Here is a 109,085-nt window from a genome sequence, read left to right as displayed (position 1 = left end):
TTGCATTTCAGTCATTGTGTTACATGCTGAACAAACAAACTATATTCAAGTCTAATCTCAGGACTGATGTTTTCCAAGCTGTAAAAAAAACTCTGTCAGGTCCTTGATATGTCAAAAGTAACGATGTTTGATTTTCATAAAGAATTTTATATCGAATATTCCTGTCATTATGATTATGCATTGTTCGTGTAAAGACATACGAAAATAGGGACTAGCCATTCTATGTGATAATGACTGTAATTAAAGGAGTCACTTGACAAATGATGAAAAGTTGTGTGTGATGAGAATATCGACGACTGGTGCGTCACACAGAGAGAAAACGAACCTTTCTCTAAAGCCGTGCATTTGGCTCTAGATGTTAAACAATTCATTGGATTTGCTGCTGCATGCGAGGAGAGATGACATATTGTCGACCACATTCCTGGTTTTCTGTCTCTCTCTCTCTCCTTCTCCATCCTCTCCTGGTATTGACAACCGTATTGATTGTATCTGGGTTACCCACCTCGTACTAAGGGGCCCCTAATAGAAATGAGCTGAGGTATTCTCTTGATGTTCTCATACAAAGGTTAGCATTCTTTTCTTGTGCATGAGACAAAGAGATATTCCATTCCAGTGAAACCAAAAACAAAAAAAGGAATTTCTTTTTTATATAACCGTGTTTTCTCTGTCAGTTCTGAATGATTGCTCCTAAAAGAGAGGGAGAATAGAGATAGGCTACTGAGGGACGGTGGGTGTTACGGGTCAAGGCAGTTCTGCTATTAACATATCCACTTTGCTCTGTATTCTCCCCTTCTCCCTTTTCTCCCCGCCTTGTTAGTCTTTCTCTCCATCTTTCTCACTGTGAGGAGAGAAATTGCGCACATATGTGCATGAAGGCTGAGGCAGTGCTGCAAAAAGATGTTTTTCTTTCTGTGTGAGGAGAACAATCATCTATTGCTCACCACAGAGCTTCCCCCACAGCTGTCAGTTCTCCTTTCAGACTAGTTTTGAAGTTTCTTCAGCTAGATCACACATCGAGTGTGGAGTCAAGTTTGACTGGTCAAAGGTTGTTCAGATAAGGATTTATGATCTCCCACAATTTACTTTTGAAACATGACTCAGGCTTTCTTTGGCCCCCTGCAGGCATCGAGGTTCGCTGCCAACAGAATTGATATCCATATATTTATTTTCTAGCACTTGCATATATGATGAATTTCTCTCGAGGGCCAATGGGAAAAATATGTGAGGGCATACAAAATATGTAATATGTGCACAACAAATGCTTTGTTGATCCAATGTTGGCAGATATTGTAATTAGTGTTTGATTTGTCAAAGAGTGACTGATGAAAAGCAATTCCTTGTGTTTTGAAATCTTTTGGTGTTGTGTAGCTGAGAGGAGAATGCTGATTATTAGAGAGCTGGGATGTGCATCTTGCAGATCATTTTTGAGGATATTTGTTTGAATGAAGAATTGTGCGAGTGAACATAATTGATTTAGTATAACGCACAAATAGAACTACACTGCACTGGCAAAATCTGCCAAAACATTTTCCAAGAACTTTTTCTAATTAATCGATGTATGTCGAGAAAACAAGGTAGCCTACTCCAAGCGGATGAGCAAGGCCAAAAACAAAAGCAGTGAAATCTTCCCTGTAAACATCCATAAATACAGTGTGTGCTTCCTGTAAACAACCACTGTGAGGGGTAACTTCCTCAGCCCTCAGCGTGAAAACATCTCTTTCTGGGAAGCTTTTTTCAGGAAACAATGATGAGCCGTTCTGCTCATCATTGTGAAAGGTTGTGGTAAAGATTTAAAAGGTACGAAAAGAATTATCGATATTCCCCCAAATACATATTTTCTTTTTATCTGGTTGCCTAATTTTCATTTCTAGAAAAGTAGTTAGATGAGCAGATCAACATCACTCTCTTGTCTGTCAGCTGGTTCGCTTAGCTTAGCATAAAGACAGGAAACAGGATCAACAGCTAGCGTGGCCCTCTGCAAAGTAAAAGCGTAATCAAGTATTGCAAGCCCGGTGGTGTATAATAACGATCAAACAACTTCTACGTTTAGGTTGATTTATTCATCCGGTCACAGGCAAAGTATCGGCGCAGCAATTGCAGGAGCAGGTGAGAAGTTATATTCAACTCGCAGGTTGAAGAGGAAATGTGACAACACGGAGAGAAACGGTCCTTTTCACACACGGATGACGTCATCTGAGTCCATTCAGAACCCGCAATCTGATTGGACCTGGCTAGAACGAGGGAGGACGAGCATCACCCTGGCCTTGTCAGACAGAAACGTACAACGTACAACGTTTCTGTAAGGGTCTGTTCTGTGTCTACTCTTTCTACTCTGTCTCCTCGGTGTCTACTGTGTCTTCTCTGTCTCCTTGATCGTTTCATTCCCTGCACCTGTCCTCAGCCACTCTCGTCTTGTTACCGTCTCATGTCGTACACCTGTTTTCCCTCCTATATATTGTGCCACTCTTTCCCTTGTCTGTTGCTGGATTGTTGTCTTTTTTCCGTCGTCCTGTGTGTCGTGCGTTTACCTGATCCTGCCTGTTTCGACCCTGCCTGCCTGCCCTGAACCCCGATTCTCTGCCTGCCCCTTTTTGGACTTTGTTGTTTTTTGTGTGGAAACGTTTGCCTCATTAAAGAGCGCCTTTTTGTTTATTTACACTGACTCCTCAATTCCTCTGCACATGAGCTCCTGCACCTCGCTACCTGTGACGTCGGCGTGACAGTTTCTGTCTGATTCTTCAGGGATTATATCAAAATTCAAATAATTGTGTGTGTTGTTTCTCCCGGGCCTCTCGCTCATAACGTGAACTCTCTCTCTCCTGGATAACCCTCGATAAATCACACGTCTGACCCAAAACTGAACTCAGTTTTTTGTTTTTATAATCATGAGCTTCCTGCAGGCAGATGAGAGCCTACTCCTAGGTATAAGAAGTATATAGGAATAAAGAATATAAGAACACATACAAATATAATATATAACAAAAGACAACAACATATTTAGATATGCCGTGTGACTGCAAAAAACAAATTGTAAAAACAAGAAGTTGAAGTTTCTGTACTGCACTATCTGCATCCTCGAGTCTGTTGGTTTCCAGGCAACCTGGATGTGAGGACAACACTGCACGGCCTTTTCTTCGGACCTAACAGACCCGAGGGTAATAAGTGACGAAGTGTTACCTTTGGACCGAGCCGGGCCGGCGTCTCACTCTTAAAGGCCGTAGCTTCATATTTAGCGAACAGAAGGAGTCCTTGGAGCAGAGATATTTTGAGAAATAGCTATCAGCAAATCAATTGTGCTAATGTTTTATAAATGCTCATAGCTCCTTTCCATGAGCATATTTCATTCGTGTACTCCTTACTGCATGCGTTTGCACTTTTCTTAAAGGATGATCGAGCCAGGGAGGTTTTAAATTGGACCCACAAAAAAGCTCACGACAGAAAGGAATAACTCGTTTTAATTCTTTCTCTCTTTCTTTCTATTTTCTTTCTCTCTTTGTGATTCTGTCTTCAATTCAACTAGTAGCATTACATCTACTCTCATATGAATTTAAGTATCCAACATGTAGTACCGTTAACCCAGCTAGTCAAAGTAATGAGTTCCGGCATTTAAATTCAATTGATTAGCTTGTCAGCTGAAAAAAGAGTCGTTGAAGTGTGAAAGTATTCAAATACAGTTGGCACAGTTTGGGAGAGAAGTTGACTTCCCACTCAGGATTATCACGCTCGCCCACCTTTTGTGCGAAGGATTTCACCTGTAAAACTCATTTGAATGCTAATGCTTTGGATACGCGTCCCGGCGGACCCTCGGAGGAAGAGAAAAAAGCCTCGCTGCTTCTTTGTCCACGTTAAAGTGTTGGTGGTATTCAGAAAGACCTTTAGAATTTTATATGTTCTCACTTTTACTCAGATAAAACCTGCTCATGCAAAGGATGCGATATGACTCAATGAGAAATTGCTATACATTCTGTTGAAAGCAGTGAGAGGTGGAAACTTTGACCAGTCAATGAAATGCTGCATTGTGAAGTCGTGTCTGGTCTGAATCTTTATTACAGTCGTGATTCATGCCCCTGAAATGATTCCGGTATTCAGGTTTTTTCACATTTATATAGCTTTCAGCGATATTGTACGACATAAGAACCAGAAGTAAGACGGTTGTTCCAAACATCCAGCGTGATATATTTCACGAGTTACTCTCTCATCCATATTAAGCGATCCCGGAGCAGCTTTCTTTTACTTAACATCAGAAAATCATTTGCAGCATAAAAGCAGTTAACAGCTTGACCTTTTATAGCTCCATTTTTACTTCACTCTGACAAAATGTCCGCTACGTTTAGAGCCTGAAATCCCAGTTGTATATCTTGTGACCACAGATTTAGAACTTAGATGAAGTGGTATTGGATCTAACACTGCTGTATGATGTAACAGTAATATAGTGCTTTCTTTGGAGATGTTTCATTGTTTCTCCAATTTATTTCCCCTGATTTTTCAACTGCTCCACTTCCCACACTGGGGAAATCAACCAAAAGACAACAACAATTAAATGAATAAGATTTATAAGCAGTGCACCTCGTCATATTGTCGTTTCCTTCGTCATAAAACACCACGGTCCCTATCATAAAGACAGCGCGGCAGTTTCCATGAAGGAAAAAAAGGAAGTCATTTAATTTTGTGAAAATAAAAATACATTGCCTGTGTTTGATAACCACACACACGCACACACACACGATAACAAACCTTCAAGACAGTCTCGTTATTTGACAGCTGCCTACAATATATAAATGTTTTAATTCCAACACATTGCATGTAGCAGCAGAAGCACAAACACTGCCAAAAGTAAAAGGCTGTAAAATATTGCTCTTATTAGGTTTTTTCTGATGAGGGACTCCTTCTGACAGAAGTCCCTCCGGCTCGATGCTGTGAGCTTCTCTGCTCCTGCATGAATGATCGCAGCATTAGAGCAGCAGGGGCATGCAGTGCCACGGTGTTCTGAAACACCCTAATAAAGATAAAAAAAGCACCGAAACCATCTTTATTACCGCAGAGACTCCACAGAAGGGCACGGGGAAAAACAAGTTACACAGGAATGAATGGGCGGGTGATGGATCACTGAGGTTTGACTGAATCTTACAGCAGCTGGGATTTCCCCTAAAGGTTCCTCTCTGATGTCTACGCATCAAATTGTTCTTCAGTTGTTTGTAAAGTGGCGTTTAGTGATCCCCGCATCCATGGTACTCAATGGCAAGCCCAAGAGCATCAGCCGGACACAGTTAACACTGTGGCATACAGAATAGGAGCGCATTTTCAGTTTGCTAATTAGAGCAACACTCAATCAGCAGAAGTGGATGTATATCACATTTGAAAGTAGCATCATTAAAATGCAGTTTCATTATTTGATGGTGTTTGGCCTCAAGAGTCAAATCTGTTGTTCATAGCTTGCGCCTCCAAAAGGATGCAACACATTGCATTGCTCACTTTTGCCAACAGGGCAGTAAAACTCTCAATTTGATGACAAATCATTGCAAATCTTATAATGATATATGGCGGAGGTCCTCTGGGTGACTCACCATCAGCATTCATCACTCTCGCTGTTACAGACATGCCTGCTCACAGCACATTGTCAGTTCTCTTTAGTTCATAGTCCTTTTATCTCAGAGCAAAACAAGCTTTGAATGATACTCTTTTTAAAAGTTACATGAGAGAACCTGCAGCGGTTTGACAACATGAGCACCTCAGTGGCACCTGAATGGCACTTTCATGGTATTTTTGTAGTTTGGCTTTCTTGAAGAAATGTGACTTTTTTTTATTCTTGATGTTCTGAGTTTTTACTCATGATAATACTCATAGTTTACTCATATGTAATGTAATGTAACAGTGACCACCCTGCTTTTTGTTTCGAAACAACTCGCAAGAGTGAGAAAAGCTACTTCTATATTATACATTTCTCCACTAGTCAATGCTGCATTTACATTTGCTTCAATAACACACCAATAAGAGAAGGTAATGATTCCTACTTAACTCCCCGATCTAATCTATAACTCATGACAATTATAAATAGCGCTTTGAGAAGAACAAATGTGTTGCAGTCAGTGACAGAAGTCAGTGTCTGTGGATCTCTACGAACATATGAGAATATGATGACTGCGGCAAGAACTAGTGACTAATGAGTAAGCGGTTAGCTGATGAGGATTTAATAGTTGACTTTAGTGTCCTGATTGCTCTTGAAATAATACTATTGATGACACCACACTATTAAATAATAACATTTGTGCACAATTAGCATGATTTCAATATTCATATCTGATGCAATATGTATTTGTATACAGAAATACATCACTGCAATAGTCATGCAGTCTGCCCTTCATGCAGTCATCTCGATAATGGTATGATAACTTGTGTGGTGCAATGTGTGTTGTCACAGCAAATTGCTTTGATTGGTTAGAGGAGAAAGACATTTTAAACAGATTTTATTTATTTATCGGCTTTATTCAATGCATGAATGCCAGAGCAGCAAGAAAGTTGAAATGACTTTTTTAATTTGTCATTTTAATTGCGTGTTTGACATTTCTGTGGCACTAACCTCTAAATGACATGTAATGGAGTCGGGAGTTATAGAAATGGTTAGTCATTTTTTATCATGTCCGTACATGATATCTTGAATATTTATTTGAATTACAAATCCATACGGATAAATAAAACATGGTCATGTAATCAAGTCATATATTAGTAGCTGCACTGATCTACATATTTATAGCAGTATAAAGTTGTTTCTTTAAACATAATAGGATGAGACCGCTGATATGCAATATTGATGTTATTGTCAACAGTTCCTAAAACACCACAATGAGCAATGTGTTACTGTGTCGCTCAATACTTTATAACCTCCCTAGCTCGGCTGTGCTTCTCAGTCCCTCGCATATTATTTAAGACGTAAATCTGAACAAAAGGTTCACAAATGTACACTTTCAGAAACATTTAATTAATTTGATCCCTTAGAATTTCCCATTGCAGGACTGTTAATGTGAGGTCCCCCTAAAATACACTACAAGGCACTGGTTTATCATAATAGAATATTTATTCAAGTAAATAATTTAAATACTGCGAGTGGAAGATTATTTGCACAATCATAAATTGTGCATAACAGATGACAGAGACTGTTGTTATGACTGTAATCAAAGCACAACACGTCTCTCTCCCGCTACAGGATACGTGTTTAATGCATCATAACAATGCATTACGTCTAAGTTACTGTAAATAAACTTGAAAAATATAAGATTGATAATAATGTGTAAGACCACGCTGCACATTCAAACCACTGGTCATCTCTATAAATCCATAACCTTCTCCTCTCAGCTCATTTGCGCAGTGAGTCATTAAAACACTCATTAAACATCTTGATGAGGATTGACCCTTTCAACTGCTCGAGCATAACGTACCTTATCACACATAAACAATCTGGACACAGCAGTTCAACATAACTGCGACATAACAAATGAGACCACATGTTCCTCTCGAAGTATGCTCCATTTATCTAAACTCCAAGACACACACAACGTCTTTTTTTATTTATTCAAAGTGTCTGTCGAAGGCAGATATGAGCTCTTAAGTGGATGAGAATCTCTAGCCTAATGTAAATATGCCGATTTTCTTCAAATAACCACTGGGAGTAAGTGTATATTATGAAAAATACATGCTTATTAATTAAGTTACGGGTATGTATGAGGACTTTAGTGCAAATTAAAGCATTGTTATATTGCTGATGTCACCTGCTTTCAAATGCTGCAGCATTGTTTCTGACTATTCATCTGAACAATGGAGAAAACCACCACAGATTGTGTGATCCTGCCCATCTCATCCTCACTGAACTGTGTGATATCGGCGTGTGTGTGTGTGTGTGTGTGTGTGTGTGTGTGTTTGCGTGTGTGTGTGAGAGAGAGAAGTTTTAGACCGTCAGATTATCATGTGTGGTCCACACTTGATGCCTTCTGACTTGCCCTTGCTCCCTAACAGGCTTGATGTTTCAAATAAAGTCAAAGTCAGGATCAGGCTAGGGTTAATCTTAAATTAAAGTCAGTTATTATATTAACAATGGCTCAAATGACTGTGTAATGTGAATGGTGGCTGGTAATGATGAACCCCCAGAGGACTGTCCCTCGAGTCGGCAGCTTTACGCAGCGTCTTTCAGCTCATGGTTTTGGTTGTATGGCCCACGACCTCAGTTCAGTCTCACCACTTAACCCGTTTACAGCTGCATCTCAAACCGACTCTGTGCCACTTCTTCATTACCAAAAAGCAGAACAGAATATTGGACTTACATTTAACAAGTTAAAAACAAACCCTGACTTCCAATGGATGCTGTTCTGTACCTGCTGGATGTCCACCAATACACATGTATTGGTGGACATGTTAGCCATATTAACTTTATTAACCTAATGCATTTAGAAAAAAGGTGCTCATGGTTTATAACGTTGTCTTTTACCTTCCACTTATCCCGTTATCAAGATTAACATCTGCCGCTCGTGATCTCTTTGATCAGATATTATATAAAATGTAGGCACAGTTTTGTAATATAACGTGCAGATTGAAGGAAGAAAGGAAAAAGAATGAGACTTTCCTCCACAGCAGCCTGAAAAACAACCTTTCTGTGACACAGCGGTGGGATTAGCTCATCCTCCTCTCAGCGCTGGGATAAACTCATTTTACAGTTGTAACATGTCATGGTGGCCTCAGAACGTGTTCACAACAACATAATAGCACAGTAGAAATTGTCTGGATCCCCAAAAAAAGTCACAATGGAGACCCAACTGGTTCGGTAAACTACATGTCATGGCTTGTGTACAAACTAGTTATTCCAAAATACATCATCATTAAAGATATAGTATATTACATAGTAGATATATTTTAATTATTGATTAAAAGGACGATAAAGCGACCATGTTACTTGTTGTTTTTATACTTTGATAACTAATAGACTATAACAAATGTTAACTATTCCTTTAACATTTGGGATATATTTAAAATTAGAGCATTTAAGTTTGTGAATGACAACAGTGGATGGAGTGTCCTCCCACGTTGAGTAATAGTGCTCGTGTTACAGCTGTGTGAGAGAGCGTCATGTTTTTATTACTGCCCAGAATGAACCGTTACTGCCTCACCACAACAAAGCCAAGTGACGGACAACAAGGGCAAACGGCATCAAAAGAATGCAAATGTTACTGCGCAAACTATTGTGAGTGTTTTGATGACAATTGCCGTCACTCTATGAATTATTATGTTGCTTTCAAGCATGGCCAAGCATGTACTCAAATCCATTCAACTGAGTTTCAGATCTGGAGGAATCATTTTATCCAAATTAATGTCTCGTGTGTGTGTGTTTGTGTGTGTTTATTTTTTATTGACTGAGGATACAGACAGTAGACCATATCATTGTGCTCATTTTCATCGTCAGTCTTTTTCCATAACACAGTTCGTAAAAAAGGTGGCTTTTCCAAGAATATATCTCTTTATTTCTTTTTTTTAATAGAACAGTCAGCATTGATATACCTCATTATGTTATAATTCCCCAATGTGTGTGGGAACTATGATCTAAGGTGGAGAGAGATCTGAATTTCTTTTGCGGAGAATACAGTTTTTTATATCCCAATCCTGCAAGCGGAGCTGAGAGACCGTCAGTCTCCATGGACTCTCTCTGTGTGCCAGACTTCACTGGCTTTAGCACAAGAGGCACAACTCATTGGATTCGGGGTCCACCGTCTCTGCTCATACTGCTGGAGGCTGTGTATGTGCGGGGGGAATAAGTGAGTGGGCAGCTTGAGAACCGAGGGTGGGATGGAGTAGTAAATACACGATAAATTCCCATTTACTTTCGCATTTCTTACGCATCATTTCTCATGGAGCCCTGCCTTTTCATGTTCGGAGGTTCAGAGGTTCGGAGTTGAAGCGGGCGGCCTGCTGTACATGAGGCCGGACCGTCAGGGCTTTTTCTTGTTCATTCGGGTTTACCACAGGAAGGGCAGAAGTACTTGTTTAGATGGACTCTTTGCTGATCATAATTGTCCATATGCGGAGCGATAACAGCTGGATCACAGTGGATGTGATTTACGAGAACACAAACACTCTATTTGGGACCTCTGTGCCTATTTTAAGTGTTGTAACCCAGATCATCCTTCTCAGATTTCAGTCTAGGTTGAGTGGGATGTTTTTAGTCTCATTTGCCCTCATCTAAGTATTATTGTATTTCCTCGTTTAATCCTGTAGACGCAAAAACTAAATCATGCTTGTACTGTTTCCTTCTGCAATAGTTTCAAAATCATTAACACTAGGAATGAAAACATACTGTCGTCGGCAACCACTGGGAGTGTGTCCTGCTGTGTCGAGCATCATTTATGCATGCTTTGAGTGTCCCCTTTCCTGAGTGGGTTACTTACAGGACAAATAATCACAGAGGCCGGGAGGGATCCTTGCATTGGCCGCTTTATTATTGACCAACATACACAGCAGGAGCAGGTGAAGATGCACTATGATCGGAGAGAGGGAGTAATCACACCAGTTTCCCGATGAAACCAGCACAGCACTTTTACATGGATGATGACTGGCAACGTGGTGCTGTACCACTGTACTCTTAATGCATGGTGTAACCATCCAGGCTGCGGAGTATGTTTGTGATGGGCATGACATCCGTGAATAAAAAATGATTGTTGTAAAGGAGACAAAAAATCAATTTCACTGTCAGAGTGGACATTTAATTGCAGAGGTCCAGGGGATCATGAATATAGTGTGTGGCCCAGAAGGTGCTGGCTGGATTCCACTCACGTCGCTCTTTGAGGGACTGCCTCCCTCTGCCAGGAGCACTATCCTTGTCCCAGTAGCGTTCCACCTTAAAAAGATGAATATATGTGCCCAACCGACTGCCTGACACTGACACACCGTGACTCACGCTGCCGTGCTATTTCAGTACGGCTGCTGGCAAGCCTCCCTGTAGCCTCTCCCCTCCCTGCTTTGGTCATTTGTTTGCCTCCCTTGCTCAGCTGTTTACTTGTAATTTGGACATCTGTCAATGTGGTTTGTTTGCTACCCCGTGGTGGGATTCGGGTACCTTTGCAAAATCTGGGAAGACGGATATGGTTAGAGTCGAAGGACCGTGTCCCCCTCCCATCACACACGTTTATATAACACAAGATAATTAAGAAAGCAGTGGGTGTCAAAAAGGCTGCCGTGTCTTGCAGGTCACATGGCGTATATGCAGCATGCTTGTTCACACTCGCTCTCCTGTGGTCTTCATGGTCTTTTGTCCCATTATTATTTGATCTCGCCTTGTCCTGTCACACCAGTCTGTTCAGTGCAGTGCTGCGGTGCCATAAGCTTGTCTTAAACATCGGAGAGGGCGGAAGGAACAAGTGGGTCAATGAACCACCTCCTGGTGAACCAGCTCACTGCATCGTTCAAAACACACACACACACACCCTGACATTTGCAGGATCACTCATGAACATATATTGTGCTCCAAGGAATGAGCACACGTAGCATAACGTTTGTCAAGATGCTCTACGACTCTGCTCTGCCGGTCCCGCCCCAGACAGCACAATGTGATGTCACCCATGCACGCTGCAGCCCAGGTACACAGCTCACAGCGTGGAACACAGGAGGGTGTGGGGTGGTGCTGCGTTCGCATTTACTCTGTGATATTGTTTCATCCGAAGCGTAACTTATTTGTTCATCTTTTTAATGAACATTCATTTATTATGGATAGGATCACATTAACCGAGCACTGTACTCTCTCAGGACGTGTGGTGTCACCTGAGCTGAAATCTGGAGCTGTTTAACTCCAATGACAAACTCTACATATCACCAAATCATTCATAGCTGTGAAGAAATTGGTTTGTATGGCTCAAAATATATGTGTGATTCCTGTGACAAGATTAATCATCTAATAAAGGTTATATTAACTGACTGAATAGGGGAGCAGGTGCACTGCAGTTTGCGTCTTGGCAGTGAGGTTCAAATCAACAGCTCATTGCGTAACGACTGCCAGTCGTATGTTGTCACGGAAGTGACAGGAGTGTGTGACAGGAGGGTGTGACAGGGAAGGGTGTGACAGGGAAGGGTGGGAGGAAATGGAGCTGCCCATGAAAGACTGTTCAACCACCCGAAAGCAGAAGTAGATACATGTTTTGTGAGAAATACATTTCACTTCATCCAAACCAAATGTAATTATTGACACATAGAAAGTCATGATATGCATCATTGTGGAAGGACAGATAGTAGACATGTTTACCCATCAAAATGGTTGTTGAACAGCTCTAGACTGGCAGGTAATAATGATAATATCTGTCATTTAACCGCTGCCTGTGATTAAAAAACAAATCAAAAAACAGATCATCTATATTCCTATTTTTTATTATTATTATGTGAAACAATTCCAACTCACAAAAAACAGGTTCCTAAAATAGAGCCTTTATGCAGGAGGTTGTAAACATTACGTGCGCTGGGCGTGGCCAACACTCGCCCTGTGGACCGAGAGGGCGTGGCCATAGTTACGCTCCTGAGTTTCACCTGAGAACTAAATCAGCCAGCTCCGCCAGTACAGAAGCCCCGACAGGTCTCCAAGGACATACAATTACTTTGGATTATCCCTAAACGTCAAGGTATGTCCGAGCTTCTTTCCTTCTTTCTTTCCATGTCGTCATATTCGTAGTGTGTACTTAAAACGAAACAGCTGATCTCACCTCTGCTCGTTACTCATTGATATTTTCACATTTGTTCACCTGCTCTCAAAAAGGGTAATAAATCAAGAGCTAGTAACTCTAGAGTTAAGACACACAGGTGTGGGAGAGATGTTGGAAATACATTGTCAAAATGCTTCATGTCATGTTGCACTTGCTTCCAGGGAAACAATGGAGCCTGTATTCACAGTATTCACAGGCGTCCGGCTAAAGGTGGCTGTGCTGTTTCTGCTCACAATTCAGCTGACGACAGGTGAGTCTAATTTTAAATCTCAGGAATGTGTTTTAGGTTTCAGATAAGTATAAGGCCAAAGCCCAAACACTGCCAGCCCTTTTAATGAGAAGGCGTAGCTGTTCTGATCATAGAGAGCAGAATGTATATGATCACTTACTTAATATTGATGTTTTTCTCTGTCTGAGCTGTGAGTCACACATTATACACTGGCCAGTCTGGCATGCTCCCTCAGCTGAAGACAGGACGGTCAGTATTACCACTGAGGGAATTGCATTGCAGACAACCACTGAACCGTGTCCATGCACTGTGGGTGGCTGTCTCATGTGGACTCCTGTGTGTGTCAAACTGTTTGTAAAGAAGGACACAGAGACGTCATCGTCCCCAGTGGAGGAATTACACCTGGGCTTTTATTTTGACACGCAAACCACATAAAAGCACAAGTGAAATTGAATGAAATGTGAACGTGTACATAGAGAACACATGCAGCACTGTGAGGCCCGTGAAACGGTGCACATTTGAATATTTGCATCTTTTTGTGTCGAGCTTATTGACGACTTCTCCACATAAAAAACACATTTCCCAGAATTTTGCCCAAGAAGGCTTTCGCAGTATAAACATTTGACTGACTAATATGATTTTTTTTTTTCAGACTGCCTTTGTGACATCTGCCATTTACATGCTTTTATAAATACCTCTGACGTAGTTTGCTTGATGGTATTGAAGTGCTTTCAGAGAGTTTGATTGTCTTGGTCTCAAAAGAGAAGCTGGTTATATTTATCAGCATGGTCCATTAGGACATTTAGTGAAGGTTAATTACCTAGATGGAGAAATGGGGGAAATGCTCCAGATGCCTGCCTGAGAATGACAACATTACCAAGATAAATTGCTCAGATCTGTTGAAACACGTTGCAACGTAATAACAATCAGCATTGAGTTATTTCTGTCAACGTCAAGCTATCCGCAGTCATTATAATCCATGATGGCCGTAAACAATGATGAAGCAGGGTGTGTTTCAAACCAGAAACTGCTTTTAACTGCCACTTGTCAAGTCCATTTTTCAAATGAGTTTAGTTTATCATCATTTACAGCATAAACAAATGAGCCTCGGGAGTTTTAAATTAATACACAACACATTTTTCGCAAAAAATATCGCTTTTAATTCTATTCCGGCTCCAAATCCTCCTCAGTTTGACTTACAGTTGGTCTCAGATCAGCACCGACTCCGCTCTGAGACAGCCCAGAGCTTACATTGGAGAATATATATGCAGTTGAGGGAGAGATTAAAAAAACGTCTGTCTCTTATATGAATGTAATTTGAACTTGGGTAGAACACCATGCAAATCTGACGTGAGTTTTTCCGTCCCATCAGATGTGACGGAGGCCATGCAGGTGACGTCCTCAGGGCCACAGACCACTAAAATGGCCCAGGGGAAGACCGTCATCCTGGGATGCACCTACAGCCCCGGCTCCTCAGACACGGGAGAGCTGGACATCGAGTGGTCCAACATCAGCCCAGACATGACACAGAAAGACAAACTGGTAGGTGTTTGAGGGCTGGGAGGGATGTTGTTTTACAACTGGTCCGGGAGGTTTGCCAAATTACTAAAGGAGAACATTCATTAAACATGAAAGTGTGGGGGATTTATTTATTACTTCTGGGCTTTGTTTGTGGGAACCTGCTTTTTGAAGAAGAGTTATCACTCAAACCCATCTTTGCATCTCAGATCTTATCGCACACAGGCGGCAAGATGCACCACTACGGCGACTACGGGGTCTCCAAAAGGCTGACATTCATCGGGGACCCCATGCAGGGAGACGCTTCCATCTCTTTCTCTGATGTGAGGCTCTCGGACACGGGCACCTACCAGTGCAAAGTCAAGAAGGCGCCGGGAGTTGACATGAGAAAAGTCACTCTGGTGGTGATGGGTGAGGAGGAATTTTGTACTGGTTTTACCCGTTTGTTTTCTCATCCCTCCCATTCTTCATCTGAACTGTTACTCTCCTTCGTGAGGAATGTGGATGCTCTCCATACCTCAGATGGTTCACCTCTTGCTCACCACTACTCCTCCCACCATGAACTAAAAGCATTGATGTGCTTGTTTATTTTGTCTTCGCTAGTTCCCCCATCGGTGCCAAAGTGCTGGGTTGAAAGCGGAGAGGAGAAAGGCGGTCCCGTCTCCCTCCGCTGCAAATCATATCTGGGATCCACGCCGCTCAGTTACACATGGAAGAGAGAGAGTGGAGGTGTAATACCACCCACTGCAACCCAAGGTGAGGACGCAGCTTATATAAAAGAGGCTTTTCTGTACTGCCGTCATGATACTGTGCTTGTCGAATAAACTTGTACTGAGTGCTCTTTTCTGTCATTAAGACCCACAGACTGGGGAGCTGTTGATAAAGAACCATACAGACGGCAACATCGGAACGTACATGTGTGAGGCTCAAAATGAAGTCGGAAAGACCCAGTGTAAATACGTACTGCACGCATACAACCGTAAGTCGTCGACTCTCGAGCTGGCCCACTTAAAACTCTTGCATCTCGAAGGATGCATGTTGTTCTACTGCGTGCCTTCCGGTATTTGCTGCAGTCGGTCGTGAGCGTTCTAAAATGACACGCAAGCCTCTTGTTAGCTGTCATAACAAAGACGCAGAGCTGCACCTGTCTGACCATGAAAGCAACATGTCCTCTTTTGCAGCGACCAATAAGGCGGGCGTCATCGTCGGAGCGGTGATTGGCGCTCTCTTGCTGCTGCTCCTCCTCCTGTTCCTCATCTGGCTCCTGATCTGCTGTTGCCATAAGCGCCGCTATCAGAAAGAGGTCGCAAACGAAATAAGGTATTGTGCCGGAGCTGTAAAGAATTTGAAACATCCATGAAATCCTCTAAAACACGAGGGTCATCTGATGGAGACCTGTGACCCGGTGGTTTGTTTTCTCAGGGAGGACGCCCAGGCCCCGGAGAGCAGACCCACCAGCAGACCCACCAGCAGAACCTCCAGCAGAGCCTCCAGCTTACGCTCGGTGATGGCGTACCGCACCCACCCCGGGGTGCAATACAGCTCTGTGAAGAAGAAGCTGCCCAGTGTCAGGGAATCCGGCCCCAGTCCCGTCTACTCCGGCGAGAGTAACGGCAAATCAACTACTGGAGGTCATCCTTCCCTCAAATACGACCATCAATTTGGATACCCGGTGTAACTACGATCCAAATGCCTGATAGACTTCTTTTTATTTTATTTACCTTTTAGTATAAAACTATGCCTTCTGATGGAAGAAAATATTAAATTGTAAAGAAAATGTTGTAAATTATGTATATGACAAAAAGTTCAATTCAATATATTTAACTGGAGAATAAAGAGGGTGGAATTAAATCTTAGCTGGGAGCCCTAGTCCAAAACAAAACTGTACAACTGGTTGACTTTCATCATGCACTGGAGCACCATTACACATCAACGCTTTTCACTGTTACTGATTTAGCTAAAACTGTATGTAAAATGTATATATCAAAAGACTTTTATTTTTACTTGTGCCCTTTTTTTAAATTTTTTAAACGATGTATTACTTTATTTTTATTTTTTATACGTGGAAAATAAAAATGTTTTACCTGAGATGTTGATGAGGAGCGGACTCTCACTGAGCAGCCACATTTGCGTGCAGTGGGTCCATCTGTTATTGCCTCATGATATCTGGGCTGACACGCCACAATAGAACAACATTTAAAACACATCTCCCACTCCCAGAATGTAACCATTTCTCGGAAAAGATTGAAATTAATGAATTTAGGTATTCTGTTTTGACATGAGTATAAAAATAAATTATCTATATTGTTGGAGGTTCAAATCGTTAGTTAAAACGTAGATGGTTCAACAGTTAAAATCCAGCATTTGGAGCATTTACATGGTCAGACAAACATTGTCTGTTTTCACAAAATTGGAGACTGCTTATTTCTAGGGCCCCTTTATTCATACTCCATGAATTTTGAAGAAAGGGGCCCTAGAAATGATCAGTCTGCAACAAATTACAGTGTTGGGGATTTGACATGTGGATTTTTTGGGTTCTTCAAAGCTGCCTTAATTATGTCTGTGCGTGTGTGTGTAAGAGAGAGAGAGAGAGACTTGTGGTTCAAGGACCTCTTGAGGTTAGGTTATAACTTTTATGGAGACTGGTGTTTAATTTTGTATTAAAAATAAGAATTTTTTATTTAAACACAAATGTATTAAATGTTTGCAGAACTCACTCAGTGGAAAATTGTGAATTTTTGGCATTAAAAAAATATTGTTTGTTTCCTTTTCAACACCGGCTTATGATTCCCTCGGTAGAGAATGATGCACCAATATAAAAGTGCATGGAAACATCTATTATCTCATGCATGCTGGGACGGTTCTCAACACACCTACCACGCATAACCACACACACATGATCAGCACTCAGCCAATCAGATTAATACCGCTCACGGTTTCAACTCTCCACTAATTCAGCCTTTATTTCAAAATAAGAGTGCACTGATGCCCAAGATAACAGAATCCAGGATTTGCAAATCAATCCTCAAACTGCTTTCAAGTCACCAAAGTATCTGGATGAGAATAAACATGATTCATTGAGCCCAATATCAGCTTGTTCGCCTGAATTAGTTAAACTACATTTCTAGAACAGGGCCAAGGGCTGTTATGAATACATACAGGACTGTCTCAGAAAATTAGAATATTGTGATGAAGTTCTTTATTTTCTGTAATGCAATTCAAAAAACAAAAATGTCATGCATTCTGGATTCATTACAAATCAACTGAAATATTGCAAGCCTTTTATTCTTTTAATATTGCTGATTATGGCTTACAGCTTAAGAAAACTCTAAAATCCTATCTCATAAAATTTTAATATTTCCTCAGACCAAGTAAAAAAAAAGATTTATAACAGCTGAGTGTTTGTCAAGGCTCAGGAAACCCTTGCAGGTGTTTCGAGTTAATTAGACAATTCAAGTGATTTGTTTAATACCCTACTAGTATACTTTTGCATGATATTCTAATATTTAGAGATAGGATATTTGAGTTTTCTTAAGCTGTAAGCCATAATCAGCAATATTAAAAGAATAAAAGGCTTGCAATATTTCAGTTGATTTGTAATGAATCCAGAATGCATGACATTTTTGTTTTTTGAATTGCATTACAGAAAATAAAGAACTTCATCACAATATTCTAATTTTCTGAGACAGTCCTGTATATTCAAACTATGAACTACTCATGACTGAAGTTCCTTTTGCTTCTGATCCTCTTATGCACATTTGCCTCCTGGAATTGTTTTCATTTGCAGAACAAAGTGCCGCAAAATAGCTTTTTATGTATTGTGTGATTCTCCCCCACGTTGGGCTCAGCAGTCAGTCAACTAGTTATGACTCAAACAGCTAGTTGGAGCCACACTCAGGATCCAGGGTCAGCACCGCGGCACCATTTTGAGACAAGCGCTCCTTTAGAAGAGGCTTTTTTTCTTTGTTTTTTTTGGAGAAGTGGACAAGCAGCTCCCACAGCACACATACACACACACACACACACACACCTACACACACACAAAACATGTTTACCATGTGCCTCTGCAGTGTGCCTTTGTCACTTGTTTGCTTCACATGGAGACAAGTTGAAAACAATGTCTTACTCCATTCAAATTTGTAAAGACATGTATTTCCATGAGAAGTTCTCTGTAGCCTATACAAAAGCATTTTTAGGAGCGAACGCAGGTGTGTGCTTTGAACATGCACGAGCTGCGGAAATAGACACAATCATTTATTACAAATAATCTACCCAGGTAATTTCTCCTTTTATAATAATAGGTGTTAGATGGCAGAACTTGTTGGCAGAGTGTTCTTTTACGTCTAGATTCAAAGAGTTTCTTCATCAAAATGTGCAAACAGGCGGCGCCTTGATTTTGAAGTTTGGCTTTGGATTGTTTGGTATTAAAACAACTATTTATTTTTGCTAAGTTAAGGTGTTATTCACAAAGAAAAACATGCCATGAAGAGTTTTAAATGCTAATGTAATTACAATAAAACAAGCAAACTCAAATATAAATGAAATATAAACATTATGATTTAAGTCTGTCTCTGTCTTACAGTTTTTCTCAATTGATTACACACAAAAACTGGAACTTATAACACAATAACCACAACCTGTAACTCATGTGCCAACTCCCTAAACCAATTCTGCTAAACTATAAGCACAATTATCTGCTTTAGACACAGATTTCAATTGTTAGCCACACTTTCTTCAAAACACTAAACACCATCCTCTCTACTTTGCACACTTCATCAATGCCACACCTCCTTGTGTTCAGACAGAACACACTGCTATTCAATTGGCAAAACTTCCATTTCCACGGCTGTTGTGCAATTTGGAATCAAGGCTTTAGCAATATAAGGGCCACAGGTGACCTCCTGATTTGAAGAAGAATGGATGAAAACATGGAAGGTAGAGGAGACTAGAGAGGCAGAGGAGTAAGGGTAAGAGGACGAGGACGAGGAAGAGGAGGAAGAGGTGGAAGAGGAGGAGGAAGAGTTGGAAGAGGAGGAGGATGTTGATGAGGTCCTGTGGCCAGACAGGAACCGACGACAGGACGAAGACACATTTTTTCGTCCTTTTTTATTTACACTTTTCTTTCTTTTTTTGTTGACTGTTGTGGTCTATTTTCTATTGTTTATTCTGTGAAACAATTATAAAAAAGAAAGAAACATTTTTGTTGTATATTTGTGTGTTGTTTTATATTTTGAGTTAAAACACTATACATTTACAATATTTTACAACAGGGGAAAGCGTTCAGTACCACTGGACATGAAAAGGCATAATGCTCCTGATAAGGCCTTCATACTGGTGTTTTCCCATTTCATCGTAGTGTTTTCCATTGAGCACATCAGTGTTCAATCGATGCTCAGAATGTCTACTCATATAATGGGCTGTGTTTGTCATTTGAAAACAAAATACCCTTTTGAGGTGACATAACACTGTTTTGAAAGCAAAGTTGCATTTTGCAGGAGATATAAAGGGTTTTGCATTTTGTGTGAGTGGTTTTGGGATTTGTGTTTAGAGTTTTGAGAAAACGAGGCATGCTTTCAAAAAATGTGTAAGCAATCGAGTAAGTCTGTCTCTGTCTTAAGTCAAGTCTTTCTACGAAGACAGTTTCCTTGAATGTACAAACTACTAAAAAGACTCCTCAGGTGATTCACAGGAGATTTTCTTTTCTTATCAGGTAAATAGTGGTGTGTGTGTGTGTGTGAGTGTTTTTGTGTGTCTGTGTGTGTTTGTATTTGCGTGAATGTGTGTGAGTGGGTGTGTGTCTGTGTGTTTGTGTGAGTGAGTGTGTGTGTGTTTGTGTGAGTGTATTTGTGTGTGTGTGTGTGTGTCAGTGTGTGTAAGAGTGCGTATGTGCCAGTGTGAGTGTCTGTGTGAGTGTGTGTGTAGGTGTGTGAGTGTGCATTTGGGAAGAAGATTTTTTTTTTATCTAAAAGAATAAGGAATTCTGTTAATGAGATTAAATGAAAATGAATGGAATAATAATTGAGATGTACATAATGTGTACATGATGTCATTTGTGTACATGATGTCATTGTACACACAATACTCAGTAGAAGTACACAACTACGTGCAGCTGCATGGACTCTATTCACACTCCAGACTCCTTTTGGGGATTCTGCTGCTTTCCAGTAATCTGCAATAAACTGCATTATACTATAAATATAATCTACAGTCCATCTGTCCCACATTGAGGTCGGACACCTGAAGGCACCTCAGCGAAAAAATAAAATAAACTATATTAGAAGCACAACTTTTCTCCGAACAACATTTTTGTTCCTCTGCTTCAGAAACTTTTGTTTCAACGGCAAGTACGTAAATATATATACACTGTAAAAAAATAATAATAATAAAGTGTGAAATATACGGTGAATTACCGGCAGCTGCGGTTGCCAGAACTTTACCGTAATAAACTTAAGTGACGCGAATAATACATTACGGTATGTTTAGTAAAAGCAGCAGTTCTACTGTAAACCTAATGAAAGTCTTTTTCAGTGAAAAACATAGTACAAGACTGTATAATATATTACGGTTTATATATATATTATATATATACACCCCGGCAGAACCCTGGACCTTGTTTCCCTTCGTCCACTCCCGCTCCCCGTGTCCTGTCACGGCCCGGCCGGCTCCCTTCGCTGACTCCCTGTGTCCTGTCGGTGACTCCCCGGCGGACCCCTGGTCCCAGCCAGACCAGTGGAGAACCACTACCCCCAGACCAGTGGAGAACCATTGCACTAGACCAGTATAGAACCATTGCACCAGAGCAGTGGAGAACCATTGCACCAGACTAGTATAGAACCACTGCCCCAGACCAGTGGAGAACCAGTGTACCAGACCAGTGGAGAACCACTGCCCCAGATCAGTGGAGAACCACTGGTCCAGACCAGTGGAGAACCATTGTATCAGACCAGTATAGAACCACTGCCCGAGACCAGTATAGAACCACTGCCCCAGACCAGTGGAGAACCAGTGTACCAGACCAGTGGAGAACCATTGCACCAGACCAGTGGAGAACCAGTGCCCCGGACCAGTGGAGAACCACTGGCCCAGATCAGTGGAGAACCCAGTGGAGAACCATTGCACCAGACCAGTATAGAACCACTGCCCGAGACCAGTGGAGAACCATTGCACCAGACCAGTATAGAACCACTGCCACCTGCTGCCTCTAACTTCTGGGACTTTTCACCGGGAAAGGATCAGGGTCAGAAACCATGGTATGGTGAGGCCAGGAGAGAGGTGTGTGTGTGTGTGTGTGTGTATGTGTGTGTGTGAGAGAGTGTGTATGTGTGTGTGTGGGTGAGTGTGTGTGAGTTAATGTGCGTGTGTAAGAGTGTGTGTGTGTGAGTGTGTATGTGTGTGAGTGAGTGAGTGTGTGTGGGTGAGTGTGTGTGTTAATGTGCGTGTGTAAGAGTGTGTGTGTGTGTGTGAGTGTGTGTGTGTGTGGTTTGGTGTTTGTAAATGTCCCAGCCGCAGGACTAACCATCTGCATGCGGTCCAGAGTGTGGTCTGCGGACGGGCTGAGCTGTAATGCTGCGCTGAATGACAGACAGTAAAGTCACCGGATATTGGTAACGAGCTCATATCCTGAACACCCTGCGCCGATGCAAATACACGGTCACCACTACCCGTGGTCGTAACTAATGCAAATCATATCCAAGGCCGATATATAAATCCCACTCAAAGAACATGTAAATCAGAGGATTCCACCTTGCTGAGAGCGTTGTGCAGACCACTTGACGCTGCAGGGATAAACAAAATAAAACAAAGGACTCCTCTATTGCAGCCAAAGACGTGGAGGCAGGCGAAGCAATGGAATGACGAGCAGGCGCAGTGAGCCGTGGGACTTACATTTGAGGTAAAAATGGATGTTTCATAAACTCTAATTTCTCCAACCTCCTTACTTCAGTTGTTTTGCATTTGACCATCCATATTGTAAATGTTACATAAATTATAAACCATAATAGAGATTAAGAATAAAAATGTGAATTAAGCCTACTTAGATTGTTTGCATGCATTACAGAAACTAAATGTGTACATCTTTCCCCCAGGCCACACCACCAAAGTGAAATGAAGACTCCTCTGGGTTGGAGTGTGTGTGTCTATCTTTTTGTCTTCTTGCCGTCTGTTTGAACACGGCAAAAGCAAAAGACTTCCGAGCCCCCCGCGCCGCTGAGTGCGTGGGATAAGTTATTCTCTTGAAGATCGCAGATGTGTTTGCGATAAAGATTATTACAATGTACGGGTTAAATAAACTGTCCCTCTGGGTAATGACCGGTCTGGTGGCTGTCACCACTGTCTTCTTTAATGTTTACATCTTGTTGATGAGTCTGTGGAACTACAGGCAGAAGAAGAAGTGGAGTCCCAGTGAAACCATCATCCTGGCTCTGTCGCTAGCCAGCGTGGCTCACCAGCTGGTCTGCTACTTCTGGATGACCATGGACGAGGTGGACAACAAGTGCCTCATCAGCGAGTTGCCCTACACCGTCATGCTGCTTTTAATCTTCAGCCTCAAGTTCACCATCATGTGGATGACCAGTTTCCTCACTTTCTACTACAGCACCAAGCTGGTGACCGCACCCAACCAATGCTACACACACATCCAGGCTGCCATCCTCAAACACGTGAGCTTGGCTGTGATTCTCATCCCTCTGTGCGGCTTGGGCACCTGCATGCCGATGCTGGTGGTGTTCCACTCCGACAACGTCACCGTGGAGAACAGAGACTGTGGCGTCTTAATGCCCGACACCCCCTCCGGCAAGGCCTACGAAGCGCTGTATCTGCTCCTGGCTGACGTGCTGCCCGGGGTGATCATGGTGAAATGCTGCGTCTCCATCTCCCTCCACTTGGCGATCCATCTCCGCCACATGAAAGCCAGCTCCAACGGAGCCCACGGGCTAAAGCTGGGCTCTCAGATGAGGGTGATCAAGATGGCGCTGTCTCTCGTGGCCGTCTTCATCCTCTTCCTCGCGATAGACCTGTACGTCAACTGCCAGATAGCGGTGAACCACGAGAACATCATCACGCTCACGTTCTTATTCACGTCCATCTACACCACGGTCGCCGCCATGGTGCTGATCTACGGGAAAAAGACTTTCTGGAAAGCTCTGATACGCGAGTTCAACGTCGGCCTGGATCAATATCCATGTTTGTCTTGTCTGAAGGTGCCTGAACAAAAGGCCGAACCCGGCACTGCTGCTAAAGGTAAAACCTGAGAAGCTACCGTGTGCTGAAATCAATTGGTAAAACGTCTTTAAAGCTTTGAAGTAACATATTATTTGATCTTTTGTGGTAGCAATTGTAATGTAATGGTACTACTTTATAGACATGCGGAGTGATACGAAGGTACGTGTTATCAGAGGGGGGCGTGTACAGTCGGCAGTCCGCTCTTGGAGTTGCCCATATCCAGTCAGTCTCAGTGTTATGTATGGTTAAGCCAATAAAAGATTCTTAAAGATACAACGGTCTCAAAACCCTATTATTCCATAACACTACAGCAACGTAAATGACGAGTGTCCTGCTCTATGAATATCAATTCCAATGTCTGACATCAATACGGTATTTGAGCTGTGTTAGTAGCAGCGGCCGTGTAACCAGCCTCCAAATCACACGCTCGTCACACTGAAATCTATATTAATATTTCAGGCCCGTAAAATAGATCCCAAAGCGTGGCCGCCCGGACATGATGTAACACCCATCTAAAAATGTTTTAAAAAATTTACATGTGATCACAACCTGAATTCTTTCTTCTTTTTTTCCATCACAGAGGTTTTAAGAGTTTTTTCCTGAGCCTGGTGGCAGATAGTTTAAGCTATAAACACAGGGACCACAGGAGCCGGCTCACGACCGGAAGGTTGCCAATCCGAACTCCTGCAGCACTTAATCACCACCTCCTCTCGCGTATCTGTTCATCGGTGCCTCGACACAGCGCGTGCACGTCTGTGCTCGACAGCTCCCGAGTGTGATTGTGTGTGACTGCAAACTTTGGCGTGGGTGTGAAGTTGGGCGTTCCTGAAAAGTTCCCTACCAGCGAACCTACCCTGTGTAAATAGGGTTTAAAAAGAAGTCAGCAGACCTCTTCGCAATGCTCCATTAGATCTCGCCCCCCTGGCATCACCAATTGAGGTTCAAAGCAGAGATACAATAGTGCAGCTAATCCCACTCCACACAGAAGATGGAGATGCCTCCTATGGCTGAATGGACAGAATAAGAAAGGGCAAATCCTGCTTTGATGCGGGGGTCTTAAATTGGCCTGCGGGGCCTTGGCTTCCAGCCCTCTCTGTTGGAGGCACTTGGGCTGGCATGACAAGTGCAAAAACAGTACAGCATGATAACATACTGGCTAATATGGATGTAATACAATGCAATCACAGTATTCTCTATATCTTAATACTTGCTTGGGAAATGGCAGTGAAAAGTATTTTTAGATCCTTTTCTTAAAGGGGACGTGCCGGGGGTAAATACTCAATTGGGATGTGACTTAAATAAAATTACCAAATCTCAATGGCTCGTTGAATCCCAAGTTTTCTGATCTAAGCAACACTTTTAATATATATATATATATAAGTATCAATTCAACAATGTAAAATGTTTTATTATAAGTAATAAAAACATTTCAAAATCTCAAGGTACCCTTCTGCAGAAAATGCCTCCCCTAGGCTGTGACATTGTCAACACTGTTCCATCACTGTTTTCATCTGTTCCATGTTCCAGTATCTTTTTACTGAGTGTAATTTGCAAGTTTACTAGCTCCACCCTCACAGCAGCAGACTACAGAGTCAGGTCGTTGAGTTCAAAATGTCATAAAACAAATCTGACTGAATAATTAATATGTGAGACTTCTGGAGGGCAAATGTCTCTTTGGTGGAACTGCTAACACATCTGACTGATTAGAAGAGGTCAAACTAAAAGCTTAGGAACGGCCGATTTATCCTCAGTGTGTTAAGATTAGATTAGATTATTTTAGATTTGATTAGATTAGCTATCCCTTTATTAGTCCCACAGTGGGGACATTTCAGGATTACAGCAGCGGGTGCACATTAGAGTATTAATAAAAGATAAAAATAAAACAAAGAACACAATAACACTACTAAATACTAAATATACAGAGGAAACTAAATATATACACAAGGCAGTGTCCAAAGTGAATTTCCAGCAGGTTAAAGTGTCCAGGAAAATAAAGTGCCGAGTGTGCCAAGATCTGCAGCGATCTACTGCAGTTTGTTGTGCAGCCGGTAATTATTAAGTATTAACAGCAGGTTTTTGAATTTACAATCTAAATAAAAAAAAACACGTATCACTATAGCTGCTGTATACATATAGTAAGTATATTTCCCCCTGACTTGTGAATTTGAAAACCATCTTTTTTTCAATCGCCTGGGAAAAAAACTTTCCGACTGCTTTATCTTTTTTCTCAAGGTAATGGAATGTGTGTGTGTGTGTGTGTGAGACCTCCATATAAACTCAAATGTAGACACTATGTGTCACAGTTAAGAGGGGGCTGGAAAGACGCCTGCCATGAACATGAAAATAACGAGACTGTTGTGTTGGTGTCCTTGGATTCCGTCCCGCATGGAGCTGTAAACATGTCGACGATATGGAGATCGTTTCCATGGAGATGTTCCTGTGCATCCAGCCAAAGCTGACAGTTCGCAACGCTGCTCTCCTTACATCGGTGAACATCCCTTCAAATGCTCGTTGCTCCTGAGATTTGAAGAGTGCTATCACATACTTCCATGTCGGACAGGAAGGAACCGACCATTAGCAATGAAAGATTAGAAAAAACACTTAACTCCCATAAACATCTCAACTCCTCCCAGTCCCCAGAATAGATGATGCCTTTTTTTTAATTATCTCCGGCTTAATTTTCCTACACCAACTCTAATGCATTTAATAATGCATAAATCACTAGTTCACACCAGTTTGTTGGATGTTTTGAGATTTAATGGAATATTTTTCACACTATCAGCAGTGTCCAAATATCTGTGTGAGCGCCAGGTTCCAGAGAGTAATCTGTGTTCACTGTGTGGACCGGACCGGTGAAGAGATGAAGATGCATTTCTGAAACAATCAATGGAACCAAGAATTTGTGGTCTTTTAATAATTCTTTATTTTTGTTCAGTCAACAACAGCTTGTTCATAAAAAAGATCATTATATATCTCTTGAGGCATTGTTTGTACACAATGTTGTTGACATGTGTTGTCAAGAAATGTGTACCGTACAAAATAAGTGAATCCCTTGTGAAACAATTTAAGATCTAAAAATAAAATACTGACATTTGATCATTTTTCAAACAAGTTGACGTGCATAGTTTTATCTCTCTCTGCACGTACATTGTATTGCGTCTTTTTATAAAAATGTAAGCAGCCAGCAGTAAAGCAGTATGTTGAAATTAGACTTTTTGATGCTGCATAAAAACACATTTCTCTACACACTGTATGTGCAGAACGGGAAAATTCAAATGACGGTATAGCAATAATTTAAATTTCAATAATTAATTGATCATAAAGAGAATCTGCAGATAAAATCCAGAAATACTAAAGTGAAATCCAAAGGCATTTATGCCTGCACCGTACAGCGTTTTGGGTTCTTTTGAGGGCGTGTTTGACATTTTGTGGAGCGCGCTTATTTACTTTATGCCAGGAATAAGATGAGAAAGATCGATATGGCACAAAAGAACAGCTAGAGCCCGCTGCCGTTAGCTTAACTTAGCATACAGACGGGGAACGCATTGCAATAACAATCATGTTAATTAGTAAGTCTCGGGGCTGGTAGGCAGATTGTGTTACCTTCATGCAAAGACAGGCGTGCTGCAGCTTCGTGAGGACCAGACAGACGCCAGAGTCCATCCAGCTTCTCATCTAACTCTCGGCAAGGGAGCGTATTTCCCAAAATGCCACGTGATCCCTTAAAAGAAAAATGGACTTCCACTGAACACCAACATCAACGTGATGCAGGTTTGGAAGCATCAGTTACAGTATCCAGGTCATACGACACATAAAAAAATAAATGCATACTCTTCAACACATTCATAAATGCCATCCAGTGTCTCGAGAACATTGTGGTTTGGGAAAATGGGTTTGATCATATTGTTACACACTACATAACTACATTTCAAACTCACGGTTGCATTCTGTACACTGTGGTCCCTGTGCTTGATAACGTGTGACGAGTGTCTAATGCAGCTTTCGCTTGTTAAAATATGGAATGACGGTAAACAGCTTGGGGGGGGAAAGAAGTCATCCAGTGTTACTCCAGCACATAAAAGCTAAATATTACATTGCAGCGTTGGTCATTCGTTTTTCCCTGCGAGTGATTAAAGTCTGTACAACATACTGGCTTTTCTTCAAGAGAAAGAAGCATCTTGTGTTTCATTCACTCTTAAAAAGCACAAGGACTTGCTGGCCTTAGTTACCCAAAATCATATTTCCATTTTTGCACAGTAGTACCCTTTTATATATCGAAAAAAAATAACCCCCACTTATAATCAATATAACCTTCCTCGTGGCTTAAAAACAAAAAATCTGCGACAACTGCTCGGAGTTATTAGTGACTTGCATCCGAAAAATTTGGGTTTTCCCGCTGAAAATCTTGCATTCGTCCTGCACCTGCGCTTTCATCACAGCGACACCAGAGAATGATGTGTCGGTGTCGCCTTAGTGGGGCGTGTGATCATATGTGGGGAGCAACGACTTCCGAGTCTTCGGAGGCGGAGGAGGAGGCTTGCTCTCAATTTTCATCGGTAGCGGAGGAGTGAACTGTGGGGAGAAGAGAGAAGAGAGTTTAATGTTACGACTTCAAATACAAATCATAAAAACTGAATATTATAACGTTTACACGTCATTAAATATGCATCAGCATGGGGGTTGCTATTTTCTCCGAGCAGATGTACCTCCGAAGAGAACCCAAAGTTGTCAATCTCGTGCGGGTGTTTCTTCGGCGGCATGGGTGGGGGGGACCCCGGGGTGTCGTTGGTATTGACATCGTTGTCACTGAGGAGCGATGAATAACCTATCACAGGAGAGAAGAAGGGAAAGCATTTCAGACCGCATGCATCTGTGAATATACGCCCGTGTGTGAGTGTGTGACCTGATTAGGGCTGAAGACCAAACTGTGCTTATTCAAAGTGAGTCTGTGAGGTATTCTTCCTTTTCTGTGTGCAAGGCATATTTTGAAGTGAAACTAGAATGACGGCGTGCCGTGTTCGGGGCGCTTTCTGCTACGCACTGGAGCTGCGTGGTGTGCGAGGTGTCTGTGGAGAGGCTGGGAGAGGGCTGAGAGGGTTGGACAAGCTGAGCTGGGATGAAGCCCCGTGGAACAGGGAGAGGGTGAGCCGCCGGTCCCCCAACTGTAAACTCTTTGGTCTCTGCTGCTTCTCCGGATGAGTCTGGGGCAAACACAGGAAAGCAGAGATATCGGCTACAAGCAGAATGGAGCAACTTCCAATTCACATCTGAGTAAGAGAAGAATAATCACCTGAGGGGAAGTGTGTTGTCACGGAAATGAAACTAGCAGATCCTATATATATATATAAATAAATAACACCTGGCCACGAGGCCTCACCTCATCTGCATCCGACGGCCTCTCCAGGAGGACCTGGGATTTGCTGACGCTCCAATCCTTCCTGTTCTTTCGAGCAATCCGGTTGTCGTCCTCAAAGCGGGACAGAACGGAGGCCCTGCGGTCGCTGGGACGGGACAACAAGGAACTGTTTGTGAATAATCGGGGGTTGGGGAGAGAGATGCAGAGAGATGTACAATCACGTCAGTTTGACCGGAGCAAAGACACAAATCTGCGTTTGAAGAAACCGCTCGCTGTTGTGACGGCAGCGCGATGACAAGGGGACGAGCAGACGAAGGGAGCGAGGAGAGGATGCGGGGGACTGACTCGTGGGAGGAATTGCAGGACGGTCCATCCGAGGATGCCGAGCCGCTGGAGAGGCCCGAGGAGGCGTTGGAGACGGTCGAGACGGTCGACATGCGCCGCAGGGTGGAGGACAGGATGTAGGGCATCACGGCGGAGCCCACGCGACTCTTCTTCCTCTCGGTGAGCGAGCAGGGCTGGGACACACAAATGGGATGAAGCATCATCGGGGGAATCTTAACACGGGAAGAGCAGCGACAGACAAAACCGGGGTTGCAACGGACCGGCTCAACATCCCTGGTCCTAATATCCCGGGCGCTCTGCTTTGAATGAGAAGCGTTTGATAGGAAGGCAAGAGGGCCAATCGCAGGAGTTGGCCCCCTCCGACGTCAAATTGAGTTAGCGGCTGGCAACGCACCAAGGTTATGACGCCGTAATGCTTCTCCACTTTCTCCCGGAGGTCTTGAAAACAAGTCACCAGACGGTTGTGCAGCGGCTTCAGCTGCTCCGTCGTCTTCTCCCCGTGGATACGAATCCCATCCGCCAACAGAGGGATCTAGAGGGCGAGACGGGCGCTTAAGTATGACACATGTTCAGCTTTGAGGCCAGTGTCAATGACAATGACGGCGGAAGGGAGTTTACCTGCAGGGCGATGAGCTGCTTAAGGACCTCGATTTGCTCGTGATCCTCTGGGTGCTCTTGGATGTAGGCGTCTATGAAGAATGCCTGAAGAGGATGCAAATTGGGCAGCTTTTGAAACAAACTCACTCAAATATAGCTGCGAGCCACTGGGGTTCCCGTATGAATACAAATGTGTCGCTCGAGACAGGCTTGAGGCCAGACGCCTCCGAGAGGAAACACGATTTACACATTTTGCAGTTGTCATGATTTATCGGTTATTAGTGTATTTTGGCAATGTTTTTTTTTTAAATTCCAAAATGAATTATTTGCCAACTGTGCACACAAACAGAACCTGACTTAGCAAACGGCTCAAATGTAACAAGTGAGTGCAGCGCAGAAGTCGTCGGACTCTGTCCTCTCACTTGCCTGTATTTATTTATCCATTTGCGGAAAAATGGTCACGTGAAAAAAAAAAAAACGCCAAACCTTCTCATAGTTGGAGAAGCCGCCCATGACAGCTGGGTCAACGATGCCGCTGAGCAACATGGACAGCGGGTTGATGGACAGCGAGCGATCGCATGCCTGCTGTTGCACGAGGTTACTCAGCTTTTCATTAGTCATCTCCATGGTCTCTATGGCGTTCGCCAAAGGACTAATCTCCTCCTGCACATCGGGAGAATGATCAATATTACAAAGAATCCATTTTCTAACGATAAGAACAAAGTTCGATCGTCGAGTTGGCTTCTTACCACCGAGACAGACTTGACTTCAAACCATTTCAGGATCCCGGGGAAGCGATAGGCTGTGATGTACGTCGTTCTCTCGATCCACATGGTCTGTCGGGCAGAATAAATACCAATAAATCATTAACGGGTGACATTTTAAAGCCTTTAATAATCTTGAGAATGAAGTATGCACAGACACAGGGTTGTTTATACGTTAGCGTAGCACTTTGAAGTAAATGTTAAAAAAATGCTCACTGCAAATTCATTGTCTGGATCCTTTTCACCTTTCCTGAAGGGCCTGGAATACTTAAACTGGTCCACTTCATTGGTTCTGTAGTAGCTGCAAAACCACAGGGAACGACAGCAGCGATATTGCAGTTTAACCAGAGCACTATAAATCCCAAGATCGTCACGAGAAGATAAATCAGCCTTTAAGTGTTCAATTGCGCACTTTAATATCTGCTCTGGAACCCCCTTGTCTTTGAACTGCTGCGGCACGGTGAGAACGGGCTTGACAGTAAAGCACTGGATGTCTGTGAAGTTCAGCTCAGGACAAGACGGGGAACGGTGCGGAGAGGCAGGCAATGCAAAATTACATCGATTCGGATTAACAGACTCAACACTGCTGACGGGTCACTTTAATCACTACCGTGTATATATTTTGTATTCCTCTGTATATTTAAGATTTTTATTGTATTTTATTTGTATCTCTTATCTTTACTCCTGCTCTAATGAGAACCCGCTGCTGTGATCCTGCAATTTCCCCACTGTGGGACTAATAAAGGAAAATCTAATGTAATCTAATCTAAATTATAGTTTTGAATCTGTAATTACCAAACAAGTCTAGTGCCACTCTAGCAGCTCTGTCCCTCTTTAATGCCGACTTCAGCATATGAAAATGTTAACATGCTGATGTTTAGCAGGTTGAACATCTGCCATGTTCACCATTTCATGTTGCATTTTTAGCATTCTAACATTTGTCAATTAGCAATAACCACACCTTAAAAATGTTGGGAACGTAATTATTTCGGCTAAATGTAAGAGCATCAGACAAATAAATATCGGCCTGATGATGGCACTGGATGAAAGGTTGCAGGTATTTGGGACACGGACGTGTGTTTGAGATGTAGGACAATTAATCCAAAAGTTGTCAAAGTATAGAACATAACATAACAAATGTCCACATGGCTGCATTCCCTGCAGCTATACTGCACACATAACACGATAAACAAATAGCCTTTGTGTGGCGAATAACATTTCTAGAAGGATACACTGTCCAGTGGAGTTGCTGATGTCATCTCCAGGGGGCGCTGTGCTGGTCATCCGCTCTGCGTTGAGGAACTGAGAGAGCAGCCTTAGGCTGAAGTCTTCGAGCCACTCGTACTCCTTGCCTCGGTAGATGAACATCTTGTTCTGTGGCAGAACATTCCAGTGAGCGCACAACCAATGAAACGCAACAAAAAGCTAGAATTACAATCAAGCTTATTTTCCAAAATAGACGAGGTGTGCACATCGCAGTCTCATCAAAGAGCCAATCAGCTTTATCGACATTATTGCACATGACATGTTTCCGAAAGCCAGATCGTAACATGAGCACCGTGCACGTCTTTGTGTATTTGTAATAAATAGATGATCATTTCCTCACCCTGAGGAATGAAGGGAATCCAAGGCCATAATATCCCACAGCAAAGTACTCGGGCTGCGGCCGCATTGCATGCATTATATTTTCATAAAACTGGGCTTGCTTTTTCTGTGGGAGAGGACAAAGAAGATTTTAATTCTGATTCATACACACTCTGTTGTAAATAGTCTGTCGGTAGTCAGAAAACTCATTAATAATAAATGGCTTCCAATAACATCTTTGAGTAATTATGAGAAAAGATTATTGGAGCCCCATCAGACTAAATAATTAGATATTTTATGTGGAATATTCATCATGAATCAAATTAGCAGACTCAATGTTGGTTGATTGAATAGTTAACATCTCTTCTCCGTCTCAACAGAGGGCACTTTGAACACAATTCTCATCTATTCATCGGAATAATTTTACAAATCTTCATGGAGGTAATAACAACATATTTAGCTTGTTTTCATATCGCTGTATACCGCATCCTTTTGCAGAGGTCGTAAGACCACGTGTTTCTTTGTGCGTCTGCTCACCAGCAGCTGGCTCAGCTCCATGAAGTCAAACATGTGGCTCTCGTGCATCTTGGCCAACTGCTTGCCCAGCTCGATGGCCTTCTCCCACATCTGAAAAGACATGCGCATCGCTCACTTAAAAGGAGACAAACAACTAAAACTGAAAGTAAACAGCACAGGCGCACAAGCTGCACTTGGCCATCTGGCTCCCACGGCTGTCCTTTGCTAAGCCGCCGCCTCGCCGGCGAGAGGGAGCCGGTGAGGCATTTGAAGACTGGCGCAACGGAGCTGAAGTAACTTCCCCACCGCTGTCACAACGCGAGCTTCGACGGCAATCGGAGGCGTTTGTCGCCAGTTCCCGTGCGCTGCAGTTCACACTGACCTTGCCCTTGTCCAGGTAGCAGATGATCTCCTGGATGAGCCTCTCTTTCAGCTCCTGTTGAGTCCATACATGGTCCCCATCTCCAGGTATCAGATGAGGTGCACAGGCTTTGTCAGACCACTGGGGAGGCAAATGACCATAAATCAACACTCGGGTGAACTTTTGGGAGCATGTAGTACACACAAGGGTTAAATAGCTCAAACATAAAAAATTATCGGATCTTTAGAGGGTGAAAAAAAATGACATGGACGTGTCAGAGACCTCCAATAATTCAGCATGTAGGAGCAGCGTGTAGGAGGCCTCCGTGTAGTTCTCACAGTCCAGGTGCAGATCCCGCAGCTTGTACAAGTACCTGGTCACAAGAGCACATTCGTGAGACCCAGCGGGCCCTTTGGTCCAGGGGCCAGATGCTCCGTGTCTCTTTCGGACTCACCGGATGTAAATGTCTTCCCTCTTTTTTTCTTTGTAGAAGTTCTAGAAGAGAAAAAAAACAAAAACATCTTAATTGCACATTCTCTCAAGACATTTTCTCTGAAGCAATGTTCAGAGCAGCACAGGCCGTGGCTTTGTGCACACGCACACACACACACACAGACACACACACACAGACACACACAGACACAGACACAGACACACACAGATACAGACACAGACACACACAGACACACACAGACACAGACACACACACACAGACACAGACACACACAGACACACACAGACACAGACACACACACACACACAGACACACACAGACACACACACACACACACAGACACACACACACAGACACACACACAGACACACACACACACACAGACACACACACACAGACACACACAGACACACACACACACAGACACACACACAGACACACACAGACACACACGCAGACACAGACACACGCAGACACGGACACACAGACACAGACACACACAGACACACACACACACAGACACAGACACACACAGACACACACAGACACACGCACACACACAGACACACACAGACACACACAGACACACACACACAGACACACACACACAGACAGACACACACACACACAGACACACACACAGACACAGACAGACACACAGACACAGACACACACAGACACACACACACACAGACACACACAGACACACACACACAGACACACACACACACACAGACACACACACACACAGACACACACAGACACAGACAGACACACACACACACACACAGACACACACACACAGACACAGACACACACACACAGACACAGACAGACACACACACAGACACAGACACACACACAGACACACACAGTGTCAACCCTTTGGTACATGCGGCGCGGGGCCTACCAGCACGTTGACCGTGCAGCTCATGCGGTGCTCGGGGCTCTCGTCGTGGCTGATGGTGCGGTACGCCAGCAGCTTCTCCAGCAGGCTGCTCAGCAGCAGCGCCAGCTCCTCTCCGGACTGCGACAGGTAGCGGTGGCGTTTGCAGTGTTCCAGCAACCTGCACGCACAACCCGACGTAAACGGCGGTTTCTACTCCGTCGGTCTTCGTTCCTCCCGACGAGCACGTTCGAGAAAGTTTTCAGAATCTTATTTTTTATGGGTTATTTATTGATTCAAACTTTTTGGAAAAACACAATCATAAATGCCTTCATTGCTTTTTAGAAGCACTCGCTGTGTGAATTCCCCATCACAGAGAACACACAGATTTGTGATGGGTTGTAGGACTTAAAGGGATGGCTTGATTCGTTTGAATCGGGGTTAAGTGAAGTACTTATCCAGAGTCAGTGAGTTACCGACAGGAGATGGAGTTTGGAGAAACCGACAGAAGTACCAGCACGAAAGCAAATAAAGAAAAGAAAGCTACAGCTGTGGACTGAGACACCAGCAGAGTTATTGAACCATAGATAATATTTGTCTAGTTGTCTAAAGTACATGCTGCTGCTGCCCCCGTCCACATCACTGCATTGCATCATCTAATGTGGGTGATGTACTTCCTATGGATAAGTATCTCATACTACCTTACTTCAAAACAACTAAAATATCCCTTTAAGAGATAAAAAAAAAAGAGTATATTCTGTCTCACGTTTTCTCCAGCAGGACTTTGTACTGCTCATCCCCTAGGCCTCCTTCCACCTCTTGGTCCAATTTTGTGATCAGTTCGTTCTCAAACTGCAAACAGTGGGCAATAAAAAGACGACATCGTCATACACACGGTCACGCTGAGCCGAGAGGGGCCTCAAAACACCAACGTTCGGAACTTCTGAGGAGGTGTTTACCTTTTCAAAGGTGCGTCCGGGGCTGAAGTTGTGCTCGCACTGCATCATGTCAAAGAAGATGAGGATGGTGGCCTTCCTCAGCTCCGGCTCCGGCACCAGGGTGACCTTCAGAATGGGGCCGACCATGGCTGGGATGAACTTCATTTTGTGGGGGCCTGAGGGACAACGAAACATTAGCACACAGAAGTATAGTGTGATTGGAAAAGGCAATAAGCTGCATCTCTATTTCTCAACAAACAGAGGACGAATCTAATAATGTGGTTAACAAAACAACAACACGCTGGGAAAGCAAGAAAATATTGTCTTGTTATTCCCCTCGCATCGCTGGCAGCCACTGAATGAACAATGCCACAAACTATATGGTAATAGCAGCATTATCAGACGGTGCAAAATACTCACCCAGATTGTACCACATATCTCTGATCTTAAACCCAATAGGCTTCCTCATGTCTCCATATCTGTGGCACATTTAAATCAAAAGACTGTTAAATTAAGTTTTCTCCTTTGAAATAATCTCTTTGGATTGAATTGTGAATGATCTCACTTGTTCAGTATCTTATTTCGTTTCTCCTGAGAGAAGGATTCCAGCTGCAGTGTCTTGTGGGTGAGGAACGCCACAGTCAAATGAAAGTAGTGATTCCACAGCTGCGAGGGGAGCAAGGTTTTCAAATATTAATACCATAATTACCTTGTCATAACACTAGCTTGCGATTTTCTGTTAAATAAGAAATGTAACCTCCACCCAGGCGGGGGAGGACGAAGACACACCTGGAGTTCAAAATGTGCCTCGTCCAAAAAATACATGTTGAGGACATCCGAGTACTGGTCGATGGCCCTCAGGAAGACCTGCATCTGAACAAGGTTCATGATCATCCAGTCAGCGGGGAAGACGTCGCCCATGAGGTCCTTAAACATGATGAATGTCTCCATGAGGAAGTCCTGAGGGAAGCACAGGAGTAAAATCTTTACTGCTAGTGTATGCACACTGTCGCTTTATCCAAACTAAGCAAATCCAAAGCGGCGCTGCCACATGTCAGGCATTCATAATGCTCCCATCGCCTAATGGAGAGACCCCCTGACATCCTCATCATGCAAGTCCAATCCATTCATGAAATGCTTATAATCAATATTCCCTTTAGGAGCAGTAAGTGGCCCGGGTGTTTTAATGTCTGTTATTGATGAGATGCTTCAGGACAAGATATAGCCAACAGGGGAGGAACCGGGACACTTACAATGATGTCCTGTCTCGTCTTGAAGGTGCTGATGTAGTGGGCGTAATGCATGTCATCCATTTGCTTCAGGATGGCCGTCATGCAGGCGAGATATTGGCCCTGCAGCAGAGGAGCATTGGTGTTATCGATTGATATTGTGTTATGACTCTTAAAGGAATAGTAAACTAATGTATTTAGGTTTGTTTGATGTCAATACGGAAAGTAACGCTGCGGACGTAGTCGTCAAGGACGTATTTCAGCTTTAACACCAAAGTTGCGTCTCACAATGAGAGGGGAGGATCTCTCCATGCTGATGACAGTGCGGTTCACCCTGCGGAGGAGCCGCTCCATTATCAGCTGAACGTGCCCTCTGGTTGGACCCTGCACAGAAAGAACAGCCTCAGGTACAAGTTCCGGCCGAAACACAGACATGGTACAAAGTGCTGTCAGTATCAAAGGGTCGGTGCACTCAAATGACACAGAAAAAAGGATGAAAAGCTTCAACTATATTCTCACTTATTAAGAGATGGTTTTTAGCTTGATTGGTTTTGAGACAGTTGTCTAGGAGATGTCACCCTCCCCCTCTAATTCAATGGACTTTTTTTGTGGTGCTTACATTATTGAAATAATACATTAAATAAGATTATCAAGCTGGTGTTGTCATAGGAACTCTGTTCCTATGGAGAATCAACTCATTAGGTTTCTTCAGTAGAAAGAAGAAACAAACTAGAATGTAATCAATTATCAACATTTTTGCAAAATAATTAACTGTTTCAGTGATTTTAGAAGCACAAGATGCCAAACATGTCATGCTGCCAGAGCCTATACTGGGAGGATTTTCTGCTTTTCTTTGTCCTCCATTCACTAAATATTGTCTTCTTATGGCCTGCTGGTCAGACACATTAATGTGGCCATGAGTTATCCAGAGTAACTGGGATATCCTTTGCGGAAAAACGTATTGTTTCCTTTTTCTTTTTTTACTCTGTGAGCATTGTTGTTGTGTAGTTGTTGTTGTGTATTTTATTCTGTCAATCATTGCAATACAATACAATTCTACATAATATACAAAACTGAAAAGGAATAGGTCGAAGCAAAAATGCTTATATATTCCTATCCTAAATTATAATAATCAAATAAATCAGAAAATTAATATAAAATAAATAAAAATAAATATAGCATCACAAACTAAATTCCATTCACCTCCATGGTAGTCGCAGAAATTGCAGAGACAGATATCTCAAAAACTGAGCTTATGAAACCAACTATCTGCATGACAAATGCGCCAACTCGTCATCCATTTTACAGCGTTTAGCAGCGCAGATCCTCTCTGTCGCTTCCTCCTCCAGCCTGGTGCTCCCAGCCCAGATGGGATGTGTAATCCATCAGCACGCTGTGGGTCTGCCCCGGGGCTACCTTCCAGTTGGACTGGCCCAGTAAACCTCAAAAGAGAAGTTCACCTCGACTCTGCTCTTTTTCATGCACAACAGCAGCAGTCTTACTCTCCGGTCCCCACAGAGGTCTGAGCTCTCTACCTCTGCCGGCCAGGGTGAGCTCAGAACTCAATCTGGCTGCTTATACTCACAATATCAAGCTGACTAGATGTGTTTTTCTATCATTCGTGTGCTCCTTTAAACTTATACATTCTGTGTGTTTAAAGGTGAATTGGGACTCCTCACCACGTCCTTGCGGTCCAAGTTGTCCAACACTGTGCTGAGCAGTTGAGCACAGGCCTCGTGGTCTGGTTTACAAGAGTGGTCGTCCAGCTGACCACTCAACTGGTCAGTAACAAGCGGCAGAAGCACATCTCGGCAATCTGCAGCCACGGAGCAGAGGAAAAAAACGGAGCTAATTGGATCACTCAGTGCATTTCCTATTATTGGAGCTGATCTGACAAACTTGTATGCATGTAGGCGTGATGCAGAGCACTTTTTGTTCCCCTTCATCTTGTGTGAAATGTCATTATGCGGTTCTCATGCCTCGAGGACTCTTACCTGGCTGCCTGAAAAGGTCACTCTCCACCATTTTACACATGCAGCCCAGCTTCTGACGTACAAGCTGAGCGTCAGGAATGCTCTCAATGAACTTTGCGAGGAGGACGCTGAGAAGAGAACGAAAGAAAAGAGCCAAAAGAGCAACTGTGACAATTTGAATGCCATTCACATTTCACATCTAGTAATTATTGTCAAGGAGGACTAATGAGTAGCACACATATATGACAGTTGATTTTACAGCAGCAAGAATTGAGAATAACGCCTCCTTTACTCAGAAGTAAATATGATAATTTGCACCGAGTCAGGCAATTATCATTTCCTGCTGTGAAAACCCTCTGGAGAGTTACCTGAGCTCCACGGGATCAAACACAGTCTGGATGTCATTAATGATGCTGGGGAGGTATTTCAATATTGCTCCCTGAAAAAGCAAAGAATCAGGTCTCATCAGACTGAAGCACAGGGAGGTTTTCTATTCTCCAGTAAAACAAGCTTTTCCCCAGAGCTCTTCTTCCCCTTGGAGACCGACGACACGGAGCCCACACTGGTTTTACAGGTAATTTGTAAAAACTTTTCAATATCTTCCCCATAACACATATCACAACTGCAGTCATTTACAATGCTAAGACTGGCCCGCTCCATTTTACTTTTATTTTTAAGCTACAAAATTATGAAGTTTCCACATGCATTTCAGTTGTAAGATGTTAAAAAAAAATTATGAACACACCTGCCAGGCACACACTTTATCTTACCTTTATCTTCACACCCTCGTCCAGCGGTCTGTCCATGAGAGTGTTGAAAGACAGGAAGAGGGTGCGAATGGAGTTGGAGAAAGCGTCCCCGTCCTCACTGTTGCCATAGAATCTGAGAATCAAGGCCAGACGTTGCATCATAGGAAGTCATCCTTATAACTTGAGAGGTAAAGATGGATTATTTTGCGTGGAATGCTTCTGATACCTGAGATAGAGGACCCGGGACTGTACAATGAATCTGAACAGGTACTTGAGAGCTTTGAGGGCTCCGTAGAGCCTCTCGCTCAGAACGAGCAGCTCGGCGTGGCCCACGTAGTAGTTAAGCACCTTCGTTAGCTTCCTGAGAAAGAGAACGAGTCGGGCGTCAAAGTCTGTTGGTAATTTTGGTGTAGAAGAGCAAAATGCCCGCTAAAAATAAACAGTGTGAGGGGGGGGTAAGCATTCAAACAGGTGGAACATATAGGACACAGACTCACATGTAAGCCAAAGTGGCACTGAAGTGCTTGTTGATGTAGGTTTCCAGGACCGGATTAAAGTGCTGGAATTTGATATCGCCAATAAGTGTGATGATAAATACCTGGTGATAGATGAAAGAAACAAATCAGAGCATGGTCCAAGTTGAAAGAACATACACTACCGTTCAAAAGTTTGGGGTCACTTAGAAATGTCTTTATTTTTCAAAGAAAAGCACTGTTTTTTTCAATAAAGATAACATTAATCAAAAATACACTTTATACATTGTTAATGTGGTAAATGACTATTCTAGGTGGAAACGTCTGGTTTCTAATGAAATATCTCCATAGGTGTATAGAGGCCCATTTCCATCAACGATCACTCCAGTGTTCTAATGGTACATTGTGTTTGCTAATCGCCTTAGAAGACTAATGTCTGATTAGAAAACCCTTGTGCAATTATGTTAGCACAGCTGAAAACAGTTATGCTGGTGATATAAGCTATACAACTGGCCTTCCTATGAGCTTGAAGTTTGAAGAACAAAATTAATACTTCAAATATTAATCATTATTTCTAACCTTGTCAATGTCTTGACTATATTTTCTATTCAATTTTCAATTCATTTGATCAATAAAAGTGAGTTTTCATGGAAGACACAAAATTGTCTGGATGACCCCAAACTTTTGAACGGTAGTGTACGTATACTGAATATCAGTGAATCCCAACTACGTTTTACTCAAATTATATTTCAAATGCATAATCCATTAGAATATCAAACCCCATATTTGATGCCATCTATGGTTTGCTTTAGTTCAGCAATAGCTGCGTTACACCAGAAAAGCACCAGTTTGCATGGCATGTTGTCAGTCACCGACGCTTCCACACTGTATGACACAAGTTAACGCCCACTAACCCTATGGCCTGACAAAAGAGTTCAACTAACCAAGGCATCAAACACCAGAGTGTCATAGGTGTCCTTCTCGGAGGTCTCCATCATAATGTTGAACAAGGCATCGAGAGTGTCCTGGAGGAACTGTGCATGCAACAGAAAGCCGTTACTAAAGTGCCATTAAAAAGGACATCATACAAAATATATGAAATATAGCAGCATATTACATATTCAGTGGAGCAGAACTCACTTTGACGATCTCCCCTCCCTCGATCTCCATCAGCCGCTGCAGAATCTGGTCCAGATCTTCGGGGTTAGACCGCCAGTTTAACAGGCCGAGTAAATCCACTGAAAAAAACATGAACACACCGGAAAACTCTGTCACAACGTTAGTGAACAAAATTGTGCCAAACATTTTAAATATAAACCAGATTAGAGCAACACCAATCCTCATCCACACATCAGCAATATATTAGCAACAAAGATCAGCTTAATTAATGTCGAGGCAATCTCGGGGGAGGAAATGAAGGTGGCACTGCATCCCTTTTATCCGCTGGACAATCCGTTTCATTTCTTAAAGATGACTTGAGACAGGACATATATTAATTATCCCAAAGACAGAGCCTGGAAGATTGGGACAAAGAGAAATGGCTCCCCACGGTACCGTTCTGAGTGAGTTTGGTGGAGCAGGTGAGCGTAGCGATCTGGAAGCTGTCTTTCGTCACAGGAACCACGCCCGAATGGTGGAACTGCTTCCCCGTTTGCTTCTCCTTTTCCTCCACCTCAGCCCAAGTCGCCGGCAAGGTGAGGTAAACCTTTGCATCCTCCGTCTTTTTCACATCAACCTACAAAATTCAGAAACAGGGGAATGAATCATGCAGCGTATCGATCGGTGGAGGTATAATTTCATATTCATTGATCGAGGAGAAATTTGTGCATAATCAATCTACCCACGGTCAGCTATTCAAGACACCCATTTGTGTGTAATTAGATCAGAACAATCTCATGCTTATTTTAAAAGATAGGTGCGGCGATTCAGATTTCCTGCAAAACCACAACCCTGCAGCAGGCCGTACCTTATAGACGATAAGTTCATGCCTGCCGTCTTTCAGCGTGGTCCCATCTCCTCGCATGAGCCGGACGAAGGCCATACCGAAGGGCTTCTCCGATTTGTCCCTAGCTGCAGGATACACGGGAGCATTAGATGGGAATATAGCCACAGACACACTCACTGGAGCTGTAATTAACATGGAGATGGAGTGCACGTGGTTGTGTGTGTCGGACAAATAAGACGGTCACTCACAGTCCTGGGAGGATCGGTGGCGAAACATCACCCTCAGGTGACTGCGGCAGACGTCTTCGATGGGAATTGTCACCTTGGAGGACGATTAAAGGAGACAAAAGTCATGGAAATTAATGTGAATACAGGATTATACATATGGAAGGCAAGGCGTCTGATTCGCACACCCTGTGTCAATATCTTTCCTGGAAGATGAATTCATTGACGAACTAATTGAAGAACATGAGAGATCATGGTCAAAGCTGCACACATAAGTCACATAAGCTTACCTTCACCGTCTCATTCCAACAGGGCTGCTTCACCTGGTAGTAAATGACAGACTTGTACACTGTGATGCCATCATAACCGGCTCCAGGAAATATCACTTTCTATAGAAATAGAGAAAGGAGATTAGTTTGCAGGATAGGAACTAAAGCACTCCATTTAACGTTGAGCCGAGACTGGTGCCACATCGTTGTGAGTGGTGGGCCGACAACAAGTACCACATTCAAAGCAGAATTAAAAGAGTTGTTATACGAGGATGGTTGCACAGAGTGTCACATCAGGCTCAATTAGAAATAGATGAAGAGGAAATGATGCGATCGCTGTTCTATTGTACCTCCATGGAATTGCCTTCATCATCATACACACTCAGTATGACCTCGACATTTTTCGGGGTCTTCTTTTTACCACGGTCAAACTCTCCCTGCAGCAATGTCACGTAAATGTCATTCCTCACGATTCCTGGAGAAAGGACAACAGATGATCAAGCGGATGAGCTGAGAATTCATAAAGACCTCTCATGGCTTTGTAAGCAATTCAAATGAACATGTAGAGCAGTGCCCAGCGACAAAGACTGAAATCCACCTGGGAGGATGATTTCCGGAAAGCCCATTTTCCTCACGATAGCAGTGCTGCGGTCAACAAAGTGGGGGTAGTCCTTCCTGACTTGGGCAAGGTCCCCTGGGAGGAGCTTCAGGGTCACAAACAGTCCTGCCAGCAAACGTGAAAAGAAATCCAATGAGGCAGACGCCAAAAGGACCCACCCTGTAGACCTCTCTCACATCATTTATGTCCCTCAAAAACAGAACGGTCAATGTAGAGCGACCCTCTGACATCACAGGGGAACACACTGCCTGCGAGCACTTCCTTTTACCCTGGCCTTTGTGATTGACCTCCCGCGTCGCGATGACTTTGTTGAAGACAGCATGGACAGGCTCGTTCTCTCCGATGACGCGAGACGGGATGAGCGGAGACATGATGAGCTGCCTCTGACGGATGTAGGTTTCCATCGCTATCCTGAGAGAACAAACATCGGGACAAGTTCAAGAACAACGTCTGACAGGTGACAAACAAGTGGACAGAGAAGCTGCGGAGGCAATGCGAGGCTTCCTTTCCACCATGTCCCCCTTGCATACCCCATTTATTTCAAGTGACAACCAGAGCGCAAAGTAACAGAGTGAAGTACAAGACTAGGTGGGAAAAACAAATGTATACTACATGGGGTGAAACTGAGTTTTATGTACTACCCTTACTGAAATTGGAATAGAGACTCATCATAGAGGGTCTGAGTGGTTTGGTTAGGAGAGAAGTGGACGCAGAGACGGAGTGGACATGTTGCCTGTGTGGACGGTTTAGTTTCACTATGACGAAAGGTCGGAGTAGATTAAATGCTGTGGACCTCTTGACTTGTAATATCCTTTTTGATGTACAATTATATGATTTGATTGTTTTATTTGACATTACTGTAAGGAGGTTTTTATGTGAATAAATGTTAAAACTCGAGATTATGTATTGAAACTGGCATTTGGCTGCGCTGGATATTTAGCTTACTGTTCGTAAATCTAAAATACAGAAACTAAATGAAATAACACAGTTCTTTAGGACAATTGACAGCTCATGCCATGATAAAGTGTCTTTTCAGCGGCGGTGATGAACAAGCTGACGATGAGTTACTTATCACATGTTTTAACCACCTTTTTCAAATTGCAAATTAAGTGTTGTACTGAACTTTATGGATCGATGTGGTAGCTTTGTTTCAGAAAATGTGTTTTAGCAATTGAGAAATGCTGTCAATGTTCTTTTAATCTTAGAAATATTTTATTTTATTTGCTGTTGCATTCATCATTTGGAAACATCCGGTACATGATCAACAGTGGCAAATAAGTCCCTAAGTGCTAATAAAATATGAATTCATTATTCAAGGCTGCAGAGATTAACAGTAGGTTGTTCTGTGGTGACAATGTTGTCATTTAGAGGGAACAACTCTCAGAGAATGATAGTTTATTGAAAAGCAGAGAGTTGCATGTAGTCCCTTTTACTCAGGAAGCACTGAATCTGTGCAAACAGAAACTATTCTTTGATCTGGATTAGCGTGTTAGCTCTCAGGATAGAAAATGCAAAAGGCCTCTGTTATTCAGGTGACTATTCTATCCCACAAAAAAAATGGGTTGATCTCTAACTCCTCGAGAAGACACAGTGAACTGGGACACGGCGAGAAGAGATAAATAGAGGTAAAATGTTTGAAAATATGTTTTAGATGTCAAGAATCAATCAAGATATTTTTGGGGCTCTTCCATCTAGGAGCGCCCCCCCCCCCGCCCCCCCCCCCCATTGTGCAGGTGCTATGAGCATATGGCCTTGAAGCCTGTCTTTGAGAGGAGCTAAAAATAATTAAAAGAAAAATAATTTCTGTCCTTGAAAGGTTGAATTGCATCCTCGAAAAAGATGTAACGCGTTAAGCAAATATAACTTGTATTTTGCTCCAGTTTTCTTCAATCATGTTTGTGTGACAACAAGGTCGGGTCTGTTTACAGTACAAGAAGTGTGACCACGTCCGAAAGACTCACTGCTGAAAGGGGATGAAATGCTGTTTGTCCTCGTCGTCTGTTTTGCCGTGGCCGATATCTGTAATGTCCATCACTGCAATGACAGGAGAGCATCGCGGTCAGGCGCCTGTCGTCAGAGAGAAGCCCATTCACCAGATGCAAAGCCCTTTTTTTTGTAAATTCAAAAGCAACAGCAATGTACTCGTTATGCTAAGTTTTATTTTGCAAAGTGAATTTACTCAGTATATCTCTTCGACTTGTAAAACAGAAGCTAAGCATAGCGTTGAATCTTCCTCACCTGTTGCCTGGCAAGGCAGCCAGCCAGCACCGTAAAACAGCTCGAGGGTTCTCAACCTACAGCTGGCCAATACCTCGGAATTGTTTATTCCACCCAGATCTTTTCTGAAAGTAATTTTTTTTTTTTTATGGCTAGGAAGAATAGGACTTCTGAAGTGAAGCGTTCTTTCCAACTCTGGTTTCAGTCCATTTGCTGGAAAACCAGAGGAAACCATCCCTCATCGAATCCACTAATGATCTGGCCCAAAACAAAAAGACGGGTGCTAAACCAATTTCCACGCCTCCCCTGCCAAGGCAGAGTGGAGGCATTTTCTAGTCCAGGAAGCAGGTGTTCCCAATTCATTCAGCACATGGACGCTTCATTTGCACACCTCACATGCAACGATAGCACCAGAACGGAGTGGCGTTCATTTTGTGGTGTTGACTTCTGTATTGCGTGAACACACATTACGCCATTTGAGAAGCAGCTCACCCGCCACTCCAAATGGCCTCCTCAGTCCTCCGGTGTGCTTCTTGCCCTCTTTGAGCTCCATGCTGCCCACTCGGATGATCTGACACACCAAGAAGAGGCGTGGCCTCATCAAGTCACTGCTGCTCAGGTCCTGGACGCAAAAGGACAACCACAAAGATTATTTTTTAGGGCATATTTAGCGATTCGGTGCATTACATACAAAAGCTATTGGACTACATGTATACCCTAGTCTGGCGTTATGTGCATTCATAATCATGTGACCAGAGCTGCAGACCACATGGCAAATATTTCAGGATGAAAGCATCTGAAACCCTTAATCATTTCCCTTTCCAGCATCTTAATGTGTTTATTTATCTGGATGTTTTTCACGTCAAAGGAGTCTTGACTAGTGTTAATATAATGATTACATGATTGATGAACGTGCTTTTATCACATTCTGCACCACTATTCCTGGTGGCACACATGCAGATTCACACAATGACGTGTTTGGATGGATCTACTAACTGCTTGTGTCATCAACATAAACCTCAGCCACATAATGGCGGCATATTTATTCACATTTTCAAAGATGTGTCGTGAATATGAGCCATTCAGTGAAACTTTCAGCAAACTAAGAACGATCCCGGAGCAAATCGTCTTTTTTTGTCACAGATTCCAGGCAGCGTTTGGATCGTTCAAATCCGAAGCGGAGGGAATACAGTCAGTGGCCTGGGATTCAGTTACCGTGAATAGAGCTGGCAGGTTGTTGAGTTTCTCAATTTCTTTCGGCATCCCCATACTGTCCCAGCGCACCAGGAAGTTCTCACTGCATGAATTTAAATAGGAATCACAGTTACATATCATATTATCAAAAGGTATCAGGAGAAATAGAAAAAAATAAAAGAAAAAAACGTTGCATTATTTTTTATTTTATCTCTTTGCTGATTAAATCCAAAGTGGCAAGAACATTTAAAGATGAGCGCATAAGTTGAATAGCAATAATATGAGAATCTTTTGATCTCAAAGCAGACAGGTGATGGCAGCATGGCTCTGTAAATACAGCCATCATTAATGGGATTAGTTACACCTGCAATGTGCCTGCATGAAAAGTCAAAGTCTGCTGTGATGAAGGCTTTCTGTCTTTACACTTGCCCTTTGCAGCGGGGTCAAAGGTCAGGGCTATCTGCCGAACCATCCCCAACGAGGAGCTTTTTTTTATAGAAACGCAACCTTTCAGACATAAATATCTTCTTCCAACCTCTCTGGTATCAGTATTACGCAACGTTTTACCGTGACTAACTAGAAATTTATAAAACCAGCCTGAAAATGAGAGTTTATGGAGCAGGGCCGGATAGTTGTCTGACCCTGATTGGAGCTGGCCGGTACGATGCAATGATTGGCCAGTTTGCGTTCGAGAGGCGGGACTTAGTAAAGGGTCAATTGTGTGATTAGCAGAACAGTGAGGAGCAAACCTGATAAATTCAGACTGGTCGGGGTCATACAGGGACATGAGGAGCTCAGCATCTTCTCCGATGTTGCACACAAAGTTCTTCAGGTTCATGAGTAGACTGTAGGTGTGTACCGTACTGAACAGGGTCTGACGCCTCATTTCCAGGTTCTGTAGCCTCGTCTGCAGAAAAACAAAAGCCCCGGAACATGGCATAGACACAGATATTATTTAAAATAAACCGCTACTTTGGAGAAAAAAAATGGGGTCCAATAGTATGAATAAACCAAAACATGCCTTCTCTTCTTGTATCCTGTCATCGACGCTGCGTGAAGCGGTCTCGTGGGCCCGGAACAGACTGACCGTACTGGTCCAGTCAGGATCCAGTGTGTTTCCTGCTTCATCTCGCACCACCAGGTCCAATCCCAGAATCCTGAGACGGCACAAAGGATCAAACGGTGTCCGCTCGGTTTACAAGGACAATCTCAGAGCAAATCAAACTTTACAGTGGTGTCTACGTCACGAGGCAATGTACTGCAGTACAAACAGGCAGCAGGACACACACCGGTTCCCGTAATCAATCTTTGCTGTGACTTTCTTTTTGAGCTCCACAAGGTCATCCTGAGGCAGCGTCCCCGACAGTATCTGAGATCTGTATTCGATGAGGCTGTAGGCCATCTGCTGAACAGCCCGGAACAGGGCTGTCTTGTTCGCCTGTCAGATAAAGATATATAAGATATATATACTTTAGAGGTTTGGAACAAAACAAAACTGAGTCAAAGTAATATGTATTAGAGTCGGCTTGTGCTGCAAGTTGAGAGTCGATCTACACATACCACGTACAGATTCTGCCATATCTGTGCCCATTCCCTCAGAGTCGCACCGAGCTCCTGCACCAGGGGCAATTCCGCTGGAATTATTATTTCCTGTTGGCTGCCAGCCACGAGGAGAGAATAATAGATACTGAAAAGTGGCTCATTGCTCACAAGATCATGTCACATCATTTGGAAAGATTCAAGTGTATTTCTAATACATGATAAATAGTTGTATGGTTTCCCTACACAGCCAAGAAGAGCATTACTGAATCCTTACTTATGGTAATTACAAGTGCACTGCTATGTTATTGGCAAATGACAAGGCGGGCAGCAAAGTGGATTATTTATGATCATGATGTTATGTTTACTGATATGTGATCTCACCCTGTTCCCTCAACTGTAGCCTGCTTTAAGTGGATGTAGGAAGATGGGAAAATGCCCTGCGGAAACAATAAGGCCAAATCATTATATACACATCAGTGCATTGGTTATGGGATAATAAGAGAGCTAATGACTTTCTTACCTTCTGGGATTTCTTGCGTAGCCTGTAGCCCCTATACCAGCCTGAGGAAACAGTAACACCAGAGACACATGTCACAGTGAAGGAGAGGCAGGGGACGAGACAGGAGTGATGACAGTAAAGCCTGTCAGGAGGGCCGTGCTGAAGACTCATTGACATTATTGTGCAGAGCATATGGAGCGCAGGCTCGTTCGACATTTCATTTAACTTCCTGTGGCAGCATGCTTTCGAGAAGTAACTCGGGGATGTGTCAGGGCCCGTTGTGTGTTCAGACTTGCTCACCTTCCAATTTCTCAAGTATGTGCACCGCGTCCCCCACCTGAAGACACAGCTCCTGCTCCCCACTGGGCTCATAATTGTAGACGGCTGGGAGACAAAGTAGGACTGTCTCAGTATGACAAAAACACAAAACATTTAAAAAATACTGTGAACAAAGGAAATACTTAAGCAGACAGGTTGAACGGTGAGATTGTTCCTATTCAAGGTCGAGTGGCTTAAGAAAAAGAAGAAAATAAATCCCTATTCAATCACTCACGGCACAAAGGAGCAAGTCGGGTTTTTGTTTTTTATAGTTCTGGATCAGAGGTTTTCAGTTCCTCCCCCGGGAAAAAGAACCCAATTCACCCTCATTGTTGCAGAACCTGGACTCGTCAGCAACGAGGATCTCGATCTTTGGTTTATTCCTCATCTTTCTGCCCTTTGAAACAGAAGGCTGTACCAGTGTGCAGCCGGCCTCTGTGACTCAAACCTTTGAAGCATTTTGACGGGTCTTAATTGAAACAGATGCCCTGAGGCTGTGTTGAACAGTAAATGGAGGAGCTAGCTTCAGAGTGAAAAAAAACAAAAACAAAGAAGAGCAGAGCTCAAAAGGCGATGGCGTCACATCCGCTGTATTTCTGATACCATCAGTGTGGCCTTTGGTCAATAGTTACAATCTGTAGGTCGAGTTGCCTCCAAGTGGCCCTTCCCTTCACTTTTATTAACCCAACAGCTTTCCTGGAGGCGCCTTCTGCCTCTCCTTCTTAACACTCTTACCGGGACACATATGGGCGGGATCACACAGACACACACACACACACCTATGTGCACGCACACGCGCACACACACACACACGAACAGCAGAAGTTGCAAAAGAGAAATATTGGCAAACAATAATGGAGCAAAGGCCTTTGCCTGGACTTGAGAGATCCACGATAGCAAGCAGTCGTTCTCGGAGTCAGATAGAGGAACTCTGAGCCGAGCTCTGCCCTGACTTGCATTGTGATAATGCTCGTTGCTGGAGGCTAGATTTCACAGCACGCTCCAACTGGCTCGGCTTTTCGCACCTCAGTCTGAATACCAAAACTTGACTGTAGCTACCTTTCCTCCCTTCATGACGTCCTCCACATGTTCAGATTTTTTCCCCCAGCTTTCCAGAACAAACATTTGCCCAGGCAGAAATCTCTCCACAGGGAATCCTGCATTTTTAGGTTAAGACTGTGGAACCGACTCATGGATCTCTTAAAATATTAGACCCATGACGGCTATGCGAGTATAGCACCTGCATACGTTCACATATTTGACGCCTCACCCGGTCATCAAAAAAAGAAAAAGAAACACTGAAACCTATCTGGGTTCAGAAATAATAACAAACACCCTTTTTTTACTTTCTTTTTTCCCTCCTTGATTCAAAATGTGGTTTTCCTCGCATCACAGATGTGCTATCTTTTATTATTTAGACCAAACAAACCACAATATTTATTATGAACAGAAAGGCCAGGCCGTCTCAGCCCACACAGAGACAAGGTGTGTTCTTTAAAAACAAGTTACGGACACACGCTGTGAATTCTTTGAAATAAAAAAAAGAGTATTTGTTTTCACCAAGAAGTTATTTGCGAAGCGGGGTGAATATTGAACGGAACGTGCAGTGGAGAAATGACATCTGCCTCTCGTCATGCCGAGAGTGACAATGATCCATTCAGTGTCCGAAGCGTGGCATCATGCCAATGGCCGGCGCCCGGCTGAGCGCATTGTGACGCCCCACTGTCTGAACTAAAAGCAGCCGTCTGGGCCTTGGCAGCGCCACCACACACACACCATCGCCCTCTTTAATGCTCAGCCTGAAGCCGCTGAACAACATTTCAAGCCTCAATCTGCGTAGGTTCAAGTTATTTTGCATCCTAGCGTTCAATCAAAGTCAGCCTGATTCACTCGAAATGATTTATCGTGGATCGGCCAACAATTAAAAAGCACCAGGGCTGAACACTTTGAGCAGCTGCTGGCGGCTCATCAACGTTAACACGTTTTAAAATGAGAATGCATTGTTCTCATCACTGGCTGGACGTGAAAGCAAAACATAAACTGTTCCAGGTTATGGACATAACACACAAATATAAACAATATGATGCAAGATAGAGCCAAGCAACCAATCTTTGGACATATAGATTGATTCTGATTGAAGGGAAACTCTTCAATCATAAAAGAAATTAAATCATAGAGCAAGAAATGGAGCAGAGGCATACACCATGCCAGGCAAACGGTCTCTGACGACAACAACCCATTATTCACCTGTACAGTGCAGCTTGTAAGCAAACGTATTACCGACTAAACAGGAGAATCATCACATCAAAAACTGATAGTATTTCAGTTTCAAATCAATAAAAGGTAGTGGAATTACATAAAAAAACAATATTTGTGATGAATTTGTAATTGTCTTCAGTAAGCTACCATTCAGTGATTTGTCATATATCTCTTGTAAAACTGGTCATGTCTGTTAAACTTTGTTTTTTGAGCCAGTTCCCCTTAGGGAGGCTGTTTCCAAACATAAAAGCTTCAGTAAACCCCTTTGCCTCCCAACGGCTGTCTAGGCAGCCAGAGACGATTTGTCACTCTTACTATGTGCTCCAGCTAATAAGTCCTTATAAGTTATCCATAAATCAGAAAGCTAATTATCAAGTTCAAAGCTATTCGTGCAAAAAGGATAGAAGGAGACCGACATCTTTTAATTCTGGTTCAAACCCTGCGACAGAAAATATTACAATTGCCTTTTCTGAGGGAGAAAAGCACCTTCTCCAAGTTCCTAGGAATTAATCTGGAATGACGTGCCCGAGTTTAAAAAAGTTATGACTGACCATCCAACCATCTGGTCAGTCCATCAAAACTGAGAACACCGTCAACACGTATCTTACTGCCAGCAGCCAGATATGATAAACAGGGATGTTGTGATTGCAATATGGAGGCCGCCGATCTCCACAGCTTTTGATTTGTTTTGATAATAAGACGCCCACACGGCACAAAACATCTGCTGCGCAAACAACTTTAAGTGTATGCTAACTTTAAAGAAAGATATTTGTAATTTATTGTGTAATATTACAAAGTTGAAGTAGTGGCTGAGTACCTGAAACCCCTTTTCACACAACCACATTGAGAGCTGGCATAAGTCCGCCTTTATGGCTTGAGTGGAAGTTCCATAAAGAAAACTCACGGTATAGAAGGCAATGCTGCTTGTGTCATAATTATCATGCGTACATTATCCTACAACATAAGAACAGCACATGTAAACTCCCCAGGTTTGCATCAATGGATCAAATGTAGTCAATACAACCAATTAATTATTTAAGACTCAACAATATGTTTTGCTTCTTAGACGTCAGAGCTTTTGGCCCAGGGTAGACAAAGTGGACATAGAAGCATGATTTAGATGTAGGATATCACAACTTGTTTGGAGGCCCAATATTCAACGGGTGTCACTGTCATGTGACATGGACACCCGATGCCTCCGGTGCACATAAACTGCATGACAGTGTGCTTGTGATTGATATAAGAGGCACACATATTGGCAAAGTCAAAGAGGGAGGATCTTCTTTTTTTTCTTTTGCTTTTAAGAACCTTTTACTACTGTATTGATTTTAAGCATTTTAACAAATATATATCACATTTTGAAGGACTCTTTAAATAGCACTCCACCGATTTACAACTGTAATCCGCTACCATTGTCAGACTTATGATGTACTGGTGGATAAAAAAATGATTTAAAAAAGGATAAAAACATACCCAGCAGAACCAGAGATAGTCTTTTTACCTTCGCATTGAAAATGCGGAAGGTAATGTTTTGATCGCCGTGTATTTATTTATATGCGTGTTACTCGCATAACTCAAAAAGTATAAAACCGAATCGCATGAAATTTGGTGGGATGATTGGTTATTATCCGGGGACCATTTGATTGGATTTTGGGATCGATCGGGTCAAGGTCATAAAAAGGTCAACATCTTCTTGAATCGCATGAAATTGTCACGGCTACGTCACAGGTAGCGAGGTGCAGGAGCTCATGTGCAGAGGAATCGAGGAGTCGGTGTAAATAAACAAAAAGGCGCTCTTTAATGAGGCAAGTATTTCCACACGAAAACCAACAAAGTCCAAAAAGGGGCAGGCAGAGAATCGGGGTTCAGGGCAGGCAGGCAGGGTCGAAACAGGCAGGATCAGGTAAACACAGGACGACGGAAAAAAGACAACAATCCAGCCACAGACAAGGGAAAGAGTGGCACAATATATAGGGGGGAAAACAGGTGTATGACATGAGACATTAACGAGACGAGAGTGGCTGAGGGCAGGTGCAGGGAATGACACAATCAAGGAGACAGAGACAGAGAAGACACAGTAGACAGAGAAGACAGAGTACACACAGAACAGAACCTTACATGGGATGATTGGTTATTATCCGGGGACCATTTGATTAGATTTTGGGATAGACCGGGTCAAGGGTCAAAGGTCAAGGTCATGAAACAGTCAAAATCTTCTTTTTACCATAGCGCGGTCAATTTGTATCCAATTGGTTGGCATGCAACTAATGCCAAAATGTTCATAATTCAATGCCCAATCTTGTGATATGCGAAGGTATGCGCTCTACCGAGTGCCCGTTCTAGTTTATTCCATGTATTCTTCTTCCTTGGCTAAATGTAGTGCCTACATTACCCACAATGCATCCCAACCGCCACAGTCAGTTCAATCGGAGATCAGCATGTGTAGTTCTAAGAGCAGATAATGTGGCCTCGGGCATCGGTTCAAGCAGAGCTCATGCTTCAAAGAGAAGAGGACTGCGTAGGTATGCTAACCACACCTCTCTCCAACTCCTGAGATTTGTTTTCATTTTCTAATTTGTAGTCGTCAGCAGCCGACATGAGTCACCTTCAGTGGCCCTAAAGGCTTTCCCCCCATATGCAGTGTACCTCAACAGTGTTCTCCCCCACCTGTTAACAGGCTTGATGGATGCAACCCGTGGACTCCTGCTTTAACTTCCTGTATTACTGTCATTAGACAAGGGCATCAGTGAACCACAAATGTGTGATGGTGTGCATGTACACCATCATTGAAAATGGCCTGCTCCATCTGGGTTTTGTTAATGTAATCATTTTACATGACCTCTTATCAAAGGAGACCTTGCCCTGAAATGTAATGAAGCCATGGGATGTCATTATGGATGCAAATAATGTAAAAACAGAGATGCGGTAAATTAAAGTTCTTCGCCTGTTGATTTTAACGCTTCGTTTGAGGCTCTGGTGCAGTTGATCTCTTCAGGATGTAAACAATTAGGAAAGCTATCTCTGATGGTGTCACAAACTCACTATTAAATTGTGTTGATATCTTAAGCCCCATGTTATCCTCATCTCACTATTAGCCAGAGGGATATCATTAATATGATCAGAAACCTTCCAACTCTTCTTTCATCTCAAAAGGCACAGTCTTGCTTGACTAATCGGATTAACGATGTAAAACCTTGTACAGGTTCCGATGGCATTTTAGAGATTACAGTGTTAGTGACTCCTGCCCTGTTTCCGAGGCGAATGACAGCAGAATGGCACCGTGTACACAATAACACAGAGCAACACGCCACTGGGATCTAAAAAGATTAACACAACAAAAAGAATCCTCAACATCAGCTGCTATAACAAGGTCACAACCAAGTGGGTCGTGTTCATGCAGCACAGCAATCCATACCCACCTGCATGTGTGGCGTTAAAATGTTTTGGTCACAACAGAGCTCACAACACTCTCCTTAAAGATAAAGCCGTGAGAGGATTCAGGTCAGAGTGAGGCATATTTTAGCCGTGGGAGCTGATTCACACACACACACTCACAATAGGCACATTCACTCTCCACACATGCAGGGTTGTCTCACTCTGCTGCAGCCCAGGAAACACTGTCTGTGACAGAGCCCGTGGCACAGATTTACCGGTGAGTCAGTGCCAATACGCAGACGACCGACCTGTGCCGCCTATTCAGTCATTACAGTAAAACCTGAAAGGAATTTCTCAGAGAGCCGACAAGTTGTGCAGATTTTCCTCGAGGGTGTGGAGGAGTACCTGATAGCAGGAACATGCATGCAGAGTAAGCCCTCCCCACACACATCACTATATATATATATACACATACATATATATATATATATATATATATATATATACAGGACTGTCTCAGAAAATTAGAATATTGTGATAAAGTTCTTTATTTTCTGTAATGCAATTAAAAAAACAAAAATGTCATGCATTCTGGATTCATTACAAATCAACTGAAATATTGCAAGCCTTTTATTCTTTTAATATAGCTGATTATGGCTTACAGCTTAAGAAAACTCTAAAATCCTATCTCATAAAATTTGAATATTTCCTCAGACCAAGTAAAAAGAAAGATTTATAACAGCAAAACAAAATCAAACATTTGAAAATGTGTTTCCAGGTGTTTCGAGTTAATTAGACGATTCAAGTGATTTGTTTAATACCCTAGTAGTATACTTTTTCATGATATTCTAATATTTAGAAATAGGATATTTGAGTTTTCTTAAGCTGTAAGCCATAATCAGCAATATTAAAAGAATAAAAGGCTTGCAATATTTCAGTTGATTTGTAATGAATCCAGAATGCATGACATTTTTGTTTTTTTAATTGCATTACAGAAAATAAAGAACTTTATCACAATATTCTAATTTTCTGAGACAGTCCTGTATATATATATATATACACATACACATATATACATATAAACACATACATATATATATATATATATATACACAAGGTGTGCCCCTATCCCATATATATATATACATATATATATACATTCATATATATATGTATGTATATATATATATACATATATATATGGGACAGGGGCACACCTTGTTACAAGCCATTGTGTGAAGTTTAAAGGAACACACACCAAAAAAAGTGTTTTATAGCCCCAAAAGACAGTTAAGGGTAAGAGTAACGACGCCACACTGACATGTGCAGTGTCAATGTAAACGCTGTTATCTGACACACACACACACACACACACACACACATACACACACACACACACACACACACACACACACAAACCCACACACACACACACACACACACACACACACACACACACACACACACACACACACACACACACACACACACACACACACACACACACACACACACACACGTCACACACACACACACACAAACCCACACACACACAGTAGAGCCACAGCAGGACTCCTCGTCTGGGCTTCAGGGAACCTGCCACCAGCAAAATGAGGTTTCATTTAAGTTCACTGCAACTTCCACGAGTCCGCTCGGCGAGGTTAAGTACAAGAATGACTGGTATGCTCATTGAACTCTTGGCTCTTTTCCATGTTCCCTCACCACCTAGTATGGACAGTTACACAAGTAATGTCTCACTGCTTTACTAACACATATCTAGAGTCCCCCCGGGACAACAAGGGAGGTAAATATCGAGTTTTCTGGAGTAATAATAACAACACAAAGTTTGTGGGGGAAACCCAGATGGGCTCCAGTTTCAACGCCCGCCATGTATCAGCGACAACAAAAGTCTCATATAACTTCTGTTCCTCAACTCCAGAGTGTCCTGTCCCTTGAAGTTAAGTTTGTTTGGGAGTTCACTCGCCGAGCTTTCCACGAGACCGACACACGGAGCTTCTTTTGAGGACTTACCGACTCCGTACTTCTCTTTTTTAGTCGGGATCCAGCGGGTCATTTCGGTGGAAGACGTAAAGCTGAATAAATAAATAACTATATACAAACACCAAACGAGGACTGGCGGTGCACTCCTGCTCGTCTCGAGGTCTACAGTTCCGCCATCATGACTTGTAAACGGGGAGGGGAGACGAGGGCGCACACCGCAGCGAGAGGAGAGGAGAGGAGAGAGGCGTGAACTAGGAGCCTCGCGAGCCCACTTCCCCCACAACAACAACACGAGCCCGCGCGGACACTCGGCTCGTCACTGGGTTCGTCTGCGGGAGTTTGCCCGAGACGCCAGTCAATCGATACGTGTAGCCATTCCTCATAAATCCTCAAATGAAGTTAAATTAAATTCATTATAATGAGCCTGACCCGTGCCCCCGCGCTGCTTCAGGGACTCCTGATGTGGTCGGAGCTCCAGTTTGAGAACCACTGGCACACCATTTGACAATCTAGAGGAGAAGAATTAATTGAAACCAGAGTTATAAATCACTGCTGTGTCATGAATAAGTTATTCGCAGGTTATTGTTTTAATTTAAAATGAGATTGAATTGCAAACTCATGCTACACCTCACGTGGTTTAAATGAGACCTACATCGGAATAAATGGACTAACCCTGTGGTAAAGCTGCATTTTGTAGTGAACTGTGCATATTATAACTATTCATAAAAGAAAATGGAAGTATGAGCAAAACAATGGAAATAAACTTCCATCAGGCTATAATGACTTTAATTTAAATGTCATTTCAACAAGGCCAGTGTATCACACAAAACATCCAGCACCCTGTTTCTCTGCACAGTGAAGTCATTTCCAGCTGCTGGCTGAAATCTGGTAGCCCACTGAGCCTTTTGTGGGGCCATCATGCGTGTGCGTGTGCGTGCGTGTGAGTGCGTGCGTGTGCGCGCGTGTTTCCTGTTGTCCCTTTCAGCCAAATGGTGCTGTCAATAATGTTCAACCATCCAATGCCTTTGTTGTTTGGCAGGGTGATGACCATTTCCCCCGTCTATTGTGATGTGGGTGCATTAAAACACAGCTTGTAGTGAATTAGCAGACACAACAACACAATCTGATTGACAGATATTGACTCTCATTATTTTACATTATGGCAACTCCAAAATAGCATTGAGCCGTTTTACTGGCCAAACTATAATCATGCAAAAATACATTTGTAAGTATGCCTTTATATAATATCGTTTTTCCAATTGATGCCTTTTTCACCACACAATATAAAAGCAAAGTTACCCAGAAGCACAAATGTGTGATACTTTTTCCAACCCAGTATATTTAGTGTTTGTCGTTTGTTTGACAAACCTGACAACGCTCAAGGATTACAAACATAGTGACAAGCTCATCCTGAAAATCAGGTACTATACATGTATTTTGCAGCTATATAACATTTCTAAGGTTATGGCTTTGATGGTTCCACATGATTATTGTGACCTATTTCTTTTTTAGCTCTATTGGAATTCCTTGTGACAGGATTCAAAACTGCTCATGCCCTTTTCACCTCTGATTCTCTTTATTTGCATGGAAAATTCTCCCACACTTCTCATCAAATGTTGGGCTATTATTGTAAAAGTAAAGAAATATAATCTACAAAAAGGAATACAATATTGCCATCACCTGACTGTTGTGTGGTATTGCATACAGACTTTCGCTGGTAGGACCGGGTTTCACATTGTTGTGGCATTTTAAATATATGCTTCTATGAATCTGAACTGACCACTCTTAACTCTTCCCGCCGCGGTATCGTTAAAGGCCGATCATTACATTTAGATGAGGTGCTGGTTCGGGTGTGTGTTGATGCGTGCCTCGCATTAATGTGCGTGACAGCTTGACAAGCAGAGTTGAACTTGAGAGTGTGTCCATCGTTGAAAGCCCCATCAGCAATATAGACAGGCTAAGTCTTCACAGGAGATCTCACCTTCATCTTCAAACCTATATATCAGAATGTGTTAATAATTAGACGTCCTTCTATTAAAACTCCCTGACTAGGTGCAGCTTCTTAGTAGTGTTGGTAAAAAAGATCCATGCATGTGCAGATGTGCAAGTTAAAGGGAAACAGGTGCACTGTGGAGCCAGAACAGCTGAATGTAAAGACTCTTCTCACGCATAAAAGTAAAGATGTGTTGTGGTGCATGGGCTGGAGTTATTGTAGATATTAAATTTAATAAAGGGAAAAGCTACTGTTTTTGTCTGTTTGTTTCACCTAAGGTTCTCTCAGTGTGTTACCAAACAGATACACTATGAATGAACATTGACAGACAGCTGAAATAATATAAAATATCTCTATATATTATACATATATATGCCTCTTCACCATCCGCCTTTCTGTACTCTAGCATTTGATTAGCGAACATGCTGTGTGTTTTATTTTCATGGGATGCACAAAGATGAATCACATCATGCATCCATATGTATGAAACAAACCATTTGGTTAAAGCTTGACCTGATTTGACTCCATTGTTTTTCAGTGGCTGACTTCAGAGGGAGACACGACTAAACTCAAGGAACCGTTCTTACTACGATGATGAACTACAATCCTTTAGAGCCTGCTGAGTGGTATAGGGCTCTAAACACTGATGGGAGCCCCACTGAAGTGTTCAATTCCTGAGACAAAAGCAGACAAAAGACCTAATGGATTCATGGGTCCGCTGCCAGGACCGCATGACGCCAAAGGCAAAGTGGGCCTCATCATCCACCTTGCTGTCTGGCAGCAGATTCAAGTAATAGCCTGATCCCGCAATGTAGTGCAGATAGATCAATGCACTATCTGGGCACAAGGGCTCCACTTTCTGAGGCAGAAGTGGATTTGCTCTTGACTTTTGGCACAGCGTTATCAAAGTTTTCCGACAGGATGTTACACACATTTGAGTTTTTAAGGCGCTGACGTCAGATGCTGTATGTGTGTCACCATGCTCACTGTGTAATGGTGCAAGCTGTCCATATTTGTATGTATTAATATTCACACCTTCGTGAATTCCTGTGCATTTACTCAGCGTGTGATATATCCTCTGACGTGAGGAAGGTACAGGCTTGTTATATAACGTGCTGTTTTGCACAGAAAAGTCTCACTTTCAGCCTAAAGAAATACAGACACGACAGCAGGACATATACCGTGTTAACGCAAGTATGTTAGGATAAGCACATTTAGAAGTCGACCATCTCATTTCCAGGTTGTGATGCGTGAGAAAGGATGACCCCAGAGACTCGCATATTTGTCTCCATCTGAGTCAGTGAAGCATCCTTGTACTCCTGTAGTGGGCACAGAAGGCCATCTGTAAACTGTATGTGCACACCAGAGGAAGCACGTATCTATTTTTAGAGTGAGAGAGTCACATTTTCTAATGAAAGTCTCTGTCTGCCGTCTTCCGGGCCAATGTGAAAGCTTGTTCGACAGAGCCTTTTAATTAGGTGATTCTCCAAGATCAGCAGAGGGAGCCACAACTCTTGTCTTAGACTCCCTTTTTCTTGGTGGAGACAAATTGGCTGTCTGACAAACCAGAAAGGCGGACTGCAGCATGACTATCCACATCGTCTGAACCGGGGCCGGAACAGTCTGACAGGAGTGCGCATACACACGTATAGATGTGCTTCTCAACTGCAGGCGCCTACTTCTGAGGACACTCAATTGCAGCATTTCCCCTCAGCATCCATTTGGTTGTGAACTTAAATCATTTCCTGTGAGTACACAAGTAACAACCAATGTTGACGCTACCCTGGTCTGCAGATGAGCTTTCTGACCTTAAGTCCAAACAGTCAATCATTGTTTTGTGTATACCCATGAAACACAATATGCATGTGTTTCATGATTTAGACAACCTGCTGTTCAATTTAAGGTATATACAGTGGGTACGGAAAGTATTCAGACCCCTTTAAAATGTTCACTCTTTGTTTCATTGCAGCCATTTGCTAAGATTAAAAAAGTTCATTTTATTTCTCATTAACTCAGCACCCAATCTTGACAGAAAAAAACAGTGTGATATTTCAGTTTTTGTTTTTTAATAAATTTCTACATTTCAGTTTTTTTCTGTCAAGATGGGGTGCTGAGTGTATATTAATGAGAAATACAATGCACTTTTTTGATTTTAGCAAATGGCTGCAATGAAACAAAGAGTGAACAATTTAAAGAGGACAGTCACAGAGTATACTTAGACTATCTAGTAAGTGTTAAGACTTTTGAATTCCCCTATAGGAGTCAAATACAGAAACGTTTGTGTTACACATCCAATACTTATAGTTTTTACAGGAACTGCTGTTTATTTCTCATGCAGTACCTTCGGCTCCTTGTTTTTTATCAAAACATCCGACGTCTGGGAGATCTCAGTGGGCTTCAATGATGGCCTCCTTCCATCTGACGTCTGCCCACAAGAGAAAGAGGGAGTTATAAGATGTATCTACCAGTCTGTCTGCAGCCCAAATATGTCAGATGAAAGACGGGGTGAAACTCAGAATCTGAGAGATGAAATACACTTAAAAAAAGAATACAGCTTTGCTTTGATGTGCTACATTTATCGAGGATCTGTGTGTCACCATGCTCACACACCAACACAAACACACACACACACACACACACACACATACACACTTTACTTTAGCAATTGTAAAGAGCCCTATCACTTCAGCATTCTGTATGCAGGGGCTTTGCGGATTAACATCATGCCTGTAGTGCATCACTGTTGTACTTTTAAATCAATGAGAAAATATTGACAGCATTGCTATCTCTTTGAGTGGTGAACGGTGTCAGTGAGTTCAGCCAAATTCAATGCAAAGTAGAATTTTTGGAGATTAAATTGAGTGCTCCTTTGGGCCGGTTTTACAGACAGAGGAGGATAATGGAGCTCAGATTGGGGTTAACTGAGGACAAGAGACTGGAGAGGAGATTGAATACAGTTCAAGTGATGTGACACTTGCATGATTGTCCAGTAGGCTACACGCACCAAATGGAGAACAAAGTGGAGTTATGTGCATATGTTACAGTTATAAGACGATGCAATATTACAAAGTGGACCGCGGAAGCACAGAAGCCCGCTGTGTCTGTGTAGATGTGTGTGAGGGCTCGGGGTTCATGTGATGGGAGTGCATCTCTGCAGACGCCTAAAGGAAGCCCCGAGCCTCGCCACCTCTTTGCTGCGTAAACAACGTCTGTCCTCTGTCAAGGTTTAGTGCAGCAAAGTATTCTTCCTGCTTCTCCTCTTTCTCTCTCCCTCCCCATCTTCCCTCCCAAATCCTGCCCCGCCTCTCTCCCTCTAATGAAATTGCTCACTCTCCTCCTCTCTCCCCCTAATGAAATTGCTCACTCTCCTCCTCTCTCCCCCTCCTCCTCCTCTCTTCTCTATTGCTGTCCCGTGTGAGTTTACACTTGGCCAGATTCTCTTTGGTGCAGCAGACTAGCTGAGTCATAAAGGTTTCAGTGCGCCCTGATTTATGGACAGTGATGTGGGTGAGGCAGCAGGAAAACCAGTGGCGTCAGCTCACTGATCACAAAGAGACTCCGGGCTCATCAGCCCAGAGACGACCTGCTGACTTGAGATAAAGACAACAACGGCCCTGTTACTCATGTCTCACCTCGACTGTGGTCCAGCAAAGTCAAGAGAAATTTAATGAGGTTTTATTGCCCATTCATGTTGAAAATGTGAAACGTAATGTTATCAGTTTTTTTGTGTTTTTCATGCATTTTGATTTCTAAAGGTGGGCTTGGTTTTATTTTGCTGAAAGAACCTTCTACATCCAGACTCGCTGACTTCACTGGTTTGCTGCAGACCTTTTGTCCCCAGTGAATTTAGGACTGATTTATCAAAATGGATAAAACCAAGGGCTCTTTGGCTGCCATCTATGTTCTTTTTAATACTATAACCTGCTTTAACATTCTGGTGAGAAAGGAACATTTTGAAAGAATTTAGCTGGTAAAACTATTTATCCTTGCTCGTGAAAGTGAGTCACAGGTCATGGACATTGAATACAAGCTTGTTTTGAGTTGAGGAGGCTTCAAGGCTTTATTAGAGTTCAATGCAGCACATCATGGATTTAAAGCACCAAGTGAGGACTTGGAGTAAGGCATTTCAAACTGGGTATTGCATATACAGAGTCTGGAGGCATGTCTTGGTGACACAAAGGTGTTGGGGCAAACAAATCTCCTCAAAGCAGAATTTCTATCTCAGACACATATCACATTCTATCTGATTTGTTTTTTAATGTTACATTTCTTTGCTTGCACAGTTTGCGCACATGCTGTTGGTCACTCAAGTTAATCATACAGAGAATTTGTTTGCCAACATGTTGTCTTCGATATTCAAGGGATTTTTGGTTGGAGTTAGAGAGATATGGTTGTTCATATAGTGCACCAGAACAGACGTCCTTCAGCTACACTGCTCACAGGTATTTTTAAAGCATTTACATTTTAACTTTTTCATCTGTTGTTTTTCCACATTTCTCTTCGGCCTCCACATCTTTTGGTTTTTTAGTTGCCTCCTCCTCCTTCTCACCCTCTTCATCTCCCTCTTTCTCTTTTTGAGGTGGGATCTCTTCTCCTCCTTCCTCGACATCTTCTTCTCCATCTGCTGCCTCAGCCTCTTCATTCAAAACAACATGTGAGAGAAGATACAAGTTAGAATGAATTTACTACTCCACATATGCACATATAAATTAAACACACTAACCTTCTCCATCTGCTTCTTCTTCTCCTTCACCTTGTTTTTCCTCCTCTACTTCTGCCTCCTCCTCTTTCCCATCCTCCCCCTCTTCTTCCTGACCTTCCTCTGCGTCCTCCTCCTTCTCCTTCTCTACCACCTGCTCTACCTCCTCCTCCTCCTCGTGAGGAGGGCTGGCCTCAGCCTGCTGTGCTTGGCTTGCGGATATTGTTTCATCTGCGGAGAGTGACGAGGTATAGAAGCGAGAGCTCATCGGGTACGAAGCTGCAGAGCTCAGTTGAGACTGCAGGGAGAACGCCATTCTTCCATAGGCTGGAGGAGCGTACATGGCGTGGGAGTAAACGTTGAAGGACCCTGGTCCCACCACATTTAGACGGTCCTCCTCTCCCTCAAGGAGCTTCCTAACAAAATAGGCAAGAGATATGACATCAAGTAAATAAGATGCAGACATATTGGTGCTGATGGTATTCATTTGAATTACAAGACGATTTAAAAACACTGTAAAGTGTAAAAGACGTGTACCTGTAGGCCGCAATCTCGATATCCAAGGCCATCTTCACGTTCAAGAGGTCCTGATAATCTTTCAAGTAGTGAGCCATGTCATTCTTGTTTGCTCTCAACTCATCCTCCAGTTGACTGATTGCATCCTGTATAGAAAAGGGACACATTAGTGGAACATGATATACATATATATATATCTATATATATCTATCCTTTTATGATGGAAATAATTAAAGGATGCTCCCTTATTTCCATTTCTCTCTGTTACTCACCTGCAGTGCAGAGATCTCAGCACTCTGTTTCTCTTCCACGTCCTGCAGCTGGTTTTCAAGAGCTTGATTCATCCCGCGACCGGCATCAATCTCCAGAATCCTGGCTTTGAGAAGTCGTCGGTATTCTGACGCCTCGTCTTTGGCGTTGCGTGCGCTCTCTGTTTTGCGAGATGTGCCGACGGTCATCACATTTACCTTGTTGCTGAACCATTCGTCGGCTGACCGGAGGTTGTTCTGTGCCAGCTTCTCATACTGAACGCGGATGTCACGGAGAGCGGCGGACAGGTCAGGTTTGATGACCTCCATCTCCACCGACACCTCAGCACTGTACTGTAATTGGGCCTGCAGCTCTGCAATCTCACTCTCGCAAAGGCGCTTTAGGAAGGCCAGCTCATCCAGCAGGGTCTCGACTCGTTTCTCCAGCTCCGCCTGGCCCAGTGCAGCGTCATCCACTCCCTTCCTGGCGTCCATGAGTCTGCCCTCTGATTCCTCTCTGCCAAGCACTTCATCCTCGTAGCGTTTTTGCATATTATTAAAGACATCCTCCATCTCATCCTTGTGCTCCTGGGCTGCTTGCTTCTCATTGTGGGCCTCCTCTACCGCAGCACGGAGCTGGCGCATCTCATGCTCGTACAGGGACCGGAGGTTGGATGGCTCTGTGTGCCTCTGCCTGAGCAGCAGTAGTTTTGTCTCCAACAACTTGTTCTGCTGTTCCAGTTCATGGACCCTGTCGATGAAGCTTACAAAACGGTCATTCAGGTCCTGCAGCTCAGCCTTCTCCTGGGTCCTGAGGATTTTGAACTCAGAGCTAACCTGAGCTGCTTGGTCAAGGCGAAGCTCAGTGATAGCTGCAGACGCTGGAGCAGAAAGCACAGAGGAGTAGCTGGAAAAAGCTCGGCTCTGTGTCGGATAACTTCTGCGTGAAGATGCATAGGAAGTCATTGGGGCGGCGTGGCTGGAGTAAGCAGACCTAGATCCTATTCCTCCTCCTGCTCCATATCCTGCACTGCGCACAACTACCCTCTTCTTGTAAGTAGAAGGGTAGTAAGAGCCAATGCTGGTGGAAGTCATGACTTGAGAAACGGGCTGCTCTATGTCTAGCAACGTAGCTGGGTTGACTGCACAGTGAATCTGCATTACACTGGCTTTTATAGGGCCAGTAATGACTGTGACGTAAGCTATTTGTTGCAGGCATGCTGACAGAAGGAATTGCTACTGGTGCCAGCAAGCCAGTCTCAGCCAAAGGAGAGATGGGGTGGGGCGACTGAGGATGAGTGTGGGGGATGGTGGAGGAGGGGATAAGTGGTGGAGAAACAAGGGACTGCAACAGGGAGGGTCACTGAGGACAAAACAGTAGACACTTTTACTCCTAGAAACTGCAGAAGTTGCCACAATTTGTCTCAATAAATCCTGACTAAGACATAATGTATCTGCCGTGTCACTGTGCTGCCGGATGGAAGAGAGGAGGAACACTTGCTTTGTTTTGCATCATGTTTGCTGTGTTAGAAATAATATTATTAACAATATACTTATAATCTAAGTATCACAATTGAATGTAAAAGCAAGTGAATAGAAGCATATGAGCTAAACACCAAATTTGATAATTCCTGCGATTAAATAAATACACCTCAATCAAAGAGAACACATTTTTACCCGTTTATAAATTAAAAGTTTGCCATCTAGTGGATATAATGATACCATACAGGTTCCACATTATACATGCTGACTGTAAATGCATAAAGCAGAGTACAGTGATGTATAATAAATGATTCCCGGCTCCCTGGTCATTCCTTGATTCAGCTCAGATGAACTGCATGTTGAACAAACCCAATCTCTCAGAGACTATAGGTTGTGCCTTGCTGTGGCAATAGTGCAGTCTCTTGAATATGTTGTTGCATGATCGAACATATACCCAAAAAAATGGTTGCCAGGTTTGGATTATCAGCATGAAAACGTGTATCTTTCTGAACAGACTAGGATTAGTTGAGGCTGCAGAAAACACCCTGAACAGGGAACATTTTACTTTTCCTCTATGAAGGCTGTCGATTTTATCACCTTTGTACTTTAATTATTTAATTAGAATTATGCGGGGAGAGTGTCTTTTGGGGGGGATTCATTTGGACGATGTCCACAAATTATTACATGTGCTTTAAAATATTTATTAACTATTTTGACAGATTTGAAAACGTGTTTTCAATATTACAAAATGCACAGGTCGGTATCATTTTTGTATTTGTTTCCCCTGTCATTTCAAAGCATTTACCTTCGTGATCATTGTAATGTTAGTGACATCAGTATTTGGTTCTGTGGTTTCAGCCAATAACATAATGTATGATTGGTCACATGAATACAGCCCCAGCGTATTGACCAATCAGGGACGACTTTACTAATTGGCGGGTAGCGAACGTGGTGCAGCGACGCAAACACTCGTAACGTTAACAATAACAAAGGATGAAGAATACATTAAGTTACAAACTTGATTTGTGCTCGTTTGTGTCAAACCTCCACTTGTGACAAAAAAAAGACTTGTTTTAGTCGTAGTAAGTTAGTTACTAGCGACGATACAAATGCGGTTGAAACGGGGAATGAACGGTAAGTCGCTCAGCTTTGCGAGTGATGGACAACCCGGTAAAACAATAACGTGAGCTAACGTTAGCTCGTATAATATGTCTGCTCATGTCAACCATCTCTGGCGGTTAGCCGGGACTGACGCGAGCTGTTAGCAGTTGGAGTCGCTCACGTTAGCAAGAGAGGGAGTTGTATCGACCGGCTGGTTCGTGGAGTTCACTAATGAAGCTTTACAATGTGGACGTTACAGCCCAACAGCGGAGCTAGGCTAAGCACGCTAAGCTTCAGCTAGCTAAGTTAGTCGGTCTCAACACCTTCTCCATTAGAAATGGTGTCCAGCCATATGCGCCGACTCCAGCCGGTTGTATTGATCTTCTCTTTGTCGAGTTGCGGTTTATTTCTGTCGCATTCACTGAACACTACTCGAATGAATAAACATTATAGGGGCTGGAGTTGATGAATAAAGAGAGCAAGTTGTTGTAGGGGATTGTCTGGTTATGGGACATAAGCTACATGTTTATTTCACGTCACTATTTCTTTATCTTCCTTTTTTATGGTTTCCATACATTTCTTTAGATCCAATCACAAGTTTCAAGCAGTGAAGGTGGAACGTCTGCTTGCCGCATATTAGGATGGTAAGGCTTTAAATAATTGAGTTCATCCTATGTAGCTGTTTTTGTAGCTATATTTACAAACCCCCCCTCGTACGTTTATATATCTGCCTCTTTTTCTGTGTTCTTTACAGATTCGCATAGCAGCGCTGAATGCTGCTTCGACAGCTGCCGATGAGTCTCAAGACCCCTTGAGAAGTAGCAAGAGTCGAACAAAAGAGGCTCAGGTACTGACCGTATGCAGATGAATCAGCAAGTTTAGGCCGATCCCCTGATGCGGACGTTTGTTTTTCCCTCTGGAGATGTAAATTAGTTTAAGTCTAATGTTTCTTCTATTTCTGTCTGCAGGAAGCCGAGGCGTTCGCTTTATATCACAAAGCTTTAGATCTGCAAAAACATGACAAGTTTGTGGAATCTGACGAGGCCTATCATGAGCTTCTCAAAACGCCACTGCTCAAAGAGGTAAAATATCATCTATAGTCCCAGGCTGTAATGTTCTCACAAAATCACTTTAACACCCCGTTTAGTCATCGGGGACTGCTGGATTTGGTGTCCTCTGAATTGTGCATGATATCCAGAAAACAGCGAATTATGATTTTAAAGGGACCAAATTTACCCTCATTAAATACTGATCAGTATTCATACTTCACCCACAGTTAGCATTCCTTTTATTTTTTTCTGAACTTGTGTAGTCATTTCACAAACTGATGCAGAAATGGCCTCGCTTGTTATGTAACTTGTATGGTGGGATATGTTAATTTGTTATCAGTTTTGTACTATTGCTCCTCTTTCCTTCATATTACTTGAGGGCTTGAGGTGAACCTGTATTACACTGTGTTTAGTGCCAAATCTGATGTATCCTCTCATATTTTAGGCCATGCCCTCTGATGATCAGAAAGTGGGTCTCAAGCATCCCGGACTGATGTTGAAATATTCCACTTTTAAAAACTTGGCCACTATGGCTGCTTTACGGGAAGATCTGGAGACTGCTATGGAGTTTTATTTGGAGGTAAAACAAGTACCAGTTTAATCATTGTTCTTTTTTTTCATTTTTTTTACCGCTTTGTGCTACTCAATGCTTTAATTGTACCCACTTGAATAACTGTAACCCTATATATCTGCTCCGTTCTTTTCTCAGGCAGTTATATTGGATTCCACTGACGTGAACATGTGGTACAAAATTGGTCAGGTGGCTGTGCGACTGGTCCGCATTCCTCTGGCTCGACATGCCTTTGAGGAGGGATTGCACTGTAACCCGGACCACTGGCCCTGCCTGGACAACCTCATCACTATCCTCTACACACTCAGTGACTACACCTGTATGCAATCCATCCTCATAAGCTCTTTGCTGTGTATCCTCTCATTACCAGTGCAAAAGCTCAAGCATATAAAGAAAACTAACTATCATCTGCATACATTTTACAGGCTGTTTGTACTTCATCGCAAAAGCATTAGAGAAGGACCATTGTTACACCAAAGGCCTGGTGTTGAAGGAGAAGATCTTTAAAGAGCAGCCCTGTCTGAAGACGGACACAATGCAGATGTTCATGAAATGGTGAAGCCAGCTCCCTTTTTATGTATTCCTCCATTTCTTAAGGATATGCTCTAGCTGCAGCACTATGCGTTCACATCCCTGACACACTTCTGTGCTGTGGTGTGGGTGATTTGCAGTGATATGTCTATTCACTATGTGGAAGTGGAGTTGGAAGAAAGCAAATCCATCGTGGAGGAGGCACAGGAGTTACGGAGGCGCAGACAGGCGCTCTCTCACTCTGAACCCAAACCGGACCTTGTCCTGGTTCAGCCCATCCGCTGCCTCTCGTGAGTTATTTCACATTTTCTTGTCACATTTGAGTTTGTTATTTGTCTTTCTTAGGATAGACCAATTACTACGACTAGTAATACTATACTACTACGAATAATAATAAAGCTAGAGATTGCAGAACCAGGATATACTTAACTTACATTATTGGTTGACCTCCACTGACATTAAAATAATCATTTTCTGGGCTCGGTTTTGTGAACCTCTTCTCCCGAGGGCCCTAATATCTGGTTTTGCCCATAGTGTTTTTTCCCTGTAAAGCTGTGACTTCTCCTTTTTTAAAGACCATTTGAGCTAATAATAATCAACTGTTGTTGTATCTCAGATGGAAGCACGTGGGGGAGAGCCTTCTTGCAATGTACAGACATCAGACCACATGTGAGCCGCCTCGCCCAAGTCTTGGCCGCAGAATTGATTTGTCAGAGTACCGTGACCCAAACTTTCTCCAGAACCTCCCCCAACCCAGCAGCCCCGTCAGTGTGGGCCAGATCACCGTGCTGAGCAGCAGCCCCAGCTCCTCTCTGCCGCCAATGGCCCTCCCTGAGCCAGCAGTGGTGCCCCTACCCAGCATTCAACCTCAAATTACCCCCGCCCAGACCACTGTGGAGGTCACCACTTCCGCTCCCCCCATCGGTAAGAGGATGAAGAGGAATTTCTCTATTACTACTATGTGCATATTGAGCCGCTGTATAACCAATTTTCTGTAAGATTTTCGGTATTTATTTTGTTAACCTACTCGATGTTCACAGTGACAGCAATAGAAGTTTCACTGACGGATAAAGTGAAGAAAGCTCCGAAAAGGAAGCGCGTTGTCGAAGAGAGTGGGGACACGGCCAAGCGGCGCTCGGCGCGTGTTCGAAACACAAAATGCAAGAAGGAAGAGAAGATTGATTTTCAGGAGCTGCTTTTTAAATACCTGCCTTCCAGGTATCTTAACTTTAAACCAAATCTATAATGCATGAATACATAACTCTTTATAGTTTTTTTTTGAAGAACTATTTTGATTGTTTTTCTTAGGCTAAAGAAGTTTGATCCTGATGATGATGACGAGAGTCTGAGTAACCTAGACACTCAGTGCGATAGGAAGGAGGACATGCAGCCGCTACATGGGAGTTGCCTGCCTGCTGACTCGGTTGAATACATGGAATCTGGTATTTGGGGCATTGTGGATATGTATTTAAAATGCACTATTGTGCCATATTACTGTTGGACATATTAACAAATAGGAATGGCAATACGACTTAAATCTTCTATCATGATATAGGTAATTTCTCAAGTACTATACCACTATATATTGCATTACATTACATGTCATTACATTACATTACAGGTCATTTAGCAGATGTTTTTATGCAAAGCAACTTACAATAAGTGCATTCAACCATATATCCCGATACAGCATTCTTTTTTTAAATATTATGAATAGTTTATATCGAGTAACCACATGGTAAAGCCTATTTGTGTTAATTACATGTTGACAAAATATTGTGTTTTAAATTTGATAAAAAACTTGAGTGCAAAAAGTATACTAACAGTTTTAAATTAGAGGAAAATATTTGTTTTCCTTGATACACTGTTTAGTAAAAACATTTAACTGAGTGGTATTTTTAAAGTGTGATGTCAGGGAGTTTAGCCTGTATGTACTTGTTATATACAATTTATTCTATAATTGTGTCTCATACTATATCTGAATATATGATTTCATCACTGTCGGCTTATGAATTTTTTGCCAGACCGTAATGACAAACTGTTTTCCCTTCTATAGAACAACAGGATGTCCACAACTTTCTGCTCAATAATATGACCAATGGTGGTTTGCTGGATGTGATGATGCGCTACCTGAAAGCAGTGGGTCAGAAGTTCTTGGTGGAGTGGCCCCGGGGGCTGACTGCTGTGGCACTGGAGGTCCACCAAACCTGGAGGAAGTACAGCTGTGGTCTTCCTAACCCTCTGCTTCGGGAATGCAGCAACCAACACATCCGGGTAAATGACAAGAAAACCAGTTAAATACTTACATTTTAATTTTATTATTTCAATAAAAGTTTGTGTTAAATGTGTGGGACTCACTCTGGATGCAATTTTGAATGTCTGCATACGATTACATTTACATCTTCTTGAATTTGAACCAGGGCCACAACTAGTTTAAAAACAAAATCAGAATTGGCTTTATATTTAGCACCCACAATAACTTGTGATGACAGTATATCTGCTCCATGTACAGGAAATGTTGGCAATGTCCTTGGCGTGTATGGAGTTGCAATTGGAGCAATGGACATACAACAAAGGGAAGACTGGTAAGTACCAGTTAGCCATCGATCCCTCATCATTTCTGATTGGATTTAGACAAAATATGTTTTTTTTGATACATTAGAGTACCGGACTGCAGTATGTTGAAGCAACAGTATTTAGCCGAGAGGGGCTACAATGTCTTTATTTTTTCATGTTGTATCTCAAGCACTACTAACTAAGCTTTTAGCAAAAAATAAATATGATAAATCTGTTATACATCTTTCCTTGTCTAGTGTCCCCAAGAAGCAGCAGCAGCATTTGTCCCAGCAGTGATGCAGCTGACTTTGAGTTCCCTGGGCAGCACTTCCAGAGTGATTTGTTACTTCTGGCCTTGGGTTCCTCCCAAAGAGACCTGTTTGAGAACGACTGGCTGGATGTCATGGTGCGTTGCTACTGGCTCAAGGCCCGATTCTTGGCCCTGCAGGTAAAATCTATATTGTGTGGTTTATTTTTGCTTAACTTTTGATTAAACAAGCCCTTTCCCCTGCTCAGCCAGATGTGACTTGTAAGACAGTTGTTTTTGTCTGATCAGGGAGACATGGAGTTGGCCCTGGAGAGCTATGATGTCTGTGTCGGTTGGTTGCAAAGCAAACCAAAGACCACTGAAGGGAAACATTATACCATCAGCCTGCCAAACCTTCGTGTAGATGCATCAATCTCTGTAGAGGAGGTCAGTGTGCTTAACTCTTATTTCCAACGTAGTATTATAGATTGAGAAATTAAATGTTTTCACGAGTTATGAAAAAGGAAAATGTTGCCAGTCCATCTTAAGATATATTTTGAACTTTTAGTTAGCTGCTGTTTTGACTGTGGGATTCTTCTGGTTTGTCTCAGATTGACAAGAGGCTGAAGTCTCTGGAGCGTTGCCAGTCTTTGGAGGAGATCCAGCGTCTCTTCGAGTCTGCTGACTTTGACTCTGTTGTGCGCCTGCTGCAGCCCACTCTGAATTATGGCAACCGGAGTAAACCTCTGGAGTTTGTGAGCTCAGCACCAGAGCGGCCTGCTCAGCTGATGCTGCTGCAGGTTGGATATGCGACCACAATATTGACGGAACTTGTGTATCTTTTGGATTTGTGTGAATGTTGACACTTCCTTGTTTAATGTGGTCTCTCTGTCTCTGGCCTAGAATGCACTGTTGAAGCTGCAGGATTACCAGCAATGTTTCGAGTGCAGCGAGTTGGCTCTGAATGAAGCCCTGCAGCAGCTCAACTCTGCTCCAAGCAGCTCGCCCCCTAGTAAGGAGGAGTGGGTCAGTACTATTGGGAAGCTGCTGGATAGCACTGAGATCTGCTTCATCAAGGACACAGAGCTCCTCAGCAATGTCCCCCACTTCTCTAGCATGGCTCGACTAGCAAACAATCTAATTCAGGTAAGAAGTGAGCCAAAGAAAATATTTGGTTCCCTAAAACATCTGTTAAAGTGACACTTTGATAAGAAACTGATCTACCTCTCTGAAATTCATTTAAAATTTATATGTGGCTGTTTTTGTATTTTCAGCTGATCGATCTGAGCATGAACATTTCCGACGAGCCAAAGGAGCCTTATTTCTTCTCGGTTCTGCCTTGGATCATCTTGTATCGCATCATCAAACACGAGGAGGCTGCTTTTAACTGTATGCTACGACAGCATATATCTGTAGGGGATGATGAAGGTTTGTTGCCTCCTTGCTTTCATGCCTCTGGGTTTCCCTTGGTGTTCATGCCATGGTAGTTGTCACGCCGAATGACCCTTCTGAGTGCTCTTCAGATGGCTCAGATACTCCCATGCTGCCCTCCTCCCTGATGCTTCTGAACACAGCCCATGAGTATCTTGGCCGTCGCTCCTTGTGCTGCAACTCGGACGGTGCCCTCCTCAAGTTCTATGTAAGTCTGTCACAGCTTGCATATTTGCCTTTTTTAAATTCGAATATTGTATTGGTTATGCATTTCTGCATTTGTGTAGGTGTAACTAACTGCATTTATGTGCAGTATTACATGAGTTTGACCAAGCTTTATTCTTCTGTTTATTACAGGTTCAAGTTTTGAAAAAAGAGGTCGCGGCCTCTGCCATCAATGACTCTCATCCCTACAAAGAGGAGCTGGAGATGGCCTTGGAACAGTGCTTTTTCTGCCTCTATGGCTACCCCAGTAAGAAGAGCAAGGCCCGCTACCTTGAGGACCACTCGTCTCCACAGGTCACTAACTCTCGTCATGCCTTTGAATTAATATATTGTAATGAGGAGAGCTGCACAGTTCATCAAATATTAATCACTATTAGGATTTTGGCTTCCTGCAATTAAATCAACATGATATTCTGTGATACTGACATCTAGTAATGCGTGCTACGCTCATAGAAAACCCTGCGGAACATTAAATCAAGCACTTCCGGAACTAATAGCCAGCAGGGTGCAATGTTTCAGCTTCACTTTTGGCAAGCTGTCATGCCACATACCGTACAGCATCAGCCTGTTCAGAACTAACATGAGTGTGAGCCCGCAGTCCAGAGTAGAAGAGTAATATGCTGTATATCCCCCAAAAAAATGTTGCCATATTTTAAATCTTCTTTTGTTGCAAATATTTGTACATTAGCAGGATTGTAGCACAGCACGGAAGTCAAAGCAGTGCTCGGTTGATCTAACTGTGAAAGTGCAATTCCATTATCTTTTCCCTACAATCAATAAATCATGATCTCAATGTTGATCAAATATAATCGAGATTATCATTTTGGCCATAATTGTGCAGCCCTAGTAATTTTCAGGAACTTGAAGAGACTGCTGCTCGGAAATTAATCAATTTAGTTGCATACTGCAAAAGTCAATCTCAGCCATGTCTGCTCGACCCTTCGTTAAAATATATATATATATATTATGTAATCTAAAATGACAAACAAAAAAACTCCATGGTGGCTGAGCTGCTATTTTGATAATAGTCAAAGGGTGTTAAAGAGGAGGTGAAATAGTGAAGAGGTGGTGAAAATGAAAATGGCTCACCGCTTTGACTAATTGGTATGATTTCTCATGTGTGTTGGCAAACCTACATACATGGAGTTTTACTGCCGATGATGCAAACATTGCCCTGATTGACCCGCAGACAACAGAAAGGTCTGCGTCATACATTAAGGCTGTTATGTGGTATACACCCGTCTGGTGTCATTGAATTGAAATAGCATTAACGATATAATAGCGTAGATTCACTGAGTGAGAAATGTGAAAACATTTTAGAACAAACACAAATCACAATCGGATCAGCAGCACTTCACTTACTGGTTGTCGTCAACTTCCGTCTCACCTTTTCAAGCCGTTTTCAAGGAACCCTTACGATGCAAAGATGTTTAGCTAATCTAGCATCTGTTCTCCTTGTGAACTGCTAGATATGGACTCATTTTAATAGATATGAAACTCTCAGTCCATATCACATGACAATGTGATGAACCCCTGGTCTCATGTGTTTTTGCAGTGCATGTTTCCAGCCACCAGGTGGGTGTCATTTCCACAGTTGTGTATCAGTGTGCGTGCCGATGACTGGCATTCTGACTGCAATCATGCCAACACAGTACAAGCCAGGAGATCTTGATCCCACTCATCTGCTCTGGCGCTGTGTGTTCTCCACTGACATCAATGTTTCCTCTGACTCATTCCTTGTTTTGCAGGTTGAGTTACTGTGGTGCGATGCCCTCTTCATGTTCCAGTATTTCAAACCAAAGTCGCTGCCTGAGTTTGACAGCTATAAGACCAGCACAGTGTCTGCAGAATTGGCCAATCTCCTCAGGAGGTTTGCTGGTATCGCCCCCACAAGTGACACCCCCATTCTCACCATGGACGAAGTGGCAGCCTACATAGAGGGCATGACAGAAAAGGTCAGTTGGTGGGCGCACACTGAATGTGAGGAATAACAGGGACTCAGACATCCTAAAGTTGTTATTGAATTGTGATCTCTTTCAGGTCCCGTGTCTTCCTGAGGGTAGTGCTCCTGCACCTCTGATTATCAATGAGATCTACTACCTGCTGGCTGATTACCATTTCAAGAACAAGGAGCAGTCCAAAGCCATCAAGTTCCATATGCATGACATATGCGTGTGTCCAGACAGGTAGCTCATTTCTCTACACTAAGGTCAATGATTGTGCACAGTACAAAACATCTATTCATGTTATGAATATTAGCAAATGCATTTGAATGGTTCGTCATCCTGCGTTTTACAACAATACACCAAGTGCAACGACTTCACTAGAATAATAATAATAATAACTTTATTTATATAGCACCTTTAAAAACAATGTTTACAAAGTGCTCCACAGAGAGTCAAAGCAAAACAAGTGGAATAGCAAGAAACCAATATTACATTTAAAAGTATATATTAAAAAATAAAATGGAAAATAAATAAATTAAAAACCAAATAAAATTTAAAACAGACAACTAAATTAGGGGAACCAAAGTTCTGCATAAAAAGACTAGATCACTTAAAAGCTAAAAAATGGGTTTTAAGAAGTGATTTAAAAGAAGTTACTGATTCTGCAAGCGTGTATCTTTCCTCAGGTTTGACTCCTGGGCCGGTATGGCTTTAGCCAGGGCCAGTCGCATTCAGGAGAAGCTCAACTCCAATGAACTGAAAAGTGACGCTCCGATATGGAAACACTCCCAGGCCGTGCTGAACTGCTTCAAGAGGGCCCTGGTGATAGACAGCTCCAACCTGTCTCTGTGGATCGAGTACGGCACCATTTCATATTCGCTGCACACGTTCGCTTCAAGGCAGCTCAAGCAGTGGCGCAATGAGCTCCCCCCGGAGGTGGTTAAACAGGCAAGAGACACGTGAACAAAGTTATCTTTTGATCTGTATTCTCTGGAGTTTGTGTGAAGTCACCTTGATGTCAGTTTTCCCACGTGTGTCCTGAACAGATGTTGCTTCCATCCTGTCACTTTTGCTTGTTCCACATGTGAATTTGATGTAGAGTAAATGGATCCTTTGCCGTGAGCTAGGTTACTCATGAAGGCTCCGCTGTGTGTCGTTTCAGATGGATGAACGGAGAGACTCCATGTTGGAGACGGCGTTTCAGTGTTTCCAGGGAGCCTCCCGTTGTGAGGGTGACAGTGATGAAGAGGAGTGGCTCATTCACTACATGCTCGGGAAGATAGCAGAGAAACGCAAACAACCTCCTGTGGAATATCTGCAGCTTTACAAGAAGGTAAACCATTTCAAGTTATAAACTCACATTTTACCTGATAGAACCATCATTTATGTTCATTTAAAGGGTACCTGTAGTGCAAAACAACAACGTGCTACATCCATTCGGCGCATCAAATAAATCATATTTACCCCGCCGCTATTGTCAACAAGTCACGCATAGCCCAAGGATTTACATTTCTTTGTCAACATTCCGAGTCCGTGGGCGCTGCCATTTTGCTAGTTATTTACTCCAGCTCAAAGCTAACTATGACGTAGAGTCGTTGAAAGGAATTCAGCCAATCCGGAGCCACTTCTACGCGTTGCTTCTTGGGATAGATCGGTGGCCTCAAGAATTACACAATCTATATCAGGGGTGCTCAATACGTCGATCGCGGCGACCTGCCAGTCGATCGCGGCGTAGTATTGGTAGATCGCATGACATAAAAAAAATTGGGCCGCCCCCCTGTCACTTTCTCTATAGCGCCACATTACAGCAGAAGCACGTCATTTCTGTCTCTACGTGTTGCGTTGACAGTCCTCTGCCCGCCGTCTCGTGTGCGCGGAGCTCCGACACCGGTTTGCGCGCATCGGGACGGACGGAGCAAAGAAAAGTCACTAGCACCCCGAACATGTCGGCGAACATTGCATCAATGAAAGACATCTCCAGCGCTGGCTTATGCGCGATGTAGCTATCAAGCTCACGCTTTTGTGTGAAGCAGATGAGGTCTAATGACACTATATCATCGGACATAAGTTCGTGCTCTTTACAACAAATGCACTCTATGTCTGTTTTCTGTGGCACATTTCCCACAACTGCACCAACGTCCGCCGACTTGCGTGCACGGTCCGCCGGTGAAGCATCTGGACGGCGGTCCTCGGCATCAACTTCATCAGAATCATCGCTATCATCGCTGTCACAATTCACTAAATGGGGATAGTCTGCTTTTAAAGGTTCAAACAAGTATCCAGTTGCTGAATCAGACAATCTTTCATCGTCCATATTCTCAATCTCTCAGCATTTGTTTGCGAGCGCTCGACGTTGTTTACATTGGTTTCTGAACACATCCGCTGTGGCTGGCTGTCGATCTCTCAACGATTTGACGTCACACCACCCGCGACATATTCAAGCTCCAGTGCAATGTCGCATGTCGGAGTTGAGGACTTTGAACAGCCTAAACTACGTATTGTTATTGAATACTGGACCGTCAGTGCATGAATAACTTTTAGAAACACATTATCTTTTGATCTGGCTACATATTGTTTTGCACTACAGGTACCCTTTAACATGATGAAGAAGCCACTACTAGTTAGCTAACGATGCTAACAATGCAAAAAAAAATGCAACATTGCTTACCTGAGGGGGAACCAGAGGGTGGTAATGCATCAGCTGTAACACAGAAGCTTGGGTTACCACAAACGTCCATCTCTGCTCAGGTAGACATTTCTCCACTGTATTTTCACATGGCAAACCGTTGTTTGATGCTATATTAACGCTCTGGATAGAAAACCTTTCAAAGGATATTTCATTTTCTTTTAATTGATGTTTTTCAGCATCCTGATGACTGATTTTAGACGTGTACGAGGGATACTGCTCTCTCACTGGACAGCAATACAGGCTTCACTCTGCCATGTGACCAGCGTACACTGTCTGATTTTCAAATTAATCAATTTCCTTAATGTTCCTGTCCTTTCTTTTCACGAGGAAAAACACATTTCTAAGTACCAGTACTTCAGACAATCATTTATTGAATTCAGGAGGGAACATTTCATATAATTGCTTTTATATGATGGTAAAAACTAGGGAAATAATAACCGTAGTTGAAAGAATAGAATAATCCTTCTGTTGGTTGCAGATGTTTGTGTTGCTCTCTCAGGAGTTGTTTCATAACCCGCCTACAGAAACAAAGAGCGCTGCCCTTCCGCCCTCGCAAGATGCTTTTTTTTTTTCCTAGAGAAAAAAAAAACCGTATGGAGTTAGTCATCGCTCTGTTGTTCTGATTAGATCCTCGGAGGCGGATGAACCTGTATGATAATGTCGTGGAGGTCAGCTGAGGATGAGTGGGGCAGTTTGAACACCGTGAACCCTGATGTCTGAATACATGGCCGTCTGTTACTTCTTACTGCGCTCCTTCCCTCCATCTGACCGGTTAATTTGTATTGCCAGATGATGTCGGGTTGGTAACTCGCTCCTCTTTATATGTATAGGCAGCCGACTATCTGCATGAAGAAGCTGCGAGGTACCCCCGGAAAATCCATTATCATAATCCTCCTGACCTGGCCATGGAGGCCCTTGAGGTGAACTACATGTTGCATGGCGCTCAAATAGTTTCTAGTTGATAACTCTTTAAAGGCATTGACCGTTAAAGACATTGTGCTCAAGACATTTTTTTTCTCCAACTTCTTTCTTCTAGTTGCATTTCCGTCTGGGCGCCACCACTCTAAAACTATTAGAGGGGGATGTGCCTGATCGGGAACACGAGCTCTTTTTCAATTTGCTGGTCGAAGCCGCTACCGGGCCATTTGCCAGGGGGGAGGAGAAGAGCATGCCGAGCATGCCTAGGTCCCTTGAGAAGTAAGTCCACAGAGATATATATATATATATATATAATCCAGCAGGAATTACAAAAGCATTCGGTTTCACACCTGAAGCTTAATTCTCAACGTTGTTCTTGATTCATTGCAGGGAGAAACCCCCCTCCATGACGGATGAAGACTTTAATTGCTCGTCTGTTTGCATAGAAAACGTCCTTAGCCCCTCCCACATGTCAGCTGCCACCCCAGGTCTGACATCCCCGCCTTACGTGGCCACGCCGTTTGACCATGATTACGCCAAACGCAAAACACTCCGACGGCAGCAGTGGCAGCAGCAGCGGAATGAGGAGCAGCAGGCTGATGGTACAGTCCCAGTCCTAGACATGGTCTCTGGGGTTGGGCTCTTTACCCTTTCTGCACTGGGACAGGAAGCCATGTTCAATCACCATGCGTAATGGCTTTGGTTTCAGTCACAATGATCCCCTTGCACTGGGTGATTGGGATGTGGTAAAATGGGCAATATGGCTTTTGATTATTTGACTAATTGGCTGTGTGTGTGTGTGTGTGTGTGTGTGTGTGTGTGTGTGTGTGTGTGTGTGTGTGTGTGTGTGTGTGTGTGTGTGTGTGTGTGTGTGTGTGTGTGTGTGTGTGTGTGTGTGTGTGTGTGTGTGTGTGTGTGTGTGTGTGTGTGTGTGTGTGTGTGTGTGTGACCCGTTTTGAGTCATTGCTGGTCTTATATTCTTTCCTTACCAATCATCTTGACTCCTAATGTTTTAATTGTTGCTTTTTTTGTAACTTCCTTAAGCCGATAACATCGTGGAGACATCGCAGCACATTCTTAATGATCCTGATTGTTGCTTCACTGTGTGTTGGTTCAACAGTGGTTTTGCATTTTCAGAGACTCCTGATGCTAATCCAGAGCACTTTACTAATAGGAACTAAATCCTGATTACACCAAGCACCTGGCTTATTATTGAAACCTTTATTTATCAGGTAATTTATTGAGGTTAAGATCTGTTGTGCAAGAAGTACCAGGAAGCACAGATATTTTACAAACTCGGCAAAAACTACAAACTTCTCTAAGAAGGTTCCCAATTAATGTTTAAGTTCATCCGATTGTTCAGTTGAGGTCCTCTACATGGTAGTTCTGATATACAGGGAAGCTTTCAGTGTTATATAACCCTCAGAAATGTGTACTTTTATCATGAAGCTGGATGTGGAAATACACACACATATATACACACACACACACACACACTTTATAACTGATCTTTTGAGTCATGCACATAGAGCATCTTTTATGTGTATACTCTTGTACTTTTTGCAAAAGTCATAAACTTACACATTGAGTTGAAGCAGCCTGGATTTAGACTTCAGGAGTTCAGATTTTGTATTACTTGCTACTCTAAAACAGTCCTGACCATTTTTTTCTCCATATGACAAACAAACCGTGGCATCTGTTCACCCTTCCCATGTGTCATGTTTAGCTTGAATGTGCAAATAATGCAGCCATATTGCCCATGTTGCCAGTTTTGTCACCCTTTCCAGATTCCTTCCTACCTACCTACCTGCCTGCTACCTCTTTGCCTGCTTGCTTTTACCACCTGCTTTGCCATTTTATATGCATGTAGGTCTAATGGGGTGAATGTCTCCACCACTGGACCAAGTCGCTCCTTTATCACACTCCACTGAATTGTCTGGTGTATTATGTGGGTACATCTTATTTAAGTTTGGTGTGGGCTTAATTTGACAAAGTCAAATTCTCTTTTAGTTATTTCAAAATCTCTTGAATCATGTGTGTTCCACTAATTGGATATCATTTCCAATGATGGCCAATTAGTGTGAACATTTAAAGCCAAGAAGAATGTGACTGGCCTGTTATTGGCATCCATGCATATGTTTGCGTGTAGGTGTCACATTTTTCTGGCTCGCGTCCTGCTTAAAGGACAGCAAGGTGACAATAGTGTGGGGCCTGATTCAGACATTCCCTTTATCTAATAATTATCTGGAAGAATGCTCCTTTTTATGATCTCCTGTTCCTCATCGACGCATCGGAACTATTCTCTCTGGTTTTCTTTTTACCCTGTGGTGCTTCGTTTAAAGGGACAAATGGGTGCCCAATAGTCTATTGGGAAAAACTACAGTTGGCTGTCGGGGTCTTTCCTGCTTTGCTCGAGGCAGCTTTGTGTTGCATCCACGGCTCATACCGCAGGCCTTATTTTCTCTGTTTTTCGTTGCAAGATATTGATCTTTATAAATGCTTGCAATGCACTTATAAATATTTGTGTCTGAATCAGGTTCAACATTGTCAAGGAGAGAGGCATCGAATCTGTATTCAGTTGCCAAGAAAGGTAATTTATTTATTTTTGAGGGAAATTGCTGATTTTTAAAAATTTAAATTCAGCGATACAGATTTATTTATTTTGATTATATTTTAAAACCAGCTCCCCATATCTTCAACAGCCTCAGCCGAGTTTGACCATGATTACTGCCTGCCCAGGTCTCCAATGTGGCTGGCGTCACTGAATGGTACTGCTCTTCAAACCCACCAAACTCTTTAAGAGGCTGTGTTTTTAATTCAAAATGAAGTGCATTCTTGTGGGAGCACACCGTTTACACAAACTTTATCGTATCCTAGTAACTGTGCTGTTAACTCATGACAAAACTTTTTCTGTCTGCAATATTTACTGAACTAGCAAAAGCTTATTGCCCCTGTGATTGTGTTAGCTCCAGCTCCCTGCCATGGACTGTATTTCTGCTGAGGCTGCACAACATGGCAATTAAGAGGAATGCTCGTATTTTGACTTTGGACCACTTACAAAAACAATCTCTCCATTTTTATAACATTTAAGATGCAATAATTGTGGCTCATTCAACTATTCTTGTTTCATAATTGTATATTGTGTATTTATATATATTTTTGTTTTGCATTAAAGAACAAGTCCCCTACCAACAGCTTAAAAAGGTCTACATGGCATGCTGTTAATGTATTCCATAAAACATTCTGGATAATTTTTTGAAATTCATACAATACTGTAATCTTAATGTATTGCCAACGACCAATTCTCCCAAATGAAATTACAGTATAATCCATTTTGTTTTAAAGAAGTATGTAAACCCCTCTTTTTGGACATAATTCATCTCTGATGCGCCCAAAGGCTGAAGTAATTTATCTTCATCTGGGTCCATATATCTGGTGGCATGACACATGATGTTTTGTTGTTTTGGCAGAGCGCAGTCAGGACAGTGAGGTGGTGGTGCTCTCCGACTCCAACTCCACCCAGGACGCCTTCACAGATCCCACCAGCTCGCAAGACAGCAGCCACAAACCCGCCTCTGGGAAAGCCAGCTCGTCCTCATCGGAAAGGACGACCCCCGTGAAGGACGGACAGTTTGCATCTGAGGACACAGGTACACTCGGACTGACGTGACGCATCTTGTCCTGTACCATATTCCAATGCTCCATGTGAAGCCAGCGGAACAGTGATCTAACATGCACAGCTCAAGTCCTAACGCCTTTTATTTCAACCCTGCTTCAGTGTCACATGGAGAACATTCTGGCATCCAGACGGAAGAAAAGGTTATCCAGGAAGTAGTAGAAGCTGTGGTGGTGACGCTCCCTGAGGCTCCAGAGCCCAAGGTCTCTGTGGAACCGTGCTCTCAACCCCCGGCTGTCCCAGCCACCCCTCCAAAGCCACCCACCTCTCAACCGACTGCTCCTCAAACCCCGGCCAGTGAGGGAAAGAGGAAGCCAGAGCCCCCAGTTGAGGTGATCGAGGTGCCCAAGGCCCTGCCCGCAGATCTCGGCGACCAGAGGCGAATGCTGGTGGAAATGTGTGTCCGCGCTCTCTTCCTCTGCCTCGGTCGCTTCCCTCAGCACTACAAGAGTCTCTACCGCCTGGCCTTCTTCTACACCAACAGCAAGACCCATCAGGTCAGTCCACTCCTGTTACTTGATGGCACGAGTCCGTTCTCATCGCCTTTCAAAGGCCACGTCATCCATCAAACCCCAGCGATACACCTAGAACTAGAATGGGCACTCGGTAGAGCGCATACCTTCGCATATCACAAGATTGGGCATTGAATTATGAACATTTTGGCATTAGTTGCATGCCAATTGGACAACAATGTATCGTGCTATGGTAAAAAAAAAGATGATGACCTTGACCTTCACCCGATTGATCCCAAAATCTAAACAAATGGGCCCCGGATAATAACCAATCATCCTACCAAATTTCATGCGATTCAAGAAGATTTTGACCTGTTCATGACCTTTGACCCGATCGATCCCAAAATCTAATCAACTGGTCCCCGGATAATAACCAATCATCCCACCAAATTTCATTCGATTCGGTTCAATACTTTTTGAGTTCTGCGAATAACACGCATACAAATAAATAAATACACGGCGATCAAAACATAACCTTCCGCATTTTCAATGCGAAGGTAATCAGTCTCCCCTGTCGGTAATGGTGACATTTACAGAAGATGGGCTTTACTCAGAATCCCTACAACTTCCTCAAAGGTCAAATTAACTTTTAATTTGACTATTTCAATGACGTGCATATCAGGGCTGCAAATGGCTATTGTGTTTAGTTTTCCTTTAATGTTCCCTCTGGGTCTGAGCGCTGCAGTGATGCACAAGTTGCAGAAGCAGCCCGAGTAGCCTGAGTGTGTGTGGGCAGAGGTGTGCGTGGGTGGCAGCGCACTGCTCTCTCCGCCAGTTTGGCACCGGGTGGTTGTGTTGAGCTTTCCTCTGGTGGCATCCTTCTGTCAGCACTCCCATTTGTCAAACTGTTTGAACACAGCCTTTTTCCCAACTATAAGGAGAAGTCCAAGCTCTTTTAAATGTAATATGCTCAGAGTAATATATTTGCAGCATCATGTGTTTCATGGCTCACTGGTAATGTCTCCCTCATTTAATTCAATACGAAGGAAAGCGTAGTTTTTTTCTTCTTATTATTATTACGACTATTAACAGCTAGAATTAAGTATTAAAGAGGATTTCCTTGAGACTCAATTAAATGCAGAATAACCTTTTGATAGAGGCTGACACAGGTGCTACGGTTTTCCTCAGTTCTTGCCACCGTGGAGTTCCTGCACAACTGGAGGAATACAAATGCCCACCGGCAGCGACGTGATGTCGCTCAGTTTCTGTGATGCTGTTGACACATGTTGCTTCGCTGCCCTCCCAACCAGACGCATCCAGCGTTAAAAGCGCCTGCGCCCCTTTTTGTTCTCGCATTGACTGGCCAGCTTTATCCTCACTCCAAAGATGGAAGGAGAGGGAGCCTGTTATGTCATCCTACAGCCTGCTGGGTTTGTGAAAGATAACGTGAAGTGGCATTAGCTCGCTATCTTTTCAAACAGCTCTCTGGTGGAGGCACTGAGTTGTGAGTCATCGCGCTGCATTTTCCTCATTGCAAATTAGCATAATTGTCTCCTGCTTGTCTTTCTGTTTCCAAAATATGATTTACTGGCTGCAAAGTAATGTTTGTTTATAACTCCTGTCAATCTTTTCTGATGAGGGGTCATAAAATAATCCTTTATTAGTCCCGCAGTGGGAATATCTACAGGATTACAGCAGCAGAGGGGTAACGTACACGCAAGACGGCCACTAGATATGCACTTGGTTATCTAATTAGGAATACTGCCGTGGGGATGTTGAAGTGTGCATTCAAAATGATGTCTCTTTTTTTCATTTATTTATTTATTTCCCGCCACAGAATCTACAGTGGGCCCGAGATGTGTTGCTAGGAAGCGGTGTCCAATGGCAACAGCTGAAGCACATGCCAGCACAAGGACTTTTCTGTGAAAGAAACAAGACGAACCTGTTCAACGTAAGTCATAACACCACGGTCAACGTGGCTTTAACTCCTCTCCACACCATTATTCAAACTTTATTTAATCTCGATGGATCATCGAGAGCACACTCTCATTTACAAGGATGTTGAGCATATTATGATCCATCATGTGCTGTATGTAAGTCAATCAATTAAACAATTAAAAATCAACTGCATACTAGGGTGAAACGAGGTCCAGACCAATAATGTGATAAAAGGTGGCAGATCTCCAACAATGGCTTTTTAAAGATAGAGATACTGTTTCACATCACCACCAACCTTGTTGTACAACAGTGAGTACCAGTAAGTACGCAAGTATGCCCGGTAATAAATCTGAGGGCGAGTGATGTACGCAATATAAAGGTTTAGGAGCTGAAGCGGCAGCGTGTCTATCGACCACATCTTCATAGTCCTTCATTGCTTAACACATTTTGAAGACACCTGTCATCAGTGGATGTATTGGAAAACCATTATAGTAACGTCAAAAGTAGTACAAATCGTATTCACAATTTTTTTATGTGCTGCAGAATAAACGGATACATTTCACTTGACTCACTTGTGACTTTAACCCTCCTGTTGCCTTAGGGTCATTTTGACCCGATTAAATATTTAACCCTCCTGTTACCTTTATATTTACTAACATATTTTACCCTTTGGGTTAAATTTGATGCCAGCAATTAAAACCTCCAGAAAATTATTAGAATTAATATTGTTTTCCAAGTTTAAGTGTGAGGTACTTTATGTTTGTTTGTTGACTACCAAAAGAACACCGACATTAAACATTGAATTAACCCTAAGGCGGCAGGAGGGTGTAATATTGATTCGGGTCAAATTGACCCTAAGGCAACACAAGGGTTAAGCTTCTTAAAGTGAGTTTCAGGGAAAGTATTATGCTAAAGATTTTAATTGCAAATGAAGATTCATGCCTGACGCAATGGAAATCTCTACTTGAAATCAAAACATTTGATGCATTATTTCCCCTTTTTAAAATTGGTATAACAGCACAGCTCCTTTCAAGGTTCTTGCAAAAATAGTATTATTCCAAAATCAAATTTGTCACCTGGGCTAAGCCACTGTTGCCGGGTGAATGTGTCGACACATTAAATCGTTAAAAACATTCAGTTCTTGGTCTACCGGTTACCACTGGACGAGAACCAATGTACACATGTAGAATAATTTACAGTTAAGGAACATTTTAAAACAAATCCTATGCATTTTGCAAAGATTTTAAAAAAACTGTTTTTATATACAGAAGCACTGTTCATGCAATAATGTGCTGGTCTATAAAATAGTTCCGAATGTGTTGTGAAGCTTCATCCTAATGCATACTTGCACATTCGCAGCTAATGGGGACTCCCAGAGGAAGAAGCACTAAAGTGTGTCCTCACATGTGTGACTAATGAGCTGCATGTTTGTTTGCGACGAGCGAATGATTGGCGTACTACTGTTCAGCCCTTTTCACACATGTTATTCACGTAATTCAAAAAAATCTGCCCTAAATATGAATCACTAGATGCATGCGGGGCTATGAATGCAGTCGAACAGTGGGTGATTGTTGATTTGTCTGCCTCTCCGAATTACAAGGCCTCTGCTGGGTTCCAGAAGAGGAGACGACTGACTCATCTGCTCTGCATGTCAGTTTGTTTAACTCTTTCACTTGAAGCCGACATGCCTTTTCAGTGAGGGGCAGAAATGGGCTTTTTTTTGTTGTTGTTCCCTGTGAGATTTGTCGAAGCCTAAGTGCTCTCCCTACGTATTGTTACCGGGCAGATAATACAAGCAGAATGTCGCATACAAGTTAGTTTTCTGGGAATATTTTGGTGGTGCACATTATTTTGGACATTTGATTGCGTCGGCTCGAGAGTCAAACGCTGACTCCAGCAGGCTTCTGGTCGCCTGTCGGAGCGATGTGGGCCAGAGCTGGAGGAGAGTCGTGCAGCGCTCTGGCTCCCACTGGGTTTTCACGGAGCTCCTTCTGGAGGCAAACCTGCCGCCCTGGCATGCCAACTGTTGGCGCTTAGCTGTTCCCTTCAAATGAAGCCCTCTCTCTTCACTACCACGGGACAATACAAACCTTCCTAAGTATTCATCAAACATGCCTGTTTTTGCTGCGTCTCTGGGTTCTGGGTAAATTAACAACAAGTTGTGGAAACGCAGTATTTACCCTTCATTGTGACAGCGATTTACGTTTTTTTCCAATCGTAAATTGCTAGAAAGACTTTCAGGGTTCGTACGGTCATGGAAAACCTGGAAAAGTTATGGAATTTTAAAAATGGTCATTTCCAGGCCTGGAAAAGTCATGGAAAAAACTTAAATCGTAAAAGTTTTGGAAAAGTCATGGAAATGTGTTATCACGTGTTCATTTACGCCGAGTTTGAAATATTGAATATCTTTTTTTTAAAGAAAGACGCTCAAAATATAAGCCGGCGTACGCTCTCAATACGCACATTTTTTTACATGTTTCATGTTTATACTGAGATTTCAGTTTGGTCATGGAAATTTGGTTTAAAGTCCTGGAAAAGTCCTGGAAGTCCACTGGTCAAAAATGTGTAAGAACCCTGTCTTTGTTCAGAACACCACTTCTGCCAGGTAGACGTGGATTTCAAGCCAGAACTTTTAGTTGGCTTTTCTAAGCTGCAAACTTGTTTAATAGATATAATGTATGTGTTTCTTTATGAACAGCTGCCACAGAGGGTGCTGATCACATATCTAACATATGGCATCTTGATGTCGAGACCGGTTGACTCTGCCGAGTACGGTTGGGGATCCCTAATGTGGGTCACGATGCCCTACTTTTCCCTCTTGCTTTGGCTGGACGACACTAACTGGGGCCTGCAAAGTAGCCTACATATTGCTGTTTAGAAATGATCCAGATGAGGTTGTGTTGCATAATTAATGTGTGTGGTTGTCAGGGTGAGCGCTCTCTGGGGGGGCCAATTCACTTTTATACCAATGGTAAACTCATTCTTATGTATGTAGTTGTTATGGAGTCCGAGATATATTGTGATATGCAATGGTATACTTTTTATTTGGGATACATTATTGATGCACTGGCATTTGTGTTTTGATACTAGAGGATTTAGACTTTTAATTTTAAAAAATTGTGTTTGACATTTAAAATGATGACGTGTGCTAGTTGAGGCTCCGACTACATCTTCTACCCCGATTATAGGGCATTTCATATCTTGAGAACAATATATATATTGAAGTTTAAAATATATATTGTTCTCGAGATATGAAATGCCCTATTGTCTATATAAAATCACCACATGGTCTTTCTCTTGTGTGAATGAAATACATGAAGATGGAAAATTTAGTATTTTGGTATTATCACCATGTTATTGCATTAAAAAACGATGAATTATCATATTTAATTATGGCTCACCCCCAGCTAAGACTCACTCCTCTTCTCGCTTCTACTTAATGTAGTAAATAAACCCACAATACATCTGCTCCGATGATTTTTGTGGCTACTACAGATATTATGAAGTAACATATCGTAGATCCTGGTCGACTATTCCAAGATCAGCTTGTGTTGTAACACTGTCCTCATTATGGGTAAATAAATTATAATGGAATATATAATGCAATTATTCTCAGTCCTTGTCACAGAATTTCAAGCCTGAATCTAATAATATTGATTTTAATGGTGCCGTCTCATAACCGGCCCTCCGGCTGCTCAGGACTCCTGAGATCGTGAAGAGTCCCTCTGTGTTCACTCTGGCATGGTGGTCCCTCCTCCCCTCCAACACACACACACACACACACACACACACGCGCACTCTTGCTTACATTTTCTTCCACCCACTCGCATGTTCTCTCTCTCTCTCTCTCTCTCTCTCTCTCTCTCTCTCTCTCTCTCAAGCGCCAGAGAAGATGTTCTTGTTGTTACATTTCAGGAAAAACCGAAATCCATCCTGGTCTTGCAACTTTGCAGAGAACGATGTTCCGAGCAGATTCTGTCTTTTCAGAACCAGCATTCATGTTCGATTTGACTGCTTGAACGAAACTGTGCTCCTAGGTAGGCCTCGGTGTCTTGTTATATCCAGTTAGGGTAGTCTTCTGGGGAACAGTTCGGTTTGATGTATGACTCAAACATTTGTGTGCTCAGCTGTGCAATGTGCTGTAGGTGGAGCTTCAGAGGACCGTGTTCTTTTCTTGGGGGAGGAGTATTGGCCCAATGTTGGAGAAGTTTATGTTTTGATTTGACTTTGATTGAACTGGGTTGAATCTGGCTGCCGGTTTATTTTCCATTGCCTCCTTCTGCTCTTTGCTGAAAAGTGTCAGGCTCAAGTGAGCAGTTTAGTTTCTCCCCTCACTCTTACCACAGGAAGCAGGAAGAAAACAAGGTGTGTTTTCCAAGTATGTTTATAGTGGCCATCTGAAGACACGCAACCAGAGTTGGAAAAGGGAAAGGGGGAAGGTGAGGGCTGTTGTCGGTGTGCTGCTGGCTGAACAGATAAGGTGTGTTGTGTGTGTGTGTGTGTGTGTGTGTACACGGTCTTTCCTCAGATGGGAGTCGTGTTTCTGTGGTTAAAAGGTTTACTCGTACAAACCTGTTTGTTTGTTTTTTAACTCTCGTTGTGTGGGCTCTTTTTCCTTTCTTGCTGTGCCATCCCCTTGATGCCTCCCACTACATTGATGTGGGCGCATTGAGTTCATTTTTTCGTTTATGTTCTTTTCCTTTTGCTCCATTTCCAGGTTGAGCCCGCTCTACCCCTCCCCCTGGCCCTTCTTCTCTCTTCTCATCTCTCTGTTGCACTCGTTCTGCTTCCTCATTACTCTCTCTCTCTCTCTCTCACTCCTCTGTTTGTGTGGGTGTGTACTAACGGGGCGGGAGATTCTCGACTTGCATCCGATTGGCTGGCAAAGGCCTACAAGGATTGGCTGTACACTGTGTATGGTGGGAGGAGGGAGGAGGGGGAGAGAACTCCAGCAGGCTGGGGTCAGGGGGAGCGGAGCGAGAGTGCGTGGGTGTTTTTTTGTTTTGAGATGGCAGGGTTTGAAGGCAGGAGAGGAACCAGTCGGTGGCACACCGAGCTTCTAGGCCCCGACTACAGCGCTGCCTCTCCTTCTGCCAAGGCTGCAGCCTTCCTCCTCCTCCTCCTCCCCTTGTGTTCCGGTTCTGCCGTGACGAGCTGCGCTTCCTCCTCCTTGTCGCTGCCTTAGCACCCAAGTGCAGTCCACCCTTTGCTCTCTCAGCGTGAGCCTCTTTCAGGGTGGAGGCGCTGCTGGCGCTGCTACCGCCAGCAAGAAACTATCGGAAAGAATACTAACACAGGCGCAGTGGAGTAGCTTTCTTTGGTGATGGTGAGTCGCGTGCTCTCTTTTTTTTTTCCCTCTGACTTTTACCAAATCGAGCACAACTTTGTGCTCATTGTCGTGTGAGCAGAGTTCCTGTGTCGTTTTGTGAAGAGTTTGCGGTGTAGTTGGAGTGGTCTTCTTCGTTCAGTGATGCTCTTGTTGAATGTCACAGATGCATTTAAGTAAGTCGTCCTGAGAGTCTCAAATGTTCCGAAATTCTGCCTGTAAGACATTAAAATATCGAATGATGAAAGTTACTTAAATGCAGGTAGCATTAGCAGCTTACTATTCATCTTGGATTTTGTCTAAAGTTGTAGTTGGCTGATGAAATAGTGATTTTTGTTGTTACCATTAAGCTGAATTAGTGACTGCTTCTGGTTGCCGAAAGACACATCAACGCTCGCTTTGTGCAAGTTAATCCGTTTTCCTCTGGTCATATTCTGGGTCCGTTTCCTGTTACGACACGAGTGCGTGAAGTTGAAAAGCCAACAGGTTGAGGATTCCCTCCAATCATCTCGTTCAGCCGGCATTTATTTTGGGCCCAGGCTTTCACACAAGGAAGAAGGACTTTAAATTCTTAGTCCATGCGCTTCTCTTTTTGTTCGTGTTGCTGTTTGTAAAGCATGAATACGCAACCAATTGGGATTTCCTCACGGTGCGACGTGTCCTCCATCTAATTGTTCTCCTCTCCAACCAAACGGAGGAAACCCTTTTGAACCATTTGTGCCAAAGGCTTTTCTCCTCGTGTGTTTATCCCTTGCCCGTCCCTTGTTTGCCATGCATCTTAATCTCTCTTTGATTTTTTCCGTTGTGTATTGGCCACATCTGCCAAAGCTGCTCTAGATATCAAGCAATGGTCATATTTTCTCTCTCAAAAAACGATGCTTAAAATCACCGCAGTTAGTCTTACAAATCTGCTTTAGCTGTTGTGCTCCGGCATAATCTGTGTCAAGCCATGGCTCTGATCTCCCTCCACAGATTCGGAGGGGACTTAAATGAAGAACTCTCCTCCATTAGAGATGTTTTTCTAAGTGTGCGGAGCCCACCCCCTCATCGTGTTCTTGTTTGAGGCATTTGCTAATCTGTGCAATGAAAAGTGAAGACCTGCCCTGCCTGATCAGCAGCATATGATATCTTTGTATTTGTTTGCAGCCATTGGAGCCGAACGCTTGAGCTTTTTGTTGACCACTAGAGTGAATTGGCTCCTGCATCATCGGAGCAGGAGATATTTATTTCTAAATTAATCTTAACAGATGCCTGCAAACGGAAAGTCAGCAGCACTCATGAACTAATAGTGAAAAAAAATCATTCAGGATTTTTCAAAAGAAGTCCTGAATGTAAACATTGTGTCGTCCGGGATGAGTTTGTATGTTTGTAGCCCATTTGACCCTTTGTTTGTGAGATCCAGGCTATAAAGCTTCACTTTTTGTTCGGCGCAGTGAAACCGGCGCCAGAAAATAACTTCATCGCAGCTCGCTGTGCACGCACTCAGCGCTTCAGTCATGACCGTCACCGATAGCTCACTGTTAAAAGAACTATTAACAAATGTGAGGGTTTCACAAAGACAGCCAATTAGTTCTTAAATGCCTAACAAAACAGGAGGTCTTAAAAATCTACATTTCTGTGTCAGACAAATGAAATGAACCGGATATTAACATGGATTGTATAAAGGCCTGAGCTATTAGACTAGAGTGGATTACAGTTGTGGAGGTTAGTTGATGTCTTTGCGTGATGCTCGGCGTGCACGTGTCATCCTCCGTGCACGCTCCTACAACACGCAGGTGAAAACAAATTCCGTCAAAGTCCGTCCTTGGGAATGCGATTTCTTTTTCTATGTGTTTTATTTGCCTCCCTTCACCGCTTTGTTCCACGCCGATGGCTTTGGAAATGTCTCTTGACAATCTGGAGCGGTCTGTGAGGAGGACTGCGCCCCCCGGGGCCTTCAGCTGATAGAGCCGTCTCTTTAGTTTCGGTCTAACCTGAGATGGTCATCGTTGTTTGGTCTCGTGCACGTTTTCTGAGGCCAGACGCTGTATTCAGCGCCATGCGCTCTCTGACTGAGCACAGCCTCGAGGCCACCATCTGCACTCGCATCAGTAGCTTCAGAGTGCAGAACCTCGCCTCAACTCCACCTGCCGAGAGGACGTGAGGACGTGTGCTCACACAAAAGGTGCACAAACACCAGCTCATCACAGCGTCTGCAAAGAGGTTCTGGGTTTGTTGGCAGCCAGTCTGCTCTTCTGTTGCTCTGCTTGGACAGAGCTGAGCACTAATGAGGCTGCCCATCATGTGTGCCGAGAGAGAAAGCCCCCCCCCCCACCCCTTCATCCCCACCTCCAACATGGACAGCCAGTCTGTAAGATTTCTCCTGCAGCCGTCCTCTCTCCTCATTAGGGCTTTCTTGTTTTGAATGCCGTGCGTCTGACTCTTGTTTCGTTGTCGCAGTCCCTCTGTTGTGGGCCTTTGGAAACCTGGAGTAGCAGCAGGGAGCATCCACAGATGGATAACTTCCAGAATTACATAATTGTGCCTGTCTGCTTGTTGTCCAGTCAAATGTGAAACTAGTTAAACTCCTCCTGGACACCTTTTTGCCTCTTGACCAGTTTGGATTCATATTTGTAAGTGATCCAAGTTTTGAACTCAAATGACTGCTCTTCTAAAAGTCTCCACAAACAAGTGTTTGAGGAAAACATGATATTTTTGTTTATAGTTTGTATCACAGTCAAACCTAACTTAACATCCTGCTGCTTCTTTTTCTTCTTCTCTTTGCCTCCTTCAGGGCATCTGGCGTATTCCAGTGGATGAGATTGACCGCCCGGGAAGTTTTGCTTCTCATATGAACCGATCCATTGTCCTCTTGCTGGAGGTGTTGTCTCAGCTCAAGGATCACGATACTCTGGTGAAAGTCTCTTTTATGCTGCAGAGAACCCCTGACCAGGGAAAGTAAGGAGAACCTTGGTATGACAACCTTCTCATGTTTGTTATGTCATATGTATTTTGTCAATGACGTCCCTCTTGCTTCTTCTTCTGCTACGAAGGAAGTATTTACGGGATGTTGATCGGCAGGTTCTGGCCAAGCGAGCATTCTTCCAAACTGTAAAAGTCCTGGAGGACAATCTGAACAGTCTCAAAGGGGTACGGGAGCACACGTCACAACATACTTTCACAGTCGCCAACATCTGAGGACCGCTTAGCGCTTTAGACGTCTGGCATGCACCCACTTCATATTTGGACTGGTTCTGTTTTCTTTCAGGTGTCCGAGCCGCTTCACAAAGCGCCCGTGTCCTCAATGGGGGAGATGACCACAACGGACGCATCCAACAGGCCCAGTTCGGAGGACGGCAAACATGCTCCACCGAAGAAGCCCGGGATCGCAGAGGGAGCCTGTGCCGCTGATGCAGGGCCCAAGGAAGCCGCCCAGGCACAACTCGCGTCGCCACCGCCAGCCGTAGATAAAGGGAGTAAAGTTCAGGACATCTACCCTGGGAAGGTAGAGACTGCTGGGAGTGAGGGACACCACGCAGGGCCAGAGGAGCCCATGGAGCTGGCGCCTGGGTCCTGGAGGAGGCCCTCTATTGCCACAGATGCTCAGGGCAACCAAACGGAGGCTGAGCCCTCCCTGAGTGTCGTGGAGCCCCAGCAGAAAGTGACTGACAGCAGCCGGACCCCAGAGCTGTCTCTGGAGGAGTTGAGCATCAGTTCCAGGCAGCTCCAAGCCTTGGCAGCCAAGGTCTCCGTGGCCAGCGGGGCGGAGCCGGGGCTTCTCCGACGGCCAAACAGGAAAAGAAAGCTTCTTGACGACGTGGAGTCCGGGAAGACTTTGCTGCTCGATGCCTACAGAGTGTGGCAGCAAGGCCAGAAAGTCATGACCTACGACCTGGCCCGCATTGAAAAGATCATGTCAGAGACGTATATGCTCATGAAACAGGTAAAACCGCTTCACGATGGACAAAGATCCACGCAGATAGCGTGGATCTTTGTCCGTGTTATTGTTTCAGTCTATGCCCTGAAATAGTTTTTTGTTATTTTGCAAAGTCATGCATGCTTTATTTTTGGCCACCGTTTGGGAAACTCCTCTCCTAACCAAATTAGTAACCCGACTCCCATTGTAGGTGAGGGACTTTCCCTTTTTTAGTTTACAAACACTGTGACGAATCTAGCTCATATGTTGCGCTTTTGTTTTCACTCCGTTTCTCGTGGGGCAAGTTGCTTACTCCAAAAGTAACCACAGGGTATATGTAGGATACTCTTCTTCTTTTTTCACGTGATGTCACAAGCGGGGGAGCTTCTGTGGATCAGTCATGGTGGTTTTTATTTTATTTTTCAATTAAACTTGTGAAATTGATGAACTACATTTTAAATGTGCTGAATCAATTTTCTAGTCCGTCAGCCCATTTTTGCTCCTTTCTAAAATATATATATTTTTTAAATGACAATTGAACCGTCAAAGACTAGTTTGTAATAGGAGAGGGCGGCTGTATGTATGACGATGCTTACTGTGTGACATTCCTGAAATCGTTACGTTGACCTTCTGCCTAGGACGTGTCAAAGAAGCGAGACGTTTCTTTGTGTCTCTCGAGAGCAAATGTTCGGTTGTTGAAACTTTTAGTGCTTCCTCTGGCATTGATGCTGTACTTACAGCACAACTCCCATCAGCATAGAGCCATATTGAGCTGGAGATCAATGCTTGCCCTACAGAAGTTGCTGTGTCATTAGCTGTGTACTGCCAGAGAGCTGTAGTCGGGGTGGGCCAGCTTCAGCAGCTCTTGTTGTGTGGAGGAGGAGGAGGAGGAGGAGGAGGAGTATTATTATTATTATTACTTCTTCAGCTACATTCTTTCATTTGTTTTTCCTGTGCACCTTTAAGAGAAAGCCAAGATGATCCTTTCTCAGACACACCCGTAGGAGAGGGTAGCCAGAACCAGCCACGACATGTTTCCCGTCGCCAAATGAGTTGTGCAATTAAGATGCCGGGACGTTTTCCAGAAGCGTCTCCAGTTTCTGCACCGGCTTAAACAAACTGCAGTGGTTCTGTGGTCCGCTGCGTTGCACAGCTGCAGGCGGTCTGAGTTGTTTTGATCGGTCGCTTGCATCGTTTGCGTGTGTGTGTTGCTACTTTGGGTATTAAACTTTATTCAGCTCTCTTCCAGGAGTACATGTGGATGAATCGTGTGTTCTAGACAGACACCATTAGAATCCAGTATATCATGTCACAATAAGTTGATGTTTGCTGTTGAAATTCGCTCCATTCTCATAGTAATTATGATGTTGTATTGATACGTCTGTCTGGGTTGACGGAGAGCTCGACGTGAATTGAAAGCAGAGGGCTGTCCTCTGTGACGCACTGAAGCGTGACTCCATTTGACGACTAGAACGAGGCCGCTGGAGAAAGCCCTCCCTTTGGGGTCCCTGAACCTCTGCAGACTGCTGGAAGGAACACGATCACTGCTCCGTGTACGATGTTGGGCTGTGGCTCGGCTCACCGACTCCCACACACCCACCTGCTGGACCGGGCCTTAATGTGAGCCTTTTTGGACCGGTGCTATGATCACAGGCAGAAGTCATCCTGGTGGAACACCTGAATAATGTCTGGTGGTTTAGTATCAGTGTGGAAACGTAGTGTTAAGGGTTAGTCGAAAGTAGTTGTTAATACCATGGTGTGTACACAGGACGGGTCACCACATGCGGGTTTATGTGGGGAATTGTCAGAACCACAAGTCTTGGTTGCTCGGACACGTTCTTGTGCCCTAATGTCTCTGTTCTCCTCTCTCAGGTTGATGAGGATGTGGCTCTGGACCAAGCCGTGAAGTTCTGCCAGATACAGTTGGCCACTTCTGCCCAAAGACAGGTAAAACAAAACCACGGCCTACAACGCGTCTCCCTTGTGCATCATAGCTCATATTGTAGTTCACATTTGCATAAAAAGCTAAATTTACTCGACTTATCTATTTCTCTTTTATCCAAATTTTCGCGAAAAATACTTGTTTTTTCCCTCCATGTTATTGGAGTAGTCTCCCATAAGGTTGTGACGGTTTTACTCCAGTTTATGGTGCATGAGCAGTATTTCAGAGAGCAACAGCAGCCATTGATCTGCGTTTCTTCGATGTTATACACCCGAACCATCTGCTAATACAAGTCAGTTAAATGCTCATTTTAGTGACCTGCCATTTAGATTCTAAGAGCAAGTTGAAGCATCTGTCGTAAAATGTGCTCAACTGATGAGTAACTTCAAGTCTCTCCTGCCAGGTCTAAATATAGCCCAACGCGTGGTGGGAATGCTCCCCGTGAGCCTCACTCGCCAAGCTCAACTTGTTATTGGTTTCAACTGGGCGTCGGTATGCTGGTTGCCTATTGCAATGAGTATATGATTCACAATGCAAAATGACAATAGTCCAAATACAAGAAATGTGTCTATATAAATGTCTAATTGCAAAAAATCTAATTTATTCCGCTAGTATTAAAACGACTATTAGCTCAACACTCGTCTTCTTCATGGGGTTGTTAGTTGCTGCTTCCATCCTGTGGCGGTGACTCCCTCTTCATTGCATCCCTCCTTCGGCCCACACAATCGACAAGGGTCTCTCTGCCCACATCCCGTTGTCACGGTGATGTTCCCTGAACCTCAGGCTTACTAGAAGTAGCTGTGGTCAGAATCCATGGTGTTTTCCTAGTTCACTGATTGCGTCATCTTTTTTTCCGCATGTTGCTCCCGTTGCTTTTGTCTGATTGTCGATCTAAAGGCACAACGTCGAAAAAATTTTGCAGACGCACACGCTTCATGTCTGCACAAAATGTTTAAATATGATTATACCTTTTTATATTTCAAATGTGATTGCATTTACCTTGTCGGGGATACATGGTGACTTGTCGCTATGACAGTGACCTTGCATGTGCTTGTTTTCCCTCTATAAGATGCTAATGAGGTGCTGCTGAGATGCTTCTGCTGCGTACTTTCTTTTTCTGCGTTCTCATCTCACTCAGTGCGTTTACATGATGGTATAATTCGAATCTTGCTTTAGTCGGACTATGCTATCTTTTGGGGGATCTGCTGTTATCCCAATATACATGGCAGTGAGTAATTCGAATCATTGGCCTTTGAAAGCATGTCATATCCAATACGATAGGTGGCGCTGTTTTCATTACAACTCGTGGTGATACAGCCATTTCCGCTTGACCTCTTCACCACTACCAACAACCAACAACAACAACATCAACATTTCGAGAAAGATGGCGAACAGAGAGCAAGGCGAAGCTACATCCCTCTCCTATTCTTGCATGATGTTAATAGTGACATTATCGTCTCTTTCGACTCTTTCGACTTCCGGGTCACGACATGGGAGGGAGGGGGGATGAGGGCGGCGGGATCTCAAGCATGCGCAAAGACGCAAAGTCCAGTTCCTAATCCAATTCACCGTTACATGCCGCGATAGTCGAATTATCAACCGGATCGGATCGAGTTATCCAGGGGTGTTAATCGGATCGTAGTCGGACCGCACATAGTCGAACAAAGGTGTTTACACGAAACGGATAATTCGATTTCAGTCCGAATATTATTATTCGAATGCATGTAAACACGGTCACTGCTGTTTGTCATGTCATGTCATTATTGTGCCACTATTTCATGACACTCGTATGAAATACCAGAGTTCTCGACTCGAGGGCAGAAACAATTATTTCCTGCTTCTTACAGGTTCACACATTCCTTCAAGCCCCCACAAGTGCAGAGCGAGGACAGTGTGTCTGCGTTGTGTATTGTTTGCGCCCTCAGTTTGATGCCATATCAGAAGCATCAGATTACCACGCTACACGACCTGTGCGCTCTGTAACTGATATATCTTCAAGATTTTGCTAGTTATGGTGCCGCTCTTTGAGAGACTCGATGGAGGCTCTTCATTAGACTAAAGCACTCCAGTGTCACCTGCTGTCTCCCAGCAGGCTTGGAGGAATGTTGAGGTTTTATTTTGATTAATTGCTTCACAAAGTGTCCGTACCTCCCATTTGGTCATTTAACCCTCCTGTTACCTTTACATTTACTCACATATTTTACCCTCGGGGTCAATTTGACCCCAGCAATTAAAACCTCCAGAAAATTATTAGAATTAATATTGTTTCCCAAGTTTAAGTGTGAGGTACTTTATGTTTGTTTGTTGACTACCTAAATAGCCCTTTAAATATATAAAAAAGTTGATATTTCTTATATGTTTGACACAGTGAAAAACAGCCTGGGGTCAAATTGACCCTAAAGGTAACAGGAGGGTTAATTGTGAGAAAGTTGACCAAACCTCCACACGACGACTACAGCTGATCCTTCACGTTGCCACGTACGGCAATGTTCTCCGGTACAGTGTTTTGTCTTTGAATGCACACGGTCCAGCTGACTTGTCGGTGTTTGTGTTGTGGTTTTTTTAATTCACGAGATATGAATCATCAAAGCAGCTCGACGCCGCTCGGTGATGATTGGAAGGCGACTGCTTGTTTGCTGTGTGAATCCCACGGGGAGCTCCGTCATACGCAGCTGTGACTCACAGCACAATTTGACTTAAACTCCCGGCAGACAGCCGGAGAGAAATGGTTTACTACGTGATTGCCAAATTACGTGCAAACGTACTGCATCCGTCAAAGCATGCCCGTCGTGCCGGCCGCGTGGCCCGGTGTGCTTCCTCTAGGATTTTAAATATTGATGTATTTACCTCCCGACATAGAAGCATTCTCATATTCTGTAGAAAAAAAATGTACCGTATACTTTTTCACCCATCTGCGTAATGAAGGCAATCCAATTCTCTGTTTCCCAACACGCATCCCATCATTTCTTCAGCTCTTCAATGTCGCCCCGCTCCAGACAGAAGAGTGGAGAGCTGCGATTAAAGCTTTCTCATGGCTTGTTATCCCAACTTTTTCATTCCGTTTTTTAAATTGAAAACTAGAGACGGCGTATTAATTTCTCTTAACTGTGCTCCTGGCTGTTGCCATGGCAGCGGCTGTGGAGGCGCGGCGGCTGTTGTCGCAGGTTGTTTGTGCAGCTCTTGTGCTTGTAAGTGGTTCTCAAAAGACAGACAGGAAAGTGTCTCAGAGGGATGTCGGGCGATGTCGCGCTGAGCTCCTTGCCAGCACACAAGTCAGCCTCCGCACCCCTGGGGGTCGACACCGCATCTCCGTAAGGGTTTCATTCCCGCTGCTGTGTGGTCGTGACGGTGAGCCTCTGGCCAGATTCTGTCTCCAGGTTCTCCGGGTTGACGCTGCAGCTGGATCTCCGACATCAGCTGACCGTCTCACGCCCGCCGCTCTCCTTCTGTCTCCAGCAGTCTGTGGGCGACGCCCCGACCACACCCAAGTACACCAAGGACAACCGAGACGTCTTCTTCCCCGCGTCCCTGCCGACGCCGGTCCTGCTCGGCCACGCCACCTGCCACCCGCTGTCCGCCCCGGAGGGTCTCGCCAAAGCGGCGTATGAGCCTCTGAGCAAGTTGGCCAGGCCTCAATCCTCGGGCTTCCACGAGCAGCAGCCGCAGCACAGGAGAGCCGCCGGCCCCCCCGCGGCCGCCGCGGCGTTCCTCCCACACACAGGTACAACGTACACGCATCTTAATGAGATGTATCGCCGTCTCCGATGCACCGGAGAGCTTATAAGTGAGAAACTGCTCTTTTGGAATTGTGAGTTCAGTTTGTGGAAGAGCGTTCCTCCGTGTGACCAGCAGGGCGCGCCTGTGCACTTCCACACATCGGTTACATAACAGCAAACCCATCACTGTTCAGTCAGGTTCACAATCGGTGTCCTAAAGACTGTTTCTCTGTTTCTGAGTTCTAGAGTGGTATAGCATATTTATAGCTAATCCTCATAATGATAAACGTTTGTGTGTTTTTTAACATTTTCTATATCTCTAAAGATGTCTTCAGTCTGAATTCCCCTCCATAAAATACCAACCCAACCTGTGAGCTTGACTCGTGCGTTATTTGGTTGCGTTTATCTTTTGTGGTCTTTAGATTTGATTATTATTTCGAATATGTCAGCAGTCACTGTTTGTTGGACGAGACCAGTCGAGCCTTTAGAGGGCAGCACAAAAGCATTTGGAGGCACTGAAGTCAGTCCTCTGGTTTCCTCTGGTTGTTGAGGCGCTTTCATTCATTTCCTTTCAGATAAGAGCTCATCAAAGGGAGCCGCTCCGTTTGGCTCTCTGGTTCTGACCCATTTCAGCTGCAACTAAAGCTGAATGTGAACTCTTTGTCTGTAGACATCAAACTGACACTTTAGTCCTGAAAAACGCCCGAGGGACTTTCATATTACATGGACTTAATTCAAAATCCAACTTGAGCACAAGCATCTAATCTGATGACGGCCAGCATGTTATACCAGGACATTTGTGCTGCTTTTTAAATGATTTGCCACTTATTTAAAACATGCTAAACAGACGGCATACATTTAAGATGTATTTACATAAATAAATAAAAAACAGTAAAAGCATATTCTGCTTCAGATTCATATTTGTCACTTTGCTAGTACAACCTAGTGTGTTGTTTTCTTCTGTAACTCCATCGTTGTCTTTACATTTAGATCCTTTCTGACGTGTTCTTGACACTCCGTTACTGTGAGGCGGCTCTCGACAATCATGTCTTTGCTTTTTGTTCAACTTCATCATCATATTTTCAACGAGTTCTATTTTTATGTTGCTGTTGTGATTAACGCGTCCCCTCGAGTCCAGAGTGCAGATCTTTTATGAATGAGCTGTCGGGCCGAGCGCTCGGCAGCATTCCTCTGTTTTCTGTTCCTAATTAAGAAAAGCCACGGCAAACGTCACGGGTCTCTTTTTCCAAATGTTCTCACCCGTTGCATCTACACAGTGGGGAGTTTAACTGACCTCTTTGAAGGTCATGTGGCAAGGTCATGTGGCGTGCACCTTCTTCACCGTAAACCAGTTCCCTGAACGCGTCAGCAGTTTGGGTGGATCCGTTTAGATCTCCTCGCGTTATTAAAGTTGAGTGGTCTTGCCGATACTCCCGGATCCAAGTCCACACACAGGTTGGCGGTAAGTGTTCATGAGTGGAGACGCCTGAAAGCGTATCGGCTTGTTTGTGTTTTCATGGCTGCGCTGCACGGGGGAAATGGCCGTCTCATGAAGGGAACCCAAACGTCCCCATGAAATGGAAAATTGCTGTCCGTTTAAATTTCTGCCAAATGTTCAGAATGATTTAATGGTTTTTCTACGACGACTGTAACCTGTCCTTACCGTCCTAGAAGCTGTTGATCCTTCATCGGGGGTTCTGTTATTTATCACGACATATTTGAAAGTCCGCTTCAATTATTTTTGTTGGCAGGGGATGGTAAACGTACTTTAGTTTGCATATTGCGGGTCTGGTCTTTGGATCACTCGAGGATAACATGATGATGTGAGGATGGAGCTTTTGACAGGTGTCTTGTTGGTGCATCGTTTGTGCCCACAGATGAGCGGGAGGGGCCCTCCGAGGGCCTCGCGTACCGACAGCAGGAGTCACACCTTTGTCAGCAGATGAAACTCGCCACCGTGTCCCACGGCCGCGAGGCGGCGGCGGCGGCGGCGGCGGCAGCATCAGCGGCAGCAGCAGCAGCAGCATCCTGGTTCCAGGAGGAAACCGCCACATGTAGCAGCGCACAGCCTTGCCCAGGTCAGAACCGCTGACTGAGAAGTGTGACCAGAGGGAAAGCCGGTTGACCAGATGATGATCTGATTCAAACCGAACCGAACGGGACTCTCGGCGGCTTCAAGTGCCTTGAAAAGTTTTTAACGAGAAGAAATGTCCTCTTCTTTGTCTCTCAGACCAGCAGCAGAATGCCAGCGACGATCAGTCGAAGCTTCCAGACTCCAGCCGGATCCGCTCCCGCGTCCCGCACAACATGCCAAAGCTCTACATCCCTTCCTCCGTCACCAAGTTCCCCCCCGAAATCACCGTCACACCTCCGACCCCCACGCTGCTGTCCCCGAAAGGCAGCATCTCCGAGGCAACCAAACAAAGACTGAAGGTGTGTGTGTGTGTGTGTGTGTGTGTGTGTGTGTGTGACCCCGTGACCCCGCATGCAGCTGGTTTCATCAATGCAGAGAAAGCGTGCGCAGCTCCTGGAGATAATCGTTTGCACGCTCCTGCTTATATCGATATATAAAATGAATCATAACATCATAGCAGTCGTTCTCATTAAATTACATGTCATTTAGCAGACGCTTTTATCCAAAGCGACTTACAATAAGTGCATTTCAACCTAGAGTACAAACTAAGAACAACATTGCAGAGGCTTCCGTCTCGTTATGCACTCGTGATCACGCTACTGAATGAAAACTATAAACGTCTGAGCACATAAAGATGAGCATACCTCTAAAGCAACATTTATTTAGGAATTCTTCAATTTTCTATATTCATGCATCGTGTCTATGTGGTCAAATTAGATTTTTGTATTTGTTTTAAATGCAGCTTCTGTAGTTTTTATTCATGTCCTAATTGGAATACTTGTATAAATTATTTTTTATGTATTGACTCGTATAACTTTTTAGCTTAGTTAGAAAATATTTTATTGATATCACTCATTTAAATGACATCACAAAAATTAGACCACAAACGCAGCCGCTGGCGGATGATAAGTATGCAGTCCAAAGGCGGAGCTGTGGTCCGTCTCACAGCGGTCCTGTCTCACCTGTCTCACACCGGTACCGTCTCACAGCGGTCCGTCTCACAGCGGTCCGTCTCACAGCGGTCCCGTCTCACCCGTCTCACCCGTCTCACAGCGGTCCGTCTCTCTGCTCCTCCACAGAACGTCATCTTGTCGTCTCAGTCTGCGGCCACCGTCAAGAAGGACTCTCTGATCCAGCCGGCGCTGGAGGTCCAGGACACGTCGAGCCAGGAGTCGTCTCTAGAAAGCGAGTCTGACGACGAGGACGACTACATGGACATGTGAGCTGAAGCAACGACACACGGCGCCCCCTGTCTCTAAACGGTGTCACTGCAGCGGTCTTTGTTGATGCTATTGCTCCCTGGTGTGCGTTACCAAAAAGCACCCCGACAACACAACACACAGGATTGCCCCCCCCCCCCCACCACCACCCGTCGCACCGCTCCGCAACGTATTCCGATGAACACGAGAGGGCAAGAGGACCACCGGCTGCACTCGAGGGTCAGAGCCTCACAACCTGTAGCAGATTAGAAATGTTTACACTGAACGTTTGGGATGTTTTTCAGTTGACACTTAACTTTGTGCTATTTTTGTATTCTTGTAATATTTTGTCCGATATATATATATGTATATTTTTTATTTTCCTTTGTGTGTATTTGTAGCGAAGAGGAGCAGTTCTTACCAGGAGGACTTCCGGTCACCAGCACTGATCTGAATGATGTTATGAATTGGCTTTTGTACATATCATAATCCCGATTCCCTCCGATGTGTTTTGGCTTCATGGGTTTGAGTATTGAGCTTTATTTCCAGTCCACTCGGGAAGCGGCTCGCCTTCGACGCGCGCTTCACTCCGACGCTCCTGACTTCAGTGGGATTTAAAACCTTTCCGATGGTGACTCTAGCGCCGATGCCTTTCCATTGAAACCATTTTGGTCAATTTCTCACAATTCTAGCTAAACTCAGAGGAAGACAACAGAATGTTTTTTTACAGATCGTTTTCTATAAAAGAAGAAAGACATTCACTGATTGTGTTTCTTGAAAACTGTCGCTGAATAATTTTAAAGAAATGGCACAAATTAATAATTGTAAACGATTACCCTTGGGGGGGAAAAAAGAGAATTGGATTTGTTTTTGTTGGTTTATTTTATGGTGTAAGATTGTTTATTGTATGGCTCGGGCTGCTGGAGAGGAGCTGTTCTCCAAGTCTGGAATGAATGAATTATAGATGTCAAGCCAAAAAATATATTTGATAAACACATTTGCTCCGTGTGCTACTTCACATCCAGTCAAGTTGGTGTTTTTGGGGCAGTGTGATGCTGTGACTGCCATAACATATGCGTTATTATAAGACCACGAGTACCCAATGCTTACCGACGCATGAAATGAATCAACAATCCTCTCAAGATGAAGCTCACCAAAGTAAAAGCATCCTCTTAACATGTATAAGTACTGGTACAGATGCCTGAAGACGAGTTTATAATATTTCCTATTTTGCTTCCTGTTTTTGTTATTCAAAGTCTCACTGAAAAAATATTTTTACTTTGCAAGTTTGGAGCATAAGGTGCCGAATATAAATACAGGTTTATAATAAATTTCTGACAAATCACCAGTTACTAATCAAACATGATGGGATGCAAACACATAAACTTACATTTATTCTATTTTAAGTGTTAAAGGTTGTACGTGGACAGAATGAATAGACACATATTACATATTGTTAGAATGCATTTTCAATATCAGTGTTCTGACCAGTTTATCAAAATCCACAACTTATAATGTTCTAACTTATAACTAAGTAATGAAGGAGAGATCCGAACAGCTTGATTTAGATTAATAATAATATGAAACACTTTTACTTAGACATTCCACTAATTAAATGTCAGTCAGTAGCTCAAAGCTCGATCCTGATTTATTTTGGTTGATCATGAAACACAAATATAAACTATCAATTTACCAATTAAAACTGCCAACTATTCACCCCACGGGCTATTTTAATACAATCAGGAAATGCTAAACAAATGTCATTGCAGGATATTCAAGTCAATTGTATTTATTTAGCCCAAAATCTGAAATGTGGGCTCTCCAATCAGTACAGTGTACAACACCCTCGGCCCTTGATTTAAAGTCCCCAAAATAACCTTAAATAATAATAAAGCAACGGTATCTGTGAACTCCGTCTTGCTTCTAAATCATTTCTCAATCTAAAATAAATCTGGACGGGCGTCCTCCTCCGGTGGCGCTGTGGGCTCTCTGACTGGATGCTGGCGGACCACCCTGCTGACCACCCCGCTGACCACGCTGCCTCTGTGGTCAAAGGGCTTGTACACTCTGGTGTGAAGTCTCCGACACGAGGGAAGTCATTAGTCTTCATTAGCAACTTCCAGGAGTTTCTTATGAAGTGCTGTGAAGTTGTCATTTGCCCCCTTTGCCAGGCGAGCTCGATCTGAGGTTTGTTTTCTTATGTGGACGACCAAATGTGAGCCGGGGAGCCGGCTCTGCCTCTCGTTGCTGCATGTGAGACCGCGGCCACGCCGGCGTTCAGCCAGGGATGATACTGTAAGGTGGATATTCATCTCCAACCATAACGATAAGGCACATCGACGAATCGACCTCCGATCGCCTCGTGACCTCTGCTCTCCTGGTGTCATTTGCACGCATATAGATAAAAGTTATCAGCGGTGCCGTAAACTCGACGTCGCATTATGCGTCCCTTCTAATCGCAACGCGGCATCTCCTGGCAGATAACGCCAAATCATAACCGGCGTTTCCCCCGCCGCGTGAGATCGTTCGGCCTGCTGTGACATCGCGTTGTCTCCGGGCCGCGGGGGCCCGCTATCTCCACGAGCCCCTCTCAAAGTGGCCAATTAAGCATCAAAAGGGCATGCTGCATGGCTAATGTGAGTGAAAGGTGTGAGATTTCTCGTCAGTCCACTCCGGGGGCTCTTTATTGGGCCGCCGGAGAGCCGTCTGATCCCCGGGCCCTGGCTGTATATTGGCAGCTGTTAACCGTCGAGCACAAGGGGATCGGTGCAGTTAAAGCAAATGGCCAAAGACTGACACCTGGGAGGTGGAACACGGCTGGCGAAGGCGATCCAGCGGGACCATGTATGAGGCCGCTTATCATAACGGAGGACATGTACGATCAGGCTGGAAGGCTCCCTCCTGTCATCCCGCGGTATTTCATCCGACACGATATGAAGTGGATACATTCACACAGCGTATGTAGAACAAATCCCACGCTGTTTGTGGTCTTCAGTGGTGACCTCGTTGATGTCGCCCCGAGGCCGGCCGTTCCAAGAGAGAGAGAGAGTTCCCTGTCGGGCGCCTCTGCTCGGCCTTTGTCCCCCCAGGCAAAGCAGCGAGGCATTTCCCGGTCACGCCTCCTCCCGACCCGCCGCGTAATGGGATCGACGCCCGCCGCTGCCGAAACGCGCACCTCGGCTCGGACGTCGACGCACTACGCCGCCGTCGAGCTGCGGGGGGGAAACCTCCCGGGGGGAACATCGCTTTCGTTCCCGCGGCGTCTTCCACCCAAACACTCGCAGATCCGTGTGACCTCTCTGCCGGTGGCCGGGGGTCAGAGAGGAGCTGGAGACGGACCCCGTGCGTAGCAACTCCTCGACGACGGTCGGCTTCACGTAAAGAGGACGGAAACGATCGTACACCTTTCAGTGCATCGTCACACGCTGAATGTTATCATCCTTTTAATTCCTCATCGACCGGCAGAAGCTTCAAGAGGTCGATGTGTTCACAGGGGAAGACTTTGGAGCAGCGAGCGTCTCTTCGTGCTCACTTAGCTGCCTTTAAAACTGTAGATCGTGCGTTACATGTGGTTTTATTGTTTGAACTGTTCTCCATACAGTTCCACTTCTCCTTTGTGAGCGGGTGTCGGGGAGCTCACAGGAGGCATTGTATGCACCGGGCAGACATGAGAATACAACAAGACGTGGAGGTGGAAGTGGTGGGTCTCTGCGAGAAAAAAGTGGTTGAATGAGATGTGAAAGTCACCTCAATTCAAATGTTCACGTCAGTGGAAACGAGAGGGGGAGGGGAGGGGGGGGGGGGCTGTGGTCTAATGTTGTTCCTCTGTGCTAACGCCTGCAGTTTAGCATTTGTTTTGCCTGCCGACTGAACTGGAAGGCCAACATCAACGCTGTGTACAAGAAGGGGATGAGTCGACTCTTTTTCCTGAGAAAGCTTCGATCCTTCAATGTGTGCAGCAAGATGCTGGAGTTATTCTACCAGTCGGTTGTGGCCAGTGTGCTGCACTTTGCCATTGTCTGCTGGGGGAGCAGCATCGGAGCCGGTGACACCAGCCGTCTTAACAAACTGGTTAGGAAGGCTGGCTCCATCATCGGCTGCCAGCTGGAGCACCTGGAACAGGTGGTGGAGAGGAGGACGTTGAAGAAACTGGTGTCCATATTGGACAACCCGGACCACCCTCTCCACCACCTCCTACAGGGACAGAGGAGGACTTTCTCCAAACGTCTCCTCACACTCCGCTGCCACAAGGACAGATACAGGAGAACATTCCTGCCGGCGGCTATGAGGCTCTATAACAGATCACCTCTTGCCAGATCATAGTGCAATAACTACAACAATAACTGAATACTTACACTATGTTGATCTGCACTTCACACATTTCATTTACTTACACTACACACATACACACACTTTGCATTTTGCACACTGTCTATATTTGGTGTTTTTATATTTAGTTTAATTTGTCATTAGTATTGTGTATTGTGTATGCATATACAGGACTGTCTCAGAAAATTAGAATATTGTGATAAAGTTCTTTATTTTCTGTAATGCAATTAAAAAAACAAAAATGTCATGCATTCTGGATTCATTACAAATCAACTGAAATATTGCAAGCCTTTTATTCTTTTAATATTGCTGATTATGGCTTACAGCTTAAGAAAACTCTAAAATCCTATCTCATAAAATTGTAATATTTCCTCAGACCAAGTTAAAAAAAAGATTTATAACAGCTGAGTGTTTGTCAAGGCTCAGGAAACCCTTGCAGGTGTTTCGAGTTAATTAGACAATTCAAGTGATTTGTTTAATACCCTACTAGTATACTTTTTCATGATATTCTAATATTTAGAGATAGGATATTTGAGTTTTCTTAAGCTGTAAACCATAATCAGCAATATTAAAAGAATAAAAGGCTTGCAATATTTCAGTTGATTTGTAATGAATCCAGAATGCATGACATTTTTGTTTTTTTAATTGCATTACAGAAAATAAAGAACTTCATCACAATATTCTAATTTTCTGAGAGTCCTGTATGTTGTATATATATATATATTTTATTTTATATTTTGCTTTGTATGCTTCTATATCTTTCATCCCTGTTTTTTATATTTTATTTTTTATTCTTGTGTGTTTGGTTTATTGGTGCTGCTACTGCTATGACAAATGTCCCCTTGGGGATTAATAAAGTATATATCTATCTATCTATTCTCAGGCTCATTGGAGGCCGACTTGGCCTCGTGGTGCTAACTGGCCTCCACACAAGGCTTCCTCCACATGCAGAAACTAGCCAGGGAAACCAGCCTAATGAGATTATCTATCAGAGGTGGGCCTGTCTAGACACCCCAATACACAACCCACCCCCCACCTCCACAGAGGACGCCCCCAGGTAAAAGTTACCTGCAGAAAGACTGCATGTTATCATTACGCCATGATGGGTTTACACCCACAGCGTCATTCACTATGATGGAGAAAGCTGAGAATAAAGTTGTGTAAAAGTCAAACGCATATTTGATGTCAGAAAGTTGTGATTGTTTTTTAATTTGTATCTCTTTTCAGTTCAATAAAAAAACAAGTCGTAGAGTAAGGGTTATACTTTGAGAAAACTATTTTGTAAAGAACATAATGACTCACACAAAACCAAATTAAAAACACCTTCCGTTATGCTGCAGTTTAATCAGATTTGGTTAATCTAATAATGTTGAATTTACAACATTGCACAAACACTCTAAATGCCATGTTGGTGTGTGGCGATGTCCGTGTGAATGATATTTACACAGATTATGGTGCCGCCGCGAGCCCCGATCTGCAGCAGGGAAGTCTGTCCATATTGGTTTTAAAGTCTCTTAGCAGTTAATAAAGATGCAATTCCTTGGTCCCCCTTCCTGTGGGGACGGTATCAAGGCTCTGTTAAGTCTCTTTGATTTCCAGCAGCCTCCAATCACAGCGGGGCTCTGACTCATCATTGTGTCACTTCAAAGCGAGGGAATGGCTCTCTTGACCCAACCCACTCCCGGGCTCTCCTTAAAAGTCATGGTCACCACTCCCAGCAGGACTCATGATCTCTGAAATATCTGCTGCGACGAGACCGACCAGCCTAACCCCGAGCTGCCGGATTTCACTTTTACTTTTTGTTCACACGAGGAAGGAGATCAAGGAGAGCAGAGCTGAAGAGCCACTTGGATATCACGGATACTCGGATTGCTCATTGGCCCCTCGGTGCATGAAGCCTT

At 43.6% G+C, this 109,085-nt stretch overlaps 6 protein-coding genes across 14 annotated transcripts in view; 4 read left to right on the top strand and 2 right to left on the bottom strand.

Annotated features, from left to right (window-relative positions):
- Nucleotides 1–12,564: 12,564 nt before the first annotated feature.
- On the top strand, nt 12,565–17,243 carry vsig8b (V-set and immunoglobulin domain containing 8b). The gene is made up of 8 exons (XM_056419221.1): nt 12,565–12,641; nt 12,884–12,972; nt 14,324–14,493; nt 14,679–14,880; nt 15,073–15,225; nt 15,326–15,448; nt 15,651–15,789; nt 15,892–17,243. Exons 2-8 carry the CDS (start codon nt 12,891–12,893, stop codon nt 16,145–16,147), a joined length of 1,125 nt encoding a protein of 374 aa, XP_056275196.1. The 5' UTR covers nt 12,565–12,641; nt 12,884–12,890; the 3' UTR covers nt 16,148–17,243.
- A 5,496-nt stretch (nt 17,244–22,739) lies between these two features.
- LOC130197401 (uncharacterized) lies at nt 22,740–23,717 on the top strand. Its single transcript, XM_056420063.1, has one exon. It carries the CDS (start codon nt 22,740–22,742, stop codon nt 23,715–23,717), a length of 978 nt encoding a protein of 325 aa, XP_056276038.1.
- Nucleotides 23,718–26,582: 2,865 nt separating this feature from the next.
- On the bottom strand, nt 26,583–56,579 carry dock5 (dedicator of cytokinesis 5). 5 transcript variants are annotated; one of them, XM_056418824.1, is made up of 51 exons: nt 56,406–56,579; nt 48,723–48,806; nt 48,444–48,484; nt 48,305–48,360; nt 47,942–48,038; nt 47,671–47,819; nt 47,403–47,538; nt 47,131–47,288; nt 46,403–46,484; nt 45,680–45,809; nt 44,932–45,004; nt 43,239–43,381; nt 42,950–43,075; nt 42,702–42,826; nt 42,373–42,471; nt 42,107–42,179; nt 41,880–41,983; nt 41,468–41,648; nt 41,054–41,151; nt 40,858–40,947; nt 39,938–40,038; nt 39,667–39,801; nt 39,462–39,573; nt 39,060–39,130; nt 38,713–38,819; nt 38,398–38,534; nt 37,007–37,102; nt 36,743–36,841; nt 36,279–36,449; nt 36,055–36,155; nt 35,910–35,968; nt 35,511–35,665; nt 35,318–35,403; nt 34,576–34,732; nt 33,666–33,706; nt 33,494–33,584; nt 33,233–33,352; nt 32,872–32,961; nt 32,357–32,461; nt 31,983–32,124; nt 31,163–31,244; nt 30,967–31,051; nt 30,736–30,822; nt 30,473–30,649; nt 30,008–30,091; nt 29,784–29,921; nt 29,390–29,562; nt 29,066–29,210; nt 28,730–28,889; nt 28,395–28,513; nt 26,583–28,260 (listed from the first exon to the last, which is right to left on the bottom strand). In XM_056418824.1, the coding sequence occupies exons 1-51, from the start codon at nt 56,446–56,448 to the stop codon at nt 28,159–28,161; spliced, it is 5,616 nt and encodes a 1,871-aa protein (XP_056274799.1). In that variant the 5' UTR covers nt 56,449–56,579; the 3' UTR covers nt 26,583–28,158. The 5 variants fall into 5 exon arrangements, with proteins under 5 accessions (XP_056274799.1, XP_056274800.1, XP_056274798.1 ...); XM_056418825.1 differs by having other exon boundaries at nt 29,066–29,189; XM_056418823.1 differs by having other exon boundaries at nt 28,157–28,260; nt 29,066–29,562.
- Nucleotides 56,580–62,420: 5,841 nt separating this feature from the next.
- neflb (neurofilament light chain b) lies at nt 62,421–64,959 on the bottom strand. Its single transcript, XM_056419284.1, has 4 exons — nt 63,856–64,959; nt 63,605–63,729; nt 63,092–63,483; nt 62,421–63,004 (listed from the first exon to the last, which is right to left on the bottom strand). The coding sequence occupies exons 1-4, from the start codon at nt 64,924–64,926 to the stop codon at nt 62,826–62,828; spliced, it is 1,767 nt and encodes a 588-aa protein (XP_056275259.1). The 5' UTR covers nt 64,927–64,959; the 3' UTR covers nt 62,421–62,825.
- Nucleotides 64,960–66,279: 1,320 nt separating this feature from the next.
- Nucleotides 66,280–103,852, top strand: cabin1 (calcineurin binding protein 1). 5 transcript variants are annotated; one of them, XM_056417942.1, is made up of 40 exons: nt 66,280–66,447; nt 67,000–67,058; nt 67,169–67,261; nt 67,383–67,496; nt 67,909–68,043; nt 68,173–68,353; nt 68,460–68,589; nt 68,706–68,855; nt 69,182–69,489; nt 69,606–69,783; nt 69,874–70,007; nt 70,622–70,839; nt 71,078–71,150; nt 71,379–71,569; nt 71,678–71,815; nt 71,980–72,168; nt 72,272–72,514; nt 72,643–72,796; nt 72,892–73,007; nt 73,157–73,318; nt 74,773–74,979; nt 75,065–75,210; nt 75,657–75,918; nt 76,133–76,303; nt 78,490–78,579; nt 78,696–78,856; nt 78,968–79,065; nt 81,114–81,167; nt 81,280–81,345; nt 82,048–82,227; nt 82,356–82,750; nt 84,543–84,656; nt 92,743–92,906; nt 93,002–93,098; nt 93,217–93,891; nt 95,737–95,811; nt 99,263–99,527; nt 101,400–101,600; nt 101,753–101,955; nt 102,736–103,852. In XM_056417942.1, exons 2-40 carry the CDS (start codon nt 67,056–67,058, stop codon nt 102,877–102,879), a joined length of 6,678 nt encoding a protein of 2,225 aa, XP_056273917.1. In that variant the 5' UTR covers nt 66,280–66,447; nt 67,000–67,055; the 3' UTR covers nt 102,880–103,852. The 5 variants fall into 5 exon arrangements, with proteins under 5 accessions (XP_056273917.1, XP_056273915.1, XP_056273916.1 ...); XM_056417940.1 differs by having other exon boundaries at nt 78,968–79,179; XM_056417941.1 differs by lacking the exon at nt 81,114–81,167 and having other exon boundaries at nt 78,968–79,179.
- A 3,921-nt stretch (nt 103,853–107,773) lies between these two features.
- tbx16 (T-box transcription factor 16) overlaps nt 107,774–109,085 on the top strand; it is a 4,399-nt gene continuing 3,087 nt past the window's right edge. The window contains exons 1-2 of the mRNA XM_056417945.1: nt 107,774–108,241; nt 109,001–109,085. The exon at nt 109,001–109,085 is cut by the window's right edge and continues 52 nt beyond it. The gene's annotated coding sequence lies outside the window, so the exon portion shown is untranslated. The remainder of the gene's footprint in view (nt 108,242–109,000) is intronic.

Source organism: Pseudoliparis swirei, chromosome 7, assembly GCF_029220125.1.
Source record: "Pseudoliparis swirei isolate HS2019 ecotype Mariana Trench chromosome 7, NWPU_hadal_v1, whole genome shotgun sequence".
In the NCBI taxonomy this organism is placed as follows: domain Eukaryota; kingdom Metazoa; phylum Chordata; class Actinopteri; order Perciformes; family Liparidae; genus Pseudoliparis; species Pseudoliparis swirei.
The sequence above is the reverse complement of the archived record's forward strand: the minus strand, read 5'-3'. Positions and strand labels throughout refer to the sequence as shown.

Bases quoted from the DNA above. Each gene is read 5' to 3' on its own strand.
- neflb (XM_056419284.1), bottom strand. From the start codon at position 64,926: ATGACTTCCACCAGCATTGGCTCTTACTACCCTTCTACTTACAAGAAG. The intron at 63,484-63,604 runs GTACACGTCTTT...CTATTTTGTTAG, and splicing joins ATCGAGATTGCGGCCTACAG to GAAGCTCCTTGAGGGAGAGG. The intron at 63,005-63,091 runs GTTAGTGTGTTT...TTTTGAATGAAG, and splicing joins AGAAGAAGCAGATGGAGAAG to AGGCTGAGGCAGCAGATGGA.
- vsig8b (XM_056419221.1), top strand. From the start codon at position 12,891: ATGGAGCCTGTATTCACAGTATTCACAGGCGTCCGGCTAAAGGTGGCT. The intron at 12,973-14,323 runs GTGAGTCTAATT...CCGTCCCATCAG, and splicing joins CACAATTCAGCTGACGACAG to ATGTGACGGAGGCCATGCAG. The intron at 14,881-15,072 runs GTGAGGAGGAAT...TGTCTTCGCTAG, and splicing joins AGTCACTCTGGTGGTGATGG to TTCCCCCATCGGTGCCAAAG.
- cabin1 (XM_056417940.1), top strand. The intron at 75,211-75,656 runs GTAGCTCATTTC...ATCTTTCCTCAG, and splicing joins ATATGCGTGTGTCCAGACAG to GTTTGACTCCTGGGCCGGTA. The intron at 99,528-101,399 runs GTACAACGTACA...TTGTGCCCACAG, and splicing joins GGCGTTCCTCCCACACACAG to ATGAGCGGGAGGGGCCCTCC.
- LOC130197401 (XM_056420063.1), top strand. From the start codon at position 22,740: ATGTACGGGTTAAATAAACTGTCCCTCTGGGTAATGACCGGTCTGGTG.
- dock5 (XM_056418823.1), bottom strand. From the start codon at position 56,448: ATGACCCGCTGGATCCCGACTAAAAAAGAGAAGTACGGAGTCG. The intron at 41,984-42,106 runs GTGAGTGACCGT...TGTATCCTGCAG, and splicing joins CCACCGATCCTCCCAGGACT to CTAGGGACAAATCGGAGAAG. The intron at 40,039-40,857 runs GTTAGTTGAACT...ATCTATCACCAG, and splicing joins CTCTGGTGTTTGATGCCTTG to GTATTTATCATCACACTTAT.